General features: G+C 38.9%; 1 protein-coding gene across 1 annotated transcript; it reads right to left on the bottom strand.

The window, feature by feature from the left end:
* Nucleotides 1–544: 544 nt before the first annotated feature.
* LOC132405220 (electrogenic sodium bicarbonate cotransporter 1-like) lies at nucleotides 545–99,440 on the bottom strand. The gene is made up of 22 exons (XM_059989909.1): nucleotides 99,166–99,440; nucleotides 85,936–86,096; nucleotides 77,778–77,930; nucleotides 74,630–74,706; nucleotides 71,920–72,077; nucleotides 70,464–70,551; nucleotides 69,733–69,887; nucleotides 66,264–66,377; nucleotides 65,380–65,554; nucleotides 63,545–63,678; nucleotides 59,222–59,493; nucleotides 59,061–59,134; nucleotides 57,540–57,731; nucleotides 55,195–55,308; nucleotides 53,833–53,994; nucleotides 38,373–38,551; nucleotides 36,015–36,087; nucleotides 35,841–35,909; nucleotides 21,726–21,899; nucleotides 18,470–18,622; nucleotides 13,909–13,973; nucleotides 545–11,771 (listed from the first exon to the last, which is right to left on the bottom strand). Exons 1-21 carry the CDS (start codon nucleotides 99,438–99,440, stop codon nucleotides 13,920–13,922), a joined length of 3,006 nt encoding a protein of 1,001 aa, XP_059845892.1. The 3' UTR covers nucleotides 545–11,771; nucleotides 13,909–13,919.
* Between the last annotated feature and the right edge of the window lie 13,991 nt (nucleotides 99,441–113,431).

The raw sequence follows: 113,431 nt of genomic DNA, 5'->3' as shown, positions 1-113,431 counted from the left end.
TTATAATCTTGCGCAAACTCTTAGGTCTTCTTTCGCTGGTCTCTTAAGTTTAAACGATTTCCCTCAAAAGATAATTGGCAGGTCAGCTTTTTTGAACTATGCTCCTAAACTGTGGAACTCAATACCTAAAACTATAAGGGATGCAGACTCAATTGACACTTTTAAACACCTATTTGTTTAACCTTGATTTTAGCTATCATCATTTTGTCTTTTATTTTCATGTTTTCATTTTATCCCATTGTAAAGCACTTTGAACCACACTGTATGAAGTGACCACAAGACATAGGAGCAGGATTAGGCCATCTTTTGAAATATAGATGTGTTTGGGAAAATATGACAACAATATCAAAGTGTCCTCCTCAATCCAAAAGAGCTGAGGATCTAGTGGGTCCTGTACCACACTCAAAGATGATGAGCTAATGCTTCATTAGGCTGCATTACTCAAGCCAAAAGTTCCTCATGGTTGATGAGAACATGGCTCCTTCTGATTAATCAAGATATTTCAGGCACTTGTACGATGCATGATGTAAATATCTAACATTCATCAAGTAGGGGCTGATTCTCGCGAAACCACTGGCTTCCAGAGCAGTAAAGCCAGAATCATTGATTTCCAGAGTTTTTGTCTCTGGAGGGACAGTTAGCAATGGTTTGGGTGTGAGTTAAACTTCTTCTGAACTGAATAATATTTAGTGCTTAATCAATGACCCTAAGGGTGTTGATAAGTGTGCAGAGTGCAGTTGAGTGTATCAGGCTGTAATTAAGTGAGAGGGATATTGATTAGTATGAGGGTGTGTTGATAGTATGACAGGTGTTGATGAATTGGTAGAGTTGTTTATGAATGGAGGTACATTGAGTGAGGATGTTTATGGATATGGGGTGTGTTAATGTATTGGGAGGGTGTAATGATCATCACAGAAGTGAATGTGATGGGTGTTGATGACTGTGTGTGAGGTAGGACAGTGTAGGGGTTAGTGATTAATTGTGGTGATGCTGTAAAGTGAACGAAGATGCTGATGACTTAAGGGGGAGCATCAATAGTCATTCAGAGGTGTTTAACACAGGAAAATGGGAGCAAGAGTGGACTTTACACCTTTCTCCACCAATCGACATGATCATTGACTTGAACATCCAGGTCCTATCCTCTACTGATATTCCCTTGATCCCTTTGGCATTAAGGAATATATCTGTCTGCATGAAGAAAGGTTTCCTGATCCTGGTTCAAATGGTATACTCCATTTTAGCTCATCTCAGTTCACCTGAGTGTGTTACAGGGCCCATTAGATCCTGATCTCTTCAGGATTGATGAGAATGCTTTGATATATCTTAATACTCTGGCCCTGGTCCTGCATTCTCTGGCCATCAGAAATAACCTAGTCTGTTCAGTTTTGTTAATTTTGTAAGAGATCTCCTCCCTTTCTTCTGTAGTCTTGTGAATCTCTTCATATATCTGTCCTGACAACCCAGACAGAGGCAAGAATGTCTTTTTTCAGATAAGGAAACAAAAACTGCGCCAGAAACTCCAAGGCATCCTTGTAAATGTACTCAAATCCTCTTGCATTGAAGTCTAACGTACCATTTGTCTTCCAACTTACTGTGCCTGAACACTTCATGTCAACTGTGCATGCATGGAGAAATATTGATGAGTTTAGTAGGATGCTCCTGATGCATTGAGATGGTTGATGAGTGTGTGTGGCTGATATTGATGAGTATCATTTTACCTACCACACATCACTGCTGGAAAGCTTTGAACTGAAATTGTAAAAAAAAGCAGATCAGTAAGTGAAGGCAAGCAAAAGCCAGGGAAAGAAAACCTTAGATGTGAGAACGCAAGAAACTATTGGAGCAGCTTAACACCCAATCAATTTTGATTACTGTGTAAAGTCAACACAGTGGTTTATGAACTAGTAATGCGATGAAGGTTATCTTCTGTACACGATTTTCATAAATCAGTACTTATGCAGCATCACTACTAATTTCAATCTCCATTACTGTCAGTCTTACAGCATTTAGCAGGTATTTGTGATGGATTCCTGAACTTTGTTACTCTCCTGACCCACAGGGCTGAAATAATGTCCTCACATTTATTGCCAATTACATGTGCCAGGACTTAAGGAAATATTAGTTAGCAACTTGGAGATTTTACCTATTATTTGCCGTTGAGCACTGATTACTTTTTTGTGTGTGTGTATGAGACACCTTCTGAAGCAAAGACTTTGCAGTGTAACAACTAGTCAGGCATTCCCTCAATCTTGTATTGCCATCTGCACTTTACTGGTACACTTTCCAGTGCAAGATCTGCCAAAGGGAGTCATTCCACCTTTGCAGACATGGAAATATGACTACTGGCTGGAGGCCGAAGAACACTTCATGCATGGGTAGCCTGACCTGCCTAGGACTTCTTCATATTTTCTCTTCCTTACAAACCTGTCAGATTAAAATTCAACAAAGTGTCCTGTAACAACACCTCCAGTACTCTTGTCTTCCCCCTTCTGTTTTATTTGCCTTCATGTAGGGAAATAGGAAGTGGAGAATACTGTACCTGTTTTGATCCACTATTATTTTCTTGCACCACTTGCTCATCCAATATAATGTCCTCAGACTAGGTGAAGCTCATCTGAAACTAATTAATGAACTTTCTATTTTGTTTGACTTCTTCCATAGCCAGGTTCAAATTGTGAACAAGCGCCAAATCAGATCAGTTGATTATTTGGATTTATCATTACCTGTTAATAAATTATCTTTTATTATTAATAAGTAATAGTACAAAAGTGGAATGCAAGTTCAGCTGATATAATTGGTATGCAAAGTGAAAGCAGTGAATAAGAGTGAAGAAGAAACCCTAGGTCACTGTCACTGACATTTCGAGTAGAGTGTGCCATGTCATTAATTTGTAGCTTTATTTCTCATCAGCCATACAAGATGAAAGCTGGCTATATTTCCGCAAACTTGCTCATTGATTTCAACACATAACAACCATCCACAATCTTTAATTGTTCACCAGTAAGTAGACTCTGCCTGACCTACCTTTATTTTCCTGCTGTATCCCTGTGTTTTGCTCCTTCTAATAATGAGAAGTCTGTCATTCTCAGTTTTGAATGAAATAACTAATTGAGATGGAGAATTCCAAACATTCACTGTCCTTTGAGTGAAAATGTTTCTCCTTATTTTATTTATAAATGCCCTCATGCTTATTTTAAGACCATAACTCTGAGAATTATTTCTCAATGGGGAAGGTTCCTCCCTATACAAAGCCTGCCAAGCTCTCTAAGAAGTTACTATAAGTGTTGAATCTTCACAGCATTTCTTCCATTGCAAATGTGTGTGTGTGTGTATATATATGTCAGAATTTCACTCAATACTCCAGAAGTAGTCTCACCATGACCATATATAATGATTTATAACAATTAGTTAATGTTCTGGATGATGGAATTGTTGGCTCTGTGGTAAAGATTGTAGATGATACAAATGTAGCTGGAAGGGCAAGTACTGTTGAGGAAGCAAGAAATCTGCAGAAGGACTTGGATAGATTAGGAGACTGGACAAAGAAGTGGCAGATGGAATACAGTGTAGGGAAGTGTATGGTCATGTATTTTGAAAGAAGGAATAAAGACAGATTGTTGTCTAAACAGGGAGCACATTCAGAAATTGGAGGTGCAAAAGAGCTTAGAATTCCTAGTGCAGGAGTCCCTATAGGTGTTAACTTGCAGGTTGAGTTGCTAGTAAGTAGATGAAATGCAATTCATTTAAAGAAGACTAGAATATAAAATCAAAGATGGAATGCTGAGGCTTTGTAAGGCATTGGTCAGATGGCATTTGGAGCATTGAAAGCAATTTTGGGCCCCATATCAAAGAAACGGGGCTGCTGGCATTGCAGAAGGCCCAGAAGTGGTTTATGAGAATGATTCTGGGTAAAGGGTTAATGTGTGAGGACTGTTTGATGGCTCTGGCCCTGTACTCACTTGAGTTGAGAAAATGAGCGGCCATCTCACTGAAACCTATTAAGTAAAGGAAGACTTCGACAGACTGGACGTAGAGAGGATGTTTCCATTAGTGGGAGAGTCTAGGACCAGAGGCTCAGAATAGAAGATGTCCCTTTTGAACAGAGATTATGAGGATTTTTTTTTTGGCCAGATGGTGGGTGAATCTATGGAATTCATTACTAGATGGCTGTGGTAGCCAAATCATTGAGTATATTTAAAGCGAAGGTTGACAGTTTCTTGATTATAAGTTCAAAGTAAATTTATTGTCTTAAGTACAGTCTGTACATGTCACCCCTTACAATCCTGAGATTCATTTTCTTGTGGGCATTCACAGTAAATACAAAAATGCACAAAAGAATCAATGAAAGACCACACATAAGATGGACAACCGATATGCAAAAGACAACAAACTGTCCAAATACAAGAGAAAATTAATAATAATAAATATCAAGATCATGAGATGAACAGTCCTTGAAAGTGAATCCATAGGTTGTGGGAACAGTTCTATGTTGGGGTGAGCGAAATTATCTCCTCTGGTTCAAGAGCTCGATGGTTGAAGGGTAATAACTGTCCCTGACTGTGATGTTGTGGGTCCTGAAGCTCCTTTATCTCCTTCCTGATGGCAGCTGCAAGAAACAAGCATGGCCTAGATAATGAGGGTCCTTGATGATAGATGCCACTTTCCAGAGACAGCGCTCCATGTAGATGTGTTCAGTGGAGGGGCGGGCTTTACCCGTGATGGACTGGGCTGTATCTACTACTTTTTGAAAGGGCATTAAAGGTTACGGGGAGAATGCAGGAGAATGGGTTTGAGAGGAACATATCATCTATAATAGAATGATGGAGCAGACTGTAGGATTGAATAGCCTAATTCTGCTTCCATTTCTTATAGTCTTAAAGAACATAACATGAAATTTGTCTTCCTTTCTGCCTCTTGTGCCCAGATGATAATTTTCAATGAAGCAAGACAATGGCTGCTAGACCCCTTTGCAGATCAATACTTCCCAGTCTCTATTAAAAATGCATAGCGATTGTGTATTTAATGTTTCAATAATATTTGAGTAATCTTGTATGTATGTATGTGTGTGTGTGTGTGTGTTTTTTTATGTTCTTGTTCTTTTAAATAGTTATGGGTTACATGTAAAAATACGTTAATTGCATATGTCATCACACTGCCACATGATACATGCAGACCTCGCTTAAAGTAAACTCGAACTACACCCTTGTTCCCAGACTCTTGTGTTTTCCTTTGAATTAGTTTAATGTTTTGAAGTACAGAACATGACATTGGTGACAATGTATTTTTTAAATGAACTCAAGATGGCTGCTGACCTGTTAAAACAGTTCGAACTAAAACAAATTCAGAGGAACATCGAGTAAAATACCCAGTCCAGCACATGCAGCAAGATGGTTGAGTTTTAAGCAAAAAGCAGCACAGCATATATTCTTTGGAAGGGAAGATACGATAGTTCTTTAAAAAAGTTTTAAAACGGATGAATTCGGGGTTCATATAAAGTGAATACTAGGTCATTATAATCTTTAAAAAAATCAGAAATGCCTGGCTACATCAGAAAGATTGATGGGTTTGATTACGGTACGGTAATTGGCTCATGTATGCTGAGCTATTGGAATGCTATATGAAATAACCGACAAGAAGCAAGTGCCAAGGGCATTAGGTTTAAGGACATACTGTTTGCTTCAAAGTTTGACTTCTCTGACTAAACCATCATAAATGAGCGTTGCTTCTATTGTTAAAGTAATGCAGGATCACTTGGAACCAAAGCTATTGTTGATTGCAAAATATTTTAGGTTTTATAAGCAGAATCAAAAGCAAGGCAATTCCATTTCAGCTTACATGGTGGAAATCACAGCTCACATTCAAACACGCAGTGGAAATTGCTGTTTCAATGGAAATTGCAGACAGAGACACAATTGAGTTGCAGTTAAGAATGAAAGTGAGTGTGAGCAAAATTGCAAAGTCTAAACAGAAACCGGCCTGGCCCCTGCAAATTGTGTTACTATTGCGACAGGGGCTCATAAAGACCAAACAAATGCAGATTTAGAAGCAAAACTTGCAGAAAATGCAACAAAGGAGGACAATACACAAAGAAGACGTCAGGCAGACAAACATAAGTTGTTGGCGCAGAAAAGAGAAAAAGATTAAAGTCCATTTTGCAGTTTCAAAAAGAGCACTAATCTGCATGCTGTTGAGGAAAAACCTGAGAGTGACATTGGACTGAGTACTAAGATTCATAATGTGAAAACTAACAAGAGACAAGCAATATGGCTTACATCAGAAGTGAATTGCAAATTAAATAAAAATGGAGCTGGACACCGGTTCAGCTGTCTCAGTCATTCTACAAAATGAGTTTGAACTGCATTTCATAAATACTAAACTGAAGCCTCCAGATATCCAACTGAGAACTTATACTGGAGAAAAAATAAATCCTGTGGGAGTGACATTTTTTGCAGTGAAATACAACAACCAACAGGTCACATTGAGCTTGTATGTGGTAAAAACAGGAGGACCAGCATCGTGGGGGTGTGATTGGCTGAGACTACTACAACTTGATTGGAGATCCATTCACCGTTTGCGTGCCATAACCCTTGCAATGAACCCAACTGAAAGTGAATTAAGAAAGTTATTGGATGATGCCACAACTGTCTACATACCGAACACCATGAAAGTCTGCCCAACCGAGGATAAACAGGTGTTGGTACCAACCCCCGTGTCGTGGTTGGAAAGCATATTGGACCAAGAAAGGACCGTGCTGCTCAGAGGAAACGTGTAAGTAATCAAAGCAGTGGTCCAACTACAACATTTTCTGTAAGCAACGTATCTGAGAAAGTTTCTGTTCTGTTAATCAGGCAGTTACTTGCGAAATGTGGCTTGGTTTTAAGCTGGAAAAGAGTTCAAGGAGCTTCAGAAAAGTAGCAAGCATCCGGTTTTTGTGATAATAAAGAATCAGGATCTACTCTGCGTTCATTAACGTCATCCCATGAACTTGTAAATAACACTGCTTGTAAAAATAGATGCAAAGACCAAAGCCCAGATGGATGAATGAAAGGACAAAAAGAAAGGAGTCAATGGATTGATTCGTCAGGTGATGTTGTGCAGGAGAAAGAGATCAGATCATAAAGGGAGCAAATAGAAGGATTAATAAGAGAATTCTCCAGTGAAGTAAAAGCATCTTTCCAAGATCAAGATTCACAACCCACAAGAAAAAGGAAGAAGAAGAAAGGTGACGATCATTGTTAGAACCAGTTCCTGCAGTCTCTGAGTCAACTACAATCTCCACGGAGGAGACGCCAGAACATGAGATTGTTTCACAGCCACGATTCTCACCTTCCAAACAGAATGGTCCCCCTTGTCAGGAAAAACGTTACCTCTCAAGAGTAAGAAATTCTCTACAGCGATTAAATCTTAATGTCTGAACGGGATAATTTAAACATACTCTCTGTATGTAGTTGTATCCACAGCACGGTATGTAGTGGGGATGCATTTACTATTGAGTGGAGTTTACAGGAGTGTTGTGTATTTAATGTTTCAATCATATTTGCGTAGTATTATATATAGTTTGATTAATTATTGAAATGAACAAGAATGCTTAATTACGGGTTAGATGTAAAAATACGTTGAATGCATGCGTCATCACGCCACTACGTGTTACGTGCGTGTCTCACTTGAAGTAAATTCTGATTATACTATACCAGTATTTTTGGACTCTCGTGTTTTCCTTTGAATTAATTTAATATTTTGAAGTACAAAAAATGTATTGAACCCACACTGGGGTCCAATCATCAATCTCTGTGGTATAAAACTAATCATCTACCAATCTAATGAGGATCTATTTATTCCCACTTTGTTTCCTGTCCATTAAATACTCAAATGACTATTACTCCCAATTCCAAGTATTTTGACATAATCGTAGCATTTTCTAAAAATCTAAATACTGTACATCTGCTCTAATACATACATACTCAACCTAGTAGAGGTCTTAAAATGATTTTCCTTTCATAAATCCGTATCACTTCTCAGTTATATAGTTTCTAAGTGACTGATAATAAAGCTATAGAGTCCAGTATTTTCCCTAATACTGATGTCAGGCTAACTAGCCTTCAATTGTTTTCTCTTCCTTAAAGAGCAGTGATTATTTTTACAACCCTCCAGTCTACAGGAATATTCTAGAATCTGTGGAAATTTGAAACACACCCAGAATATCTACTATCTGCAAATCTTTCAAAACTATTGGATGTAGATCACCGGGACCTTTGAATTTATATTTGAAATCAGTCCCTTTTAAGGAATTTTGGCATAAGGGGGTTGCAGTCTTCCAGATATGATATCGAACTCAACAATTTTGGATCATAGCCTTTCCTGTTTGTGCTCTGTTCTGGAACAAGACCTGTAATTGAGCTCTTCTTCTCTCTCCATGAATCAATGTGATTTACTGAGTATTTCCAGTGACTGCCTTACTCTGCATTTCACAGTTCCAGCCTTTCTCTCTTACCTTCCTCTGTTTACACTGCTCCACGGCTTAGACAGAGTTTGTCCTTTCCCCTGGCCACTAAAACATTGTGTTGTCTAGACAACATTAATCTGAACCCTATCACAAACTTTCCCTTTGTTCTGTCCACCCTTTTCCCACTCCACAATTTAACACATTCATTTTCTCAATTTTCCAGTTCCGTGGATGGGTCAGTAATCTGAAACATCAACTGTTTCTCCTTTATAGGTCTGCCCGACTCGCTCAGCTTTTACTGTTATCTCCGCCTTAATATAGCAAACTCCAAAAAAATGAAGCAAGAGAGAGGATCTTCAACAGTTTTAGTACATTATCTTAAATCAGAATGCAAATTAGAATGAAAAATTGGTATATTATATACAGTAAAGCTCTGGTAGTCTGGTACTCTCAGACCTTGCTGATGCTGAAGTTGTGATGCAATTTCTTTTTACATTTTCAAAGCAGCACAAGTTTTCCAGTGAACACAGTGAGTTTAAAAAGAGCAGAAAATATTGTAGCTGCATTGCTGGCCAAGTTCCTGATCCCGCTGGAGGAACTCAGTAGTTGAGTGTCATCTGTGTGAATGGAAATGTTGATATTTCAGGTTGATACATTGCATCAAAGCTGAGAGTGAAGAGGGAAGAAAGCCAGTAAAGGAGAAAATGTTCCAGATCCTATGCTGGCTGCACACCTACCCTGCACTCTGGGCCTCTGACTCATACTCTGAACTACTATGTCGGCTCAATGTTAAACCGTAATCATTCCAGAACAACGGATGGTAAATTATTGAAGTTTGACTGTACTTTACATGGTTATAAAAAAATTACTAATCAATTGCTTTTGCAACCAAGGGGCTAGGAATAACTAATGAAAGGAACAAACTATCAAAAACTAGTATTTGATACTGCAATCAAACTATAAATCCAGTCTCAGATATAGATGTAAACAGTTATTTGATACCTGACAAACAATTAAAAAGAATCTTTTTCAAAATACATATCAGTGATTTGGCTAAAACAAGACATTATGTAGAAATTTCTACATTCTGGTTCTTGAAAAATCAACAAAAACAACAGGTTAATTTCATACTTACACAAGAACACTGAAAGAAAGCTATAGTTTAAACAAATCTACACTGGGATTTTGCTCTTCATCCTGTTTAGTTCATTTATCTTTATCCCTCCCATGCTTCCTTTGTATATTTTAATACAGTTTCAAAAAAATGATTTAACTCCTTTTAAAATGATTATCTGTTGCAACGATCACATATGGCAGAGAATTCCACATTCTACCGACCACTCACTACATATTTTTTTCCTCAACTTCAAATGTTTTATGATTAATGTAGATTTGTGACCAGTCAATGCGACATTATTGGAGACAATTTGTTTTCTTATGGTTCTTATTTACTTCGAAAACCTTTACAAGTAGAGGATTTAAAAATCTTAAGTCATCAACTCTCTTTATAGGCAAGTTCCTCTTCCCTTGGTAAATGTATGCGGTTTAGATGTCATTCTTAAAATGTCTGGATCTTGTTCAAATTGAACAACAGCTCCTTCCCTTCTTTTATTTCAGTGTTCTACTGGCCTCTATTATTGAGTATAATCTCATCAATATGTCGACATGACTTCCCTGCTGTATACCTTAGAGTCAGAGTTACAGCATTCAAACAGATATTTCAGCCTATGGTACTCAAACCCATCAAACATTCTTTTACAATAAGTCAACACTTATCCTCTCTGATTCTCTGTATTTTTTTCATTTAAGATGGTCCTTACAACATATCCTTTGAATCAAAATTTATCCTAATATGTTCCAGTATGGTCAATATCAAATACTGTTTGATAATATTCTTCTGTTTTGCCTTAGAGTATTTTGTAACATTAAAGGTGCAACTTATATTCAAGGTGTTATTTTCAGTACTAATGAGAAATTGTCATTTTAACAAACTCAAATAGTTGTATTTTTATATGGTCTGTGTATCATTTCTCTATATTAATTTTATCATTTCAAACACGAGTTCTTTCCCTGTTTTTTTTCTCCTTAAATAATTGCAACTTTGCCACAATTAACTGGTCATGACATATATTGGTTCAGATTATGCATTTAAAAAAAATCACAAAAATAATAACTTGCCATTCAGTTTTTTTTCTATTTTTAAAACTGTACATTTTGTTCATTGGGGAGCTACTGACTTGGAAATCAGTTCAGTGTTAATCTGTCTTAGATTATCAGAGATTTCATAAACTTGCTCCTGCAGGAAATGTGCCAAGACAACGTTAACTCCTTCACTTTGGCTTCTAACTTAGGCCCAGAGCAAAAGAGCACAGAGTATACATTCCAATAAATTCTCCTTTTACCTTTTAAAATTAAAAGTTTCCACACACAGCAATAAATCTAAATTATGTGTAACAAGTGTTTTTCATTTACAGAACCCCCGATAGGATAACGTTTTGAACTATTGACTGTGCGTAGAACTATCTTTACCAGAAAGGATCACTATCAATAAGTAAAACTTGGAATGGGCAATAAACACTGACCTTACCAGTGACATTCAAGTGCCAAGAAATGAATTAGTAAAAAGAAAATTAACTTTATTTCTGGGAATGAGAAGGGCACTGAGGCAGACTCGCCCCCAAAAATCCCAACTTTGTTGTGTTTTAAACATTGGAATAAAATGCCATTTCGGTTTTAAAGAGAATTAGCACTGGCATCAGCAAAATTATAAGAGAAAAGTTGCTCTTACTAGTGGTATCATTAAAATGTATTTTAATCTATTGTACTTTAAAGTTCCCAATTGCAATAAATTTATTATCAGAGGTATGGCATGAATGTTTTTTTAAATAAACATTTTCTTCCCAACTTTTTGACTGAAAGATGTGTAAACTTTTCACCTAATCTTAATGCAACTTCAAAGATTCCTTTATAACTGAAATGACTGTAAACAAGGATACAAATGAAACTGCTTCACTACTGTAACTTACACCCACCAGTGAAAACAAAAACTCAAATACTGTACTTTAATGGAAGGGTAGGTATTCCAGTTAAAGGTACTTTGGTTTTAAAACAATGACAAAGTGGGTAAAGATGCAGATGAACTTGTTCAAGGTTCCTTTTCAATTAAAACAATCAATGAGTAACTATTTTTCACAAATTAATAAGAGTTATTTTCCATTTTGTGATCAGAACAATTTCATTTTATTTCTTCCAGCAACTCCATCCAATGTTAGACATCAACATTCCAAGTCTCTTTCACTGGGAACATCACCACGAGTAGTGTACTATCCTGTCAAAATACAAATGAAGAATGGTGAAAGTCTGAAAATTTGCAACAAACCATTAGGTGCAGCTAATCCATTCAACACGGTAATAATTGAAAATGCCAGAACTCCAAAATAAAAAGAGCAAATGTTGGCAGGTCAGGCAACATCTGTGGAAAGAGGAACTGAGCTAACACTTTAGGTCAAAGATCCTCAGAACTGAAAAAGAACTAGAAAAAATTCTGATGAGGGCTTTTCAAACTGAAACATTAGCTCTGTTTTGTTTAAAGGAAAAGTGACCTGCTGAATACTTACACTTTCTGATTTCATTGACCTGTGTAACATTTTGTCAGCATTTTATCTTGATAATTTTCATAAACATTGCATTTTAAAAAGAGAGGGAAAAGGTAGTACAGCACCAAGTGAAGTAAACCAAGCAGAAATAATGGAATTCTACATCTTAGCCATGCTGCAGTATTAGAATTGTATATTTGCCATGATACAATTTTAGAATTCCATAATACAAAGATGAAAACTGAGTTTGCACATCCACAAAAATAAAGTTTATACCAGAAAATGTCAATACTAAATAGCTGATCTCCAATTGCAATAGTGTAGTATCCAAAACTTTGTTTGATTGCAAAACTGAATCTTTCCTTTCAAGGCCACAGCTCATATATGTCCAATGTTTACATGGTATAATACATCCCAAAATCTGTTAGAATGAAAGTTCCTTATCATCACATATATTTAAAACATCTGCTAGTCAGCACTTGGTAAAGAGGCAAAATTACAATCAAATTAGCCACGTGAAGCAATGCCACAGTTGAGGCCTAGCAGAAAATTCCAAGTGAGGATCTCAACATAACTGGGTCCTTGTTTTTACTGGCAATTTCTGGTATTCTCTTCCCCCCACACTCTCCAAAAAGAGGCTATTCTAAAGTGTGGTACAAAGTATAACTACATTAATTTGTTGACATAGAACAGTGAGCCCTCGGACTTGCTGTAGGAAAATCTGGGCTATAGGAAAGGGGATCAGTAAACATTTAGTAAAAGATCTTCCAGTAGTATCTTTCCTGAAGCAGTGACTCCAAAACTGGACACTACTCCAGATGGGATCAGACCGAGGCCTCTGAGAGCAGATATATGGGCTGAAGAGGGGACTAAAGCTGCACAAGGAAGGATCGATCATTATTTATTTTTCAAGTCATAGGTACAACTGAATTTCTATGTTTGTTCCAAGAAAACTACAATGCAAAGTTGGCCTGATCCAATCTTCGTACAGACCAAGGAGGGTGTAAGTGGTGGAATGCTCACCAATCCTAGTAAGGTGTTCCAAACAGTGAATCAGACAGCAGGCTCAGCCTGGGGATTGGAGGCCAGGGAAGCAGGAGAAGTGGCTTGGCACAGGCTTGCCCAAATGGCAGCTATGAGTTTGGGGTGGTGACGGAAATTTGCTTTCATTGGGGCAACATGGCTGCAGGCACACACTCATTTTTAAAACTTCAGTGAAAGCAAAAAGTTCCAACCCATGCCCTGTGTGTTCTGATGCCACTCCGGCCTGATTCCACTGGAAAATGTATATACATTTTTAAATTGAACATTTGGATGCAGAAAAGTTTAGGATTTCAAAAATAGTTTTGTTCACTACTATTGTTAATGCTAGTTTAAAAAGTTATACAGCTCACTTCTAATTACATTTTACTTGAGACACTTGTTTACTTCAAATAATGTTTCAATAGTTTATTTATAATTTTAGATATGGTTTCACAATCATAAATTAGAAGGTGGTACAACAATTAGTGCTGCTGACTGACAGCTCCTGATACCTGGGTTCAGACCATCTCCAGTGATGTCTGAGAGGAAGTTTTAACGCCCCCACCATCCCCCCATGACCACATGTGTTTCCCCTCTTTGCTTCTTCCCAAAGATATATTGGATACTGTGAAATTACTCTTGTGTGGGTGGATTGTCAGAGCACTAGGGTGGAGACAATAGATCTGCAAAGGAGAATGGCTTGCAGAGAGCCAAGTGAAATTAACAGGACTGATCTGACGGCTAGCATTGACTCAAGTGTTCACTTTATGTGATGAAAGGAAAAAGAGAATCTGCGTAAATCACATAACTGGTGATGGAGTTTGTGTGTGAACACTATTGACTCACCATTTATTCTTTCAATTCAAGGAGATATTTATGTCAGGTGCTTTTTGTAGATACCGGTATTCAGACTAGAGGGAGAAAATAAATCAAAATTAAATTTTTAACCACCATGTTAGCTGTTTAGACTGTTGATGTAATTCACAATGAAAATTAACTTGCTATACTTGATTTGTTTTTGCTCCTTCTGAAGGTGATTATTTATATTGAGCATAGTTCCATTAGCATTCCATGGCATCTCTTGCAAGTAATCATCCTTAAAGTGAAAATTGGTGTTGACATCCTCATTAATTCCTCTGTTACCTCGAGAGCTGATTCTTCCAATGGGCTCCTAGCAAGCCTCTCACATTCTGTTTTGAGATCATCGGAATCTTTGCTATAAGTGTCCTAACTTGCACTATATCTTGTTTACCTATCACTCATACTTAGAGTCATAGAAAAGTGCAGCACAGCAACAGGTCCTTTAGCCCATCCAATCCATGCCAAATCCTTTAAACTCCCTACTCCCATTGACCAACATTTTATTAAAAATGTTGAAATCATGCTCTCACATGTACCACTTGTGCTGGCAGCTCATTCCACACTCTCACAAGTGAAGTTTCCCCTTATGTTCCTCCTAAACTTTTTACTTCTGGTCAAAGAAAACCTTCTCCAGGCCATTGTTGCATGTTCCACCGTAAATGAGTTACAATGTGGTAGAATCAACCACTTTCCCTTATTGGAATATTCATAGACCTGGATGAAAAAGTGAGTCCAGAGGAGGTATCAGATGCTGCATGCAATGAACCAAAGAATAACTTTAATCAGTAGATTTTTTAAGTTAATCTGAGAAGATTAATATTGGTGAAGATAAGAATGATGAATATACGGGTCTTTGTGGATAATAAGACTTGTCAGCTCCACTTTTGACAAGAAGAGTTTGTGGAGCATGGGTTAAGTCAGTAAGACCACATTGAACACACAAGTGGAAAAAATAGCTGTCAAGGGCATGAAGCACAGGGTTTCAGCAGATTATGTTGCAAATTTGGAAATAAAAAGTCTTGATTACAGAGGGAAATCAGAAGTTTGAAGCACAGGTGGGGCCATAACAGGATCCTCACCCAAGAAACAAAATAGACTACTTTAAGTTTGTAACATGTAGGACGCCTACCACAACTGGACAGCTTTAAATTTTCCAAAGTTGACCTGAAGAAGTTGTTGACTAAACAAGACTTCATAACAGATACAAATCTGTAATGCATTTAAGATTGATACCAAACATATTCTGTATCTTAAGTGTTGTGTTATCATGTCTCCAGTAGCTGTTCTTTATTAATTTAAACCCCCCCCCCTCACCAGAAGAATACTACTTACCACACTCTATAGGTTCTTGATGAGTCACATGTTAAGTTACTCACCAGCCTGCCAATATGATCAGCTTCCAAGTTCATCTGGGCTGGATATATTTGATGCTGCAGTTCTTTTAATGCCATGAGGTGGCACTACATTTATAAACTATTTTAGGACAATGGACCATTAAAGAAAAATATATTTGAATTGATAAGGGAGCAGTAATGGTGGCAATGAAGGAGGAAAATAGATGGCAAAATCAGAAATTCAGATGTTACACATTGGTATGCATACATAACAAAGAGAGATTGAACATGTTAAATGCCAACAAAAACTGAAGACAATAAGGGATAACTCAATGTGAATAATGCCAAAGAGCACATAATTTATGATCCAAGAGAAGGCAATTTCAGTGGAGCAAGAAAAGCAGGACATTTCTGACAAGAACCGATGAAGTTGAGAGACCACAACACTCTGCATGACATAAGAGAAATTAGAGGCAGGACAGTGGAAAGCTTGGATGAAACAAATTCAGCCAGGAATCAGATGTGGACTGAGGTAGATATCAAACCAGTGAATACCTTAAAGAAAAGGTGAAAGCTGAAACTCAAATCTGGGGTTTCAGCTGCAATTATTGGAAAACTATAATGACCCCGGATAGCCAGAAAAGGGAGAGAGAAATAAGAGACAGTGAACTTCTGAGTTGAGTTCTCTGAGCTGAGTTTCCTGAACTGAATAATGAAGTTGCATCAACTAAAACTACAATTATGTGTATCATATGCATAAGATTAATTACATTTGTTCCTACATTTTTTTAAGATCTCTTTGCGACTTTGTTCTTTACATATTGTTAAACACTTCTGTTACGCTATAAAAAACTCATGTACAGTTGACAGAAAAAAAAATAATTTATGCTTAGGCTTTAAATTTACTTAATCCTAAATCACTTGGGCATAAACACTTCCACTTCCTGTGCTTGGCTACCACCAGTTTTGGTGGTAATCTACGTGGATTAAGCTAGTTTTGGTGGTAATCTATATGGATGAAGCCGTGCTAAGAACAGAATGGCTGCACATTTGACTTGACTGGCTTGATAATTTTTTACGTTTGAATAGACTGGCTGACAAACGTGCATATGACTGAACCTAATGTGTGTACATGTAAGTGGGCTGGCTGCTGTCTGCACTTTGATCGGCTGACTGGTGGCACAGTTGGGCCATCAGTTGGACAAGTGCAACCCAGTCGAGTGCGATGGACCGCACTGGCTGCAAATACTAGAAAAAGGATTTACAATTGGATTTCCTCTGTCTTTTATAGAACCCTCTACTTCACTCAAACCAGGGAAGTGGCATGTGACTGTTGGTTGTACATGGCTGCAGCGCTTATACAAGAGTAGGCTGGCTGATGCCTGCATGTGACTGAGTTAGTTATAAGCTAAATGTGGACAAATTGTGTACGTGAAACCAAGCTGTTCAACTGCTGTCTGTACTCATTCAGTGTAATAATACTCTTGGAAGGGCTAAGCTGTTAACCAAGAATGTGTTTACGTTAGATTGATGATCAAACAGAGCAGGACAGATTGCAAACCTATTTGAACTCACAAAGCTGTATTTATTCACTTTCAAGGAACAGATAGATTTCATTTCAAGCCAAATGAGATGCTTAACAAGAGTGAAAGTTTATTCTCAAATTCTAATAGATGGTTCCTTATCTCCCAGTAGCACAGTGTGAAATTAAAGCTGGCTTCCATGGATGGCAAGCATAAAGAAAAATAACACAAACTAAGGTCTGTTTAAAATGCATTGGAGGCAGGATTTAAAAACTCATTTGTCTGAACTTAACTTTACTCATTTAAGTTGTTGAAAATATAAAGATCTATTGAGATAAAATATTTTAGGCACTGTTCAAGGTTTAGTATGAAGAAATATACTTGCTGAAGTGCAAGGCATGCTTCAGTTTTAGACTGGATTTTAATCTTAATCTCTTGATGTATATGAATGGGCAAGTTGTTAATATTAACTACAATGGATGAGGGCATTGTATTGTCCTCTTTCATTATTACATCTGCCAAGTTTCCAGAATGATAGAAGCCATTTATTCTAGCAATAAAAAATGTGAAATCCTGATCCTGATGACACTATCAGGAATATTAAGAAGAGATCCAACACAGCAGTGTGATAATGTTGGCAGAAATCAGCAACAGGATAGCAGAGGCCTAAATAATTCTCCTTCTGGACCAGGAGGACCAAGAATGTCCTTAATGTTGGATCTCTTCACTGGTGGGTATTTCCTGTCCTTTGCTGCCTTTATCTACATCAATAAACCATCTCCCCTCAAACACAGGACTTACTGAGTACTGTTCCTTCCACTGCCAATCTCCTGCTTAATTTCTCATTGATGTCACAAGCTTTTAAATAATTTCTGCTGAATTCAGAGGGCCAGAAGTGCACGGGTTCTCACACCGAGATGTTTATAGGATCTAAATACCTTGCTTCAAATATATCCAGAGTGAAATTTAGGACTTAGGCCACAGCTATCCTATATAAGCACTATAACACTGGATTGTTGGACTGTAAAAATCATTCACTTGTTTCTTGTCATAAAAAAAATCAACAATAGTCTTTTGCAAATCCCCTCAACATTTAACAAAACAGATGGTGATATCATCTTCACTGAACAACTGATCTGCAGAACGGCAGCACTGCCTCTTCATTACTCTAATTGCTATGTTAGAGCCTGAATCTCTTTTACACATCACATAAATATAGTGTATAGAGCATTTAACAAAGTAATTTTGCTTATGAATATACTTCAACATTTTCATTTAGAAAGTAAGCAGACTTTCTGCAGGAACTGAGGGATTTTCCTTCTGAATTTACTCCACACATGATTTAAATGATCTTATATGCAGTTAATCCATTTTTGGGGGGATGGAAGTGCCTAAATGCAGCATAAAATGCTATAAAATTTGCACACTTGTTCAAGTGTTGTGTGTTGCCAGTATGCAGCATGGAGTTTAACTATACTCATGTCATTAACTTAATTGAAATTGTGTTCTAATCTCATGCTCAATACTATTTAGAAGAAGGAAGGCATTTGTTGAAAGGAAACCGTCACTGTTCAGTTTCCACCAGGCCACAGAATGAGGGGGATAAACAACCACTAGGTGGCTGCAAAGATCTCAAATTTCATATTCGATACATCTCCACATCGATAAAACAAGAGAAAAAGTACTCACATCTTCGCTTTCAATACTCGAAATGTCCTTCTCTGGATTTTTTTCCTCTATTTCTTTTCTCTCTCTCTCCGGCATTACATCATCAAGCCAGCTTAGGTCATGTCTACTGAAGATGCATTCCATTGACTTTCGTATCCCCACCAAAGCCAGGAGCTGTCACCCATCCAATTTCAAACTTAGTCATTTGAGAAAACTTGATTCAACCCATCAAACATTTTAATGTGTTTTAGCAAATAGTAGAAATCTTTTAGATAGCTATTGCTATTAAAAATTAAATATATTGCTGGCACAGATAACACATTTTCCCTGAGAAATACCAGCAGTTGCACTTCATTTCACAAGTGTCAAAAGCTTGAGATTCCCACATAAACACAGAGGTCCCAGCTTCTTCACAGGTGATCGCTGTGTATTGATAACTATGCTGTTTCATTGGTCTCTACACTGATTTCTTCTATAAAGGATATCTATTTTGTTGTCTGGTCTGATCTACCTGTGAGTTTAGATTAAAGAACTTTGGCAACACCCCATATAGAATATAAAATAAAACTCAATGTTTCATCACAGAACTACTCTTGGAATCAAACTAATGAATGCACACAAGGCCTCCAGGATAAGTACTGTATACTCTTCAGGGCCACTAACTGTGTAAAATTAACATACAGTACTCAGTACTGTATTTGTCAATGTGGAGCAGAGAGTGAGTTTGTAAATCCGGTGGGAGCAAAGGATGTTGGGAATGGCAAGAGTGGAGCGCCTGCCACAAGAGGGTGTGGGACAGGTGGCAGAAAAGGAATGTCAAGGGATAGGGGTGGTGCAGGCGCAGACACACCCAGCCCTGAGACACCAGGCAAAGTCATTTGATTCCAAACATTTGGTTTACTGATCATGACAGAACGTCTCTCTGCTGCTTCCTGCTCCCTCTCCTCTTCTCCCTTCCCCTTTTCTCAACCATGATTCCCATCTCCCTGCCCCCTTCTCACTCTTAGTCACAATAGAGACCCATAATCAGAATCAGGTTTATCATCGGTCACACATCATGAAATTTGCTTTTTTGCAGCAGCACAGTGTAATACATAAAACGACAACAGTACTGAGCAAAATTCTTAAGCACCCTAGCCAAATATATGTGTATAAGAATTTTGCACAGTACTGTATTTGCCATAATACACAACCACAATATGTAATACCACAATATTGTAATACACAATATTACAATACCACAATATTGTAATGCACAACCACATTATGTCACACAAAACTATGAGTATGATCAACAGCTAGTGTTCCCTATGTGAATATTGTAACCAAGGTACCGTCAATTATTTATACCAATCCTGGCATAAACACCCAGGAAAGGCTCCAGGGATCTTTCTCTTCATAGTAACAGAATATAAGGCGGAAAGAAGACAGAACAGCTGGTCATACTTGCAGGCAGTGTAGAGAAGGTGTTGATCTTTGCCATTGGGAATAACATGGAGAAATTCACAAAAGGTGACATTTAAAATGACTCCAGGGTATTTAAAAAATGGACAGTGACTAAATAGCCTCTAATATCCAAAGTTATAGAGTTGTGATGAGAATAGCAGCAGACTTCATTGAAAAAAGTTTGAATACATTTACAATAATGCCTACTTCAAGAGATAGTTAAAATTAATTGTGTTTCCTTTATTTAAAATATCATTATTGCTCTTTGTGTGGGTTTGAATTTCACTCTCAGGGGCCAATTATTGTTGGCAAGGGCCAATGGGCAAGATAGAGTGCTGGGCAAATTCTTTAAGATTTAGTGCAAAGAGTGTGTATTTCATAAATCTTAGCTGTTTGGGATAGTTATCCAAATCTGCAAGTACCAACTCAAAGAAGTAATGAGTGTGACAGGAGAGAAATGCTGTGCTTCATTTAAACAAATGGATCCATTGGAAATAAAGAGCAAGAAATTCTTTGGTATCCATGGGATCAATAAGTAAATGAAAGAAGAACACATCAGCCAATGTGTAAGAATAATACCCAAGAGCAGATAGTGAGGGATTTCCTCTGTACAATTTACACAGCTAGTTGTGACAGTGTATGGACACACCAACCCAATGCTGCAAGGTTACTGCAGTTCTGCACCTCCCTCTCCGTGGACCCAGAGCCTGAGATGATGTTTGCCAGCACCACAAGCAATTAGCTGTATCAATAAGCACATGTCCAGGTTGCTAGGCAAAGAACCGTTATCATATCAGGAAGACAATTCCTCACATCTCACAGTAATATCAACTGGCAATTTTGCATCCTTCATTGGAAAGAGCAGTATCTATCAAAATAAAGTGTTTCTACAAGTATGACTTCTAAGTTGCCTGAATTTGAAGTGGGATTGATTCTACTAATGCATGGCTCTAAAGTGAATTTTAAATTCAATAAGATCTCTCAGAACCCCAAGCTATATTTCCCTGTACAACTGAACTCCCCTTACACAAAAGAATGAAATAATGAAATACATCTTTGCAAAACTGCTCAAAAATGTTGCCAAAAAAACTTCTGAGTGTTGAAAAGAGGGATGAATCTTAGCTCTATTTCGACTTGGATTTTAGCTCTATTTTGACAAAGACTGAACTTAAATTTTAATGATTCGCAAACTCTTAAGTTATAAGACTGCAAGGAGTAAGAAACAGTGAAGTGTGAGACAAGGGAAACAAAACCAAGATTACAATTTAACTAATATCTATTATAATCATGTGGGAGACTGAATGTCAAGATTCTTGAGTGATATTCATTTTGTGCCGTGGATTATCTGAATCTTCAGGAACGGGAGGGGGAATGTTATTCCCATAATGCCGTATGATGAAAACCAACACCTGTCTCAGCACCACTAAGAGAAAATAAAATACCTTACCTTCAATAAGCAAGGAAAGGGGAATAAGTTGGGAAATTTAGACAACATAAGGGCAACATTTGGGACTAGCCTAAACAATGGTTGAGTGAACAAAGAGGACAAAAGCTTGCTGTTAAGGTTCATTTCACCACATGCCTACCGCCATAGAAAATTCATCATCTGGAATTGGTTATTGCCCTGGAAATTTACATCACAGCTCCAGACTGGAATGATTCCTCAACGTTTGTCATGCAGGAACCACTCAGCAGGTCTTAACCGAAACATCGACTCTTGTCTTTCCACAGACGGTGCCTGATGTGAGTTACTTTTTGTCAGCTCTTAGGATTTTAATTTTACGTGTTTATGGTGAGTAGTCCATTTCCACAATTACACATTTCTACTTACCATAACTGGAAAGATTATTGCAGCATCCGTTGATTTCAGAACCCACAACACAACCAAACACAAGAACTGGATTAACGTGAACAGATGAACGCGGCGCAGTGGGACATGACGCAAGTATATTAAATCAGGCTGGTGATTGGGAGGTGTCAACAGCAGCTTCAGTCTGTCCATAAACTATAAAAAAAGACAAGTAGCATGGAGTTAACATTGCGCATGTTTCCTCTGGAGAATATCACTTAGTTTGTTTTTGCCTCTTGTCTTCCACCACCTTTTTCAAACCACCCTGTTAGGCCTGATTGTCTGGAGCACGAGTACTTGGGTTTGTTTCCACAAGGAAGATGGGTGGGTCAGCATAGTAATTTGTTAATCCCATGGATCAGGAGGTGTGGTTTTGGGCCTTTGTGTCAGCGAGCAGTCTCACCGTTCATGGTTTAAATTCTTCGTGTTTTTATTTACTCTGTAAACTACTGAATGAGATTGGAGCCATTCCCTGGACTTGACTCTGTTTGAAACTCGAGACTGGGAGAAGTGGGTCTATTTAACTGGCTGAAATATGAGTTAACACTCAGACAATGCAATCAAGATAAAACTTGAACCAGGTGATTTAAGCAGTTTCAGAATCCTGTTTTTCACATTTGAAATAGGAACCCCAGTGACATTTTCCAGCTGGGAAGGTGGGGGTTGCAGTTTTGTCCCAACTCAGAACAAGGTAGGGTGAAGTTACCCGTGAGGTTTCACTCAATCATCTGCAGAGGCAGAAATGATGACTTTAAGGGCGGGTCCTATGGCAGGGACTGGCCCAGTGTAGTCGGAGGTTTGCCAGCTTGTCTGCAACCAACGTTTGAGGTGCAGCTGTGGGCTGAGACAAGTGGACATGGACAATCTGGCCACATCTGGTTCTTTTATTGTGTTTTCAGAATTTCATGAACTATCGTTTTCTATGAATTGTGCTCCTTTTGTGAGGAACTTTGAACCCAACATCAAAATCCATGCATTTTATCAAGTTTGACCTTTGGTAATACATTCAGTTACAACTGAGGAGTTATCCAAATAATAAAAGTTCTTTTCAACGAGGTAACAACATTCTTTCCTCAATTATAATGCTATTGATAATTTCACCCATTAAATTAAATGTATCCAGAAATTCTTTGGCCAATTATGGTGAAAATTGACTTGTTGTAACCTCCTCTGCTCATGCTTTAAGTCAGTTTAAGGTAATGTAAATTAAATGCTGGTGACTGGTGCCACATCACAAGGATATTTTCAACCTCGGTTCCAGCTGGGAGAAGGGACATAATAGTTCCTTTCATATGTTCTTCCACTTCCTCCACATACGACTCCACTGAAGCAGATTATAGATCTACAAAGGTGCGTGGCCTGTTGGGCCAAGGATTCCCCATATCATACTGAACATGCTATTAGTGGTTATTTATTCATTTCAACAGTCAAGGTTCTGGTGCTGAGAATTCTAACTTGCATGTTTCAGCAGCTATTGCATGTACCAGTCTCTCACCAACCTCATGAAGCCCAAAGTAATGGACTATGTAGCGCAAAATCAAATCAACTGCTGCTGCCTGCAACCCTAAGGATTTGTTATACTTGCATGATGCATCCCCAGCTCCAGTGATTGCTCCAAAAGTCGAATCCTTTAATTAATCATTTATTAGCACTTGGAAAACATACAATCTTGAAGTGGTGAAGCTTAAGTGTACCCAAGTGTAAGCTAAGCATTATCAAGCAGTCATCAAAAGATATGACGTCTGCTGGTCCATAACTACAAACTGGGACGAGCAGCATGAAGATGTGACTTATTCCCTTCACTTTTACTATGCCCTCACTCATGTGACTAGTGACCACAATAATCACACAACACAGAATACAATGTAGATAGAGAACAGATGTATGGCTCCTGCACACCACTCGGATAGTGCTTCAGAATGTTAAGATAATGAAGGAGGGAACACTGGCCTCAGGGCCACTAAAAGATTGCTATTAGGTCTTAATGCTGTATTAAATATTAAAAATAACAGGCTCATAGGTTCCTGTTTGGTACACCCCTTTGGAGAAGTCACCTTTTCCCTGATAGTGATTAAACCTTGTTTGAGTAAATATGAAGGAAATGTGTGAAGCAGCCTATTACTGCTGGTGACCAAATCCTGGTGATTTGTCTGTCCACAGAACATTGCCCCAGAAGCATTGTAGAACATCCAGGAGGTCTTTTGCACAGTTGAGGTGTGCAGCAATGTTTTTTGAGAACAGTGGTTTCCTTCCATGAACACATTCTTGTTCAGTGGACACATGAACAGAAACTGCAGCAAGTCCTAGAGATTTCTGCAGGGCTTTCGCTGTTACCCATGGGTTCTTTTTCACCTCCTTCAGCACTGCACATTGTGCTCTTGGATTGATCTTCAGCACTGCACATTGTGCTCTTGGTTTGATCTTCAGCACTGCACATTGTGCCCTTGGTTTGATCTTCAGCACTGCACATTGTGCCCTTGGTTTGATCTTCAGCACTGCACATTGTGCCCTTGGTTTGATCTTCAGCACTGCACATTGTGCTCTTGGATTGATCTTCAGCACTGCACATTGTGCTCTTGGTTTGATCTTTGAAGGACACCCACTCCTAGGGAGAATAGCAACGGTACTGAGTTTCCTCCATTTGTAGACAATTTTTCTTACTGTGGACTGAAGACCATTTAGGTCTTTAGAAATGTTTTTGTAGTCTTCCCAGCTTCATGCAGCTCTACAATTCTTCTAAGGTCCTCTGAAAGTTGTTTTTGATCAAAGCATGGTGCACATAAACAGATCTTTCTTGAGAAGAGCAGGCTCTGTTGGTAAACTGACTTTGTGTCTTTTTTATAGGACAGGGCACCTCTGCAACCTCCACCTCCAATCTCATCTTGTTGACTGGTTCACCTGACTCAAAATAGCTTTTGGAGAAGGCATTACCCCAGAGGTTCACATACTTTTTGAACCTACACTGTGATTGTTTAAATGGTGTATTCAATATCGGTGAGAAGAAGTACAATTGTCTACAATAATTGAAGAAGTACAATTATTTGTTTAGACAGATTGTGTTTGTCTATTATTGTGACTTGGATGAAGATCAGACCACATTTTCTGAGTAATTAATGCAGAAAATCAGAAAGTTACAAAGGGTTCACAAACTTTTTCCTGCAACTGTATATCCTTTGAAATATGGATACAATATATAGTATATATAGGGAGATATAGTATAGAAGTCTGCCAATTGCTGATCTTTCTAAATGTAAAGCATAGCATGCTATGTAGGCTAATTTTAAAGATCTTTTCAGCACAATGCATTGTAATGCCACTGGAAGTCTGCTTTACTATATATTTCTGTATTGGACGGATGTGGGAATAGCTAATGTGTATTATCAGCAAAGTACTATTAATTTGGAAATAAGATCTCACTTGCTGACTGTAACAGTTAGTACTTTAGCAATGATTCCTCTCTGTCATTCATGTCCGATTCAACTTCTTGCTCTGGTCGTCACATCAATAGTCATTTTGGAGTCCTAGAATCATACAACACAGAAATAGGCACTTCAAAGCACCTTTCCATTCAGACTATCTATATTACTCCCATTTACCAGCACTTTGCAGGCATAAGTTTCAGAGAGATCAGCAGACACCACAAGATATTCCTTAGATTTTTGGTAGAAGTAACAAACTACCATTTCAGAATAGTGAACCCATACTTAGCTGTGGCCCATGTGAATTAAAACATTATCAAATCTCTCCTCTTTCTCTTCCACATGCCTACTTGAGAAAAAGTTCATGGACATACCCCTAGTTCCTTAAAAATAACAATTGAAATTTTCTTGAAATTCCTGGTAACATTGCTTGCAACAGAATGATTAGATCAGGAAAGCTACAAGGGCAATGTGCACAATTCATTTCCCGTCAGGCCTACACATGCAGGCTCCTCCCAGTCTCTATCCAGCTAATAGGAGTCACCTGACACTAATTTCCAGTTCTTCACCTTCAACCTTTATAAACCCTGCTCTCATCCACCTTCCTTGTTTGCTCAATAAAATATCCAGTCACTCCTAGCCTTCAGCTACCTTGTTGAGTGAAGTATCTGTTCTATATTGTTTTGTGGCCCCTTGTGGCTTGTTATTTTATAGTTTATTATTTAAGCTATCTTCTCTGTGGATTGCCACCTTGTTGTGGTGGAGAGGCTTGTGTGGCCCTGAGATCCCAAGAGCAATGCCGTCTGGAGCTATGCTCGTGGTAGGGTCACCCCATGGTGGTAAGGTCGAGGGTGAGGACCCTGACAAAGAACAATCCAACCAAGACCTCAACGGTGGAACAGGCGGACGAAGTCACTTTGAACTCAACAGCTGTGAAAGTGGATGAAGGCTACAACAAATCCATCAGCTCCAATCATTATGGTTTCCATGCCATTGGAATCAGTGGGTTGATTTGTGAAGTATCATGTGCTTCTTAGAGTGTAACATCAAGTACACGTTAAACAAATACATACACAGGTGTCTTCGCTCTGTGGGCCTTAAGATTGGACTCATAAGCCACTTGAGAGCTCATAAATAGATCAACGGAACGAAGACCATCATCCTCGACCTCGAGGTATAGCCACGACGATTTAAGTTATCATTTGCCGCTAATTGTCTCTACTGTTCTGCGTTTGGGTTAAACCTCCTTTCCATTCCATGCAGTAGATCATTTGTATGTTTTTTGGAATGATGGCTTTCTATATTGATGAATACCAATGCATTTGTGATAGTGACAAATAATGTCAATAGCATCTTGCATGCTTAGAAATATAACCAAATAACATGTTAAATGATTTCTTTAGTTGAATTTATTTTGGAAAACAGCAGCACGAGAATGATCTTCTTGATGCAACGGATATTTACTGGCAGAATAAAAGTTCAGAAAAACAGTATCATTGATAGCCACTGTTAGAGCTGACCCTAAAATGGAAAGAAACCTTAGAGCCATGAATAAAAGTGGCTTAATAAGGTTGTATCTGCCCTGTGAGATGCTTTCCTTACTTATCAGACTTAAGAATCTGTAGTCGTATGTTGTCTCCACTTATCGCCTCCCAAATTAAGCTTTCCACCTGCCTGTGACCCACTGCTTGTCACCTCCTTACCTCTTTATACTGGCTACAACCCCTCTACTCTCTCAGTGCTAATGCTAGGTCTCAAGCCCAAATGTTGACTATCCTTCTAACTCCACAGATGCTGCCTAACCATTGAGTTCCTCCAGTAGTTTGTACTTTACACAATGGGAACAAGTTGCCAACTAACCTTTATGGCCAGAGTAGGAATGAATAACATCAGAAAGCCTAATATTAGAACTAGAGGAAAATACATTTAAAATAGAAAGAGAGGAAGTGGGGAGTGGGAAGGGAATGTGAGAGGTGGTGCAGTGAGGAAATGGAGGAAAGAGGATTAAATAAACTGTACAAGAAGCTTTGTTGTGAAATTGCATCATAGAAATATTTTATTTGAAAGAAACCCTTGTTTATTCAATGAGTCACATTTGCTCACTGCAACACAGGTGTCCATTGCGCAAAAAGGGGAAAATGCAATCTGTGAACTTCTGAGTATTCATCTGACATTAATTTTTAAGAAGTTTGGTGTGCCCAAGGGAGAATCAGTTGTGGTTGTTTAATGTAGAAGTCTCTTCCACATATCCATTCCATATAAATCCATAAAGTTAAAAGTAATAAACTAAGCTGAAACAAGAACATTGATGGTGGTGAAATGCATATACAAAAGAAATGTCCCACTTATTCCATCAATTGTTCTATAAAACACTAGTTTTAAGATTTTTGTTGTGTTTATTATAGTTTCCCTAAATGGGAAGATTACCACTCATTATTGTCTAATCCGAATCTTAGCTGTACTCATGGCAATGAGACTTCAGATATTAAGAAATATATATATAGGTTCATCATGTTTGTTGTGGTTTGTTTTTAAAAAATCTGAACTACAGCAACAGCAGAAATTTGCAGATATTAAAATCTGAATGCTTTTGATGGCCAGTTCCCCACAGCATAGAGTTATACAACTCTTAAAGAAGCCACATACACAAAATGCTGGTGGAACACAGCAGGCCAGGCAGCATCTATAGGAAGAAGCACAGTCGACATTTCGGGCCGAGACCCTTCATCAGGACTAACGAAGCCCTTCAGTTCAACTTGTCCAATGCCAGCCAAGGGGCCTACCCAAGGTAGTTACATTTACCTGCATTTGGCCCATATCCCTCTACACCTATCCTCTGCTTGTACCTGTCCAAATGCTTCCACCCTTCGCGTTTAAAAAATTTGGCCCCCAAGATCCCCTTTAAATCTTTCCCCGTTCATCTTAAACCTATGCTCTCTATTAATAGACCTCCCTGGTCTGGGAAGGAGTCTGTGACCATTCATCTTCTCTAAGCCCCTCATCATTTTATAAACCTCTATAAGGTCACCCCCTAAGTTGCTTCACTACAGGGAAAAATATACCCTAACCAATTTTTCCTCATAATTCAAGTCTTCAAATCCTGGCAACATCATTATGAATCTTTACTGTACCCTATAGTTCAAAAAAATCCTTCCTATAGCAGAGTGACTAGAACTGCAAAAAGTACAGTTTCACCAATGTCTTGTATAGCTGTAAAGTGACACTCCAGCTTGTACACAGTGGTCCAGTTGATGAAGGCAAGCATGCCTTGGGCCTTTTCTCACCACCCTATCTACCTGTTCCTGATCATCACAACTCATTGCATTGAAACATTTTTCTTGACGTTACACTCAGCTCTTTTTTTTATCGATCATCTGTTATCCCTAACACTTCTGCCAGTGGCAACTATTTCTCTTATTCTCCTTTTGCCCACTCATAATTTTGAAGAGTTCCATCAAATCTCTTCCCTGTGGAGAACAGCCCAATTTCTCTAAGCTAACCACAAAACTGAAGTCCCTCTTCCCCAACACAATTCTAGGCAGTCCCTGCCACACCCTCTTCAAGGTCTTCACATCTTAATGTGAAATACACAATCCTTCGTTAACATAGACACAATTCTTCAATTGCAGCCTGACTTCTGTTTAGCCCATAAACTCAGCCTAGGGTACAAAAAATAATGAAAAGTGCGAATAGAAAACTGTTTTTTATGTTCGATAGATCAGAAGTCTCGGTGCCTTTTCAGATAACTTGTTCTGACTGTTTATAGCAAGCTTATTTTCAGCTAGGTAATTTAAATCATCAAGAAGAAACTTCAGCTTGTCTGTAAACACAGAGGAGACAGACACTGTGGCCCAGCAATCCTGAACTTTGGACTTGGTAACTTGTGGATGTCTCCGCTAGGAAATTTAAATACTTCCAGAACTATATAACTAGTCTTTGTAATGGTGATATCGAAATTTTTTGTAGTTGTATAAATCTCAATGCTCTTTCTCATTCAGGCCATATATATGTGACTGACCAAACATGACTAATAACTATCTTCTGGAACACATTTCTTGGAAATATTTAAATGCCCAGGATATGACTAGTTAATGTAGTGGGGAATTGACATGTATTACCCAAATAAGTATTAATTAATCATGACACTTGTCATTCAACATTTTTTAAAATTTATATGACTGTAAGTAAGTAAAAGTACCCCCATAATTCCTTCCATTTGAGAAGCAAAAAGCTGGATAACTTGGCATCAAACCAGGAATATCACCTCATGTGCATTGCCAGCCCATATAAATAAGCATACTATTAACTGTAAATGTTTTTTTCATTGGATTTCTTTGGCTTTAAGGTGGATTTGAAATAATAATCCAGGTCATAATAATATTACAATCATTGGGGAAAAAATTCAGTGTTACCAGATAAAATTCAATGCCTGTCAGCTGACACTGCCAAAATGTTTTAAGCAGTGATTGTTTTAAAGGAATGAGAAGTTGAAGGATGGGGTGTTTGGAAAAAGCAAGGGCTTGCAGTTTTCTGTGAATATATTATTTACTAAATTCAGGTAGAAAGCACATAACAAGTTGGCTCAAGCATTACGGAAATAGATACTGGAAGCTGTCAGTACAAGCTCAGCACCACAAGATCCACCATAACAGTCAAAAAGTTGCACAAATTTTCTTGGAAAATCTGAAATGAGTCCCTGGAGTGATTTAAATTGCTCACTGGCTCAATTAAAATTGTTCCTTTTGTTTTTGCAGTTCCATTAAGAAGGGAATGAATTACTCAGCCTTCATGAATAGAATATCAGTGAGCTTTCTGAATCAATTGAAAATCTGCAAATATAGCAGCAGTTACTTAGTGGTTTGAAGGATCAAGTCAGGAAAAATTAAAACCTGATTAGAAGTAATTATTTTCTCGTTCAGAAAGTTGATCATTGGCCTTCAGTCTCCTCACTGTCCCCAGGCTGAATTAAAACTGCAACCAGAGTCGAAGATAACATGCAGTCAAAATAATAGAAATCATCATCTGAAGCAGTGAGTGTAGCCTCTTGTTAGTAGTATTTTGTCCAGAAAAATCTTGCCAATGCTCATATTTATGCAATAACAGTAACAATTTGGAGTTCAACTTCGGGAAAATAGACTAGAGATAATAATCTCACACATGCACACACCCAAACCCCACCCAGACTCTGACCCTACTCAAACATAATGGAATGTTTTCTCAAATAGTCTTAAAGAAAATATGTGTTTTTAAAAATCTTGTGTTTATGAATTGTTAAAAGTTTTATTGTCTCTTTTCATAGCCAGAAATATAGTTAAGAGTAGCCAAAAAAACACCCCATTTATGGGCTAAGTTCCTGGTGGAAACAGTATGTTGTAAAATTAACCATGTGCTTGCCAGTGTTTCTGACGGGAAAGGAGGGAATGGACAATGGTTGAAAGGGATTCTACTGTTACAGGATGTCACTGTTTGACTCCGCTCACCCTATTTCTCACACATACAGGATGTGAAACTTAGAACACTGGATCTTGACTTATTAACCTGTTCTTCACCCTGTAATCATTCCTTAATTTAATAATGAATCACCTATAACCATATAACAATCACAGCACGGAAACAGGCCATCTCAGCCCTCCTAGTCCGTGCCGAATTCTTAATCTCACCTAGTCCCACCTACCCGCACTCAGCCCACTCCTTTCCTGTCCATATACCTATCCAATTTCACCTTAAATGATACAACTGAACTGGCCTCTACTACTTCTACAGGAAGCTCATTCCACACAGCTATCACTCTCTGAGTAAAGAAATACCCCCTCGTGTTTCCCTTAAACTTCTGCCCCCTAACTCTCAAATCATGTCCTCTCGTTTGAATCTCCCCTACTCTCAATGGAAACAGCCTATTCACGTCAACTCTATCTATCCCTCTCAAAATTTTATTGAATGTTTTGTACTATTTTAAACAAACAACTCTTAGTAAAATTTTGACTCTGAAATTTTAATTTTGATTCTGTTTCCACACATTTTGCCTGACCTTTTGGGTACTAACAGCACTTTTTGTTTTCATTAACCCTAGGACCAAGAAAATGTGGCTGTTATGATATGATTAACATGAAAGTGCAAGAGTCTGAGTCATGGAAATTGGAATTTTGTCCCAGCAATCATTTACACTAATCTTACACTTATCCCATTTTATTCTTCTAACAATTCCATCAATTCTCTGGAGAAGATGAATATCAGAGTTGTGTTGTACATGCATACTTTGACAATAAAATGAACCTTTGAACTTCCCCCAAATTCTACCACCCACCCAAACATAAGGGAATTTACGTGACCAGTTGACTATCAGCCCACATGCCTTTGAAATACAAGACGAAGCTGTAGCACCCAGAGGAGAGCCAGGTGGTATCAGAGAGAATGTATGAACTCCATACAGACAGCACCAGGGTTCAGGATTGATCCCAGGTCACTACAGTAGTTAGGCAGCTGCTCATCTCACTGCATCTCTGTGCCGCCCCACTTGACATCTATTTTGCAAAGAAGCAGTGAATTATCCACAGCAAAAATATAAAATCTAGACTTAGAGGGACCCAAGACACACAAAATAAATTGACCAAGACAAAAGTAAGGATAGAAGCGAACCAATAAATGTCATTTGAGCAACTGCTTTATCCACCTTTCTTGTAAAAATCTTGAAAGTTGAATTATTGTTTCCTTTCTTCTTAATTGTTGATTATGATTTGTTGAGGAAGAGCAATTGTTTGCAGCTTCCTCCACAACTGGGAAACAGTAAGCCTTTGTTTCGATGCACTGTAGCCTGAAATGCTGTCCACTCTTGCTTCAGGCAACCTCCATAATGCAAAGTTAGATATCTCCAGTGTGCTGCATTTGAAACGCAATCTTTTTCAAATTGGGAGGATGATTTCTGAGGCTATTTGCAGACACAAAACCTTAATTTATTTTCTCTTATCTTTTATTTTGGCAAATGATTGGATGGGGTGATGGACCAGACATTTCATTTGTACAGCGGTATTGTAATACAGCTTTCTATAAGGCACCACATAAAAGATTTATCGATAGGGAGACATTGAGTTGGAAGTAATATGGATAGAGGATTGGTGAACTAATAGAAGGCAGAGAGTTGGGATAAATGAGTGTTTCTCAGGTTAGTGGTAAGTAGTGAACAGAGTGCCACAGGGGTCTGTGTTGGGCCAGCAACTGTTCATGATATACATGAATGTTTTGGAAGAGTGGACCAGGTGTAGCATGTCTAAGTTTGCTAATGACAGTAAATTGAGTGGAAAAGCAAATTGCGCAGATGATGCGGAGAGGTTAAGTAAGTGGGCAAGGGTCTGGCAGATGGAGTACCACATTGCTAAATGCAAGGTCATCCACTTTGGAAGGAAAAATAAAAAATCAGATCACTATTTAAATGCTGAAAGATTTCAGGATACTGTCGTGCAGAGGGACTTTTGGAGTATGGGTGCATGAACCACAGAAAGTTGATTTACAGGTGCAACAAATTATCAGGAAAGGAAAATGGAATGTTGGCCTCCATTGTAAAGGGATTGAATTTAAGAACAGGGAAGCTATGCTGCAACTGTACAGGGTACTGGTGAGGCCACACCTAGAGTACTGCATTCAATTCTGGTCTCCTTACCCAAAGAAAGATTTCTGGCTTTGGAGGTGGTGCAGAGGAGATTCACCAGTTTGATTCTGGAGATGACAGGGTTAGCTTATGAGAAGAGACTGAGTCACCTAGGACTATACTCGCTGGAATGAGAGAGGATCTTATAGAAACATGCAACTTATCAATGGGATAGATAAGACAGAGACAGAAATGTTTTTTTCCACAGTGAGACTAGAACTAGGAGATATAGTCTTAAGGTTCAGGAAAATAGATTTAGGATGGAGATGAGGAGAGTGCCAAAGGGATCTTTTCACAGAGAGTAGTGAAAATGGGGAATTCTCTGCCCAGGGAAGCAATAGAGGCTACCTCATCTAAGACACAGTTGGATATACTGCATTTTTATATCACAGGGGAATTCAGGGTTATGGGAAAAATGCAAATGGGTGGAGCTGAGTCCACGGCCAGATCAAGCAGAAGGTCTACTCTTTCTCCTATTTCTTATGTTCTTATTGTACATTTATTATTTTTAATCTGCTCATTATTGCATTACACATTTTTGTAAGAAGTGGGTGTACAATATAAGTGAAAGAAAGCATAATGCTATTAAAGTTACAGTATTTTATTTAAATGGTAGAGAAAGTAATGTAAATTGAAGCAATGAGACAGCATTAAAGAGAATAGAGATGGGAGGGTGGTATAAAGGCTGAATATCAGAAACAGCAAAAACATTGCTGAAATCAGATATGTTCTTTGGGGAAGGACAAGGGTCACTTAACAATTTCTCTTTTGGCCCCTCCCTTTTTCTCCAAATTCAAGGTATAGCCATGGGCATTCAAAATGGCCCCAGCTATGCCTGGCTTTTTGTTGGCTATGTGGAACAGTCCATGTTCCAAGTCTTCCATGGTAATGCTCTTCATTGACGCATTCTGCGCTTCATTGACAACAGCACTGGTGTTGCTTCATGCATCCATGTTAAGCTCATCAAATTCCAACTTCCAATTTTCACCCCTTCCTTAAATTCACTTGATCTATTTCTGACACCGCCCTCCCCTTTCTTGATCTGTTTGTCTCCACATCCGGAAACTGTTTACAAATATCTTTCATAAACCTATCAACTCCCACAGCTATCTTGACTAAACCTCTTCCCACCCTGTCTCCTGTAAAAATGCTATTCCCTTTTCTCCATTCCTTTGTCTTCACCACATCTGTCCCCAGGAAGTGGCTTTCCTTTCCAGGACATCAGAGATATCATCCTCCTTCAAAGAACAGGTTTTCCTTCCTCCATCATTGATGCTCCCTCACCTGCACCTCCTCCATTTATCAGAAATCTGCCCTCACCCCATCTTCCCACTGCTTTGACAGGGTTAGAGTTTCACTTCCCACCACCCCCGGTGCCTTAAAATTTTACGGGTGCCTTGAAATCAGTTGCTTCAGGCAGATGGGGCTCATCGGCCATGATTGACAGTTCATCTAGGAGAAGGAAAACTCTGATCTCAAACCTCCTGTCTTGTGACTATACCCACTCATGGGGAAGGCTTTGGGAGTAAACCCCGAGGGGAAAAATCCAGAGCTGGAGTTCCTAATGCAGTCCTACACTGAGTTCAATGCTTATTGGCAACCGCTGGTGTAAACTGTATCAGTTTCTGCCATTCCTTTGGATTCATCAGATGCTTGGAGAGGTGGAGCCTCTCCATATTGTACCTCTCTGGCTTGTGTATCATATAGACAGATAGGATGCAATATCCACAGTCAACCCCAGCCAACAGAGGGCCTCAGATGCTACCTGACTTGCTGAGTCCCTTCAGCATTCTATGTGTGTTGTTCTGGATTTCTAGCATTTGCAGAATCTTTTGCAACTATAAAATAATGTATGTTTAACTAAAATACTATTTGTTTCCCCTGAAGTGAAACACTTGCAACTAGCTCAGAAACATTACCACTTGGGAAATCTGGGGGGTATTTATGGTCAGGAATCACCCTTCTGCATCATCAGATAATCATCAAATGAAATAATTCCCTTTGTATCCCAGAAAATTCAGTTTAATTTGTTCTGAGGAATACCATCTTTGGTAAATCCTATTACACACCTCATTTTGTTTGACATCCTCACCACCATGGTACAATCAATTCCTCACCACCAATCTCAATCCCTGATCACACTGGATCTATGATCAAGTTCTATATTTCTGCAACTCCTCTTCCTCACTCACCAACTCTCCAGGACTCTGTGTGAAGACATTTCTTACTTCTATTCATTCCTGCTCTAATCTGATCCCTGCACAAGGGGCAGAAAAAGGAGAACCAGTTGACATTGGTTTTCTGGAAGGCATGTGTAGATTAGCATGCCCCTGCCTATAAGTTATTTCCCCCAACCCTATGAAAAACTATCTTATTTCAGAAGGCATTATCAAAATGATAAGCTCATCAAATATCTAAATAAAAATGGTAGCTTATCAAATGCCTTTTGAAATAAGATAATGGTTCATAAGGTTGGGGTAATAAGTTTTCATGGATTGGGGCCATAGTAATTTGCACCTGCTCTTCACCAATAAAACAATGAACCGAACTTCCAGCATACCACATTAACAATGTCCAAAAAGGGTCTTACGATCACAAGAAAAGTGAGCAAGACAGTCACTGGCTATTAGACTGTATGCCTCCTTTGATGCAGGCAGCAGCGCGACGCACTCCTCCTTCACTTTCTCCGCCAACGAGCAACTCGCTGATGGGGTAGGCCTGCAGTATTTTAAGTTCTTAATGTATAGCAGGATCATTGCGATCATTAAAAATACATTTAAATACGACAGAAGCAACTTTTGTTGACCCCGCAAAAGCTGCTGCGACTGATCATTTTACTGGAAGTAGTGAAAGTGAAGTTGAATAGACACCTCAGTCGTCACTTCAGAGTAGTGGTTACTAAATCCAAAAGAAGGGCACTGTAAACATGGGTTTTCAAGTTCATTGCAGTGGAACTTCATAATGGAAAGTTTAATTACATAGCTCCTTTAAGTTAACAGCTTATAATGTTTAGGAACTAAAGGCAAATGACCTTACCTGGACGCTGCTGAGAGCAGATGCACCCATATACATAAAGATTCCGTACAGTACTGGCATTGGCACATACTGAGGAAGAACACAAATTCAGTTATCAATTATTCTTCAAGCTCTAGCACCACTAAGTAATTTAAATTTGTAGTTAAAGTAACAGTGCTTGTGTATTAATGTTACCTTAAGAATTGGAGCCAGGAAGAGCGATAAACCAATGAGAATAAAAATAACCAGCCCACTCACTCTCTGTTCCCTGAAAAACACAGCAAGTAGCAAAGACTTAGAGAATAGGTTTAATTTTGACAACAAACAGGAACAATTACATTCTTATTCCTGGAATAGACCCATAAGGATAAAAACTGCAGTGCAATTATAAAACAAAAAGTTAATGATATTTAAAATACATTAGCTGAAAAGCTGGATTATGCAATACATGTTTTTGAGTGAAAAATTGGCTGTCTACAATTCTGTTTGGATGTTGGTATGTACAGTACCACACTGCATTATTTGGAGTGCACTATAGAAGTTGACGTGATCTGCTTAAAACTACCTTTGGATCGTTACTTAAAAAATCCAGGCAAAGAACATCTTTTTCAGGCCTTGAGCTCAAGTGCTTGCTGACTGATTACAGCATTCAGCATTCTCAAGCAAAAAGCAGAGTGTGCATAGGTTTTCAAGGGGATTGATTGAATTGCCAGCAACAATGAGAAAGAATGAGCAGAATGTGGAAGCAGAAGAAGGCTGGCTCTTCCTCCCTCGCCTCTCCTCATTACCACTTCCCTGCCAGGGCCCTCAGCCAGCATAACCAGAGTTGTGCTCTCTGCATTGAGGACTGTTTCAGAGCTCAGGAAACCTTTTCAGAGAGGATAACGAGCCAATTTGATCAAATAACCTGCTGAAAAGAATACTTGACCTGCTTAAGCCACAAGGTAATTGCTTAAGTCTCCAATCGTTGTGACCTTTCTGCAACTATTAACTTGCTCAATGTGCATTCCTCCACCTTTGATGCCCCCTTTCCACGAAAACAATTATTATTGCCTCCCCCCAGCATCTCCTCGTCCCTGCTCTGTTAAATACAGGTTATACATAAGTGAATGGATATGCGGACAGCTGCTTTAGTTGTTCATCACCACACTGCATAAACTTGTGTTTCCTGCAGCTACCTTACAAAATGATCATCCAGGAATTCAAAGAAATCTTTTGTATATTTTGCCTATTGCAAAACATGCTTAAATCTTTACCCCTCTATCCTCATTTTTAACAAAGTATGAAGAGTGCACAGATTTTGCTACCAAGATTGAGACCATTTGGTAAGGTCCCTCAGCATTTCCGACTCTCTCTAGCCCAGCAGGTCAAACACTTGAGGTTCCTGCCAGTTCAAGTTCTACACCTGCAAGTTCTCTCCTACCTCCCTCCTCTTCAAGCAACCCGGATCCTGCTTCCTGGACCCCATTCCCACTGCAATTCTGATCACACAATTTCCTTTCCAGGCTCCATGACTGCTGACATTATTAATGTTTCTCTCACCAAGAAAACAATCCCCAGAACCTTCACATCTGTCATCAGTAGGCCATTACAAAATCTCTGCTGCCTATGTCCAAACTTGTTTTGTGTTCTGTATCCTGATAGGCAGTGTTTTACACAATCAAATTTTCTTTAATGACAATTTTGTGAAATGTTTTGGAATATTTTGCCACATTAAAAGTGGTGTATAAATACGTTATCAATGTTTAATGTTGTACCTGTGTTTTATCTTGCTTTCTTTTCTCATGTGTCTGCTGTGCTTTGTTACAATCCCACAGAGAATGCAACTGCCCTCAGACCCTATCTAGCAGATCATTCTTCACATGTCAGCTGATACAGTGAATATTATCAAACTATTTTAATTTGGAAAACCTCACAGCTATTACTAATCCTGCCTTCAGTTATGGAAAATCTCTGAGAGAAACAAACCTGACTGTCAACCAAAAAATACATTATTTGTCAAATAATGTAAGAAAACACCTTTCTGAAAACTGATTATATCTCATGTCTTTCAGTATTGTGTGATTTTATTTGCCTTCATGTTTTCTTGTTTCTGTAATTATTTATACAAATTATTTTAGTTTATTGATATTAAAATTTCTGTATAACCTATATACTGATAAATTAATTTAACCTTTGTCTTAATCTTTACTTGTTTGATCAATGACAAACTACTTCAGTCTTCAAAAGCCACTGGGAAACAGAATGCAGATTCTATATATTTATTAATAAACATTTTTGTTTTTTAAAAAAGGTATTCATCATTAAATCTACAGCACAAGCACATCTAAATCAGGACATCAACTGGCTGACAAAAAATACTTAAGTGAAACAGTTATAGCCAGTCCATCAATTCCAGATATAACTTACAGTTCAGAAAAGTGTCAGTTCATAACACAAAAAGAAAACAATTCCTATCATACAAGTACATGAATTTATCTGAAGACAAGTGTAATTATTTATGTACTGTTTCCATAATTTTATATTAAATCCTCAGAATATTGCTTGACATACCTCACTCCCATAAATGTGGGTTCTATACCAGGGGCAGATTTTTCAGTCTCCATTTTCAAGCTGTCTATGTGCGCAAGGGATATTACAGTTGCAGACACGTACCAGGGCAGAGCCATGAATGAAGTAGGAATCAAAAGAAGAGCTATCCAGAACAGGTCTAGGTGAAAGCCAGCACCTTTCTGTGGGGTAATTGTCACAGTTTGAATTGGGGAAACAAAGAAATGCTATGAATTAAATCTGTCCAAATTATATTACCAGAGTGTTTATCTTCACTTCCATATCTTCAAAACATAAGGTAAAATCTTTTGCTGGAGTAGGACAGAGATTCTATTTGTAATAATATAAAATGAAATTGTTTCCCTCACAGCAATTCTTTTGAATTTACAGTTAGCTTATCATGAGTGTAGTTCTATTCCTGTTCCAAGAAAAACAGCTTTGGTCAACCTTTATCCATTCAATAGAAATAAATACCAAATGATGTGGGTTTCATGGTATGAAATTCTTATCGGAAAGGTCTATTTGCTAATCTCATAAGGTACATCCATTAAGTTGTCTTTCTGTACTGAAGCATACAGTTGCTTTGTTCTGTAACCAGTTTACCGAAGAATAATTAAAATGTGATCCATGTTAATGTTAAGCTAAATAGCGGACAAGTTATAAATGATAGCATAATAATTATTACTGTAGATAGTGAAAGGAACACATAATGCTAAAATATTTATTATTTATTTGATCCATCTTCCTTCTTTTTGCTGTGCTTGCCCTTCTTTTATAAAATGCTTTGCCACTTTGCTATGGTAAAGTATTGTATTTTTTTGCTTGTTCCTCTTCCAAGTGATATGCTTTCATATGCATACCCAGGCAGTTGACATTAGTAAGATGTTTAGTTACTTCTGATGTAATACCCTGTCTTGAAAAAGTCTTCATCAGATATTCACACTTCTGCAGTTTCAGATACTGAAAACAAACCATCAAGTACGGTGACCTCCAGGTTTTTCCCAAATGCCAAGGAATGTTGATCAATAAATATTATATATAATATACGTTACATATGTGTAACCACAAAAGAACTGGGCATTCAATTTTGGGATTAGAATGGTGTTTAGTGAAACTGTAATTGGGAATGCCCAGTTCTTTTATTTATTTATTTATTTATATATTTAATTAGCGATAATCAGATGAAATGATGTCAAGACAAAGAGAAATTTAAAGCAACAACCAACACCTACTGATATAGAAAGGATTTAATAGAGGAGGGATAGGTGTGTATACAAGGAAATGGTGAAACTGAAGAATTTGGGGATTTTAAGGATCGATCATCAGGTGTAAGAAGTAAAAATCATGAACACCAAAGGTGAGAAAAAGGATGCACAAACATCCAGGCTCACGATGAATATCTGTAATGCCTGTTCTTCTCTGTGCAATCAGTGCTGGTTTAGTTCCTAATGAATCCAACATGTATTGGGACATTTGTTTCATCCCACTCCAGATATTGTACTGAAGAGGAGAGCCAATATGCATTGGTGGTTTGGAAGGTAACTACATCATGACTTCAATCAGTATGCAAAACAGATTTGTCTGTAGTACTGCTGTTCCGGAAAGTACGACTCTAACCAACAGCCTCTGAACAGCATGAAGCTCTCCTTTAAACCCTGCCAGGCAGGCAACTGAAAGGGGTCAGCAATCATTGCTTAAAGTGATTATCAACTACCACAGGTTAGGTAGCATTTGAAAACTTTATAATTATAGGAATATTTATCAAAGAATCATAGAATTGTGTACATAGAATTTAATGCAAACTTGAAGTTCTTTTAAATTGGCACAGAAAATTCTGAAACATTACGCTCATATATGCTGCCTGGCCCGCTAAGTACTTCCAGTATTCTCTATTTCAGTTTGATAAAAGATTAATCGTGGCTTCAAAATGTATGAACTAATCAGTTCCTCCAAGATATGAATGTAGTGTATTTGTAGTCATTTCCCTGTCGCTACAGCGTGACTGGGAACAGAAACAAAGGGTCACATGGAGGGTGGTCAAGCTCATTCAACAGGAAGCCATGTAAATTCAGGGTGTTCAGGAAGAGTCCTTTTACCTAGTCCTCAATAAGGAACTAAAAGGACTTCACTAAGGACATTCTGAAATATTGTCGTGGGGTGTGGGTGCCCACGCAGTCGGACAGCTGAAAGGGGTTAGTAATCACACTCATGAATATACATTTTCCAATCAAGTAGGGTTTCTTTGTCATTGTGTTTAACTCCTTTCCTACATTTCAGTCTTATGGGGGCAGTCTTATGGTGGAGGATTACAAATACCTGGGGATACAAATTGACAATAAACTGGACTGAACAAAGAACTCTGAGGCTGTCTACATGAAGGGTCAGAGCCATCTCTATTTCCTGAGGAGACTGAGGTCCTTTAACATCTGCCGGACGTTGCCGAGGATGTTCTATAAGTCTGTGGTGGCCAGTGCTATCATGTTTGCTGTTGTGTGCTGGGGCAGCAGGCTGAGAGTAGCAGACACCAACAGATTCAACAAACTCATTTATAAGGCCAGTGATGTTTTTGGGGTGGAACTGGACTCTCTGACGGTGGTGTCTGAAAAGAAGGTGCTGTCCAAGTTGCATGCCATTTTGGACAATGACTCCCATCCACTCCATGATGTACTGGTTAGGCACAGGAGTACATTCAGTCAGAGACTCATTCCACCGAGATGTAACACTGAGCGGCATAGGAAGTCATTCCTGCCTGTGGCCATCAAACTTTACAATTCCTCCCTCGGAGTGTCAGACACCCTGAGCCAATAGCCTGGTCCTGGACTTACTTCCACTTGGCATGATTAACTTATTATTATTTATTTATGGTTTATATTGCTATATTTCTACACTATTCTTGGTTGGTGTGGCTGTAACAAAACCCAATTTCCCTTGGGATCAATAAAGTCTGTCTGATTGTCTGTCTGTATGATCAAAACACAGTGACGGCAATGTTCCCTGCTTACCTCTGTTCTCGTTCCAGGAAAGAAGACTACAGTTTAGACTGACACAGAAAAGGAGTGAAATTAATTTATTATTAAGTTACCACTTCCAAGTCACAGTTTTGGCATTAGCTTTTAGTTTGAGAGTTTAATTAATGGCCCTTTGGCCAGCTTTATTATATCCTTTTTGTTTGGCACAATTCTTAGTAAAGTTCAGTGAAATTTTTAGCATCTCCCTTTCTGCACTTGGGTTATCACCACATACCATGTCAAATATACCATTGCATCAATCTTACACAGACAAGAGAGGTGGATGGCTGTTATTCTGGGTGGAGGTCCAGGAGTAATGGTGTTCACAACAATTGGTGTTGGGATCTCTGTTGTTCGTGATATACATCAATGATTTGGATGAATATATATCATTTATTATGTATCATGGAATTAGCAAGTTTGCAAATGGCAACAAGAATGGAGGAATTTCAGACAGTGTAAAGGACTTTTAGAGAATACAACTGCGTATAGATCAGTTACAGATATGAGCAGAGAAGTGACAGATGAAGTTTAACTCTTCCAAGTGTGAACTGTTGGTCTTTGGGAGATCAAATGTGAGGAAAAGGAATGCAGTTGATGATAGGCCCCTTAATAGCATTAAGGTTCAGAGGGATCTTGTTCACTGAAAGTCTATAGTTCCCCTGAGGAATGAGGGGACACATTCCTGTACGACCATTTTTATGAAGTCTGTGACAACCCTGGCATATTTGTTCAGTTCTTCTGAGTCCTTGAACACAGCCCAGTCTACAAGTGGCTATGCAAGTGGATAAGGTGGTAACGAGGGCATGTGGAATGTTTGCCTTCATTGTTTAGAGTGTTGTGTTTAAGAGCAAAGAAATCATGCTGCAACTATATAAAACTTTTGTTAGAATGCATTTGGAGTAGTGTGTGCAGTTCAGTGAACACTCCATCCATTTAAATAGCACAGGTCTTCAGTACTCAGCCAGTTATCCGACTGTGCTGGATGCTTTTCATTGGGTTCACCCTCCTGAAGGATGCTCGAATGTCAGCCTCAGAGACAGAAATCATAGGGTCATCAGGGCTTATAGTAATTCATGAAGGTGCCTCCATATTTTGATGGACAAAATGCATTGAGCTCATCTGGACATGAAAACCTTCTGTCACCAATGTCACTTGGTTTCACTTTGTAAGAGGTAATAGCATTCAAGTTTTGCCACAGCTGTCAAGGTCCTTCAGTAATTCAAGTTTGGTCCAGAATTGCCACATCACATGTGAGATGGCTTTCTGGAGATCCTGGTATTTAATCTGAGGGCCACTGATCTGGCCCTCAGCAGATTGTAGATCCCATGGTTTATCTAGGGCTTCTGGTTAGGGAAGACACTGAATTATTTTGTGGGGACACATTCATTTATGACCGTTTTTATGAAGTCTGTGACAACCCCGGCATATTTGTTCAGTTCTTCTGAGTCCTTGAACACAGCCCAGTCTACAGGGGAACAGAATTTGCTCCCCAGGATAGAAATGCCAAGCACCTGAGGATATATTAAGATTGGAGAGGAAATGCTTAAAGGCGATATTAGGGGCAAGTATTGCCTGGAATGGTTACCAAGGGTAGTGGTGGTATCAGGCTACTTAGTGGAGTTTAAGAGGCTTTTAGATAGACACGTGAAAATCAAGGCAGTGGAAGGATATGGATGATAAATTGGAGAGAATATTTAAAATAAATTGGCGTCAAGATCAGCACAAGATTATGGGCCAAATTGTTGTACAGAAGGGCAAGGACTGCACTTCAGTAGCTGTGAAAATGTCATGATAATTGACTTTTGAACTGTGGTTTACTTTCACATCAAAACAGGAAACATTTGAGACATCACCATCAAATACTGCAATAACTGCATTACTACATTGAACTCACTGACACAGTCTGCTGAAAGAGAGCTCTCGATACTTGTTCTTGCCAGGCAGAACAAACGTGTGGCTTCCTACGGAATGCAGACTTCCCATTGTGCAGATTGCTTCCATCTGCTTGCAAAGCTCTTTGTGTTTGTTACATGTCAAGCCTGAGATGTACTGCAATTGAAAATGATGCCATTCCTTCAGTGTCCAACTGCTGTGCAAACATGCATCAAAGATCACTTGCCAATTTCCATATATTCAGAGGCTTCAACACCTGACAGTTTGTAGCTGCATAATAATACTTATGGTATATACTGACATGATTCCAATGCACAACTTTAATAAACAGAAAAGGTAATGCTATCATATGAAATGTTGGAAAACTGATCATTAATATGTTGATACAATTGTGAGGACTACTCTGGAGAAATTCCAAAATACTCAGCAGAACAGGCTTAAAGATTTCTGGTAGTTGCTGCTTGGTGTCCATCCTGACCTTCATTGGAGCACTTCTCCTGACACTGGTTAGATGGTGTGCAACTGATAAACAGGAGCAATGGGAAGAGTAGGTAAAAGGTCAGGTCCTTCTGGCTTTGTCTGAAGAGCAATTTGGGAACAAGCCATCCAAATGCAGAAGAGATTCCACAGATAGTTTTCTGGACCAGACAACTTTAGTTATGAAAGGAAGTTGGATAGATCAGGCTTACTTTCGCTGGAGTAATAGAGGCCAAGGGATGATCTAACTATACAAGAATATGAATGGCATAGCTAGGCAAAACCTTTTTCCATTGGTAGAGATATCAACAACAAAAAGGCATTGGTTTAAAGTGTTCAAAGTTCATCCTTTTACAGTGTGTTTGACTGTCAGAAGAGTTAATGGAATGAGATAGAATTATTACATTTAAGAGGCATTTAGATAGACAATTAAATAGGCAAGACAGAGAAGGAAACAGTCCTGATGTAGCTAGATGGGATTCACGTAGATGGGTAAAAGGCTCGGTAGGGGCATGGTGGGTTGAAGGGCCACTTCTGCAACTCTGAATTAAGTTGACGGCCATACCATATGTCAGTGGCAATAAACTTGAACTTACACATATGAGATTACACGCGAGATCAGAGGACTCATCTTCAAATGCCAACAGCACAACCCAGCTCAAGTACACTTCAATTCACAAAATTCCTCTTGTTAGATTCATAACATAAAACTATTCACCTCATTTCTTCTGATGCAGAAAACACCAAATTCAACATTTATTATCAAAGTACATATATGTCACCATATACAACCCTGAGATTAATTATCTTGCAGGCATTCACATTAAATACAAGAAACAAAATAGGACAGATAACAGCCAATCTGCAAAGACTGTGCAGACTGTACAAACAAGAAAAAAAACAATAAATAAATAAGAAATTAATATCGAGAAAAAGAGTTGTAAAGTCCTAGAAAGTGAATGTCTAGCTTGGGGGAACAGTTCACTGATGGATGGAGTGAGTGAAGTTATCCATTCTGGTTCAAAAGCCTGATGGTTGTGGGGTAATAACAGTTCCTGAAACTGGTGATGTGGTCGAAAGGCTCCTATACCTTATGGCAGCAGAGCATGACCTGGATGGTGGGGAATCTTGATGATAGGTGTTGTTTTCCTGTGACAGTGCTCCATGTGGATGTGCTCAATGGTGGGGAGGGCTCTACTCGTAATAATCTGGGCTGTACCCACAACCTTTACTAGGCCTTTCCAGTTATAGGATTTTGATGTTTCCATACCAGGCAGTGATGCAACCAGTCAATATACCTTCCAGCACATATCTATAGAAGTTTGTCAAAGTTTACCAATTTTTCGCAGACTTCTAAGAAAGTAGAGGCACTGTCATGCTTTCTACGTGCCGGATCCATGTCAGATCCTCTGAAATGATAACACTGACAAGTCTAAAGTTCCTGACCCTCCCCACCTCTGATTCTCCGATGAGCACTGGCTCGTGGACCCCTGCTTTCCACCTCGCTAAGTCAATAATCAAATACTTGGTCTTGTCAACATTGAGTGAGAGGCTGTCGCACTACTCAGATAGATTTTCAATCTCCCTCTTATAAACTGATTTGTCAGCATTTTTGATTCAGCCAACGACAGTGGTGTCATCAGCAAACTTAAATTTGGCATTGGGGCTGTGCTTAGCCTCACAGTCAGAAGTATAAAGTGAGTCGAGCATGGGTCTAAGCACACAGCCTTGTAATTTATGTCATTTACATATTAACGTTATTGCTGTCTCCAGACCAGTAGGGAGAGATTATACCACCATTAATCAGTCCTAATATCCTTTATGATGGTAACTGTGACTGTTGGTGTAATTTAAAGGTTAGCCCTGAGACATTTCAGAGGGAAGAGGGTATTGGGAGGTGTGATTGAAAATTCAGTCTGAGCAAGCTTGGACTAATTGTACTAAAAAATGGTCACAAGCAATATTCAGTGCCTGTAAAAAGTATTCACCCCCCTCCCCTGGAAGTTTCCATGTTTTATTGTTCTACAATATTGAATCACAGTGGATTTAATTTGGCTTTTTTGACACTGATCAACAGAAAAAGCCTCTTTCATGTCAATCGAAAACAAATCTCTACAAAGTGATCTAAGCTAATTGCAAAGATAAAACACAAAATAATTGATTGCATAAGTATTCACCCCCCCCCCCCTTTAATATGACACACCAAATCATCACTGGTGCAGCCAATTGGTTTTAGGAGTCGCATAATCAGCTAAATGGCTATTTGTTTCCGAAGACCTGTGTACAGTCAAGGTGTTTCAATTGACTGCAGGAAAAATACACCTGTATCTGGAAGGTCCAACTGCTGGTGAGTCAGTAGCCTGGCAAAAACTACATCATGGAGGCAAAAGGACACTCCAAGCAACTCAGCAAAAAGGTCTTTGAAAAGCACAAGTCAGGAGATGGATACAAGAAAATTTCCAAGTCACTGAATATCCGTTGGAGTACAGTTAAATCAATCATCAAGAAATGGAAAGTATATGAAATAACTGTAAATCTACCTAGAGCAAGCAGTCCTCAAAAACTGAGTGACTGTGCAAGAAGGGGACTAGTGAGGGACACCACTAACAGACCAATGACAACTCTGGAGGAGTTACAAGCTTCAGAGGCTGAGATGGGAGAGACTACGCATACAACTTTTGCCCAGGTTCTTCACGAGTCATAGTGTGGCACGTGGCCAAGTGGTTAAGGTGTTGGACTAACGATCTGAAGGTCGTAAGGGTAGCGTGTGTATCCTTGAGCAAGGCACTTAACCACACATTGCTCCAGTCCACCCAGCTGAAACTGGGTACCGGCAAAAATGCTGGGGGGTTAACCTCGCGATAGACTGCAGTCCTATCCAGGGGAGAGTCTCGTACTCTCAGTTGCTTCACGTCACGGAAACCGGAAATAAGCACCAGCCTGATGAGCCTATATGGCTCGGGACAGACTTTAACTTCACCAGTCACAGCTTTATGGAACAGTGCAAAGAGAACGCCACTGTTGAAAAAATCTCTCATGAAATCTCGGCTAGAGTTTGCCAGAAGGCATGTGGGAGACTCTGAAGAAGGCTCTATGGTCAGATGAAACCAAAATTGAGCTTTTTAGCCATCACCGCACATCATCTAAAACACGCCAACTCTACCATGAAGCATGGTGGTGGCTGCATCATACTGTGGGGATGCTTCACTGCAGCAGGCCCTGGAAGGCTTGTGAAGGTAGAGGGTAAAATGAATGCAGCAAAATACAGGAAAATCCTGCAGGAAAACCTGTTGCAGTCTAAAAGAGAACTGTGATTTAGGAGATTTGTTTTTTTCAGCAATGATCCCAAGCATAAAGCCAAAGCTACACAGGAATGGTTTACAAACAATAAAGTTAATGTCTTGTAGTGGCCAAGTCAGAGCTCAGACCTCAATCCAATTAAGAATTTGTGGCTGGACTTGAAAAGGGCAGTTCACTCACAATCCCCATGCAATCTGACAAAACTTGAAGTTTTGTAAAGAAGAATGGGGGAAAAATTGCAATATTCAGATGTGCAAAGCCAATAGAGACCTATCGACACAGACTCATTGAAACTACTGAATGCTGAAAGGACTAGATAGGGTGAATGTGGAGGGGATGTTTCCAAAGGTGGGGGTATCTAGAACTAGAGGCACAGCCTCAAAATTCAGGAGCGGCCTTTTAGAACAGAGGTAAGGATGAGTTTTTTTAGCCAGACGTTGGAGAATGTGGAATGCTCGTCACAGACAGCAGTGAAGGCCAAGTCTGTGGGTATACTTAAGGCAGAAGTTGATCGTTTCCTGATCGGTCAAGTCATCAAAGGAAATGGTGAGAAGGCAGGTGTGTGGGGTTGAGTGGGATCCAGGATCAGCCATGATGGAATGGCAGAGCAGACTCGATGGGCTGAATGGCCTAATTCTGTTCCTGTGTCTTATGGACTCAAAGCTGCAATTGCTGCCAAAGGTACATCTACTAAATACCGACTTGAAGGAGGTGAATACTTATGCAATCAATTATTTTGAGTTTTATATTTGTGATTAATTTAGATCCCTTTTTAGAGATCTGCATTCTTGATATGAAAGTATTTTTCTGTTGATCAGTGTCTAAAAAGCCAAATTAAATCCACTGTGATTCAGTATTGTAAAATAACAAAACATGAGAACTTCCAAGGTGAGACGAATACTTTTTATAGGCACTGTAGATTCAGAAACTAAAAGAGAAACCTGAACTGAATAAACAAGAAGTGAAAAAATGGATGATATAAAATAGTAAATGAAGTAAATAAAACGATATCGAATTTCAAAAGAATTAAACGCCATTTATAAATTTGGAGGCATACAGGAGTCAGAAAGATTGGCTGGTTGAGTGGTGTCGTAACAACAACCTCAAACTCAGTGTCAGTAAGACCAAGGAATCGATTGTGGACTTGTGGAAGGGGGAATGAGGAGAACATTTACCATTCCTTATCGAGAGACCAACAATGGGAAGGGTGAGCAGCCTCAGGTTTCTGGGTCTGAGTATCTTGGAGGATCTGTCTCGGGCCTAACGTATGGATGCAATCACTCTAGTGGCTCTACTTCATTGGGAGTTTGAGGACGTTTGGTATGTCCACAAAGACTTTTATAAATTTCTGTAGATGTATGGTGAAGAGCATTCTGACTGTATTACAGCCTGGTATGGAGACTGCAGTGCAAAGGATCTCAAGAAACTGCAGAGGCTTGTAGACTTACCCAGTTCTATCCTACCATCAAGGATTTCTTTAAGAGGCAGTGCCTAAAGAAAATAGTATCCACTATTCTGGACATGTTCTCTTCTCATCAAGCAGGAGGTACAAGAGCCTAAAGACCCACTCTCCACTGTCAGACTTCTGAATGGTCCACAGACACTACCCTGTTATTCCTTATTTGAACTATTTAATTATTTTGAAATTCATAGCAATTTAATGTCTTTGCCCTGTACTGTGGCTGCAAAACAACAAATTTCACATTGTATAAGATGGTACTAAACAACCTAATTTTGACTCTGAAGTTTGATTGTGGAGGATGAAAATATCCTGCATATTAAATAAGCCCATGTTGAAACATCATAATATCCGGTCAATGTATTTCTATTACTTTTGCAAATGAAGGTGGAAGTGATATTAATTTTTAAACAGAAGAGTTTATGGTAAAATCAACAAGGATAGTTATGGAGCAACTAATAGGTTTGAGTAATGTTATTTTTTAAAGCAAAGATAGAATGGATAAACAGAATGCACTTTATGTTGAAAAACAAAATAAGTTCAATAGTATATCATACAAGAGGCTTTTTAGGTGTCTCATCTATTTAATTTAAGGAACTAAATCAAAGAACTGTTTCCAGTGACACCATTAAGATGATGACTCGTGCGAGCAGCTCCAAAGGAAATCTTCATATATTCCCACTTAAGACTTCTACAGCTGAAATCCACAGCTACAGCCATGGACAATACAGTAAGCAACATTGTTTTAAGGCATTTAAAAAATCTATATCTACTCAAAGTTGATGAATCTTGGAGGGCAGGCTCCAGTCACAAGCATGGTTTTCCTTTAAGACAGTGGAAGAGAGGATGATGTGCTGGATTAAAAGTTTGTTAAAGGAGAAGAGGGCTCCAGCTTCCACTATCACTGATTCGGCTGGTGAAAGACCTCTGAGCAAAGCTGTAACAAAGGGGTATCAGAGTTTGTTGTGTTTTTTGTTTCACGGAGACTTAGCTATCCCCTACCATTCTGGATGCAGTGATACAGCTCACTGGCTTCACGACTCATCACCAAGATAGGCAGAGGAGGTGGAGTATTCTGTAAGATCAACTCCTTTTGGTGCACAAACGTGGTTCTGTCCCAGTCCTGCTCATCCATCATGAAACATCTAGTGATCATCAATTTTATCTGCCACAGGAGTTTTCAGCCATCACCTTGGTAGATGTGCACATTCCACCTCAAGCCCATGTCGAAAAGGCTCTTGACGAAAAGAGTGACATAATCAACAGGCATAAAACTGTGCACCCTGATACCTCTCCCATCATTTTGGGGGATTTTAACTAGGTCAGCTTGAAAAAGTCCCTAAATAATTATCACCAACATATCACTTATGGAACCAGAGAAGCCGACACGTTGAACTAGTTATACTACCATTAAAAATGCTTACCATGCCATCCTACACCTACACTTTGGAAAGTGTGATCACCTAGGCGGAGACCGATCACCAACAGAGAGAATCAAGAAAGTATGGACAAGGGAAGTGGAGGAGCACTTACAGAACTTTTTCAGTCAGTGGACTGGACGGTATTCAGAGATTCATCTTTGAGTTTGAATTAATTCACCACCGTGGACACCAACTTCATCAAGGCCTACGTGAACGAGCATCAGCCTACGAGAACATTCTGTAGATATCTGAATCAAGACCCGTGCATGAACCAGAGATTCATAGTCTGCTGAGCATTAGATTTGTGGCATTCAAGTCTGTTGATCCAGGACTATACAAGAAGTCTAGGTATGCCTTACAGAGGGCTGTCTCAAGAGCAAAAGAACAATTCTGATTAAGGAATTGGATGCATGCCAACTCCAGCAAGATTTACAGGCCATTACTTCCTACAAAGCAAAGTTTAACCTTATGAATGGCAGTGATACTTCACTTCCAGATAAGCTTAACACCTTTTATGTACACTTTGAAAGGGAGAATAAAACTACAGCTATGAAGTTACCTACAGCATCCAAAGACCCTTTGATCTCTGTCACAGAGGCCAACATCATAATGTCTCTCATGAGGGTGAACCCTTGCAAGCAGACAGGCCCCAAGAGTGTACTTGATAGGGCTCTGAATACCTATGCCAACCAACTGGTGGGAGTTCAAAGACACTTTCAATCTCTCATTGCTACAGTTGGAAGTTCCAGGCTGCTTCTAAAGGGCAACATTCATGACTAAGAAGTGCAGGGTGAGCTGCTTAATGACTATCGTTCAGCAGCACTCACTTCAACAGTGATGAAGTGCACAGAGAAGTTGGTTATAGCTAGAATCAACCCCTGCCTAAGCAAGGACCTGGACCCACTTCAATTTGCCTATCGCCACAACAGGTCTACAGCAGATGTGATCTCTCTGGATCTTCACGCAACCTTGGATCACCTGGACAACATTAATACTTACGTCAGGTTTATTGACTACAGTTGAGCATTTAACACAATCATTCCTACAGTTCTGATCAAAAAGCTCCAAAGCCTGGGCAGAGGAACCTCCCTCTGCAACTGGATCCTCGATTTCCTCACTGGAAAGCCACAGTCTGGGTGGATCAGAAATGACATCTCCATCACACTGATAATTATCACTGGTGCATCTCAAGGATGTGTGCTTAGCCCACAGTTCTGCTCTCTCTACATCCACAACTGTGTGGCTAGGCTCAGCTCAAATCCCATCTGGAGGTTTGCTGATGACACAACTGTTATTGGCGGAATCTCAGATGGTGACAAGAGGGTGCACAGGAGTGAGATATACCAGCTAGTTGAGTGATGCTGTAACAATAACCTTGCACTCAACGTCATTAAGACCAGAGAATGGCCCAACATATCGATGCACTCGACAGTGGCTATATTTCATTAGGAGTTTGAGGAGATTTGGTACGTCACCAAAGACTCTCGCAAATTTCTACAGATGTACCGTGGAGAGCATTCTTACTAGCTGCAACACCGTCTCGTACGAGGGGACATTCCACAGGATTGAAATAAGCTGCAGAAAGTTGTGAATTTAGTCGCTCCATCATGGACACTAACCTCACCAGCATCCAGGACATCTTTAAGGAACAACGCCTCAAAAAGGCGGTGTCCATCATTAAGGACCCCCATCACCCAGAACATGCCCTCTTCTCATTGCTGCCATCAGAGAGGAGGTACAGGAGCCTGAATGCACGCACTCAACAATAAGGGAATAGCTTCTTCCCCTCTGCCATCCCATTTCTGAATTGACATGAACCCAAGAACACTACTTTGCTTCATTTTTTTCTGTTTTTGAACTACTTATTTAATTTAACTTTTTTTAAAAAATACATATTTTTCACTGAAGTTTACAGTTTTTAGTATTATGCATTGCAATGCACTGCTTCCGCATTACAACAATTTCACGATATATGCCAATGATATTAAACTTGATTCTGATTCTGAAATGAAACCAAATGAGTAAAAATCTGGTTGATGAATATGAAACAAACCATCAGCATAAAAAGCTGATTAGTCTTGAAGTGTATAGCTGATTAGAATGAACTTTGGGCAAAATGTAGTGAAATATCATTCAAAATACAGGAATGCATTTAAAGGAAACTAGGAATTTAGCAGGGTAGTAATATTTGCAATTTAATATAATTCATTAAAATTAGAAAAATATGACAAGGAAAAACACAAGTCATGGAAACATATTTAAAAACAATGTTTCTGAAAGGACATGTCAATTGAATTTTAGGTTTTAAAAGTAAAGGTGCGGCATATAGCAGTACACTAATGATGAAGAATTTTTCCAAGTCATTATTTCTGTTACAGTTAAAATACAACACAGTTTTGAGCTTCTTAATAAATAAAGGACATTAAAATCAAAGAACTTTCAACGTAGATGTGCAAAAATGTAATTAGAAGTTTGAACCTATAGTTATAACAAAAGAAAGAAAATACTGTATCTCTTTCTATTAAAGTAGAGGTGGATATTAAATTGAGGTTTATAAATTGATGAGAATATTAATTAAATAAAATTGCTTTCCAATGTTTGGTGAATCAATCACAAAGGGTCTTTAATATCATCAACAATGAAGATGGGTGTTGAGAGAGAGAATAATTAAAGCACAGACTATTGTTTTCTTCTGAGGAAACATTTGCTAAATATTTACAATGGCAAATGCTGTATGTTCAGAAAGAACTCAGAAACTTCTATGTGCAGTTTACTCAATCTGTTCTAGCAGCCAGTGAATATTTTATAACTGTGGAGTGGTGTCACAGCAACAACTTTGTACTCAATGTCAGTATGATGAAAGAGCTAATTGTGGACTTCAGGAAGGGTAAAACAAGGGAACACGAACCAATTTTCATAGAGGAATCAGAAGTGGAGAGATTGAGCAATTTATGTTCCTGGGTGTCAAGACTTCTGAGGATCTAACCTGGTCCCAACATATCGATGCAGCTATAAAACAGATGAGACTGCAGCTATATTTCATTAAGAGTTTGACGAGATTTGGTTTGTCAACTGAAACATTTGAAACTTCAATAATGTACTGTGGAGAGTATTCTGACGAGCTGTGTCACTGTCTGGTACAGGGGGGTGGAGGTGCTACTGAACAGGACCAAAAGAAGCTACAGAAAGTTGTAAAGTTAGTCAACTCCATCTTGGGTACCAGCATCAGTAGTACCCAAGACATCTTCAAGGAGCAGTGCCTCAGAAAGGCGATGTCCATTATTAAGGACCCTCTTACCCTGGACATACCCTCTTTTCATTGTTACTGTCAGGTAGGAGATACAGAAGCCTGAAGGCATACACTCAGCAAATTCAAAAACAGCTTCTTCTCCTCTGTGATCTGATTCCTAAATGGACATTGAACCCATGAACACTACCTCACTTTTTTTAAATATTCATGATTTCTGTTTTTGTACTATTTTTAATCTTTTCAATATATATATATATATATATATATATATATACTGTAATTGATTTATTTATTTATTAACACTTCTTTCTATATTATCATGAATTGTATTGAATTGCTGCTGCTAAGTTAACAAATTTCACAACACATGCCGGTGATAATATGCCTGACTTTGATTAGGTTTAGATTGATCTCCAAAAGAGCTTGCATAAATGACCTCCTTCGTTGTTTCAAATGATTTTAATGTATTTCATTTACTGGACAACATAATTGCAGAAATTTTAAATCATTAACAAAAACAACAATTCTGTCAAAATATTTTGAAATGAAGTTGGAATTGTCTGGTAACAGTTGAGAGGAATCACCCTACAAAGGTTTAATTGATACAGTGGCTAAACAAACAATCAAAAAAAAAGGCAAATTGATGGCATACCTTGAGCTTATGTTCTTTACGGTTCAAGATGACTGCAGTAATCTGCTGATCCATAAACACAAGTATTGTGACGAGTAAAGCAGGCACAATCGCAATGAGGCATATCCACCATTCATTTGCTCCAAATGGATACACAAACCACCCTCTGTTTGGATTTGTTGGCTTTAAAAAATAGGTCACTATTTATTGCACTGTAGTTCTAAAAATAAGGCATTAAAATGTGCTAATAGCTAAAGTTAACTAAAACAAAAAGAATTGTGTTTTTTCTGTAACTCTAACAGTTCATTGGTTATTATAAGGCAATCAAAACTGGGCAATTTGAAGGATTTTGTGATGGCAGAATTTAATATTAGGTTATTACATTTTGAACAGTGTCAATGTTAGAAGTTTTAGAATGGTGCATTGTATTTTGGAGATTACACTATGTGAATCTATATTATGCAAATAATGCTGCCCTTTTACCTGAGGGTAAACAAAGTATGAGAAAATAAGAGTGTGCACTATTAGTTGTATCACCCTTAGAAAATTGAGATATATAAGAGTTTTCATCTGCCTGGAAATATCTGTGTTTTCAGAGCAACAAATATACTTTAATGTTCTAAATTTGGAAAAGGCTTTGTACAGTAAAACTCCAATAATCCTCTATTCTATGTCTGCACAGTACCTTGTACTATAAAGTGACTAAAATGCAGACTGTGAACATTCAAATTCTCCCAAAGTGCAATTCAAATGTTACCAACATTCAATTTTCAAAAATAAGCAGAAAATCACAAAATATTCAACTGAGTACAGAGAATGTTATTCCTTGGTTAAAGGAATGAATGGTGCCTGCACAATATGCTGTCGAAACAGAGTGAAATAAAACTCTGGTATCTTGGAATTGTGACTTTGTGCATTCTTGTGAATTTTGTGTCACCAGATTGGTGGGTTTCCCAAACTATGGGGTGATGCTCCTATAAATATACTAACACACTTGGCATGCGCACTTCTTTTACATTTGTAAATTAATGTTTTTTGTGAAGCAGGCAAGCTTAAGGGACAGGGGAAACAGGGACCTTGTGAGTTTGAAACATATTTAGGACTGGACCCCAGTGTGTTTAAAAGGAGCATTGTAACTGCTACCAGGTGAGCCTGATGCTGAACCATGAGTACTTTGAATAACAAGCTAGCAGATTATTGGAATTTTACTGTAGCATGTATGACAGACTTTAGAAACAATGAGTACGCAGTACGGAATCAAATTTACAATGCAAAAAATGTTCCATGGAATTGCAGAATTACTTTCCTATAAATAGTCAATTAAATAATCTAGTTGCAGACAGACTGGGAAGCTAATTATTCCTTTCGTTCAGTAACACAAACCTTGAGTTCACTTGGCACGATGAGTTTGGGGGTGTCCACGCCAACAAGGATATCAACTCCACAGAAGATCAGTATTGACAAAATTATGGAAAAGTCACTGATCAACTTCCTGACCTAAGGAAGAAATCAGTAAAACATATGCCAAAATTGACATTCTCCAAAACAATTTAAAATGATATAATTTGGTCTACCAGATTCGTTATAAGGCAAGCAAAGCATTCTAAGCCAAATACTGTGGTAATGGATTCAGTTCCTTTCAATGTAATATCTTTATGAATACATTGAAACATAGCAAATATATGTAACTAGGTAAGTATTTTCTGAAAGAATGAACCCTTAAACCATTTACGTGTTGAAACAAGCTAGCAGACTGAATGCTAGCAATGCCATATTGCTGTAAATCTTGCACATCATGTGAATCTCATACTGGTTTTCAGATTCTCTTTACTCTGAACCTATGTTTATTAAAACACACAAAAAAGTTCACCCCCAAAGAACAGAGTTAATAACTATGTTGATAGTCAGGTTTAGATCATCTCTGATATTTATCTCAACAAAACATGCTTCAGTGAAACTCAATGCAACCAGCCCATGTCAATCCATCCCTCATCAATCCATCTGCATTGGTTTCCAGAGGGAATGTGTTCAGCAATGAGAAAGCCAGCTGACATCTTCTTTGAGTCATTAAATTTGCATGGAACATTTGAAAAAGAGCATATCCATATTCTTTCAATTTCCAGGTAACATATAATGTCAAATTGGATTCCAGATTACTTGCAAACAACAGAAAATTTGAATTCCAGAAACCCAGATCTCAATAATATTCCCCATATCCCCTGAAAGGTGGTCAGACAAGGATTCAGAGAAAAAGGAAGAGAAATGTCCGAATACCTCCAATGTGCACAGTGAGAGCCTTTGAAATAGTGTTGCAATGAGGCAGTTATCTGAGTCTTTATTATGTTCCTCAGATCGATACATTTACGCTGTACAGTTGTAGAACATAGGAAAATCTACAACATATTACAGGCCCTTCAGCCCACAATGTTGTGCCGACCATGTAACCTACTCCAGAAGCTGCCTACAATTTCCCTACTGCAGAGCCCCTATTTTTCTAAGCTCCATGTACCTATCTAAGAGTCTCTTTAAAGACATCTGATGAGGCTGGATTTGCTTTGGCTTGGGAAAGCCAATTATATAGCTGTCAGCTTCCAAACATAAGAATGAGTTATAGTTTCTTTGTTGGAAGTAGTATGGTGGTCACTCACTGTTTGTTCCTTCTTCCAGTCAATAAAAGCCAATATCTTGCCTTACGTCTCAGAGTGAGTTGTTGGTGGTGCATCACCCTCCCCTCCCCCGCTTACTGCTCCTGTGGCTCCTCCCACAGACCCTGGTATAAAGGCGATTGAGGCCTGAGCCCTGCCCTAAATCTCCAGGATGTAGCATGGTGGTCAATTGCTGCTTGTCCTTTCTTCCAGTCAATAAAAGTCGATATCTCGCCTCACATCTCAGAGAGTTATTGATGGTGCATCAATGATATCAGTCTTCTTCTGAGGTCGGAACAGAGGAATAGTAACAGTTTTCCCAACAGATTCTACCAGATAAATTCTGTGCAAAAATGTTATTTTAAATTTCTTTGTGAACCACGAAGAGTAGAAATGCCTGCAGCCCACATCCTTCCAATCATCTTCAGGTACTCTCATTCATTCCACTGACTGCAGCAAACTGCCTCTGCCAGTCCCTGACCCTGGGTTCCAGCTTGAAAATTCCCCTCTTTCCCACGAGCTGCAGGGTGCAATGTGCTGGATCTGGGCAGGGCTCCAGAAATAATTTGTGTGCGTGAAGCATACATGAAATCTACATGTTTAGTTCCAGCCTGGTATCCTGTCATCTCTGAGAAAGTTACACCCCATAAACACCCCAACATTCCATTAAAATCTGCTCCAAACATTTTGTTTTTGGTCTGCTAACCTGTCCTAATTAAGTATGAACTCCCCTGTCCAGAATTACTGTGTTCATGTTGCTAAAATTAGTTGTGTGGCAGTCACATGATTTAGTTATTTTTAGTTTCAGAACTGCCTGGAGGCAAATTTTCTAGCATACATATTTTTTCCTAGCTGAAGTTGCTTTTAAAGTGGCAATCTTTCCCTGAATAACCACTCCTATTGGATTCTATTTTATTTCAGCCTGATTGAAGTCAAACTGATGCCACAGAATACATGCCTACACTGCATTGTGCAACAGGTCAATAGATTAGCTTGTTATAAACTGGCGAACTGAGGTGGAAATCACAGGTCTTTGAAATCATTCTTTCTTGTACAGGTAGAATTATTATATAAAATACATACTGCGGTTGGAAAATATCGACTTGTTTTAAAGTTTTTCAGTGACATGGAACAAACAAATGTTCCGAAGAATAGAATGAAAGAAATCAGTGCAATATCTGGAATATAGTCACAGGTTTCACCAACTAGCTGTCCTCCAAACTTCAGACAATCCTTTTTTGTCAGTGAAGACCAGTTGCCAGATGCCAAGTCAAACTAAAGTGAAACAAAAATGAATAAATGGGCACAATGTTTAAACATCTTGTGAGTATTAATTAAGCACATCTAGAAGTAACAAAAATGTTTCAAAACAAATTTATAATTTGAAAATCATTCTGTATTTTGTTAAAAAAATAATGTTATTTCCAAATCTGTGTCACATGAAAATAGAAATATAATAACGCTCCCAAAAATATCACACTAAGAGTTCAATTGAAGATCCAGAGACTAAATGCAAAATCAGTACCAATTAATTATACAAACTCCTGATCTGGTACTGGAACTGATGAGTTCACCTATTCCATATCCGGGTAAAAGTGGATTAACCATTTCAGATTATAGTGAAGAAAAATCATTTGAAATTCCCAGTTCTAGCTTGACATCCAATAGTATGGCAATTATGCACATGAACATCTGTACAATTGCTGAGATGTAGCTATTGCTTGCTGGCATTTGGGGGAGTGACGGTGACGTGGGGGTAAGTAATCAGACTAAATCAACATTTGGGTGTTTATGGGAGCGATAGCAAGGTTCTTACGCTATTAAGAGTGTGGCAACTTTGAATTTCCAACTTGGGGTGTTAGAGGTTGAAAATTAGGCAACAGTGGAATCATGAAAAGGGCAAAGTGGAATTCTGGAATCTTGGAGGATATTTTGGGAAGGGCCATAAATGGGACAATTTAGTATAATTTAAGAAAAGGGGCATAAACATGAAAATAAGTGATTAACCTGCTTAGCTGGCAAATCAGTGATGCAAAACAACATGGAAATATTCATTACCTTGTGTATTGTGGGGGAAAATATGATTTTGATAGTATTACACTGAGAGGAAAAAGCATTAGTCAATTGAAAGACAAGGCAATAAAGCTCTGTTCACTCATTAGCACCCTGATGGCAATCTAATTATCAGTGAACTCAGGGCCCTTCTACAGTTGCCTTTTCTATTAAATCCTATTGGATAAGAAGGTTGTGAAAGGTTCACATTTATCTTTTTAGGGAAGCAGAATGGGAATTAATCTCCAGGCTTCATCAATGCTCTTCAAAAATGTCAATTTACCATTCATGAGAACTACATCTGCCACACCATGCAGTGACTTCAGGCAAACTTCAGGCTATGTGGCCACCTGTTGGCCAAAAATCTCTTTGTGCTCAGACAGGCAACATGAGTTCCAATATACACACCCTGACATCAGTAATTTGTGAACAGAGATTTTGGAATGCATTATTGAAGGAACATTGCATAATTCTAGTCTACTATTCATCAACAACTTCTTGAAAGGAGAGAAAAGTGAAAATTGCTTATTTCTACTTAGAGAATAAACTTACAGTTACATTGTAGGAGACAGGGCCAAGTTCAAAGTTTGCCTCGGTTGTTTTGTTAAATAGACTTGAAACATTACCTGAAAAATTTACACAAAATGAAATATAATAAACAAATTCTGGCTCCTTTCAATGTTTACTGACAATTTCTTTCTGTGTAATCTTACCTGTTTCAGACGGTAGACAAGAGCAGTCATATAGTGTAACGTGGTCAACATTGTAATCAGAATTGATTGGATAATTCTTGGCCAAAATAAGCATTTTCTTAAAAGCATCATGGATGAAAATGAAGCTGATTAATGTGCAGAAGCCTTCCTCAGTGAATCGCGTGAAGTATTGGATTAGGTAGCTAGCTTCGGTGGCAACCAGGAGGAGGCAAAAGAATGCTGTCCACAGTCCAATCCAAAGACGAAACTCCAAATAGTCGAGCTTATAATCGCTGTGAAGTCATATTTTTAAAAATATATAAAATGAACACCAATCAAGAGCATTTAAATGAAATGAAATTCCCTTTCCACCACGTGGTTTTAAACAGTTCCCCGCAAAGTTTACTGAACTCACTAAATTGTAGTGCAACAAAAGAGCAGTAATGTTCAAATTATGTACCAGATTTGTACAGCTAATCCATTGAAGTAAGATCACTTTCAGCTATCTATTTACCTAAACTATATCTTCCTATTTAGTGAAGACTATATTCTGAGAATAAACATTTTCCAAAAATTCTCTAGAATTCAGAGATTCACCAGATCAAGTTTCAGTGATGGGTTAGCTAATGCCATATGAGGACTAAAAATTTACAGCCTCTGCTCTAGGAGTGAAATTGTGAAAAAAAAATGCCCAATACTTAAAGCCTCCTGATATATACAGCTTAAGGAGAGCACATACATTTATAAGTACATTTATAAGACATAATATACAACAAAGTTTCCCAAAGGAAAATTCACTTTCAATTCTGTGTGCAAAATATTCATGCATTTTTTCCAAGAATGAGTGTTCTTTTCCTTTTCCTACATTATACATATTTTTCTGTATGTATTTTGGAAATACATACGGGTGCAAAAGGGCAGGTACACAAATTTGTATCCATCAAATCACAAAATCTTTTCAGGTTTAATAATTTATTTTCTGTTGAAAACATCATTCAAGTACTGTAGCGTAAATTGACAAAAAATTGTGTAACACAAATTTTCTTTAATTTTTAAAAGCCTCACCAATATCAACCAAAATGGCTCAAATTGTTAATTTGATAGGATAGGGATATGGAGCAGATAGGGGGAAAGTTTCTGGAAAGGTGTAATAATAACAGGGTTGTCATGGTGGGAGATTTTAACTTCCCAAATATTGATTGGCATCTACCTAGAGCAAGGGGTTTACATAGGGTGGAGTTTGTTAGGTGTGTTCAGGAAGGTTTCTTGACACAATAGGTAGATAAGCCTACAAGAGGAAAGGCTCTGCTTCATCTGGTATTGGGAAATGAACCTGGTCAGGAGTCAGATCTCTCAGTGGGAGAGCATTTTGGAGATAGTGATCACAATTCTATCTTCTTTACCATAGCATTGGAGAGGGATAGGAACAGACAAGTTAGGAAAGTGTTTAATTGGAGTAAGGGGAAATATGAGGCTATCAGGCAAGAACTTGGAAGCATAAATTGGGAACAGATGTTCTCAGGGAAATGTATGGCAGAAATACGGGAAACGTTCAGGGGATATTTGTGTGAAGTTCTGCACAGGTACATTCCAATGAGACAGGGAAAGGAAGGTAGAGTACAGGAACCATGGTGTACAAAGGCTGTTGTAAATCTAGTTAAGGTTCAAAAAACTAGGTAACGATAGATATCTAGAGGATTAAAAGGTTAGCAGGAAAGAGCTTAAGATTGAAATTAGAAGAGCCAGAAGAGGCCATGAGAAGGCCTTGGCAAGCAAGATTAAAGAAAATCCCATGACATTCTACAAGTATGTGAAGAGCAAGAGGATAAGAAGTGAGAGAATAGGACCTATCAAGTGTGACAGTGGAAAGTGTGTATGGAACCTGAGGAGATAGCTGAGGTACTTAATGAATACTTTGCTTCAGTATTCACTACGAAAAAGGATCTTGGCGGTTGTAGGGATGACTTACAGCGTACTGAAAAGCTTGAGCATATAGATATTAAGAAAGAGGATGTGCTGGAGCTTTTGGAAAGCATCAAGTTGGATAAGTAACCAGCACTGGACAAGATGTACCCTAGGCTACTGTGAGAGGCGAGGGAGGAAATTGCAGAACCTCTGGCAAAGATCTTTGCATCATCAATGGAGATCGGTGAGGTTCTGGAGGATTGGAGGGTTGCGGATGTTGTTTCTTTTTTCAAGAAAGGGAGTAGGGATAGCCCAGGAAATTATAAACCAGTGAGTCTTACTTCAGTGGTTGGTAAGTTGATGGAAAGGATCCTGAGAGGCAGGATATATGAACATTTGGAGGTGTATAATATGATTAGGAATAGTCAGCATGGCTTTGTCAAAGGCAGGTCGTGCCTTCAAGCCCGAATGAATTTTTTAAGGATGTGACTAAACACATTGATGGAGGTACAGCAGTAGATGTAGTGTATATAGATTTCAGCAAGACATTTGATAAGGTACCCCATGCAAGGCTTATTGAGAAAGTAAGGAGGCATGGGATCCAACAGGACATTGCTTTGGGAGGCATGGGATCCAGAGCTGGCTTGCCCACAGAACGCAAAGTGTGGTTGTAGATGGGTCATATTCTGCATGGAGGTTGGTGACCAGTGGTGTGCCTCAGGGATCTGTTCTGGGACCCTTACTCTTTGTGATTTGTATAAATGACCTGGATGAGGAAGTGTAGGGATGGGTTAGTAAAGTTGCTGATGACACAAAGGTTGGGGATGTTGTGGATAGTCTGGAAGGCTGTCAGAGGTTACAGTGGGACATTGATAGTATGCAAAACTGGGCTGAGAAGTGGCAGATGGAGTTCAGCCCAGATAAGTGTGAGGTGATTCATTTTGGTGGGTCAAGTATGATGGCAGAATATAGTATTAATGGCAAGACTCTTGGCAGTGTGGAGGATCAGAGGGATCTTGGGGTCTGAGTCCATAGGACTCTCAAAGCTGCTGTACAGGTTGACCCTGTGGTTAAGAAGGCGTACAGTGCATTGGACTTCATCAATCGTGGGATTGAGTTTAGGAGCCGAGAGGTAATGTTGCAGCTGTATAGGACCTTGGTCAGACCCCACTTGGAGTACTGTGCTCAGTTCTGGTCACCTCACTACAGGAAGGATGTGGAAACCATAGAAAGGGTGCAGAGGAGATTTACAAGGATGTTGCCTGGATTGGGGGGCATGCCTTATGACAATAGGTTGAGTAAACTCTGCCTTTTCTCCTTGGAGCGACGGAGGATGAGAGGTAACCTGATACAGGTGTATAAGATGATGAGAGGCATTGATCATGTAGATAGTCAGAGGCTGAAATTTCCCCAGGGCTGAAGTGGCTAGCATGAGAGGGAACAGTTTTAAGGTGCTTGGAAGTAGGTTCAGAGGAGATGTCAGGGTTAAGTTTTTTTTACTCAGAGAGTGGTGAGTGCGTGGAATGGGCTGCTGGCGACGGTCCTGGAGGCCGATATGATAGGATCTTTTAAGAGACTCCTGGATTGGTACATGGAGCTTAGAAAAATAGAAGACTATGGATAACACGTAAGGACACATTTGGCACAGCTTTGTGGGTTTTCTATGTTTCTATGTTAAGAAGAAAATGACATTTACCCTAGCTTTAAAATCCAAGATCATTGACATGATTGCCAAGCCTTCATGTTCTTCCATGCAAAAAAAGTGAGTTGAATAAGCGTTGCTTGGTAGGCCAGTGATATTACAGACCAAGCAAAGGAACTTGTGTGTATATTAAAATTATCCACAGTGGCATCCAAACTTGAACTGTGTAAACAAATGCCTTCAAGTACTAATGTACCATAAATTCAGAGAACGTTTAAGCTACATTGTAAACTTTACTGACAATTTTGGATTTGAAATCTCTCTCAGCACTCAGATTTCTAATAAAATTCTATCATGTAACACAAATAAACATCAGATTCCAAGGTAGTGGATATTCCTAAAGGAAATAATTTCAATTAAGTCCCAATTCTCTTATGTAGAGAGAAACAGTAAAAATATTGATGTTGAATGGGTGACATAAATTTCAGTTCTCATATTCTCTACAATTAAGTAGTTTGCTGATTGTCCAATATAAATATGAACTATGTTATTGAAGTAGTGAAGAATGAATATGGAGGAAAAGAAGAGGCCCCAAAATAGTTTAACAATAAAGGTTCTGCCTTTTGTTTCACTTTGGTACCATTGTAACTCATCTACTACATCTGTTTCCATTACAAATACATTCCCTTACACAGCATGCCCAACAAAAAATGACACAATTTAAATTACTTATTGTACAATTATTATGGCATATCCACAGCAGAAAAAAAAAAGAGATCAAAACATTATAACTGTACCTGCTGAAGTTGAATAAAAGGCGCTCAAAGACTAACACAGGGCCAGTGCTACCAAGAATTGTTAATGGCTGACCAGCAAAGAGACAAAATACTGCTCCAGCTATTGCTGTTCCGAGAAAGCTCTCCACTACTCCCTAAAATAAGACATAATTATTATCATTTTTAAACTAAAAGCAAAATAATTCAGAAGCTGGAAATGCAAAACAAACACATAAGATGCTAAAAAAAAACCCAAAAGGTCAGGCATTATTTCTGGAGAAACAAGCAAAGTTAATACTTCAGGTCTATGCCCTATTGTCATAAACTTGTTTTGTTTTCTGTACTTACTATCAGCAGAGGAAGAAAGCAAAGCAAGAAAAAGCAGGAAGAAATAATCAGAGAACAATCAGTCAAACGTATTAGGAAGGAATAAACAAAGAGAAAAACCGTAAAGGAAAAGCTCAGAAAGTGTGGAGGAACCACTGCAATTTCAACTTGCTTACATACTTGGGCCCTTAGCTCACTGCAATTTAAACCCACAGTTTAAAATATTGTCATATGTATAGAAACCAGAATTCAAAGCAAACACCAGATTTTTGTTTCTTTTGGCAAGTTAATGTATCACGTTATTAACCATCGATTAGAATTACACAGACTGATACAATCCAGTAAAACTGATAATCAATCACAAATTGTGCAATTCAGAATTGGATCATGGACCTCATCAGAAGATCAGGTGCTAATTCTTGGGATTACAGTGTGTTTTCTTCAACAGCATAAAAACCCAAAAGCTCAGAATGGGAGTAGGTTGAAGAATTAAAGTGACACATGACTAAATGGAATTGTCCTGAAACATGGTCATCCAATCTGCATTTGCTTTCTTCAGCTTAAAAGGTACTGAAACTCTATAGGAACACTAAATGACATACACTAAATTGGAAGAGACTGGAAATTTAACATAAAATAGATAGTCAGCTGATCAGGAAGCAACTGAGAAGGGAGAAACAGCTGGATCTGGTCGGAAATATTAATTATTTCTTTCTCCAGAGGATGGAAGGTCCGACATCCAGAACCTGCGATGAAGTTGATTCTGGAGAACTTTGCAGGTGACAGGGAGCAGAATAATTAAGGTGGATTTGGAGACCATGGTGGACAAGGTGTAAAAGAGGAGAAAGGTCCTTCACCCACAGGAAGCCAGGGAACTCTTCATACACATAATGAAACGACAGTGAAAGAAGTTAGAAAACGGAGATGTACAGATTTCCGATTCAGATTTATTTATCAAAACACACAGGGAAATGCATCATTTGCACTAACAACCAAGACAACCTAGGGATGCGCTGGGGCAGCCTGCAACACAGCATGCCCACAATGCTCAGCAGAACTACACAGAACACAACTCAACATAACAAGCAACAAAACAACAACAGCAAATCAAGCCTCTTTCCTCACTTTCACCCTCTCTTCCTCCCACCCAGCAACACACTCAGACAGTTTTCCAACTCCAGGACAGGCCATCAGACCTGATTGACCTTCGGGCTCTAATCTTCATATCGACTCCCCCCTCTAGTCAATGATGAGACCTCAAATTTCAGGCTTGAGCTCCAGGTGCACCAACTGGTCGGCCCCTGTGCTTGCTCATACCTCCTGGTCGCTGGCCTTTGAGTGCATAGCAGAGGCCTGGACTGAGGATGGCCTTCGTCACCCGTCCACGACACTGGATGAAATCAGGCCTCAAGGACTTGGATGTTTAGTGACCTCATATGTACAATTATGTTTAGTATATATGTACATCATCCACCTCCTACCAAATAGAGTAGGTAATAAAGTAAATATCACCAAAGTAAAATACAAACCTGCATATTATCAGTTGCATCTCCCAATATGCCTCCAAATGTAATTACATTTGTTACACTGGCCAAATAGATGAACAGGATAGCCGAAAGGCACTGGAGGTTCATACCATCATAAAAGTCACTGGCAAACCATGGTGCTTTTCTTTTGATATCATTAACGAATCCCCCAAAAAGCCTAGAGAGGAGACAAACTTAATTGTGTTTGCAAATTGTGAATGGGTTTTAACAATTAAAGGAACAATGCAAGGTTACACCAATTTTAGTACATTTTGCTGTTTAGTTACACAAGTAAATTAAATGATAAATGCTGACCATCAACACTGGCGCACCTCAAAGTTGTGTGCATAGCCCATTGTTTGACTCTTTCTACACTCATGATTGTGTGGTTGGGCATAATTCAAATGCCATCTGTATATCTATAAATTTGCCAATGAAACAACTATTGTTGATGGAGTCTCAGATGGTGACGTGGAGATGTACAGGAGTGAGATAGACCACTGGCTGAGTGGTAATGCACTCGACATCAGTATGACAAAGGAATAGATTGTGAACTTCAGGAAGGGGAAGGGCGCAGCTGCAAGTTCCTGGGTGTCAATGTCTTAGAGGATCTATCCTGGGCCTAACATAGTGATGCAATCATGAAGAAGGCACATCAGTGGCTATACTTCATTCGGTGTTGGATGAGATTTAGTATGTCACCAAAGACCATCACAATTTCATGATGTATGTCTGTGACAATAACTCTCATTCTGATAAACGTATTTCTTATTTTCAAACTGAGTCAGAGAAACTAAGGTTCAAATACATATCTATGCTGAGTATTCAGCTCAAATATATTATGCCTTGGAAATAAATCAGAAGAAATCTATGTATTGTATACTCACTTTCCTGTTTTCTTCAAATCTTCAGCAACATGCAGAGTACTCCCATGCCTCTCTTCATGAATACGACCTCCTTTGTGAAGGCAAGATTTAGAACTACGGGAATATGCAGATTTTCTGCAAGATAAATGTTAAGAATAACAAAGACTGACTTAACTGAGATGCATTTCAAAACAAATAGATTCAGATGTCATTTATATTCGAGAGCAGGAAAAAATAGCAAGTAAATTTACAAATCGTGAATAATAATTGTCATTAAACACTCAGCATTCAGATCTAGAAATAGATCCAAAAGCAGTGGCAAATCAGACGCATAACCTCTGTTCAATTTTAATAAAATCCATTAGTATTTTGCATTGTGATTAAAATAATGAAATTGAGGAATAATTAGAGGAAATTAGAGGGTAGACTATTAAAATAAAATTGTATAAGACCTTCCAATGCCATTTCTGTGGCGGTCTATTTACCTGTCTTTAATTAAGTACAATTTGGTCAAGAAAGGGAGAATGCTGCTTCAACAATTTTTTGTCTTTGAGGAAGTGACACTAAAGTTGGACAATGCCCAACCCTATGGTGTTACGTTGTGTAACTCCAGAAACTAATTGAAGTAAAAACACAGGAGCCCTGGATACTTATTCTTTTAGTGAGGTGCTCAAATATGACATGTGCCATGATGATGTTTGCCACTCACATACTTCCACATATAACCTGTAATGAATGATGTAAACAAAGAAGAATGCTTAATGAAGAAATATATTTACAATATTACTCAAATATTACTGAAATATTAAATACAAATTACATATGGTATCTTGATTAGCAAAATATTTTCTAATCAAACTCAAATTTGTGAAGAACCAAAAACCCTAAGAATGGATAAACATTAGTTAAAGCTTAGAAAAGATTTCAGCACATAAATCTATGTTCATGTAGCAAAAAGAACTAAATGTGTTAACACACAATCTGCCGGATGATCTTATTGGATTGAGCAGCATTGATGGGAGGTATAAATTTGTCAATATTTCTGGCTGAAACCGTGCATCAGGACAGAGTGAGGAGAATGGGAGTGGCATGAAAGGACTAGGAGGCAATTGATGGACTGAGGAGGGAGGACAGGTAATGCTAGGTAGGGGAGGGGAGCAGGGATTGGAGTTGGAAGACTGGCAAGTGAATCATAGATAGAGGGGAAAAGCAACAGAAATGGGTTGCTTCAGGGCATGGTAACACATATAAAATGAAGAAAATAACTAACATGTGTACTCCTTGAATGCCATTTAAGTATTTTAAGGATGAATGTGATAGAGACCCAGGAATATCAGTAGACTCAAAAGACAATGTGTCCAATCAATTCAGACCAACTTACGGAATTTATAGAGCCATAACAATTAAATCATAATTCATAGCAGTTAAGTGACGTGCTGTAATTTTTCCAGAGGAATATGCCTCTGATTCTGATTGTCAGAAGGTAAGAGATGCTGGAGGCAGTGGAGGGAATGACTGAGCTGATCCCCTGTGTCAGGATCGTGTGCTGTAATAGATACTGCAGAAGCATTTTATTCTCACGGCATGGAAACGTCATTGGCAATGTCTGCATTTATACTAATTCCCCCTGAACTGAGGTGGCAGTTGGAATACAATCACTTTGGTGAGACCATAAGATATAGGAGCGGAAATAGCCCACTTGACCCATTAAGTCTGCTCCACCATTTCATCACGGCTGATCCATTTCCCCCTTAATCCCGTTCTTCTGCCTCTCCCTGTAACATTTCACACCCTGGCTAATCAAGAACCTATCAAATTTGGTCTTAAGTACACCCAATGACCTGGGTGTATACATCCATAGCCATCTATGGCATCAAATTCCACAGATTCACCACCCTCTGGTTAAAAAAATTCTCATCATCTCCATTCTAAATGGACTTTCCTCTTTTCTAAGGTTGTGCTAGACTCCCCCACTATCCTCTCCACATCCACTTTATCTACATTTCAACATTTGACAGGTTAAAATGAGATTCCCCCCCCCCCATTCTTCTAAATTCCAGCAAGTTTAAGCCCCAAAGCCATCAAACCCTCCTCATACCATTGCCCTTTCATTCCTGGAATTCTTTTCGTGAACCTCCTTTGAACCCTCTCCAATGTCAGCACATCCTTTGCTAGAAATGCTCACAATACTCCAAGTAAGGCCTCACCAGTGCCTTATAAAGCTTCAGCATTACGTCTTTGCTGTTATAGTCTAGTCCTCTTGATATGAATGCTAACATTGCATTTGCCTTCCACACCACCTTAAGCTCAAAGCTTGACCAGGTAAGAAAAGCAATGAGCAAAGGTTTCAGTAAACAAGACAGTTTTTAAAAAAAATTTCAATCCAGTAGTTTCATAATTATCATCACCAAGATGATGTCCTAAAAAGGTAGAGCTACTATATTTGATGAACTTTAATTCCTCCTTTGTTTCTGTGGGAGGAGCCACAGGAGCAGTCAGCAGGGGGCATGTCCCGACAGGCACATAGTTCACCATGAGACGTAAGGCGAGATATCGGCTTTTATTGACTGGAAGAAGGAACCAGGAGTGAGTGTCTATCATACAATGTCCTGGAGACTGAGGCCGAGCGTCAGGCCTCAGATCTCCTTTATACAGGGGCCTGTGGGAGGAGCCACAGGAGCAGTCAGCAGGGGGCGTGTCCCGACAGGCACATAGTTCACCACAGTTTCAATGGAATTTAAACATATATCTTCGGATTAATAGTCCAGAGCTCTAGCTTCTGATCCAGTAACTAAACCATTGAACTCTTCTACGCCTTTAATATTGAGAATACAGAAAATGTTAATATAAGATATGATATCAGTCATTTTAAACCTTAAGAAGGGAGACTAGATATTAGAACCTCATTTATACACTGAGTGTGGGCTTAGTAGCACTGTCTGTTTATATTGAGTTAACTGCATGGCAGTTAAGAAAAGATAAGAGGTAAAAGAATATTGGAATTGGGTTCTACTTTGGAATCACACTTTAGAGCCCACTGTTAGAGCTTGCCAGAAAAAGGTGTTGATGATTGGACAATGTGCCTGATTCATGAAATTATTTTCGGTGACTGGAATTCGGATTTGGCTCCAGATGAACCTTCTGGATGAAGGCATTGCCCTCATCTTCAAGGTCACCTAGTCTGCTCAAGCAGCAAGAACCTTATTCAGTGGAGGAAGGTTGTCAATTCTTCACTGATTTGTTTTTAGGTCTACAAGTATTTTGAATTCGATAAGTAAAGATGAGACAGAGCATCACACCTACCTGCTATACCTACCCATACTTAGCAATTTCAAGCTGGAAGGTTGGTAGAATCTCTTACTGCCACCAATCCAACTGTCCACCAGGCAGCAACACTGGGAGCTGAATCTCCCAACCTCCATGTTGAAGAGCAGTCAAATGGATGTAGAAATAAACCAAAATAAGTCTCATCAATTTATACAGTGTTTACCTCTTGTGTACTGATGGAAGTAGCTTCGGTGGTTCTATTCGTAAAGTGGGATCCAATCTCCCGGGAGGAAGCACAGTTACCTCATCAAGGAAATCATCAAATCCAACTAGAAGGTCTTCTCTTGCTTTTGCTTTGAATGCTGCAATATGGAATAACTGTAAAGTAGATTATTTATTATTTCATCTGACAATTAGTTAACGAAGTATCTACAAATACTCTTCAAAATAATTACCAATAATTATCTATAACACATCTTTCAAATTATTTTCTGGGGATTTAGTATCAAGGATACAAAGATATTACAAAATTGTTTATTTTTCTCATGTACCCTTTTTGTCTCTACTGTTCTCTCTTAAATATTTCCTTCCTTTGATTTTACTTTTTATATTCTGTTTGATATCAATTCCCAAACACAATCCATTTCCATGCCCTCTTAATTCTTCGTTCAATCCTTAACTCTCATGATTCTTTGAACATTGAAGAAAATATGCAAACTCCACACAGACAGGACACAAGGACAAAGTTAAATGTGTCCTAGAGCTGAGAGTCAGTAGGACTATCTGCTGCACTATCATGTGATTACCCATTGTCTTAAATAAAAGAGATCCAAATGCTGATTTTATATCACAAAGTCCCTGAGTTATAGCTTGTACAGTAAACATATTATTATGTTAAAACCCAGTTATTGGGTTAAACCAAAATCTTTATGTTTATTATGTACTCTAGCTTGCCTCGTCTGTAAGTAAAATTCCAACAGCTCTCCCAATATGATGATAAATCATTGCCTTTGCTCTTGGCCCCAGAAGAATGAAGAGAAATCTGAAATAGAAAGAAAAATATTCAAGATTCAACTATATTTATAATCAGAGAATGTATAAATTATACAACCTTGAGATTTACTTGCTCACTGGTAGCCACAAAGCAAGAAACCTGAAAGAACCCAATTAAAAAAAAGAATACAAATAAAAATAAAAGACCAACACTCGGTGTGCAAGAGAAAAAATTTGTAACAATTGAAGTGAACAATAATTTTATTGAAGCAAAATATGAACTAATTTGTTGCAGACATAATTCTGCGTTTTAAAGTATTTTGTTCAGGGTCACATAATAGTGTTAAAACAATAATAGTTTTGAAAATACATTACTACAGTTTGCCTTGCAAAATTTATCATTATTTAATCAACTAAAAGATTAATCTACCCAAAATAATTTACAAGATACTTCAGCAGTTAATGTATTATTCAAAGACAAACAGCACAGAAAGGTGTATCTATGCTGGATATTTAGAATTTGAAAAAAATATATAACCAAACTGTGCTCTAATAAAGGGAGTCAAGACTCGTTATTTGTCCTTGGCAAGCTATTGGCTGATTTTATGCAAACATTAGTTTTACAATGCAAAATTAAATCTTAAAACATGGCAGAGAAACTGATGCCTATAAAACTTTGACTTTCAATATTTTGCACATATTTACAGATTGAAAAATGTGGAAATTCCTTGTTGAATTTTGCTTAAATAGAATTCATGTTCTCACAGTTTACTAGGACAAGCTAATTTTATTACAAATAAATTATTGAATACTCCATCCAATATGAGTGCAAAGAGCTACCAAAGAGAACAACAAAGAGCAAATGTCACAATTCTTAAATTGAGATACAATTTCCATTTAAAGAGGGCAGACACTTGCAGTGCATCATGTGAAGTAGTGTTTAGTTTACAGAATAAAATACATTGTTGGGTTAATGGGAGTCAAAATGTCAAACCCTTAGTCAATCTGCTGGAACAGAAAGCACCAGCTGCAGTGGGTCATAAGTAATGAGTCATACAGTATAAAAAGGATTTGAGCTGGATCTTTAGGGAGGGACTAAAATTAATCCCAGTCTCCCTGTTCTAAAGAAAAAGAAATAAAAGGGTTTATCATTTTTGATGTCTATCTAGTGGCTTGCTGTTGAAAGATGGGTATTTCTAGTACACTGATTAGAAAATGAATCAGATGAACAATAGTAATCTTTCCAACTGTCCCTACTTGGCCTTGAAAACACCATTTGGAAAAATAAGGAAAAGATCTATCAAAAAATATCTCAATGTAAGCCACCAGGGACAGGCTGATGTAATTAGTGATATGAATAACATTTGCAATATGCGAAGCTAATTCTACACAAGTGTATGTGATGCAATATGCTTACCTGGTTGGCAGAGGCACCTCTGTAAGAGCCCCAAGGATCACTGCCTGTTTTAGTCGAACAAAGGCAACAAATGGCTTATCCAGAAAGTCTACTTCACCTACAAGCACATTAATGGCTTCAGCACCCGCCGGGATCTGCTTTTTGAACTTATTTTCCAGCTAGGTAAATCGGAGATTTTTGATTGTGAGATACAGATGTATGAAATAACTGAGGTAAGAGAATTCATATTCTTGTGTATAAATTCATCATAGACCAAAACAGTAAAGTCATTTTCTTTTCAGCAACCAAACATTAAAAAACAATCGAGCTAATGTTGCATGCCTAACCATGAACAGAACTGAACACCCTTGCAGAAGACTTAAATTATTTCTTAAACAAACATTTCAGCAAAGAAAGATCCTTGGTATATTTGCTTAATGCAAAAGCTCTCATTACAGGTCATGATAAGAATTAGGGATGAGGTCAATGGGAAAAGGTTTCCAGGTGGGAAATTATTATATTTCCTGCAGGTCCAACTGATATTACAAAAGGAAGTTTTTTTTTGTTTAGTTGGATTCTCACTTGATGCCGAGATCGACTGACAGGACCTCCTTTGCCTGCTGGAAAATTGTGGTGCACAGACCGAGGCCAGGGAGTGAAGGATGGGGGGAGCATGGGTAGGCTCTTCAGATCAGGGTTATTGAGGTTAGATGGACATTATGGAGGTGGGATTGGGAGAGGGAATCACGGAAGACCAAGGAGAGAAATTTTCATGTTGGAGTGGCAATAGAATTTTAAAAATTAATATTACAGGAAACTTATGACACTGAAGGAGGCCTTTAGGCTCTTTGTGAATTTGCCAGAGGTAACAGAACAGAAATGGAAATTGTGGAGTGTATCAACAGCGTAACACAATGATCACAAGACAACAATCCCAAGTGAGATATTACTCCTGGAAGAATAATCCTGAGCTAGACAATAAACACACAAATGTTTTCAATCTTAATTGCAAAGGTGTGGAGCACACAGAAACTAGTGCTAAATGATATGAATCAGGCTTACAATACATCTGTTTACAGATCAACAGAATATTTTTATGGGAAAGTAGTTGATATCAATACCAATGCCACTACAGCATGAATATGGGTGCACTGCTAATACTGTCAAAATGATCAAGAAGTCCTACAATTCTGTTTAATTTGATTTACTGACGATGAAATTTATGGAGCATAAATATAAAGCTGTTTTCCTATCACTTGCTTTTCATTAGGGGTTGAGGTGGAAACCACATCAGCATTCATGACTAGACTGCTCAGGGAGATGAAGGAAAGCGTGACAAGGGACATGGCAGCCACCTGGACAACTATGATTAATTTGCTGTCAAAAGTAAAGATCAAAGAGATTTAGTTGCACCAAATGACCATTATAGAGCTTATATGGGTTAAAAATTGTGCCTTAGAAGTGTTTGGACCCTATTTTGTTTATCATAAGGCCAACAGGCTATGAAAAGCTAAAGCATGTGAAGCCCAGAGCATCATGGACAACAGAGCAGGCCTAGGAAACCCCTAACACACACAAAAAAAGCCCATCATCCACATACACCTTCCATTGTGCAGACTCAACCTCATGGAGGGAATCGATTGGGTGAGGGATTGAGGTTGATTGGAGAGGAAGGCCAAAGTGGTGGGGAGAGAGACCCTGTGTGGGGGAAAAGGTCATGGATAAGGGAGGAGTGGGAGAGAAAATCACAGGTAGTCTATCACTGGAGAGAGATGGACAATTACTGTAAAAATAAGAGCTAAGAGGTAAAGGATAATTATGGGGTTGGGGTGTTAAGAGGGAGAAAGTATGATCTGTCAGAATGCATCTGAATTCTTACATTAATAGCCCACTTCCAGATTTTTGTTCTGGGTCTCCTGTGAACATGATATGTATGAGTTTGATATTAATTCAGTAGGTAAAATAAGGGGAAAGATATGGTCTTGGAGTTTCACTTTAAGGCAAGGAGAGATAGTCAGGTAGGGAGATTGAGATACAGGATTTGGCCCGAGAGGAGTACCCTGAGGATATTAGCAGCAAGAGAGAAGATGGCATTGATCACTAAGGAAGAACACTGAAAGAAAAACTATCTTGCAGAAGCCATAAACATCTTTGAAGCAGCCTCAGTTAGATCAATCCCCTTAAAGTAACACCAAATTAAGCCTCAAATCTTTGCATGTGAGAGGACTCCAAACTCTGTGTCGCAGTTGCACATTAAAGTTATGTACTGGAGATATCTAAACAGGTATTAGGGGTTTGGCATTATTTTACCTACTGAATTAACATCATACTCATGCATATCATGTTCACAGGAGATCCAGAACAAACATCCGGAAGTGGGCTATTAATGTGAAGTCAGACACATTCATTTATCAATTGAGTTTTGATCAAGTTCACGTGAGTACCAAAAAATATTGCGCTATTCAAAATGGAATTTCGAGCCCAATATATTTCTTGCAATTCTTTATCATCAGTCACCTGAATATGACAAGTCATGTATCATAAATCTATACATAAGTTATATGAATGGTGTGTTAAGCTTAAAAGAAGCAAAACAATTCATGTTCTGATTATGTTGATTTGCTTATTTAAAAAACTCCAAAATATCCTCAAATTGACATATGTTTTGTAAAAGCAAAAGCTTATGAGGAAATGTGATGCATTGTAATTTGAAATATTATCATATCCTTACCTGTTCCCGGAGTGGTTTTCCCGAGAGTTCATTAGAAATATCTGTAGTTCTGTTATAATTCAAGGGAGCAGATTTACCTAAAAAGGAAAGTCCTCTGCTCAGGCTGATTTTTCATTTGTTTATCCATACTGAAAATATTCTGATGACATTTGCAGACCAAAATTAAACAGCTTTTGTATAAGTTGGAATATGTAGTTGGTCAAAATGTGTGCTATTTCAATCATTATGCATGCATATCATGCTGCACTAGCTCAATCTTACCGAGAAAATGGTTCATTTTTAGTCACCATAGACATAACAGAAAGATGGGGGCAGGGAAGATCAACAAAAGTTACCTCTAGGGTGAAGGGCACAAAAGAAGACGGCTACTTTTCAGTCTTACAGCATTTAGAGATAAGTATAGAGTAACATGTGTAAGAAGTGTGACATCACTGCAGGACATATTGTGTTTGTAGGCACAATCTGAAAAGAAACCAGATATATTTTTACCTGAAACTAGGAACCCTCAGGAAAGTATACATTACATTGACAATGGGAATAGAAAAGAATTGGAGCAGGCTGAAGTAACAGAATTGTTGAATGAGTCAAATAACTCTTGGTAGTAGGGTGGGTCTCGGAATTAATTATTAATCACAGCAATGTTATTGGGAACTAAGTCTGAACTCAAAGCACGGAGAATTAAAGGCTGTCATATACTGATTGTGAAATCTAATCTTGTAACTGTTAGAACAGGAACAATACAAGATTGTAACCTAAATCTTTCATTGCTCTAAGGGTCACTTTGTATTTGTGATTAAGTTTTCTGTAAAAATGATCAAAACGCTCTTCAAGACAACCAATATGATTGATTTTGAGGGAAGTGGTGAAACTGTGCCCCCTCCAAAGGAAGTTGTATGAGAGCATGAGAAAGTATTCTTACTAATTGATATAAACACAGGTATTAATGCCACTTTAGCAGATAAGACAAGATAAGGCACTTAACAAGGGAATAAAGAACTTGCTGTTGCCTGCAATGCTGAACTGGTGACATGGCTGTGGACTCACTCTCAGGGACTCCACGGTTCAAGTTCTGTGAATTGGTTGTTTGCTTTTCTTTAAAATTGATTGCACAATTTGTTCTTTCTTTTTTGCACATTGGATGTATGACTATCTTTGAGATATGGGGTTTTTTTTGTGAATTCTATTGTTTCTTTGTTTTATGGCTGCAACAAGATGAATCTCAAAGCTGTTAGTGATTTACATACATTGATAATAAATGTACTTTCCACTTTATGCAAAATCACTTTATTACAGCACATTCAGAGATTATAGAAAGTTATAAATTCAGAACTAAGAACAAAAGGTCTGGCAGGACCGTTGGTAATTATATAATTATTTTTAAGAATCTGTCTCAACATTGTAATTTTGGTAGCTTCCTGAATGGAACCATCAATGGTCCAAAACTCTAAACTACACATTTGTGTAGAAAGTAGTAATTGATGTGGGCCTGAAAGTGGGCATATAAGTTTACAACTAGTTGAAGTTGACTATTGTATGAAGACACTGACGTAAACAATAAGAATGGAATATTCATCCACACGCAGCACAGGACGAGAATCTAAAGAAACTGGGGACGCTGGAGATCTAAAATGAAAGTGAAAAATGCCAGAAATGCTCAGCAGGTCACCCTGCACCCACGGGAAGAGACCATCAACATCGTTTTCAGTGCAGGCCTCCTGGGCTGATATTCAGATGAAGTAAACTACAGAGAGTTGTAAAATTAGTCAGCTCTGTGGTGGGTACTAGCCTCCGTCGTATTCAGGACATCTTCAAGGAGTGGTGCCTCAGAAAGGCAGATCCATCACTAAGGACCCCCACCACTCAGGACGTGCTCTCTTCTCATTGTTACCATCAGGAAGGAGGTACAGAAGCCTGCAGACACACACCCAGTGATTTTTTAACAGCTTCTTCCCCTCCGCCATCTGATTTCTGAATGAAAATTGAACCTATGAACACTCCCTATTTCTTATTTCTGTGTTTGCATTGCTTATTTTAATTTAATTATTTAATATGCATATATATCCTTACTGTAATTCAGTTTTTTTCTATACTGCTGCATGGTTAACAAATTTCACAAAATATACTGGTGATACTAAACCAGATTCTGATTCTAATCCTGTGCTGTACAGTTCTATTAGCACGTTCTCTTTCAAAAAGCTGAAGTAAGCACATGGGGAATTTGATATCCTTCTGTATTGCAGCCCATGATTTCATTAGTTGTCCTTTAAAACACTTTTCACTGACTTCCAACATTCCAGGTTAGAAACATAGAAAACCTACAGCACGATACAGACCCTTTGGCCCATAAATCTGTGCCGAACATGTCCTTACCTTAGAAATTATCTAGGGTTACCCATAGCCCTCTATTTTTCAAAGCTCCATGTACTGTACCAATCCAGGAGTCTCGTAAAAGACCCTATTGTATCCGCCTCCACCACTGTCACCGGCAGCCCATTCCACGCACCCACCACTCTCTGCATAAAAAATCTTAGCCCTGACATCTCCTCTCTACCTACTTACAAGCACCTTAAAACTGTGCCCCCTCATGCTAGCCATTTCAGCCTTGGAAAAAAGCCTCTGACTATTCACACAATCAATGCCTCTCATCATCTTATACACCTCTGTCAGGTCACCTCTCATCCTCTGTCACTTCAAGGAGAAAAGGCCGAGTTCACTCAACCTATTCTCATAAGGCATGCTCCCCAATTCAGGCAACATCCTTGTAAACCTTTATGGTTTCCACATCCTTCCTGTAGTGAGGTGAGGTTCTTGATTTGTGTTACAGCATCACAAAAGCATCAAACTCAAATGAGAACCTGCTCATAAACTGGAAAAAAAATGCTTTATTTTTAAAGACAAATCACACAGCCACATTGGGAAAACACTCCAAAGCAGGCTTTGCCTATTAAATCATGCACCAAAATTCAAGATGATTTGGAGCACAAATCAAATCTCAATCTTCTCTAATAAACAAGAATTCCCAGAGACAGCATTGACACATAACTGGGAGAAAGTCAGTCTACCACATACTTAAGCAAATGACAAGTTGCAGAAATTGGATACACAGAGGGGAAAAGTCTAATAGAATTGCTTAAAAGTAGTAACTTACTTGTGCAGGAAATTCTCCTCCCTAAATCAACCATAACCTGTATTCTGGACTTTTTTGTGTGGTGCTTATGACTCCTAAGAAGGATATATGTGACTTTTTCCTTGAGTTCACTTCTAAGATTTCCATTTATGATTTCTTTGTTGATAATTATCTCTGAAATCAAAACAAAGAATACAGTTAAATTTTATATTTAATTTTAAACTAATGAATGTGTCAAACAATTACCAAAACCTCTTACATTTTTCATTCTTTTGAAAACATACATTTGTTAGGAAGATACATTACCATGGATCAAGATTCTAATAGGATTCAAAATGTGATTTTGTCAACCTGGTAAGTGAGTGTGGGTTTTGAGGCATCATAGCAGAAGTGAGTGAAAAGGAATGTAGAAAAATCAAACAAGCAGATTTTGAGTAACACACGGAAAAATTGTCTCAGGGGCAAGAATGGCTGCTGAGTGTACTGGGCTTTAAATGTTTCAAAAAGGACTGGGAGGGAGGCAAAAGAGCTGGGAGCATGGTATTGTTAATCAGGGATAGTATCATGATCACAGACAAGGAGGAAGTCATAGATGGATTTTCTACTAAGTCAGTGTGGATGGAAGTCAGAAACAGGAAGGGGGCAATAAATCTACTGGGTGTTTTTATATACCCCTTCCATAGTAACGAGACATTGAGGAGCAGACAGGGGGTCAGATTCTGGAACGGTGCAATAATAATAGGGTTGTTGTGATGGGTGATTTCAACTTTCCTAATATTGACTGAAAACTCATCAGAACAAGGGGTTTGGATAGGGTGGAGTTTTATTAGGTGTGTTCAGGAAGGTTTCCTTACGCAATATGCCAATAAGTCAACTGGAGGAGAAGCTGTACTTGATCTGATATTGGGAAATGAACCTGGTCAGGTGTCAGATCTCTCAGCGGGAGAGCATTTTGGAGGTAGTGATCACAACTTTGTCTCCTTTACCAAAGCACTGGAGAGGGATAGGAGCAAACAATTTGGGAAAACATTAATTTGGGGGAGAAATATGATGCTGTTAGACAGAAATTTGGGAGCAGATGTTCTCAGGGAAATGCATGGCAGAAATGTGGCAAATGTTCAGAGAACATTTGCATGGCATTCTGCATAGGTATTGTTACGTACCCCGTAACTGGGTCACTTACCAGCAAAGATAGAGAGGTCCATTGAAGTCTGATGGTACTATTTTTAACAGTATTTATTTACACAAAAGTATTTACACAAAAATAATATCAATGCAAACATACAGATAATATACGTTGTCAATACTAAATCTAAAAGCATGGGTATAATAATAATCAATAAGAAATAGCTCTATCGTTGTCTAGGGAATAATGTATTGTCTGATAGAAATATAAAAGTCACTTCAGTTCCTTCAGGCTGCAGCTTTTGGTTGGAGAGAGAGACGGATTTTTTAGAACTTGCCCGTTTTCCTTTTTATGAAGTCGATCCTTCGAAATATCGTCGGTGGCGATCTCTTCTTTAGCTAAGCCATCTTCCGTGGTAAGGCCTCAATCCCGGGCAACGGGAAAGGACACACGTGGGCCTTCCACCGTCTGTCGCTATTAAACGCTGTCACGGGACTTCTAGCGTTTCTCCTGGTGCGTCTAAAGGGGTTGTTCCCCAGACTTTTATCCTTACTCATAGGGTCTCAGATGTCAATCAGGTTGGAATGATGCCATCCCTCAACCAGCCCACTTTGGTCATTCCCTGAGGGCTTCAAATAAATAGTACAGTACTCAATACACAATTCCGTCTCCAAGAGACAATGGCCGTTATCCGTGGCTTTGCCTTTCGGAGGCCCAGGACACATTCCAAACCTTGAGGATCCTGTGAGTCTCTCTCTCATTTCCTGGGTCCCAGACCCGAATTAATAGCGATCTTGCGATTCTCAAAAAGGAGGGGGCTACTTTGTACCCTTCGGCCCCTCAGAGTTGTGGCACAGTCATAACAGTATGTTCCATTGAGGCAGGGAAAGGATGGTAGAGTTAAAGAACCATGGTGTACAAAGTATGTAGAAAATCTAGTTAAGAAGAAAAGCTTATGAAAGGTTCAAGAAACTAGGTACTGTTAGAACTTTAGAAAATTACAAGGTTGCCAGGAAAGAGCCTAAGAATGAAATTAGGAGAGCTAGAAAGGGCCATGAGAAAGCCTTGGTGAGCAGGATTAAGGAAATCCCCAAGGCATTCTACAAGTATATGAAGAGCAAGAGGATAAGCCACGTTGAGAATAGGACCAATCAGGTGTGATAGTGGAAACATGTGCATGGAGTTGGAGGAGGTAGCAGAGGTACTTAATGAATACTTTGTTTCAGTATTCACCAGAGAAAAGGACCTTGGCATTTGTGGGGATGACTTACAGTGGGGACTGAAACACTTCAGCATATAGACATTAAGAAAGAAGATGTGCTGGAGCTTTTGAAAAGCATTAAATTGGATAAGTTGCCAAGTCCTGACGAGATATTCCCTAGACTAAAGTGGGAAGCGAGGGAGGAGATTACTGAGCCTCTGGCAATGATCTTTGCATCATCAATAGGGATGGGAGAAGTACCAGAGGATTGGAGAGTTGCAAATGTTGTTCCTTTGTTCAAGAAAGAGAGTAGAGATAACCCAGGAAATTATAGACCAGTCAGTCTTACTTCAGTGGTGGGCAAGTTGTTGGAGAAGATCCTGAGAGGCAGGATTTATTAACATTTGGAGAGACATAATCTGATTATGGATATCCAGCATGGCTTTGTCAAGGGCAGGTCATGCATTATGAGCCTGATTGAATTCTTTGAGGGTGTGAAAAAACATCTTGATAAAGGCAGAGCAGGGATGTAGTGTATATGGATTTCAGTAAAGCATTTGATAAGGTTCCACATGCAAAGCTCATTCAGAAAGTAATGATGCATGGAATCCATGGAGACCTTGCTTTATGGTTCCAGAATTGGCTTGCCCACAGAAGGCAAAGGGTGGCTGTAGATGGTTCGCATTCTGCATGGAGGACGGTAACCAGTGGTGTTCTGCAGGGATCTGATCTAGGACCCTTCCTCTTTGTGATTACTATAAATGACTGGATGAAGATGTATAAGGGTGGGTTAGTAAGTTTGCTGATGACACAAAGGTTGGGGGTGTTGTGGATAGTCTGGAGGATTGTCAGAAGTTACAGCAGGACATCAATAGGATGCAGAACTGGTCTGAGAAGTGGCAGATGGAGTTCAACCTAGGTAAGTGCTAAGTGGTTCATTTCAATAAGCCAAATTTGAAGACAGAGTATAATATTACTGGTAAGACTTTGGCAGTGTGGAGGATCAGAAAGATCTTGGCATCTATGTCCGTGGGACACTCAAAGCTGCTGCACAAGTTGACAGTTTTGTTAAGAAGGCGGATGGTGTGTTGGCATTCATCAACTGTAAGACTGAGTTCATGAGCTGTGAGGTAATATTACAGCTAAATAAGACATTAGTTCGACCCCACCTGGAGTACTATGTTCAGTTCTGGTCATCTCACTACAGGAAGGATGTGGATACTGTAGAAAGAGTGCAGAGGAGATTTACAAGGATGTTGCCTGAATTAGAGAGCATGCCTTGTGAGAACATGCCGGAGAACAAGCCGGAGGCTTTTTCCCGGGGCTGAAATGGCTAACATGAGGGGGCATAGTTTTAAGGTGCTTAGAAGTTGGTACTGGGGGATGTCAGAGGTAAGTTTTTCACTCAGTGAGTGGTGGTTTTCTGGAATGTACTGCAGAGACAGTGGTAGAAGTGGATACAATAGTCTTTTAAGACACTCTTAGATAGGTACATGGAGCCTAGAAAAACAGAGGGATATGCAGTAGGGAAATTCTCAGCAGTTTCAAGGTTACGTGGTTAGCCCAACAATGTGGGCCAAAGAGCCTGTAATGTGCTGTAGTTTTTTTCCATGTTCCATGCTTCTTTGGATACTAAGGAAACCAAGGGAAATGATGCTGTGAAGGAAGGTGAAACAGAGATTGAAGATCAGACGATTTGCGGGGTAGGCTCAAAGGACTGAATGGTTTCCTCCTGCTCTTACTTCTCATGGTCCTCATGGTATTGAAAGCAGAAACTGTGGGTAATTTCTCTCTCCCTTGGACCACATGACCAAATGTAACATCTCACTTACTGCCTGGATGAAATTAGCTGAAAGAAAACCTCAATGTCAACCTCAAACCATTGCCCAACACTGCAACATTTCTTCTATTTAATGAAACATGTTCTTGGATCTTCATAAATTATTGATGGTGTATGATCGGATATAACTAACTGGGTAACATTTTAACCTGATGATAATAAAGACTTGAAATTGCATGTACAGTTCTAAAAAATCATTTTAGTTAGCAGCTTGATAATAATAACTCCTGATATTGATAGGAAGATGTTAATTTGAAAACAAAATAGATGTCCTTCTGAACTTTGCCTCCTTATCAGAATATTATCTTTACCCCCCGCTGTTGCCTACAATCCACACAGAAAATAAACGTTTTCTTGGTAACTATTTTTCCAAAAGTGAATATGTACAGTAGGTAGTCTAATTGCAGCAGTGGAAAAGGCATTCAGAGCTATACTTCAATATTTCCTCCGTAAGACCACTAGATGGCTTTAACAAAGAATAATGATTAATTCTGGTCTCCCTGTCTCGAGTGTGTTTGGTCCAATCAAGTGTAATTTCAAGAATCTTACTCTAAAAATATTTTTGAAAACTTGAAATTGCATATTTTAACAGATAAGGGTGAAAACAGGATATTTTTGTATGGTGTCTGGTACAATCAATTGACACTATAGCTGTCCTAATCTTCAGTTTTAATTCATTCTTTATTTTATGAAGCAAAATATTGTATTCAGTTTTATTCAGGGTTACAAATCATTGAGCGAGCTAACTGCTCCCTAGTGCAATGTGTCATTTTTATTTACAGTCTAGTTTCATAACTTAATCTAAATTATGAAACTACGGTCCAAAACATATTGCCCTGTTAAAGACATTGGCACATTTCTCATATTCCTACTGTCTATAGGGTTTTAAATACAGGAAGCTAGTAGTCCAAAGGTCACATTGGGAACAAAAAGTAGTTCATGAATTATTGGTTCCTAATTTATCTGATTTCCATAAGGATCTCAGTTTATGTGCTGAGGTTTGAAAATCAGATTCAAATGATGACCAGGTCTCCCAGTGCCTGTTTTACCTCTGCCTGCATTGTGATAGTATATTCCTGCAGATATATCTTCTAGTATGAATTTGAAGTTCTCTGTGCCCAGCTGCCCTTGGGGAGAAAGGTGGAACAATTTGGAAAAAATTTTGTTTCTATGCATTATATCATTTCTGCTTGTGGAAAAACTTGCAAATGCATCAGTTCAGATTTGGTCACTCAACCCCTTGAGATTTTTCTGCCACTTAATGGAATTGTAGCTGATTTAATTGTATCAGCAGCTCTGCATTCCTATCTACCCCTAGTAACCTTCCACCCCTTATCAAGAATTCGTCTATCGCCGACTTGAAATGTCAACAGTGTCTTCTAAGACTCAAGACCATTTGAAAGAAAAAAATGCTTCATCTCTTTCTGAGTGGATAACCTCTTGTTTTTGAAGAGTAACTCCTAATTCTCCAGTAGATTATCCCACAAGAGAAATAGCCTTCCCACAATCACTTTGTCAAGATTATTTGAGGGTGACAGACAGTGTAATACAGACTGAGATTAGATTTGCAACATCTTGTGTGAATAACTAATCAATACAAGATTTGCAAATGCTCAGAAACTACACATAATGAGCTCTTTGTTCTTAAAATAGTTGGGGCCAAATCCACTTACAGACTTTGACCTCCTGCTAGAAACAAAGAGAACTTTTTTTCCCCCAATTACTCACTGGGGTTTTCTATTATCTAGGTTCAAACCCAAATAACTTTTTATCTTGTTTGTATCCATCTTTATAGCAAAGCTTGAAGTGTCCTGCTACATAGTATATCTTGGGCTAGGTGTCCAATTTGTAATCTGCTCAAACACTGTAGCTTTATCAATGTAAATATATTTGAGTAGGCTGTAGCACATGGTAGATCTGTCCTTTGAAAAAGCCCTGACACAGTAATTCTGTTTGTCATTTGATGTTAGGTAAGCAACTTAGGCAGCACAATGGAAACTACTCAGCTTTTGCTCTTTAGGTATTTCACTTGTCTATTCTTCACCCTTACCACAAGTGCAAAGTGCACCAGCTTTGTCCTCCTGTAGAACTGGAAGTTGTTTCTTATCTTTCTAACTGTTGCAGCTTTTCTGATTTGAACATTGTGTTCACTATCCAGTGAGGGACTGGTGATTACTGTGGAACCTAGACAGAAGAACCTATAAACTACTTCTAAATAGTTCACTTTGAGGATAATTAGTTGATATTATGGGATTTCCTGTTCCAGTACATTTTTTTGTACCTCTGGTGAGAACAAAGTGCTTAAAAAAGTGATCCTTAATTCTTAAAGTAGAATTTTGTCATGGATTTGAAAGCCAGCATCATCAGTGAATAAACACTTCCTGATATATACTGTACCTTCCTAGCTTTGGACTTCATGGACAGATTAAAGTGTTTCCATTCCAGTCTTGTACATAGGTACACTCTCCCTTCCATGTTTTAAAAATTACAATTCAGAAGTAGTGAAAAGAATAGTTTAAAGTGTAAGAGGGGAAAAAGCCCATACTTTCTTTAGTAAATATTTCACTTCAGAACTATCCAAGGTACACCAAACAAACAGCACAGTGCCCTTTGTGAATCCTATATTTCCTAAAACTGGAAACAAACCTGCTCTGGTGACAGTGACAAATGATCTGATGAAATCTACAAGAACAATGTGCAAAGGCTGATTTTGTTTCCTTGAAGTTTTTGTATTTATTTAGAGACAGAGCATGGGAACAGGTTCTTCTAGTTTGACAAGCTGATGTAGGTTTGAAGTCTACAGTTAATCTTCCAGCCCTGAATCATACTCAGGACTGTCATGACCCACCAGCCGCTGAGATAATCATAGAACACAACAGAATGGCAGAGCACCACAACAGGCCCTTCAGCCCATGATGTCTGTGCCCAAAAGAAGCCAATTTAAACTGCACATCTGCTTGTATGTAGTCTATATTTATTAATTCCCTTTCTGTATAGGTGCCTGCCTAAATGTTTATAAATATTGCTTTTGTATCTGGTTTTACCACATCCCCTGTCAGCATGTTCCAGCCTCTCTCTGTATAAATAGCTTGCTACGTAAATCTCCTTTAAGTTTTCACAGAGCTATGAACTTGCATGTCTTTTTTTTCCCTCTTGTATCTAATATTGACTCACCCCTTCAATTGTTACTATCATTTATATTTTCCTTTGTCTACGTACAGATGGTTTGCATCACGTCTCATGTTATCTCAGTCTTTTTCTGTCATTTACATCCAGTTAGTGGAAACACAGTGCGAGACTTTCTGTAAGGCTTTCCACTTGTTATAGCGTCTTTTCCAGGAACTATGATGCATGGATAATGAGCCAGTAGACTTGCTTAGATCTTCTAATGTGGACTCCTATCTTAACCCTGGAATGACCCTTCTATAACTTAAATTTATTCTTCTGATTCAGTGCTGTTGTTTCTTTCTTGCAAGTATAACCTTGTATAATCATAATCATAAACGTGCAAAAGTCTGTAGATGCTGGAAATACAAAATGCAGGTCAGGCAGCATCTATGGAAATTAATAAACTGTTGATATTTCGGCCAAGACACTTCTTCAGGACTGATAAGGAAGGGGGAAGATGCCAGAACAAAAGGTGGGGGAGGGGAATAAGGATAGCTAAAAGGTGAAAGGTGAAGCCAGGTGGATACGAAAGATAAAGGGCTGGAGAAGAAGGAATCTGATTGGAGAGGTGGACCATAGGAGAAAGGCAAGAAGGAAGGGACCCAGGTGGCGGTGACAGGCAGGTGAAAAGAGGTGAGAGGCCAAAATAGAGTATAAATGAAGAGGGGAGGGAAATTTTTTAACCAGAAAGAAAAATCGATAATTGATTTTGAAGATCCAAAGTTGCATTTTTTTCTGAAAGACTTGTTTGAATTTATAAAATATTTCCCATCCTGTGGAAATAAAATGATGTAAGTACTAGTTGACAGCTTAACAGCTAATTAGAGTAATCATTCATATTTACCTAATATCTCCTTAAAATTTTTGGCTTCTAAGTCAAACAGAAGTGTTCCCTTTTCGATGCAGGTACGTAGTTCAAATAAGCTGTGTAAAGACAGTGTGCCAACATGAGGTTTGCTCCATCTTTCACCTCCTTCTTCTATTTTTTCCTCAAACTTTATCCACCTGTGAATAAATATTAGATTGGGCATTTGAAAATGCATGATTTTTTTACACTTGAAGAATTCTATACTTCTGCATTAAACACACAAATAATACAACTTTTACTAAGACTGTGCTTCATGCAAAGCACAAGGAAGGCAAAGGCTAAAGTTTGAGGAGATACTAAGTAAACAAAATTTGAGCAACAGGAGAGAAAATACAGTACAATTTGAAGAGGTACAGATGGAGGGATTCAGTCCTCATGGGAGAAAGGGAGCGAAATATAAAGAGTTAACTGAAGAAGAAGTTGCATGGGTTTAAGGAAATCAAAGTGGCAGTCAAGCCAAGTACCTGGAGGAACTTAGATATAAAATTTTTAGAATTGAGAAGAATGAAATAAAAACAGAAAATGCTGGCAATTCTTATCAGGTTAGGCAGCCTCTGTGGAGCTGAAAAACAAGAGTTAATGTTTGTGATTTGGTGTGTTCAATTTTGTGAAAATATTAGATGAAAGTCTGAAGAATTTCAAGTAACACTTTATGAGCTTGCAGCACGTAAAGTGTCGAGATGACTGTACAAGTTCCACTTCTCCCTCTCATCTGGATTCACCAGCAACTTGTGCTCGTTCCCTTCCTCCTCCCCCATCCTTGGCTTCTGTCTCTTTCTTTTCAGTCCTGGAGGGTGTCAGCCCAAAACATTAACTGTTCATTTCCCTCCATGGATCCAGCCTGATCTGCTGAATACCTCCAACATTTTATGTGCATTAACTCAGAGTTTAGCAGCTTTAAAAACTCTACTGCACAGGACCACAGAAGCTTACAGATAAAGTTATTTAAGAAAGAGATTGATAGATTTTTGACAGGATAACGATGAAGGAATTGGAATGAATATCAAAACTGATCCACAATGATGTTATTGAATTGGTGAGTAAGCTAAAGAGGCTAGATGCATTTATATTATGTTCAGTCACAAATGCTTCTGAAAGACCCCGCTTAGCTCTACATAACATACAGCCTCTGGTCTTCAACAAGCTGCATATTCAGGGAATGAAATCCCTTTCAGTTGATGTAGATGCCAGTGTTGAGCAACTCAGAAGCCTGTGGGCATCGTTCTTATCATCTTGTGTCTTTGGAATGTTTGGAATATTCAAGTTTGCTGAAGATACCACTGTTGTTCTCCAAGTCAAAGGTGGTGACAATTCAACATATAAGAGGGAGATTGAACATCTTAAACATGAGAAAAGTCTGCAGATGCTGGAAATCCAAAATAACACACACAAAATGCTGGACAAATTCAAGTCCAGCAGCATCTAAGGAAATGAATAGATAGTCGACATTTTAGACCAAGATCTTTCTGCAGGACTGAGAAGGAAGGTGATGCCAAAATAAAGAGGTGGGGGAAGGGGAAAGAGGCTAGATTGAAAATCTGGCTAAGTGGTGGCTCTCACTAAACCTTTTCCTCAATGTCAGCAAGACCAAGGAGCTGATTTTTGACTTCAGGAGGAGGAATCCAGAGATCCATGAGCCAGTCCACATCAGAGGATCAGAGGCGGAGAGGGTCAGCAACTTTAATTTTGTTGGTATTATTATTTTGAAGAATCTGTCCTGAGCCCAGTATGTAAGTGAAATTACAAAGAAAGCACAGCAGCAACCCTACTTCCTTAGGAGTTTGCAAAGAGTCAGCATGACATCTGAAACTTTGACAAACTTTGACTGGCTGCATCACAGCCTGGTAAGGAAATGCCAACACCCTTGAATGGAAAATCCTACAATATGTAGAGAATACAACCATGTCCATCACAGGTAAAGCCCTTCCTCCCATTAAGAACAGCTACACAAAACGTTTCACAGGAAAGCAGCATTTTTTATCAGGGACCCCAATACCCAGGATCTCCTCTGTTCTTGCAACTGCCATCAGGAAGAAGGTTGTGGTGAACTACATATACCTGTCTGGACACGCCCCCTGCTGACTGCTCCTGTGGCTCTTCCCACAGACCCCTGTATAAAGGCGATTGAGGCCTGAGCCCGGCCTCTCAGTCTCCAGGATGTAGTATGGTGGTCACCCACTGTTTGTTCCTTCTTCCAGTCAATAAAAGCCGATATCTCGCCTTACGTCTCAGAGTGAGTTATTGATGGTGCATCAAAGATACAAGAGCCTCAGGACTTACATCACCAGGTTTAGGAGCAGTCAATACCCCTCAACCATCAGGCTCTTGAACCAGTAGGATAACTTCACTTGCCCCATCATCTAAATATTCCCACAACCTATGGACTCATTTCAAAGACTCTTCATCTCATGTTCTCAATATTAATTGCTTATTTATTTTTTATTATTTTTTGCATTTGAACAGTTTGATGTCTTTTGCACACTCCTAGTTGGTGCAGACTTTCATTGATTCTATCATGGTTATTATTCTATTATGCATTTATTGAGTATGTTCTCAAGAAATTGAATCTCAGGGTTGTAAATGGTGACATGTATGTACTTTGATAATAAATTTGCTTTGAACTTTCTGCTCTTTAATCCTGCTCCTTCCTGTACATGGGGTTAGAGTTAAAGGAATATGGTGTGGAAAGTCTTGGTGATCTCCCTAATGCATCAGTGGTACATCAAAGTTTTATCCAACATCCCACTGAATGAAAATGGGAAAAACCATAATTCTTTGCGAGTATGTAGCTAATATAAACTCTGCAGTTCAGTGTACTAATGTTAGGCTCCATCTTTCAGCCGCTTCTTCCTCTGGATGTATAAATAGTCTGCTATTGCTCTTTGACAAAACACGTAAACAAATAATAGTCTGAGGCACTTTATCACAGGATGTAGCAGATGTTATGCTTTTCGACAGGATGGGTAAGCAGAAGAAAATAATTCAGGGAAAATAAAAGAAAAAGGGTACATTTTTTACCAGATTTAAAAAGAAATTGCTTAATTCAAATAAAGAGAATAAGCTAAGTTTTCAAGTATTTAAAAGAATAAGAGGTTGTTTTTACCCAAGAGCTATTTGTCCTGAATATAATGCTTCATATTTTACAGAGCATTGTACATTCCTCCAGCACCTCACCCAGCTGTGTATTCCTCCTGTAAATGCCCAAAAGCAGGGCTGATAGGCTATTCATCCTTAAAGGCATGATGTTTGTGAAACCCGGCTAGTTTCCTTGGCTGCGTAAATCTAGGGAATACACACTCTGGTTCCGCCAAATCCATGAGATTCGGATGACCCTCCCACCCCAAATCCCGGTTTGTGTGGATGCTGTGTAATTTGCTATCCTGTTACAACTCAGTACCAAGAAATAACAGACAGCATACGGCATATGATTAACTGAATTATATTTATGAATATTAACTTAAGGGTTAGTAGAGAAAAGAAAGAAAACAAAAAGGGCCCTTAATAATTAGATAGTCAAGTGTGCACAAGTTGGAACTCAGCTCTTCCAAACTTCATATTCACCGATCCTCAGTAGACCCCGGCATCTGGCTCCTTCGATTCACGGTCCCCTACCCGGTCAAATCCTACAACTGCTTCTCTGCAGCGTCTTCTCTCTACATCTCGTGCTGAACAAAGACCCCAGATCACACCGGTGTCAGGCACCCCAAAAAAAACCCCTTCCCTGCTTGGACGGTTCACATTCCAAAGCACCGGTTATCTCTAACCATAATCCAAACACTGCTTCCACAGAAAGATCAGTACGTTAACAGTGAAACCTTCACCGGGACGTTACTTCTGAAGAAATATGTGGCAGCTCTGATCTGGCTCATAACTCTTGAAGTCAACTAACTCGAATTTTACTGCCATGTATTTTTTTTCAAATAACATTTATAATACACTCTCTCAGTATTTTGAATGCAGGTAAGTAACCTGAAATTGGCATAATTGAAACTATATTTTCTTTTTAAATAATATGTCTCTGCTTAGTCTAAAAGTATGATTCAATAGGGGTACAGTGCAATAAGGTACTGTGCTGTAGTGGTTAAATTTAAAAGTGGTATAGAAACAGAGGTTCCCTGCGAGTATGAATGCACAAGCTATTGAAAGTGACAGGGCAGGCTGGAAGAGAAGCTAGGAAGACATAAACAATACTGAACATAATCAATATAGGCTTAGAGTATAAAACGAGCGAAGTCATGCTGATCCTTTATAAAAAAGTGGTCTGGCTTCACCTGGAAAATTGTATTCAATTCTGATTGCATCATTATTGAAAGGATGTAAAAGATTTCAAGAGGATCAAAAATTTACATGAATGGTTCCTGGACTGCAAGGATCGATTAGAGGCTAGAGCTTGTTTCTTTGGAGAAAAAAAAAGCTGAGATAAGATTTGATTGAACTGTGTAAAATGACAAGGACTCTTCCCAGATTAGATGGTGGGAAGCTGTTCTCCATGGTTGAGGAATCAAGGACTCTATGTCATTGATATAAAATAGATAGGAAGCGACTTAAGAATAGGATCTATTTCACACAGTATAAAGTGGAATTAGAAATGCACTGCCTGCGTGTGCAGAGGAAGCAGAGTCCAATGAAGTTATAAAGAGGGAATTGGATAAATATATGGTGAGAGAAAAATCTGCATGGTTGTGGTGCCAGGCTGGGTATGGAACTACTTAGATACTTGAAACATTGAGATGGATATACAATAATGTGAATAGTCTCCTGTAGTATAGCAATCATACAGAAATTAAGTAGCATTATTTTCAAATCTTTGAGAAAATATTTTGAAGCACTGAAACCATTAATCATTATGGTTTTGTGTGAGACTCTTTAGAGGTAAATTGATACCGTTCCTTTGAGTTTTTGCTTTTTATTCTAAAATCCTTCATTTTAGTAGTGACTACAGTAATTATGTCTGAAAAAATATACCTCCAGGCTCAAGGACAGCTTCTATCTCACTGTTATTAGATTCTTGTCGGGACTATTTATACAATAAGATTGACTCTTGGCCTCACAATTTACCTTGTGATGATCTTGCACTTTATCATTTACCTGCAGTGAATATTTTTCAGTAGCTTTTACAATTTATTCTGCATTGTCATTGTTTACATTATTCTAGTTCAATATACTGTACAATGATTTGTTCTGCATAAACAGTATGCAAGACAAACTTTCCACTGCATCCTGGTACATGTGACAATAATAAACCAATACAAAAGTTAGCAGTTCTTATAGATTATTATTGTGCTCTCTCTGAAGGATAAATGTATGGGTATAAAAAGATCAATAATACAACTAAACTGAGATCATGTTGTACATAGTCATAGAGCACTACAGCATAGAAACAGGCCCTTCAGCCCATCTAGCCTGTTAAACTATAAATCTGCCTAGTCTCACTGACCTGCACCTGGACCATGGTCCTCCATACCTCTACTATTCATGTACCTATCCAAATTTCTCTTAAATGTTGAAATCGAATGCACATTCACCACTTGCGCTGGCAGCTGGTTCCAAACTATCACACTACCATCCGGGTGAAGAAGTTTCTCCTCATGTTCCCCGGAAACATTTCACTGTTCACTCTCAGTCTATGCTCTCATCCAACCTCAGTGGAAAAAGCCTACTTATATTTACCCTACCTATACCTATCGTAAATTTGTATACCTCTATCAAATCTCCCCTCATTTTACGCTCTAGGGAAAAAGTCCTAATGTATTCAACCTTTCCCTATAAGTCAGGTCCTCACGTCCTGGCAACAACATAGAACATAGAAATCAACAGCACATTACAGGCCCTTTGGCCCACAATATTGTGCTGACCATGTAACCTACTCTAAAAACTGCCTAGAATTACCTTACTGCATAGCCCTCTATTATTCTAAGCTCCTAGGTGTCTCTTAAAAGACCCTATTGTATCTGCCTCCATCACCATTGCCGGTGGTGCATTCCATGCACTCACCACTATCTGAGTGAAAAACTTACTCCTGACATCCCCTCTGTCCCTCTCATGTTAGCCATTTCAACCCTGGGAAAAAGCCTCTGACTATCCACATGATCTATGCCTCTCATCATCTTATACACCTCTATCAGGTCATCGCTCATTCTCCATCGCTCCAAGGAGAAAAGGCAAAGTTCACTCAACCTATTCTCATAAGGCATAGTCCCCAATCCAGGCAACATCCTTGTAAATCTCCTCTGCACTCTGTCTATAGTATCCACATCCTTCCTGTAGTGAAGTGACCAGACTGAACACAGTTCTCCAAGTGGGGTCTGACCAAGGTCCTTGCATATTTTCTCCGCACTCTTTCAATCTTACTGATATCTCTTCTAAAGATCGGTGACCAAAACTGCACACAACGCTCTAAAGTAGGCTCACCAACATCTTATACAACTACAACATAACATGCCAGCTCCTGTGCTCAATACGTCAACTTATCAAATCAATCAAAATCAAATCAAGTTTAATTATCATTCAAACCATACATAGTTACAGCTGAACAGGACAGTGTTCCTTTGGGGCCAAGGTGTAAACATTCAAAATAGTGAATAACATAATTCAAAATAGTGAGCAAAGAAGCATTATGAAGGCTAATGTCCCAAGTTTTCTTTATGACCCTATCTGACCGTGTGCCACTTACCATGAATTAGGGATTTGCATTCCCAAATCTCTCTGTTCTACCATACTCCTCAGTTCCCTGCTGCTCACCATACAAGTCCTATCCTGGTTTGTCCTCCCAAAGTGTAACAGCTCACACTTTTTTGTACTGCACATTACACCACTGGTGTTTAGAGCAGCAATGAAGGACCTACATCTCTGGCAGTGTTCAGGGCATCTTTTATCATATCAGTAGCTTCCTCTTGGTTCTCACTACTGTCGGTCATGCAAGTCATCTGTAGAGATTCTGGAATAACATTGCTCTCACATGCAGAAGGATTCTTCATAGCTGTTTCTGTAACAATTTTGTTTTACCAGTCTGGGTGTGTTTGCCCTGAGCTGAACTCCTGTACCTGGAGGAGCACTCTTAGTCTGTCCTCTATCCTTTGAACTGTTTGACATGGGTGACCCTACCAAGAGCAAAAGCAACATAGCTCTCTGGGTCATTGAGGCACACGAACCCCCAAATCAATGACAAGGTTGTGGACTCTTGGAGGACCTCACACTTGTCTGCATTAAATTCCATCTGCCATTTTTCAGCCCCTTTTTTTCAGCTTCATCTTGCTGTAAGCTTTGATATTCTTCCCAGCAGTCCACTACACCCCCATTTATGGTGCCATCTGCAAAATTTGTTAATCCAATTTATCGTATTATCATTCAGATCATTGATATAGATGACAAACAACAAAGGACCCAAGCACTGATTGCTACACCACACCACTAGTCACAGGCCTCCAGTCAGAGAGGCAACCATCTACTACCACTCTACCATTCTCAGGTTCCTACTGCAAATCCAATGTCTAATCCAATTTACTACTTCATCTTGAACACTAAGCAACTAAACTTTCTTGAAAAAGCTCCCATATGGGATATTGTCAAAGGCTGCTGAAGTCCATGTAGACAACATCTGCTGCCTTGTTTTCATCAATTTCCTCAAAAAACACTATAAAATTGGTTAAACACGAACTACTATGCATGGTGCCATGTTGGCTATCCCTACTCAGTCCCTCTCTATCTAAGTATTTATATATCTAGTCCCTTAGAATACCTTCTAATAACTTACTTACTTACTTACTACTGATGTCATGTTCACTGGCCTATAATTTCCTGGCTTATTTTTAGAGACATTCCTAAAAAATGGAACACAAGCTATCCTCCAATCCTCCTGCACCTCATCCGTAGCTAAGGATGTTTTTAGTATCTCTGCTAGGGCCTCTGCAATTCCTGCACTGGCTTCCCAGAGGGTCTGAGGGAACATCTTGTCAGGCCCAGGGGATTTATCCACCCTAGTTTTCCTCAAGACAGTAAACACCATCTCCTATGTACCTCCTCCTTTGTAATCTGATTACAGTCCATGAACTTACTGCTGCTTTAAACATAGAAACATAGAAAACCTACAGCACAATACAGGCCCTTTGGCCTACAATGTTGTGCCAAACGTTTCCTTACCTTAGAAATTACCAAGGGTTACCCATAGCTCTCTATTTTTCTAAGCTCCATGTACCTATCCAGGAGTGTCTTAAAAGACCCTATTGTCTCCATTACCGTCATCGGCAGCACATTCCATGCACTCATTACGCTCTGTGTAATAAACTTACCCCAGACATCTCCTCTGTGCCTACTTCCAAGCACCTTAAAACTGTGCCCTTTCATGATAGCCATTTCAGCCCACTATCCACACGATCAATGCCTCTCATCATCTTATACACCCTGTCAGGTTACCTCTCCTCCTCCGTCACTCCAAGGAGAAAAGGCCAAGTTTACTCAACCTATTCCTGTAAAGCATGCTCCCCAATCCAGGCAACATCCTTGTAAATCTCCTCTGCACCCTTTCTATAATTTCCACATCCTTCCTGTAGTGAGGTGACCAGAACTGAGCACAGTTCTCCAAGTGGGGTCTGATCAGGATCCTATATAGCTGTAACATTATCTCTCGGCTCCTACACTCAGTACCATGGTTGATGAAAGCCAATGCACTGTATGCCTTCTTAACGACAGAGTCAACTTGCACAGCAGCTTTGAGTGTCCTATGGACTCAGACCCCAAGATCCCTTTGATCCTCCACAGTGCCAAGAGACTTACCATTAATATTCTGCCTTCATATTTGACCTACCAAAATGAATCACCTCACACTTATCTGGGTTGAACTCAGCTGAGCCCAGTTTTGCTTCCTATCAATGTCCCACTGTAATATCTGACAGCCTTCCACACTATCCACAACACCCCAACCTTTGTGTCATCAGCAAATTTACTAACCCATCCCTTCACTTCCTCATCCAGGTCATTTATAAATATCACGAAGAGAAGAGGTCCCAGAACAGATCCCTGAGGCACACCACTGGTCACCAACCTCCATGCAGAATATGACCCGTCTGCAACCACTCTTTGCCTTCTGTGGACAAGCCAATTCTGGATCCACAAAGCAAGGTTCCCTGGGATCCCACGCCTCTTTACTTTCTCAATAAGCCTTGCATGGGGTACCTTATCAAATGCCTTGCTGAAATCCATATACACTAAATCCTCTCCTCGACCTTCATCAATGTGTTTAGTCACATCCGAAAATTCAGTCAGGCTCATAAGGCACCACCTGTCTTTGACAAAGCCATGCTGACTATTCCTAATCATATTATGCTTCTCCAAATGTTCATAAATCCTGCCTCTCACGATCTTTTCCTTCATCTTACCAATCACTGAAGTAAGACTCACTGGTCTATAATTTCCTGATCTATCTCTACTCCCTTTCTTGAATAAGGGAACAACATCTGCAACCCCCCGAACCTCCGGAACCTCCCCCATCCCCATTAATGATGCAAAGATCATTACCAGAGGCTCAGCAATCTCCTCCCTTGCCTCCCACAGTAACCTGGGGTACATCTCGTCCGGTCCCGGAGACTTATCCAACTTGATGCTTTCCAAAAGCTCCAGCACATCCTCTTTCTTAATTATATATATATATATATACAGGGTATATGCTCAAGTTTTCAGTCTGCTGTAAGTCATCCCTACAATCACAAAGGTCCTTTTCCGTAGTGAATACTGAGGCAAAATATTCATTAAGTACCTCAGCTATCTCCTCCAGTTCCATACACACTTTTCCACTGTCACACTTGGTTGGTCCTATTCTCTCAAGTCTTATCCTCTTGCTCTTCACATACTTGTAGAATGCCTTGGGGTTTTCTTTAATCCTGCTGACCAAGGCCTTCTCATGGCCCCTTCTGGCTCTCCTAATTTAATTCTTAAGCTCCTTCCTGTTAGCCTTATAATCTTCTAGATCTCCATCATTACCTAGTTTTTTTTTTAACCTTTTGTAAGCTTTTCTTTTCTTCATTGAGACCTTCAACAGCTTTTGTACACCATGGTTCCTGTACCCTACCATCCTTTCCCTGTCTCATTGCAGAATGCAGAACCTATGCAGAATGCCACAGAAATATCCCTTGAACATTTGCCATATTTCTGCCATACATTTCCCTAAGTACATCTGTCCCTATTTTATGCTTCCAAGTTCCTGTCAGACAGCTTCACATTTCCCCTTACTCCAATTAAATGCTTTCCTAACTTGTCTGTTCTTATCCCTCTCCAAAGCTATGGTAAAGGATATAGAATTGTGATCACTATCTCCAAAATGCTCTCCCACTTTGAGAACTGACACCTGACCAGGTTCAGTTCCCAATACCAGATCAAGTACAGCTTCTCCTCTTGTAGACTTTTCTACATATTGCATCAGGAGACCTTCCTGGAGACACCTAACAAACTCCACCCCATCTGAACCCCTTTGTCTAGGGAGATGCCAATCAATATTTGGGAGATTAAAATCTCCCACCTCGATAACCCTGTTATTATTACACCTTTCCAGAATCTGTCTCCCTATCTGCTCCTCAATGTCCCTGTTACTATTGGGTGGTCTGTAAAAAAACCAGTAGAGTTATTGACCCCTTCCTGTTTCTAACTTCCACCCACAGAGACTGAGTAGACAATCCCTCTATGACTTCCTCCTTTTCTGCAGCTGTGACACTATCTCTGATCAGCAATGCCACGCCCCCAGCTCTTTTGCGTCCCTCCCTGTCCTTTCTGAAACATCTAAAGCCTGACAAACTAAGTAACCATTCCTATTCCTGAGCCATCCAAATCTTTGTAATGGCCACCGATTCATATCTCAAAGTATTGATCAATGCTCTAAGCTCATCCACTTTGTTCATGATGCTTCTGGCATTAAAATAGAGACATCTCAAACCATCAGTCTGACTGTACCCTTCTGTATCACCTGCCTATCCTTACTCTGGCACTGTCTCCAAGCCAACTGTCCCTTCCTCCCTTTCCCTTCTTCAGTTTGGTTCCACCTCCCAGCAATTGCAGTTTAAACTCTCCCCAATAGCCTTAGCAAACCTCCCTGCCAGGATATTGGTCCCCCTCAGATTCAAGTGCAACCCATCCTTTTCGTACAGGTGCTTTGTCTCATTTCTATAGACTGTGTCTGTCTCCTGAGGAAATACAGATGCAAAAAATCTATTTAGGCTATATATATAGATGACCATGCTATACTTCCAGAGGACCAACTTTCTCCTTGCTATCATTTTGCGCTTAATATATCTGTAGAAGGCCTTGGGATTCACCTTCACCTTGTCTGCTGCAGCAACTTCATGCCTTCTGTTAGCCCTCCTGATTTACTTCTTAAGTGTTCTCTTGCATTTCTTATACTCCTCATGTATTTCATTTGCTCCTTCCTTTCTATACCTGCTATGCACCTCCTTATTAACCAGCCCCTCATTATCTCTTGAAAACCAAGGTTTGTTAAACCTGTTAAACTTGTCTTTTATTCTGACAAGAACATTCAAACTCAGTACTCTCAATATTTCACTTTTGAAGGTCTCCCACTGCCAAGTATACCTTTCCCAGAAACCCACGCTTGCCAGATCCTTTCTGATACCATCAAAATTGGCCTTTCGCTGATTTAGAATCTCAACCCAAGAACCAGACTTACACTTCTTCATAATTATCTTGAAACTAATGGCATTATGATCACTAGATGTAAAGTGATCTCCTACACAAACTTCTGTCACCTGCCCTGTCTCATTCCCTAATAGGAGATCTAGTATCACATTCTCTCTAGTTGGGACTTCAGTATACTGATTAAAGAAACTTTTCTGAACACATTTCACAAAGTCTAACCTATCCAGTCCTTTTACAGTATGGTAGTCCCAGTCAAAAGTTAAAATCACCTACAATCACAGCCTTGTTTCTTGCAAAAGTCTGAAGTCTCTCTACAGATGTCCTCCTCTAAATCCTGCTGACTGTTGGGCAGTCTATAATGTGATGTGGTTATCCCTTTCTTATTCCATGGAGTCTTAGTAACGAGCCCTCACGTCTTTCCTGGCTGAGCACTGCTGTGACATTTTCTTTGACTAGTAACACCACCAATTGCCCCTGTGATCCCTTCTGCTTTATCAAGCTGAAAGCAACAGAACCCTGGATAATTGCACTGCCAGTCCTGCCTCTCCTTTAACCAAGTCTCACTAGTGACTCCAATGTCACAATTCCACTTGCTGATCCATGGCCTAAGCCTTTTCTACAATACTCCTTGCATTGAAATATACACAACTCTGAACATTAGTCCCACCACGCTCAACCTTTTCGATTCTTGACTTTGTATGTAGGCTCACAGTGCTCTAGTTCCCTTCCCCTGCAAGTCTAGCTTAAAACTTCTCCCCCCCCCCCACCACCTCTTGTGTAGCACTAGCAAACCTTCCCTACAAGGATATTAGTTCCCCTCCAGTTAAGGTGCAAACCATCCAGCCTGTACAGGTTCCACCTTTCCTGGAAGAGAGCCCAATAATCTAAAACTCCCAAGACCTCCCTCCTGCACCTTCTCCTTAACCAAGTGCTAAGCTATATGATCTTCCTATTTCTGGCCTCACTATCACATAGCACAGGTAGCAACCCTGAGATTACAACCCTGTAGGTCCTGCCTATTAACTTAACACCTAACTCCCTGAACTCACTTTGCAGGACCTTGTCACCTTTCCTACCCATGTCATTGGTACCGATATGGACTACAACCGCTGGCTGCTCATCCTCCTGCTTAAGAATGGTGTGGACTCAATCTAAGATGTCTCTCACTGGTATCCAGGAAGCACCCCATCTCGTTCTCATCCAAAGAACCTCCTGTCTGTTCTCCTTACCAATGAATCCCCTGTTACTTGCCTCTTCCTCCCACCCCTTCCCTTCTGAACCAGAGCCAGACTTAGTGCCAGAGATCTGACTGCGTGGCTTTCTTCTGCTAAGTCATCCCCACATTGTTTCCTACACTGAGAATAATTAAAACATAAATTACATGGAAACGAAGCTCCCCTTGGCAAATAAAAAGATCTTTTCTAAATATTTATTAAATGAGGTTTGCTTTATTTGAACATTGCCATTTGTTAACTTATTAATAGCTGGAGATACTTCCTTAAATGTTTTATTTAATTTTATGCCAAAGTGTTACTGCATTCCAATGTAAAGTAATAGTTAAAATCTTACCTCGTTGTTTCCTTCCAATGAAATTCTTTCTCGTTAATTGAAATAAGTTCATCTAATTCAGTGAAGAGCGGAGGGACCTTGGGTTCATCCTCTTCACCCAGAATGGAGCAGGTTCTCTCAGTAGCAGGTGAAGCCTTTATGTTAAATATACTTCTATTTACTGCTTGTGAGATTAAAAGAGAACTGCGACTACATAACTCAGATTTCCTTTCATTATCACTGGGAGCTTCATTGGTCTTATTGAAGAGCAGCTCTTTTTTCTCCTCTGGTGTCATTGTACATCTAGCAAAGTGGACTAAGGATCTGAAACTGCTTATTGCTGCAGCAAAGGTGAAACGTCACTGAAGTGCTGTCCCTTCTATGCAGTGACTCACTAATTCACATCCACTACCAGCATAACTGAATATCAACCTGACAACATTGGAACTTTCCTGGAAAATTGTAGGTGAAGCAAGTTCAGTCCAGAATGATACAGGTTCCTGTAACTGAGGAATGTATTTTTTTTTAATTTTAAAAACAACAGCAACATTTTGTAAAACTGAAAATAAGGTCACCTGATATTTATATAATAAGCTATGTATTACTTGCTATGTTGTTACATTTTATTTCACAACAGATGACCATTCAGCTAAAGCAACAGGTAATTCTGGGAAGCAAGAACTTTAATCATCTACAAGAAGTTAGTTGAATAATTTTCTTTGTTCTTATCAAGGAGCGGGTTCTTCCTGGGATAGAATTCAAAGGATCTACTGTATTACTGGGCTCAAGATTGTTCTCCTTCATGTGTTTGCATGCCCCATCTATTTGACTGTGGAGGAAGGCAACTACTGATGAGCTTAAGATAGAAGTTGATTTTAGGTTCTGATTTCTTCCACAACAAAGATCTATGGTGCATTACAGAGATAATGAACACAGAATTCTTCACTTATACTGCTGAGTTTCACATCAAATAATTGATCCATCTTCAGTATGATTCCAATGAAAGTAAGCTTTCAGTTTTTAAAAATCTAAATGATAATTAGTATTTTTGAATGTACATTCATTTTCATTGTAATAATGTCTGCCAACAAGAGGGATTTTAAAAAAATCATTTACATTTTGTCCAATTAATTTTACATGATTAAATTTATTACTTCGTTATCATTGAAGTAGACTTGGCCAGAGGATCACAATAAAGGTGTAGTCTTCCTTTCAAAAATAGCTGCCATGTTTACTGTATAAATAATGCAATATATACAAAAACAAAAATCACCATTCATAGTATTATTATAAAAACAGCATTGTAACATAGCAAAACAATTTTTACTAGAACTCTGATAAGGAATCTTAAAAAAAACATAATTCTGAGAACATTCCTGTATGTTCTTTGCCATTTTCTAAAGAAATGGCATGTAGCTGGACTTGTTATGTAAATCTTCAGCTATTGTCTGAGACAATTAAATTGATCATACTAATGTCTGAAGCTAGATTAGTAATATTGCTGCATTATTCAGGGCTAGAAGAAATCATATACCACGCTATGGGCAACCAATATCCACACATGGTTTTGCAGAGTAATGCTCAGAAAAAGATTGATTAAACCTTTATTCTCACAAAGTTATTGTTAAGTATGCCAAGATGGATAATAGCATTACATCACTGTTGCAGATAAATCAGCTCAGGATGCAGTGATGTCCTGAAGACACCGAGGAGCTGGCAGTGGACCAAGCGCAAATTCATAAATTAGCCAAACTTTCCGTGTGAAATGAAGTCAGGCCAGTTGTATAATTTCCTTGGACCTTAGCACATCAACAAATTTTGATTGGTAGAAACCATGTTATAATGGTAGATCATGAAGAGCTGTTGAATGACTGATATAATTAGGGCAATTGTCTGATTTGGGATGAAGAAATGTACTGCTTCACTGGCTGTCTGGGAGTTGGAGGGGGAGGGATCCTGCGACACATGTGCGCCAAATGAAACATAGTGGTACAGGTGGTAGAGCCAATGTCTCAGCACCAGAGGCCCAGGTTCAATCCTGCCTTTGTTTGCTGTCTGTGTGAGCTTGCACATTCTCTCTGTTCGTATAGATTTCCACCTGTATCCCAAAGTTGTGTGGATTGGTTGATTAATTGACAATTGTAATTTCCCTAAGCTTTTTGGTAAATGGTAGAAACTGCTGAAAAAGTGGGTAGTATAAAAAATTGAATTGGTAAAAACAGATAGTTGAATTAATTTAATCCTGACCAGTGTGAGGTGCTGTATTTTGGGAAGACATATAGGAATAGGACATATACAGTAAATAATAAGGCAGTAAGGAATATTAATAAACAGAGGGAATATGGAGCTCAAATCCATTGTTCCCTAATAAAAGTGGCAACATGGGTTGGTGGAGTGGTGAAGAATTCGCAAGTCGTGTTTGTCTTCATCGATCAGGACACGGAGTATAACAGTTAAAACTTCCTGTTGTCCCTTTACAAAACACGGGTTGGACCACGACACACAATTCTGCTTTCATATGACAGGAAGGATGTGTTTGCAACCGAAGAGAGTGCAGACTCACTGACCATTGAGTCATACAGCACCTCCGTGTTGACCTCTTTATCCATCTGCACCAACCTATTTGCTCCTATTAGGGTCGTGTTCTTCGATGATGTTTAAGGGCTAGTTTTTTTTTGTTGCGTTTCTGTGCTGTTTCTGTCTAAAAGAATAAAATCAGAAAAATTATGGAGGTCAAGAAAATAGTAAAAGGTAGGTTTTCTCTCCAGGAAGATTGAACAACCAGCAGAGTGCAGTGATCAGAACATGGTCTATTTCAGCTGGATCTGGTAATTGCCTGTTACCAATTTCTGTATTATGTTTGCTTGGTCGGTACATCATGGGAGAACGAAGATAGAAGTAGATCAGGGAAAAAAAAGGAAAAAGGGATACAGGATAAGACGTTACAACAAAATTATATTGGAGATAATGGAAACCAAAGGACTTCAGCTCAAAAAATAGCGGATATGAGATCACCATCTTGTTAAACAGAAGCCTCATTTTCTTGAATTACTGTGGTCAAGCAGCCAATCCATTGCTGAGGATGTTTGAAAGTTAAAATCTACTAAACCCTTATCATGGTAATCCAAACTACAGACAAAAGCAGAAATAAATGAGATAGTCGCAGAAAGGCATGAAGCGAAAGGTTTTGTGCCCATGGGAACACACTTCTGGAATAAATGAAATAAAGAATTTGCCAGTAGGCTCCTGATCCCAACCATTTCAGCTAGTTCTTCAAATTTCCTTCTATCCTAAGGTCAGGTGCAGGGATGTTGCTAATTGTATCATGCTCAATGCCATTTGAAACTTACCAGAAATTCAAGCAGTTGTTGCTTGCATGCAACAATACCTAGTCCACATTCAGTCATGCACTAATAAAGAGGTGAGTAGCATTTGTGTCACAAACATCCACAATAAGATAAAGTTTAACCACTCGCAAAGTCCCATAATATTAGCATCCTAGGGAATGGGGGTCACCATTGACTAGAAACTCAACAGGAAAATACAGTGACTACAGGAAAGGACAGAGGCGGGATAGTCTAAGCCCCTTCCAGCAGCTATAATGCCTGTCAGATGTGGGGTGGAGCAATCTCCACTCAGCAGGGTAAGTGCATTAACTTGCACAAAGCTCTGCACCATCAAGGGCCCAGCACAGAAATGACTATATTAAACATTTATTACCTCCACTACCAGTGAGCAGTAACTGCAGTGTGCACCTCCCAAACTTGTGACCTCTAACTCCAAAGACAAGGCCAGCAGTCACATGGGAACAACACGTCAGCAGCCTCGCACACTATCCTGACTTGAAAATAAACTTCTGGTCTTTCACCGGTCATTATCATTCATCACTATGTGTCGTATTGACACGGTAATCATGGTCTTATCCTTGACGATTGTTCTTGGCAAATTTTTCGATAGAAGTGGTTTGCCATTGCTTTTGCCTGGGCAGTGTCTTGACAAGATGGGTTACCCCAGACACGATCAACACCCTTCAGTTTGTCTGCCTGGCATCAGCAGTCGCATAACCAGGACTTGTGATGTGCACCAGCTGCTCATACGGCCATCCCGTGGCTTCATGTGACCCTGATTAAGGGTCTAAACAGGTGCTACACCTTCCCCAAGGGTTACCTGCAGGCTAGTGGGGGGGAAGGAACACCTTCTTTCACCAGTACTGGTTCTGAATTCTGTAACTCACCAGCCAGCAGCATAGTTATGAATGTATCTTTACCAGGACTACTGGCAATCAGGAAAGCTGTTCACCTCCCACCTTCTCAAGGGTAATAACAGATGGAGAATAAGTGCAGGCCTTGCCGGCAATTCTTGGTTCCTGGAAATGGATACAACTATGAAGAAGATGTGATGAGGTCTTGAACCAGCAGGTGTGCAGTGTTGGAGGTGAGTTGACACTGCTGTACAGAATCAGTGAACTTTGTAAGAACGGTGTCTGGTGAAGAAGAAAACGTGGACTTATTGGCCACTGTTACTTCAAATTATAATTTTGCCTCAGATCAGGACGAAAAAGGAATAAAATTAAAACTGACATGGCTCTATGACAAAAGAGGCTAAAATGTGCTGACAGAGAAAAGGAAAGTTTCATTAGGCAGCTAAAAATTGTGCAAACTGGCCTCAAAGAAGGAATTTGGATGAGTCATATAGAACAAATGAAATATGGTTAAGGAATCATTAAGAGCATGTATTACTGTGTACTGAATTCTAAGGATGCAAGTAGAGGAGGCTAATGTAGTTAACTAGAATCTGGGAATTGCTGGAGTGCAAGTATGCTGAATGCATAAGTATCCAAAATGATAATTTTCTTGCTCAATTACATTTGTTTCCCCACCCCAGAAATGTAATGTGCCTCATTAAACTGACTCCAGCTTCAGGTGTATGCTCATTTAAAGCCAGTTTTAAAGGAATTGTATAATTTTAGTAAAGTAGTAATTTTCTAGGTTTTTGTTGCTCTTTTTGAACAATTTAAAACTATTTACATAGAACATAGAAATTTACAGCACATTACAGGCCCTTCGGCCCACAACGTTGTGCCGGCATGCAACCTAGTCTAGAAAGTGCCTAGAATTTCCTTTTTTTTTGTAATTTATTTTTTATTGAAGTTCATCATCAAACATTTCCATAAGATGTGTTTCATATATTGTACATATATATTATATAGTCATATTTGCCACAAATCTCCACATAATAGTTATCTGAGGGATACACTTATAGAAAAGAGAGGAAAGAAAGAACAAGCGAAAGGAGAAAACTATGTACAAGTAGGGAGTGATCTTTTTAACAACATATTCATTGATTTGTGAGAATATAATCAGGCCTATGAGGCATTATGTAGTTAAACCATTTTTCCCAGTATGAATCAAATTGTTCCAACTTATGATTAACAGATGCTGTTATCTTCTCCATTTGGTAAATGTCCATTGTAATTTCCATCCATGTATTTAAAGTTGGGCTCTCCTGTGATAACCATTTCGTAGTAAGAGTCTTTTTACCAGCCACCAACAGTATATTCATTAAATATTTATCTCTTTTCAACCATTCTTGAGGTATATATCCAAAATATATGGTCTTACTCTCTAGGGTATTTCACATTTAAAGATGTCTTGTAGGGTATTGTGTATCCCCCTCCAATAGTCTTTGTTAATGGGACATTCCCAGAGAATATGATAATGGTTTACATTTTGATTTCCACAAATTTCTCCAGCAGACAGGGAGGTTACTATCATAATGGGATTTCTGAGAGGGGGTATAAAAATATCTTATCAAGTTTTTCCATCCAAACTCCCTCCATTTCTGTGAACTGGTGCACTTCCATTGATACCTCCATATTGTTGTCCATTCTTCCTCAGATACAATTATCCCTCCTTCCTTCTCCCATTTTGTTTAATGTATGAAGTTGAATGTGTTTTAAGATTTGACAAACCCTTATATGTGCTTGAAATGATTCTACTACCATTATCTGAATTATATGCTTTTCTAAATAGCTCTATCAAACATGTACTTGCCTTGGTTACATTTTTAACCATCCTATTAACATATTGTCGCATCTATAAATACCGATAAAAGTCTTGTTTTTCTAATAAGTGTTTCTCTTTAAGCATTTCAAAACTGAACAGTGTTCCTTCTTTCATTATATTGCAAAGAACTGTTATTCCTTTAGCTGTCCAGTCCTTAAATCTAGCATCCAGTTTATTCGGCGTAAAATCCAAGTCATATGCACACCATTTAAGAATTGCAATATCTCCCTCTAGTTTATATTCTTTTATGCAAACACGAGGAAATCTGCAGATGCTGGAAGTTCAAGCAATACACACAAAATGCTGATGGAATGCAGCAGGCCAGGCAGCATCTTTAGGGAGAAGTGCTGTTGACATTTCAGGCCGAGACCCTTCGTCAGGAGAAACTGAAAGGAAAGATAGTAAGAGATTTGAAAGTAGGAGGGGGAGGGGAAAATGCAAAATGACAGAAGACCGGAGGGGGTGGGGTGAAACTGAGAGCCAGAAAGGTGATTGGCAAAAGGAATACAAGAGCTGGAGAAGGGAAAGGATCATGAGACGGGAGGCCTAGGGAGAAAGAAAGGGGGAGGGGAGCGCCAGAGGGAGATGGAGAACAGGCAGAGAGAGAAAGAAAAAAAGAGAGGGGAAAAAAACAACTAAATATATCAGGAATGGGGTAAGAAGGGGAGGGGTATTAAAGAAAGTTAGAGAAGTCAATGTTCATGCCATCAGGTTGGAGGCTACCCGGCCAGTATATAAGGTGTTGTTCCTCCAACCTGAGTGTGGCTTCATCTTGACAGTAGAGGAGGCCATGGATAGACATATCAGAATGGGAATGGGACGTGGAATTAAAATATGTGGCTACTGGGAGATCCTGCTTTCTCTGGCAGACAGAGTGTAAGTGTTCACCATTCAGGGCCCCAGACAGTCCTTCCAGGTGAGGTGACACTTCACCTGTGAGTCGGCTGGTATACTGCATCCGGTGCTCCCGGTGTGGCCTTTTATATATTGGTGAGACCCGACGCAGACTGGAGACCATTTTGCTGAACTGCTACGCTCTGTCTGTCAGAGAAAGCAGGATCTCCCAGTGGCCACACATTTTAATTCTATGTCCCGTTCCCATTCTGATATGTCTATCCATGGCCTCCTCTACTGTCAAAATGAATCCAAACTCAGGCTGGAGGAACAACACCTTATATACCGGCTGGGTAGCCTCCAACCTGATGGCATGAACATTGACTTCTCTAACTTCCATTAATGCCCCTTCCCTTCTTACCCCATCCCTGATATATTTAATTGTTTTTTTTTGTTTTTTCCCCCTCCTTTTTTTTCTTTCTCTCTCTGCCTGTTCTCCATCTCCCTCTGGTGCTCCCCTCCCCCTTTCTTTCTCCCTAGGCCTCCCATCCCATGACCCTTTCCCTTCTCTATTCTCTATCCCTTTTGCCAATCACCTTTCTGGCTCTCAGCTTCACCCCACCCCCTCCCACTTTCAAATCTCTTACTATCTTTTCTTTCAGTTAGTCCTGAAGGGTCTCGGCTCGAAACGTCCATAGTGCTTCTCCCTATAGATGGTGCCTGGCCCGCTGCGTTCCACCAGCATTTTGTGTGTGTTGCTTATATGCTTTTATAATAGTTTTCCATATTTAAAGAGTCTATTTCACCCATGGATTATCAATAGTATTTATGTACTTTTGTGGGTTATTATCAGCCAAAATTGCCTGTATGGGAACCAAAACTGAAAAAAAGGAATTAAGTTCCATCTTGTTATATTCCTTAATTTTTATATATAGGCTGATAATTGCATTCTGATAATTTTGCCAAATCTTTTGGCATAATGATGCCCAAATATTTGAGACTCTGTTTGCTATGCCCAGAGATATCTACTTTCAATTTCTCTTGGTGGGCTATAGTTATATGAAAGTAATTGGGTTTTATCTATGTTGATCTTGTATCCTGAAAATTGATCATATTGTTCAAAGGAGTGCATCAATTTAGGTAAAGAGCATGTTGGCTGCCCTAGATAAATCAAAATGTCATCCATGTAAAAAGTGGAAAGAAAAAACAAGCAAAAGGAAAGAACTATGTACACTTGGTACACTTCCATTGATATCTCCATATTGTTGTTCATTCTTCCTCAGATGTAATTATCCCTCCTTCCTTCTCCCATTTTGTTTTAATGTATGAAGTCGAATGTGTTTTAAGATGTGACAACCCTTTATACATGCTTGAAATGATTCTACTACCATTATCTGAATTATATGCTTTTCTAAAGAGCTCTATCAAGCATGTACTTGCCTTGGTTACATTTTTAAGCGTCTTCTTAACATATTGTCGCATCTGTAAATACCGATAAAAATCTTGTTTTTCTAATAAGTGTTTCTCTTTAAGCATTTCAAAACTGAACAGTGTTCCTTCTTTCATTATGTTGCAAAGTACTGTTATTCCTTTAGCTGTCCAGCCTTAAATCTAGCATCCAATTTATTTGGTGTAAAATCAGAGTCACATCATTTAAGAATTGCAATATCTCCCTCTAGATTATATTCTTTTATAGTGGTTTTCCATATTTTAAGAGTCAATTTCACCCATGGGTTATCAATAGTATTTATGTACCTTTGCAGGTTGTTATCAGCCAGAATTGCTTGTATGGGGATGGGAAGTACCCGCTCCTCAATGTTTTTCCATTGAGCGTCATATGATGGGTTGCACCAACATATCACAGCTCTCAACTGTGCTGCAAAATAATAATCTCTAAGAGAAGGCAAGCCCCATCCCCCTTTTCCTTTGCTAACTGCAAAGTTTTGAGACGAACTCTAGGCCTTTTATCTTGCCAAATATACCTTGATAGCATCTTGTTCCATTCATTGAACTGATTTTCATTAATCTCTATTGGTAGGGTCTGAAAGAGATATAACAGACTGGACAGTATATTCATTTTAATAGACTCAATCCTTGAACTGAGACTGAAAAAAGGAATCATGCTCCATCTTGCCACGTCTTCCTTAATGTTTTTTATATAGAGGCTGATAATTACATTCTGATAATTTTGCCAAATCTTTTGGCATAGTGATGCCCAAATATTTGAAAGACTGTGTGCCATGCCCAGGAGTATTGACTTTCAATTTCTCTTGGTGGGCTATAGTAATATGAAAGTAATTGGGTTTTATCTGTGTTGATCTTGTTTCCTGATAATTGACCATATTGTTCAAAGGATTACATCAATTTAGGTAAGGAGTATGTTGGTTGCCCTAGTAGATCAAAATGTCATCTGCATAACAAGCCAAATTATGCTCTGTTCCTTTAATAGTAATTGCCCTGATATCTTCATTTTGTCTATTGAGCTAATGGTTCCAGATATAGCGCGGAGTAGTGGTGACCATGCACAACCCTGTCTCATGCCCCTTTCTAGGGTAAAACTATTTGATAAATATCCATTGATTTTAATCCTCGCAGTAGGGTTGTCATATACTGCCTGTATAGTTTTAATACTTGTCATGGAAACCAAATCTATGTAAAACTCTGTAAAGAAAATTCCAATTAACCAAATCAAATGCTTTTTCATTGTCCACGCTAATCACTATTGCTCCAATTTTATTTTTTTGTATATGATCCATAATGTGAAGTGTCCTTTGTATATTGTCGTGTTTGGCGTTGTTGTATAAAACTTATCTGATGATTGTGTATCAGTATGGGTAGAAACTCTTCTAATCTTCTGGCCATGGTGGAAGTAAATAACCTATAATCTACATGAAGAATGGATATTGGTCTAAATGACCCACATTCCATTTTATCCTTGCCTTCTTTTGGTATAGCTGAGATTATCGCTTCCTTCCAGCTGGGTGGCATTTGTGCCTTTTTTAGAGCCCAGTTCAGTATGGGGAGTAAGATAGGAATTAACTAATTTTTTAATTCTTTGTATCACTCTACCGTATACCCACCTGATCCTGCTTAATTTAAGCCTACTAATTGCAGCTTTTAGTTCAACTCCGGTAATGTCAACAGTCATTGTTCCATTTTGTTCTTCGCTTAAAGTGGGTAACTCTAGAGAATTCAGGAAGGTGTCAATTTGGGTTATGCTTCCCCCTGGAACTTTGGAATATAGTTTTGTAAAACACTTCAAAAGCTTCTTGAATTTCACTTAGCTTTTTTTTAATCATTTTTGTTCTTGGATTCCTAATTCTATAAATTGTATTTTCTGCTATCTTTTTTTTTCCAGTTTCCACAGACTAAGATCCACTTTCAGGATGTCTGTTTCAGAAACATTAAATTTTTCCTGATTTCTTGCATAGCCAAACTATTAATTTAATTCCTATTTTTAAAAAAAATTCCTCTAATGTACCCTGTATCAAATTCAATTTGTGATTTTTTTCTAGTTCCTTCAGCCTATTTTGTAATTCCTCTAATGCTTTATTCCTTACTTTTTCCTTACATGAAGAATATTGCTATAATTGCTATAATATTGCTATAATTTTCCCTCTTAAAACAGCCTTCAGACTGTCCCATCGATTGGGACACTCTCCATTATCGATTCTCCATTATCATTGAATTCTAAGTAAAGACCAATTTCTTTTTAATTTGTTCCTTAAAGTAAGGACCATTGAGTAGACTTGAATTTAGTTTCCAAATAGTATTCTTTGGTTGTGGGTCAAAATCAACAGGTAAATATATAGGCACATGGTCATTTACATCTATTTTCCCAATTCCACAGGTGTTTATTTTGTCTTTGTCTTTTCCAAATGTTATTAAATAGTCTGTTCTTGTATATATATACATAATTGGGAGCAGAATAATGCGTGTAATCCCTTCTGTTGGGGAAAAGTTCCCTCCATATATCAAATAGATCAACATCCTCAAAAAGTGTATTAACATTCTTATGTAAGGATTTTGTTGCATAGGTTTTTCTATTGGAAGAGTCTAAGTTTGGTTGTAATTGTAAATTTAAGTCTCCCCCACATATCAGGAGACCTTCTGTTTCCGTTACCATACTATTTGTAATTTTCTGAAAGAAACCAATATCACTTCCTGGGGGTGCGTATATATTCAAGAGTAACTGAATTTCCGTCTATATTCCCCCTTACCAGAATTATCTGCCCTCCTTATCTCCCATTTTGAATACTTTTTTAAAATTTAGCTCGTTTGAGATAAGAATAGCAACTCCTCTCCTATGTCCTGATTTATATGAGTAAAACAAATAGGTCAATCCCATTCTCTAGTTTTCCATGTTCCTTATCACTTAAGAGTTTCCTGTAAATATACTACACGGGCTTGTTCTTTTTTCATTTTGGATAGAATTCTACAACGTTTGATTGGATTTAACAGCCCATTGACTTTAAAAGAAATGAATTTTACTTTGTCCTTAGCCATGTGTATTTATCTGTCAAAATATCATTGAAATTAGCAGAATAAAGCTTAATCAATGTATTCCCTGAACAACTAAGAACCAAGAAACACAAATAATAATTAAAAAAATGGCAACAAAGGTGTGATTCCAAGGCTGAGGTCTCTAGTAGATGACCCTGAGTTGAGCTAGAGGAGCTAGCTAGCTGTGGGGGATAGCCCCTCCTACCTGTGAGTTGAGGGCCCCCATTACAGTACGCATAAAAGTAAACAAATCTATATCCATTACACAGAAAAGATTTCCCTGTATATTCCTTTTATATATATATATTCTCATTTAGGTGGGGAAAAAGGAGTGAATGAATGAATAAAAAAGAATAATTGAGTAATATAAAGAGCAAACACGAGGAAATCTGCAGATGCTGGAAATTCAAACCACACACACAAAATGCTGGTGGAACACAGCAGGCCAGGCAGCATCTATAAGGAGAAGCACTGTTGACGTTTCGGGCTGAGACGAAGGGTCTCAGCCTGAAACATCGACAGTGCTTCTCCTTATAGATGCTACCTGGCCTGCTGTGTTCCACCAGCATTTTGTGTGTGTTGTTTGAGTAATATAAAATCCACATTATAATAAGTATTTCTCGAGATAGGTATAGCACTGTCTGTTTTTGCTTCCGTTTAGCTTCTCAACACTTTTAAAGTTAGCCAAACCTTATGGCTCTTCTGGAGGGGGTGAGGGCTGTCTTCGGAAAACTCATTCTCTTCCTGATATATTTCTCTCGCTCTCCTCCCGCCCCCTGCTTTCTCGATTTTCTATTTCCCAAGCAGAGTGGGATAACTGTTCATCCAGGCTTTCCCTCAGTTTGATCACACTGACGGGCTACCCTCTGGTCTTCATGTCTGTAATCACCTCTTCCACTGTCTGATACAGTTGGATCCCATCATCATAAAACACCCGCAGTTTAGCAGGGTATGGAGTTTGAAATCTAATCTTCCCTTGCTTTAATATTCGCTTTACTTCAGAGTATTCTTTATGTCTCTGCAGGACCACCGGGGGATAATCTTTATCAAAATATATTAATTTCCCATCCAGAAACACCCTCTTCATACCCCAGGCCCTTCACAGAATCTCCGCCTTGGTATTGTATCGGAAGAAATCTAATTACTATTGAGCGTGGCTCATCTTCTCTGTCTCCAGTAGGCCGTGGGGTGAGCACACAATGCGCCCTCTCAATTTCAAGCTCTATAGTTGAGGGAAGCTCCAGCGCATCTCACAGCAACTTTCCTACAAATTCCATCATAGACTAACCCTCTGCTCCTTTGGGAACATTGTATATCCTGATATTTTTCTGCTGTGATCTTCCCTCCAGGTCAATCAGTTTACTTTCTTGATTTAATATTTTTATCGTCTTACTTAGTATCTGTTCCACATTTTGCACGCGATCTTCACCTTCTCAATTCGTGTCTCTGCCACCGCTATTTTTTGATTGACATTGGCGAGCTCTGACTCAATATCATTTAGTTGCTGTTTTATATCTTTTTGGAACTCCTATATCTCTTCCAGAATTTTGATGATATTTGCTGCTTCACCAGAACGAGGCCCATTGTCAGCCTTGCTACCACTCATTTGGGTAGGACAGCCACTCTACTGTATCTGTCTAAGAGGCTCCTAAAAGACCCTATTGTATTTGCTTCTACCACCACCACCACCACTGGCAGTGCATTCCACGCACCCACCACTCTGTGTGAAAAACTTACCCTTGACATCCCCTCAGTACCTATTTCCAAGCATCTTAAAACTATGCACCCTTGTGTTAGCCATTTCAACCCTGGGAAAAAGTCTCTGGCTATCCACACAATCAATGCCCCTCATCTCATACACCTGACATCTGAACTGCATTTTTAGTTTCCTTGGGAACTATTTTATAACATTAGAAAAAGCAAAATAAAAATTTTAAAACATTTCAGCAAGCTTGTACTCTTAAGTGCATCAGTGGTAAAGTTTGAAACTCATGCACATAATCATGGAAAATCTCTCAAGTTCTCAGTATAAAATCACACTAATTTTTATGTTTCGGATCCCTTTTTACATTCAAATGTACAGTATACTATTTATGTGAATAGAATAACATTCTGATGTAGAGGCTTGCAAAATACGTTTTAGGGTAATTCTGGAATCTAGGCTGGCATGAAAGGACCAATCAAAGACAGCAGAATCTTCCCATGAGGTTACATGTCTATTTATTCAGAGGTCAAATCATGCCTCATGGATCATATACTAAGTTTAGTAAAGGGGTTGGGGGCAGCACAAGAGCTATTTGATGGAATCAGATGGGCAGATAGAAAAATGAACAGAAAAGCTGAACAAAAAGCAAGATGACCTGTGTAGACTGGGAAAGGAATACAGAAGATATGTGCTGCCTAAAGTTGGAAAATTCAACATTCATACCATTGGGTTGTAAGGTACCCAAGACCAACAGGAGCTGTTTTAGTTTGTTTGGCTCACCATGGCAATGGAGAAGGCAGAGCATAGGCAAGTCAGTATGGGAATGGGGACTTCAAATGACAGACAGCTCAGGGTGACCGTTTTAGGAGCTAGGAAGAGCTTCAGAAAAGAGTTGCCTAGACAATGCAGAGATCAGATTGTGATCACTGAATGCAATAGATCAAGTTGAAGGAGGTGCACATAAACCGTGCTTGATTCTCCATTTCCAGCTCCTATGTATCCTCAGCGTGTTCTATTTCAGATTTCAAACAGCTATAGTTAATAGAACTTTTCGCCTACATCAAAAATTACTTTCTCTTTAACATGCCAAAGGGTGGGAAGCCTATATAAAACAAACATCACCATGACTAGTTTGACCAAATTGTCCAGTGCCATAAATGGATAATCCCAGAATTTCTAA

Source organism: Hypanus sabinus, chromosome 15 (assembly GCF_030144855.1).
Source record: "Hypanus sabinus isolate sHypSab1 chromosome 15, sHypSab1.hap1, whole genome shotgun sequence".
Classification (NCBI taxonomy): Eukaryota; Metazoa; Chordata; class Chondrichthyes; order Myliobatiformes; family Dasyatidae; genus Hypanus; species Hypanus sabinus.
The sequence above is the reverse complement of the archived record's forward strand: the minus strand, read 5'-3'. Positions and strand labels throughout refer to the sequence as shown.

Bases quoted from the DNA above. Each gene is read 5' to 3' on its own strand.
- LOC132405220 (XM_059989909.1), bottom strand. From the start codon at position 99,440: ATGACACCAGAGGAGAAAAAAGAGCTGCTCTTCAATAAGACCAATGAA. The intron at 74,707-77,777 runs GTAAGTTACTAC...TTTCCTTTTTAG, and splicing joins GAGGAGAATTTCCTGCACAA to GTAAATCTGCTCCCTTGAAT. The intron at 63,679-65,379 runs GTTTGTATTTTA...GTCTTATTTTAG, and splicing joins ATGCAACTGATAATATGCAG to GGAGTAGTGGAGAGCTTTCT.